At 38.3% G+C, this 106,264-nt stretch overlaps 13 protein-coding genes and 1 long non-coding RNA gene across 19 annotated transcripts; 3 read left to right on the forward strand and 11 right to left on the reverse strand.

The window, feature by feature from the left end:
* Positions 1–6,011: 6,011 nt before the first annotated feature.
* Positions 6,012–8,068, reverse strand: LOC124294081 (dnaJ homolog subfamily C member 21-like). Its single transcript, XM_046737939.1, has 3 exons — positions 7,023–8,068; positions 6,117–6,893; positions 6,012–6,042 (listed from the first exon to the last, which is right to left on the reverse strand). The coding sequence occupies exons 1-3, from the start codon at positions 8,066–8,068 to the stop codon at positions 6,012–6,014; spliced, it is 1,854 nt and encodes a 617-aa protein (XP_046593895.1).
* Positions 8,069–14,370: 6,302 nt separating this feature from the next.
* Positions 14,371–16,427, reverse strand: LOC124294082 (dnaJ homolog subfamily C member 21-like). Its single transcript, XM_046737940.1, has 3 exons — positions 15,382–16,427; positions 14,476–15,252; positions 14,371–14,401 (listed from the first exon to the last, which is right to left on the reverse strand). The coding sequence occupies exons 1-3, from the start codon at positions 16,425–16,427 to the stop codon at positions 14,371–14,373; spliced, it is 1,854 nt and encodes a 617-aa protein (XP_046593896.1).
* A 6,302-nt stretch (positions 16,428–22,729) lies between these two features.
* LOC124294083 (dnaJ homolog subfamily C member 21-like) lies at positions 22,730–24,786 on the reverse strand. Its single transcript, XM_046737941.1, has 3 exons — positions 23,741–24,786; positions 22,835–23,611; positions 22,730–22,760 (listed from the first exon to the last, which is right to left on the reverse strand). The coding sequence occupies exons 1-3, from the start codon at positions 24,784–24,786 to the stop codon at positions 22,730–22,732; spliced, it is 1,854 nt and encodes a 617-aa protein (XP_046593897.1).
* A 6,302-nt stretch (positions 24,787–31,088) lies between these two features.
* Positions 31,089–33,145, reverse strand: LOC124294084 (dnaJ homolog subfamily C member 21-like). The gene is made up of 3 exons (XM_046737942.1): positions 32,100–33,145; positions 31,194–31,970; positions 31,089–31,119 (listed from the first exon to the last, which is right to left on the reverse strand). Exons 1-3 carry the CDS (start codon positions 33,143–33,145, stop codon positions 31,089–31,091), a joined length of 1,854 nt encoding a protein of 617 aa, XP_046593898.1.
* A 6,302-nt stretch (positions 33,146–39,447) lies between these two features.
* On the reverse strand, positions 39,448–41,504 carry LOC124294085 (dnaJ homolog subfamily C member 21-like). The gene is made up of 3 exons (XM_046737943.1): positions 40,459–41,504; positions 39,553–40,329; positions 39,448–39,478 (listed from the first exon to the last, which is right to left on the reverse strand). The coding sequence occupies exons 1-3, from the start codon at positions 41,502–41,504 to the stop codon at positions 39,448–39,450; spliced, it is 1,854 nt and encodes a 617-aa protein (XP_046593899.1).
* Positions 41,505–47,806: 6,302 nt separating this feature from the next.
* LOC124294086 (dnaJ homolog subfamily C member 21-like) lies at positions 47,807–49,863 on the reverse strand. The gene is made up of 3 exons (XM_046737944.1): positions 48,818–49,863; positions 47,912–48,688; positions 47,807–47,837 (listed from the first exon to the last, which is right to left on the reverse strand). Exons 1-3 carry the CDS (start codon positions 49,861–49,863, stop codon positions 47,807–47,809), a joined length of 1,854 nt encoding a protein of 617 aa, XP_046593900.1.
* Positions 49,864–57,668: 7,805 nt separating this feature from the next.
* LOC107226459 (carnosine N-methyltransferase) lies at positions 57,669–61,223 on the forward strand. Its single transcript, XM_015667283.2, has 7 exons — positions 57,669–58,015; positions 58,300–58,507; positions 58,963–59,120; positions 59,233–59,373; positions 59,479–59,641; positions 59,725–59,958; positions 60,051–61,223. Exons 1-7 carry the CDS (start codon positions 57,909–57,911, stop codon positions 60,222–60,224), a joined length of 1,185 nt encoding a protein of 394 aa, XP_015522769.1. The 5' UTR covers positions 57,669–57,908; the 3' UTR covers positions 60,225–61,223.
* An 892-nt stretch (positions 61,224–62,115) lies between these two features.
* Positions 62,116–63,401, reverse strand: LOC107226469 (protein KTI12 homolog). The gene is made up of 5 exons (XM_015667294.2): positions 63,116–63,401; positions 62,767–63,028; positions 62,545–62,683; positions 62,400–62,462; positions 62,116–62,326 (listed from the first exon to the last, which is right to left on the reverse strand). Exons 1-5 carry the CDS (start codon positions 63,276–63,278, stop codon positions 62,126–62,128), a joined length of 828 nt encoding a protein of 275 aa, XP_015522780.1. The 5' UTR covers positions 63,279–63,401; the 3' UTR covers positions 62,116–62,125.
* A 34-nt stretch (positions 63,402–63,435) lies between these two features.
* On the reverse strand, positions 63,436–65,705 carry LOC107226507 (chitinase-3-like protein 2). Of its 2 annotated transcripts, none has more exons than XM_015667345.2 (6): positions 65,468–65,705; positions 65,175–65,321; positions 64,816–65,094; positions 64,481–64,717; positions 63,969–64,392; positions 63,436–63,877 (listed from the first exon to the last, which is right to left on the reverse strand). In XM_015667345.2, exons 1-6 carry the CDS (start codon positions 65,470–65,472, stop codon positions 63,716–63,718), a joined length of 1,254 nt encoding a protein of 417 aa, XP_015522831.1. In that variant the 5' UTR covers positions 65,473–65,705; the 3' UTR covers positions 63,436–63,715. The 2 variants fall into 2 exon arrangements, with proteins under 2 accessions (XP_015522831.1, XP_046595115.1); XM_046739159.1 differs by having other exon boundaries at positions 65,175–65,353.
* A 1,561-nt stretch (positions 65,706–67,266) lies between these two features.
* Positions 67,267–81,659, reverse strand: LOC107226478 (synaptic vesicle glycoprotein 2B). Of its 4 annotated transcripts, none has more exons than XM_015667319.2 (12): positions 81,163–81,659; positions 77,316–77,664; positions 73,286–73,433; positions 72,982–73,162; positions 72,569–72,890; positions 72,326–72,484; positions 71,920–72,008; positions 71,633–71,797; positions 71,372–71,491; positions 71,028–71,248; positions 70,779–70,941; positions 67,267–70,048 (listed from the first exon to the last, which is right to left on the reverse strand). In XM_015667319.2, exons 2-12 carry the CDS (start codon positions 77,646–77,648, stop codon positions 69,868–69,870), a joined length of 2,082 nt encoding a protein of 693 aa, XP_015522805.1. In that variant the 5' UTR covers positions 77,649–77,664; positions 81,163–81,659; the 3' UTR covers positions 67,267–69,867. The 4 variants fall into 4 exon arrangements, with proteins under 4 accessions (XP_015522805.1, XP_015522792.1, XP_015522797.1 ...); XM_015667306.2 differs by lacking the exon at positions 81,163–81,659 and adding an exon at positions 79,856–80,694; XM_015667311.2 differs by lacking the exon at positions 81,163–81,659 and adding an exon at positions 78,864–79,803.
* On the forward strand, positions 80,978–82,319 carry LOC124294258. The gene is made up of 2 exons (XR_006904208.1): positions 80,978–81,108; positions 81,653–82,319. It is a non-coding gene; the product is annotated as an uncharacterized LOC124294258 (long non-coding RNA).
* Positions 82,204–84,163, reverse strand: LOC107226451 (E3 ubiquitin-protein ligase RNF113A). The gene is made up of 6 exons (XM_015667271.2): positions 84,012–84,163; positions 83,785–83,861; positions 83,453–83,656; positions 83,035–83,251; positions 82,704–82,896; positions 82,204–82,581 (listed from the first exon to the last, which is right to left on the reverse strand). Exons 1-6 carry the CDS (start codon positions 84,118–84,120, stop codon positions 82,401–82,403), a joined length of 981 nt encoding a protein of 326 aa, XP_015522757.1. The 5' UTR covers positions 84,121–84,163; the 3' UTR covers positions 82,204–82,400.
* Positions 84,164–95,634: 11,471 nt separating this feature from the next.
* LOC107225575 (origin recognition complex subunit 4) lies at positions 95,635–98,251 on the forward strand. The gene is made up of 6 exons (XM_015666088.2): positions 95,635–95,797; positions 96,014–96,266; positions 96,375–96,701; positions 96,768–97,265; positions 97,338–97,490; positions 97,550–98,251. Exons 2-6 carry the CDS (start codon positions 96,051–96,053, stop codon positions 97,712–97,714), a joined length of 1,359 nt encoding a protein of 452 aa, XP_015521574.2. The 5' UTR covers positions 95,635–95,797; positions 96,014–96,050; the 3' UTR covers positions 97,715–98,251.
* Positions 98,213–102,219, reverse strand: LOC107225574 (putative ammonium transporter 3). Of its 2 annotated transcripts, none has more exons than XM_015666087.2 (11): positions 101,974–102,219; positions 101,246–101,531; positions 100,550–100,707; positions 100,360–100,471; positions 99,904–100,109; positions 99,588–99,719; positions 99,266–99,361; positions 98,946–99,034; positions 98,796–98,885; positions 98,641–98,728; positions 98,213–98,570 (listed from the first exon to the last, which is right to left on the reverse strand). In XM_015666087.2, the coding sequence occupies exons 1-11, from the start codon at positions 102,164–102,166 to the stop codon at positions 98,386–98,388; spliced, it is 1,635 nt and encodes a 544-aa protein (XP_015521573.2). In that variant the 5' UTR covers positions 102,167–102,219; the 3' UTR covers positions 98,213–98,385. The 2 variants fall into 2 exon arrangements, with proteins under 2 accessions (XP_015521573.2, XP_046595104.1); XM_046739148.1 differs by having other exon boundaries at positions 98,320–98,570; positions 99,266–99,364.
* Between the last annotated feature and the right edge of the window lie 4,045 nt (positions 102,220–106,264).

Below are 106,264 nucleotides of genomic sequence, written 5' to 3' on the forward strand. Positions count from 1 at the left end.
TCGGTACTGAGCTTGTAAGCCAAAAGTCCTAACTTACCGTGACATACGGATGTAACGTGCGAAATTTGGCGCCGAAGTCAACCTCGTGTGCTTTGTGGAACTGCGTATGGAGATATCACAGATGGTCCAAGTTGCCAAGATTTTTCCGTCATTCAGACCATCGTCAACGTCGAATAAATTTGATTATATTTTCACGTCATTACCACACCAATTGCTTTTTAATTGTAAGCTCTCAGAAAAATTGTAACTTTATGACAATTATTCAAGCGGTTAACGCGATTTCCGTTCACAATCGGAGAAGAACTATGTCCGCAGCGTTGACTGAAGATACATCCAGCGTCGACTGAGGACACGGAAAGACTGATAGCCTCATGGGACTTTTCGTAATAGGGTGGGGGCGTTATGAGTTCATCGTCAAGCGACGCCCTCTGCATCGTGTCGTGCGCGCGCAACCCAGTCCGACAAACGATCGGTACGTAAAAACGACAAGGACTGATGTTACCATCGTTCACAGCGTGTATTCAAATTTTGCAGAGTCGAACGACGTATCTATCCATCTATCTATCTATACTTTTCAACTATACAAGTTCATTTGAGCCAAATTCAGTAATGTTAATGCAACTCCATCAGATCGACAAAAATAATGTTATCTAAATAGATGCAAAATAAATATACACCTGGTTTCCTGTTTATAGAGTTAGAAACCTTTTCTTGATGCGAACGATAGGAGAAATAGTCGAAGAAGTTAACCAAAGGATGAAGATGTATAGTTGTTCCTTATGTAATGTGTTTACTGTGACGCTGATTTTTACTGCACCTCGGTCACCGGGGTTATTTATCTTAACTAACCGTGAACTCAACTAAACGCAAGCGTAACGCATTCGAACTCAAACTTTCTCAAAGCTCTGAAAAAAGCTATTTGCTAATTTGAACACTCCATTTCGGCAATTTGCGACCTAAACGAGAGACGACACTGAAAAATCCGTTACCGTAACTCAACCTTGTACAGCGGAATTCGGGCTGCAATTGAATTAAAAAACGAAAAAGACTTAACTCCAAATCGTGACTCTACTCAATATTCTCGCCTACTTAAAATTTATTCAACTCCATAACGCGCAACTCAGACTACCGTCACCAAGCAAAAGTATCGGCAAACAAATTTCGAGTACTTTTCGACAATGCAAATCCAAAACGGCTAGTCGTTATTCGGCAAGCCGTTACTCGATGACTCTAGTAATTCAGTCGCGAGGATATAAGCAGCGCTTACCGTTCTACATCCACGCAACAAATTCTCTAATCCCCTCGTGATTTTTGGCGGCTCCATTGGTTCGCAAAGCTCCAAAAAGCGACTATCTCGTAATATCGCCAGAACTTGAGTGATTTCCAAAATCGACGACCTGCCGCAACACGGATCTCGGTACGCAATGCCCTACGTGACGTCATACCTACAAGAATAAGCAATAATCGATCCGTCATCGATTTCGTAGATTGCGCAACTCGACGCGAACCTGTCGTAGCATCGCGGCGCAGAACTTAACGTTAGATCGCAATTTCGTCATCCGCACAGCTCCATGATGGCTTGGTGGTGATCGGGGTGGTCCTCCCTCGTCGCTAGTCGGTCCTTCGCAAAGTCTACTCATATGACCTGGTTATACGAGTGGCTTTTCGTGACCCGAGAAGGTATATGAGTGAGGATTTCGTCGGGGAAGGTCACATGTGACAAAGGTGACAGGTGAAAAACCGTTGAGGTTCTTTTAGCGACGATTCGGCTGGGCCTAGCCAGCCATTATCAGGATTAAAGGACATGGCTACCGTATAACGAATATCTGAGCGCTTAGGAATGTCCTTTAATCCTTATAATGGCTAGCTAGGCCCAGCCGAAATGTCGCTAGAAAAACCTTAACGGTTTTTCACCTTTCAAAATTGACCTTCCCCGACGAATTTCTCACTCAATTACCCGGTTAGTTTATGACTCTGTCCGCTGACCCCCAAACACCAGATTGTTCAGAAATTTATTAACAAATGGCCCAGATTATAATTACCCATATCCGTCCGCTTCATTATACATTTATGGCAGTGCCCGTGTTGATTATTAGGGATTTCGAGTTTGAAAATATAATACATATACCCGACAAAGTCGATACTACATTATCCGCAATTTCTGCACTTTGCCGTTAACCCCTAATAATAATATTAAGGATGTGCAGGATAGCAATTTGGCCGGATATCCGGCCATACAATATCCATCAATAGCGAGTCATTTTTGAATTTTATTTCTTCAGAAAAGTGAAGTACATTATAACCAAGGTACCTTCTGTATTGAGAATCCCCATGCTGAATGGTAATTTGCGGACATCTCGTAAACTTTGACGAAATTTCTTAGTCGGAATTATAGGAAACGCTCATTATATTTTAAGATGTTATTCACGACAAAATAATTATCTTCTCCTACTTTCATGAAGAAATTCATGAAACATTGTCAAAATGTACGAAGTGTCCACAAATTACCTGTCTGTACTGGAATTTTTGTTACAAGAAGATTCTCCGTATAGTGATAATGATATGACTCGCGATTCTGTCGTTCAGGACGAAAGTTGAAAGATTACCGAGCGTTGTAGTGTTGAGGAGGTGAAATTTATAGATTATTATGAATAAACGGGAATGAAAATCATTCATTGTCAATTCGGTAGAAAATTACTAGTTAAGTGTTGAAAGTCCGAGAGACAGAAGTTACAGTATCAATCCAATTGTTGGAAGATGCAACCCAAACGTACGTAATTAAAAAGTGACATCGATAAAAAGTCTCTGAATAAGGTTTTGCCGATGTAAAGTAAATTAATAACAATTGAACGTAATTTAATGTACGTCAATCCCACGTTCCACTCAGGAAACTTTTTTGAAAAACGATGATAACCAATTACAATTATAAATTGGATATGAGAAACTATAACGACTGACCTAAAGATGGGTATTCCGGATTATTTGTAATCAAATCCTTATCAATTATATACGGATGGTTTCATGCTGAACTGTTTGTCGCTCGAATGAATGCGTCAAAAGTCTTGGCAAGAAGTTTGGATACGTGCAGGCTTTGAAGTACGATATTTCTGTAAAAAAAAACATAGCGGAAAAGTTGTAAGACCTTTCGGAAGCTTCGAGAGCGTTCTTCTACTTCCAACAATCCATTGGTCTTTTCTGAGACAAGATTGTGATCTATCCCAGTATTTCTACAGATTTCCGCAAACAGAATTTAAAAATTTGGCAGGCTTAGGTAGAAGAATAATTTCACGAAGTGAGGAGGGGACATTGGTGGAATGTTAATGAGTTACATAATATGTGTTAAAATTGCAAGAAACTTGTTTGAAATTCATGTAATTGTTTAGAAATCATCCAAGAAATATGCGTCGTTGATGAGTTATCGGAACAGCATCGGGTTCCCGTGGTGGGTTGATTGACCGTTTTGGGGAAATATACACAAGTCCGTTAAATTCACGAATTCACGAATGTATCGTAGATACGACCTTTTGGACACACTATTTTATTCATAATTAGATCCCAAGTAACAATAATGTGATAATCAGCCGTTGAAAATTATTCCCACTGAAGTAGTAATATTTTTCAATGCAACCGATTTGTGATATGCGTTACTGACGAATCTCTTCCTTTCTATGGCGAGTAATGAATCAACACGTATAATATGACGAAACATTTCTTTGGTGATACCTAATTGGGTCTCAAATCAGTTAATAATATTATAAGATGCAAGTTATCGTATTAGTTGCCTTTCTTTTTATTTATGTAAATACAATGATTTATTGCAATACGTATTCAACAGTAGATTCGGTTAAGTAATCTGGAAAATCAAGCGGGTATAGAAATTGTTCGTAAGAATTTTAAATAATTTCCGACAAAATAGATTCAAAAGCGAAGATGGGAGTGAATTTCTTACTGTATTCCATCATGTTGGGTCTTTTAGACGGATCACCCGTATGACAATCGTACATAATTTCTCAACATCGTTCTTTTTGTCACTTTTAGTAGCCGGTTTCGAATGAGCTTCGCGTTTTTTGCTCTTTATCAGTTGTCACGGGAGACGTGCTCATTTGTTACGCAAATATCGTGGTTTATTGTAACAACTTGATCCGAGCACCGTGTTGATTGCGGATGACCATGATTCGACTCAAACGGTAGTTGATAATTGTTTTATCAATGTCCGTGCGCGACGCGTGTCAGCCACGGCGCTGAATGACTTGTGCTCAGAACCTTGCAGTATCAAGTTTACGCACAAAACGCGCGGTTAAATTTGAATTTACGAATTCTTGTAATACAAAAAATTCAAGAACGAAATACTGGGAATGCTGTGCCGGATAGGCAATTGAAATAGAACTAATTTCTCCGAAAAGTCGAGCTGTCCAATGAGTAAAGACTGAAACTTTCGAATTTTACAATTCAACGACTTTACTGTGTCGACTGCGCAAGGTCAAGAGAGGGAGAAACATGTTGGAATTGCCAAATTCTGAATTTCCAAAGGCATGCGCATCTTACTCATTTCAATTAAAAAGCGAAATTTATCAAGAAGAAAAATGTATTCACGTGGAATTCACTCCGACTAAATTAGAGAAATCCGAAGTTATTACGATTCCACATTCGTTACAGATCATCGAAGCATGAGTTTTATTGACAGTGAGTTAAATTTGCGCAGTAATAAAATTGTCATTTGAATAACTACAATATATACGTTAGTATTTGACCAGTGAAAATAAGCTCACTTGTGCTCGTTTCCACACCACCGCAAGCGGTAGAACACCCGGCGCGTTTTTTTTTTTCACGTGGTATCCCCAGTAGGCCTACTCCACGGAGAACAGTTGCAAGATCTATCTTGCGTTCTTTGAAAAATTGCAAATGACTTTTTTTACCATGTTAATTGTGATATATTGTTGTTCCCAGTCAGTTTATTTGCAGCAGAAATCCCAGACCTTTCCAAACAAAAATACTACTTGTAAATATTTTTCTGGAAATTAGGTAAGACTCGCTGACCCCCAAACACAAGATCGTTCAGGAATTTATTATCACGTGGCCCAGATTATATACTCTTCACAGGATTGTCTTAAGGGGGTATTCTGGTTTAGAAATTCGAAAAATTCGATTTTTTTCTGGCCATATTTTCAAAGCTTAGAGTTTTAAGAATATGTCCTTAAGAGGATTTTTCAAAATTCTCATTATTTTCAAATTTACAGCTTCATTTGCGACGCGCCGACTAAACCGGTCGGCGGTCCGGCCGGAACGAATGAACATTACACAGTAGGCAAACAATGATTAAGAAGAATCAGTTAAAAAAGGTCTTTTGTACTCGATATTTTCCTTAGAAAAAAACAAAATCTCACGTTTGAAGTGGAAAAATTGGGCAGGGATCGCTGCTTAGGAAAATGTAAGTATAACACGCCATTAAACGAATCAGACTCCGCGAAACTCGACCTCAAACTTTAAACGCGTTTTTCTCAAAACTACTATTTTCGATACGGTTGGTACGATATCCCAAGTTCTAATCAACCAATTTACTTGCAATTTGGCACGGAGCTTCTGTATATATTAGAGCATCGCGTAAAGAAGCGTGCTTGCGAAAAATTTTTTTTGTTTTACTATGTTTTAAAAATTCTGAAAGTTGAAAAAAAACAGGGAAAAAACGCGACTCATTTTTCACACCGCCGCCATTTTATGAAAAATTCTTCTCCTCAAAAACCCACACGTAGTGCGATAACTACATCCTTCTTCATTAAGAATTTAAAAAAAAAATTTGTTTCAGATCACTGGAAGGACTAGAATCCTGCCAACCAAGACACGCCATTTTTTTGTGAGCCCCCAATTTGCCGGCCTGCAGATTTTGCAATTTTGATTATTTTTTAACTAATTTGACTTTTTTATACTCTTAAAATATCAATAAATAACTGGTAAAAGAAAATGGATACGAAAAATATTTATTGGTTTTTTTTTTTACAGCATCCGAAAAACACCTAAAATTCGGGCGTCCAAACCAGAATAGCCCTTAAACATTTTAAAAATGATAAATTAAATTCGGCATGTATGAAAAATAACCGGCCTCCATATAATAATCATACATCTCATTCTTTGGTAAATTCCGGATATGGATAAAATGACCAGTCTCCGCAAAATGATCATATAATTCATTCTTGATTAGATAGTCTACTCCACATAAAATACACAAGTGATATAAATCCAGAACGCTTTCTTCCCATGACCCTTCTCTCTTTTTTTCCTTCTTGTCCTTGCGTCTGCTCTCATCAGAGCTTAACTTCTGAATTCTTCTTGCTTCCTTTGCTCTCTTACCTTTAGATTTTTTTGTACTTTGAGTTAATAATCTGGCATCTACTTCAAAGCTCAAGTCAGTATCGTCAAAATTTACTTTGTTGCCTTTAGTAAAATTGTCAATCGTTTCTGGGACAGTGTGATATTTGTTGTCAAGAGTTGCTTCCTTTTGTTTTTGTTTCCTTCGCTGTTTCTTGGACCACCCAAAATGAGCATCTAGTTCTTGCTCATCGTCGGTTGTTTGTTCAAGAATGACTTTTTGAACATTTTTACGCTTCTTCTTCTTACTTTTGCGAGATTTTTCTGTCATATCTAACACTGGGTTGTCAAGCTCGTTCTCTTGGGCTGATATCAATGTACATTCAGGAATCAGTATATTTATGTTATCGTGTATTTTAATTACTACAAGAAAGGCTTCCGGTTCTGGGCCTGTGGCTAGTTCAACACCTTTTTTTTTCACAAGCTTATTTGTATTTTTTTCACTTGTAGAACTTGATTCACTATCCGAAATCATTTCTTCATTTGATGTACTTCGCTGGTTGCCATTCGCATTCACATCAATATTCTCACTGCGGTTCATCAAGAAATCTCGTATTTCTCGGCTTGTTGCCAATATCACACTTTTCCGGTTTGGACTTATCAAAAAAATATTTGTTTTGCTACCGCATTTAAAATTCAATTCAGAGTCCGAATTGTACTTTCGAATACTGCATTCAAATTCCATATTTTCATCAGCCAAGAAGGAGGCTATCATGGTTGAAACATTATCGTCGTGTTTCTTGGAATTTTCGTGATTCGCAAATGCTTTCCGTGTCTTGTATATTTTGCTGCAAGCAACGCAATACAGGGTGTTACTATCCGTATCATCGGCATCTTTAGAATCTATATTTGAAGTTAATTCCTCTCCAAACTCAGCAGCAAGATTTGCTTCAATAACCTTTAAATCTTGTTCGATATTAGAAAACTTTGACCATTCTGGCTCAGTATAACTTTCCAGTTCTTTTTGTCTCTGGATCAGTTGTTGCTTTCTCCGTTCTTGTGTTTTTTCGGTATTTTCTTTAGCTCTTTCTGCCAGGATTTTTGCATGCGCTTTAACTCGTTTATCACGCTTGCGAACAAATGCTACAAGGTTCCGAACTTGTTCATTGCGTTCTTTTTTAGCCTTATCTCTAATTTTCTTGTTCTCCTTTTCTGCCAATCTTAAAGCACGTCTGTTTGGGGTATCACGAATATCGTATGTATCTAGCCAAGCAAATGACCTCTTAGTCGAATAGCTTTGCCAATATGCATAAAATTTGTGAACATCGTGATATGAGCTAGTGGAATTCCCAAAACCAGATACTTTATCGTCCAAATCTTCTTCTTTACAAAACTCTGATTCTTCAGCAGTCAGTTGTTCAAAAACTTTTCCATAAACCGTGTAAAATTCTTTTTCGCCATCGCCATAGCCCTCATAACAGCTCGTAGTAAAGTATTGGAACAAATCGATCGAATCATCTTTGTAATTCCCTCCTATCCCTCCTTTCAAAATGGCTTCTCGGTGATTGTCATACCAGGCTCGTTCTTGCGGATCATTTAAGACCTCCCATGCTCGTTGGACGATTTGAAATTGTTCTTTAGCATCTTCAGTATTGTCGAAATTCTTATCAGGATGGCATTTCAGTGCTAGTTTTCTGTACGCTTTTTTCAAATCGTCGTCTGACGCATCTCTCGAAACGCCGAGTACTTCGTAGTGGCACTTCATACTTTCTGGGTATTTCATATAACGATGTGAAGATATGTTGGATATTTTACTAACAACTGAAATCTCTTTTGATGAGATTGTTGAAAGCAATAAGCAGCATCACCAAGGTCGAGATATCAAAGATTTACTTTCGTATAAAGTCAATTATTCAATTTTCGGTATATATTTCGAACGTACTGTGACTGAGAAACCAAAACCTCGGTGTTAGAATGGCCCAGAAATTCCCTGAAATGTAAAATCAGGCAGTCAGTTTATGGCTCTCCATGTATCTAGCAATAGAGGTTGAAAAATTCGGTACTGAGCTTGTAAGCCAAAAGTCCTAACTTACCGTGACATACGGATGTAACGTGCGAAATTTGGCGCCGAAGTCAACCTCGTGTGCTTTGTGGAACTGCGTATGGAGATATCACAGATGGTCCAAGTTGCCAAGATTTTTCCGTCATTCAGACCATCGTCAACGTCGAATAAATTTGATTATATTTTCACGTCATTACCACACCAATTGCTTTTTAATTGTAAGCTCTCAGAAAAATTGTAACTTTATGACAATTATTCAAGCGGTTAACGCGATTTCCGTTCACAATCGGAGAAGAACTATGTCCGCAGCGTTGACTGAAGATACATCCAGCGTCGACTGAGGACACGGAAAGACTGATAGCCTCATGGGACTTTTCGTAATAGGGTGGGGGCGTTATGAGTTCATCGTCAAGCGACGCCCTCTGCATCGTGTCGTGCGCGCGCAACCCAGTCCGACAAACGATCGGTACGTAAAAACGACAAGGACTGATGTTACCATCGTTCACAGCGTGTATTCAAATTTTGCAGAGTCGAACGACGTATCTATCCATCTATCTATCTATACTTTTCAACTATACAAGTTCATTTGAGCCAAATTCAGTAATGTTAATGCAACTCCATCAGATCGACAAAAATAATGTTATCTAAATAGATGCAAAATAAATATACACCTGGTTTCCTGTTTATAGAGTTAGAAACCTTTTCTTGATGCGAACGATAGGAGAAATAGTCGAAGAAGTTAACCAAAGGATGAAGATGTATAGTTGTTCCTTATGTAATGTGTTTACTGTGACGCTGATTTTTACTGCACCTCGGTCACCGGGGTTATTTATCTTAACTAACCGTGAACTCAACTAAACGCAAGCGTAACGCATTCGAACTCAAACTTTCTCAAAGCTCTGAAAAAAGCTATTTGCTAATTTGAACACTCCATTTCGGCAATTTGCGACCTAAACGAGAGACGACACTGAAAAATCCGTTACCGTAACTCAACCTTGTACAGCGGAATTCGGGCTGCAATTGAATTAAAAAACGAAAAAGACTTAACTCCAAATCGTGACTCTACTCAATATTCTCGCCTACTTAAAATTTATTCAACTCCATAACGCGCAACTCAGACTACCGTCACCAAGCAAAAGTATCGGCAAACAAATTTCGAGTACTTTTCGACAATGCAAATCCAAAACGGCTAGTCGTTATTCGGCAAGCCGTTACTCGATGACTCTAGTAATTCAGTCGCGAGGATATAAGCAGCGCTTACCGTTCTACATCCACGCAACAAATTCTCTAATCCCCTCGTGATTTTTGGCGGCTCCATTGGTTCGCAAAGCTCCAAAAAGCGACTATCTCGTAATATCGCCAGAACTTGAGTGATTTCCAAAATCGACGACCTGCCGCAACACGGATCTCGGTACGCAATGCCCTACGTGACGTCATACCTACAAGAATAAGCAATAATCGATCCGTCATCGATTTCGTAGATTGCGCAACTCGACGCGAACCTGTCGTAGCATCGCGGCGCAGAACTTAACGTTAGATCGCAATTTCGTCATCCGCACAGCTCCATGATGGCTTGGTGGTGATCGGGGTGGTCCTCCCTCGTCGCTAGTCGGTCCTTCGCAAAGTCTACTCATATGACCTGGTTATACGAGTGGCTTTTCGTGACCCGAGAAGGTATATGAGTGAGGATTTCGTCGGGGAAGGTCACATGTGACAAAGGTGACAGGTGAAAAACCGTTGAGGTTCTTTTAGCGACGATTCGGCTGGGCCTAGCCAGCCATTATCAGGATTAAAGGACATGGCTACCGTATAACGAATATCTGAGCGCTTAGGAATGTCCTTTAATCCTTATAATGGCTAGCTAGGCCCAGCCGAAATGTCGCTAGAAAAACCTTAACGGTTTTTCACCTTTCAAAATTGACCTTCCCCGACGAATTTCTCACTCAATTACCCGGTTAGTTTATGACTCTGTCCGCTGACCCCCAAACACCAGATTGTTCAGAAATTTATTAACAAATGGCCCAGATTATAATTACCCATATCCGTCCGCTTCATTATACATTTATGGCAGTGCCCGTGTTGATTATTAGGGATTTCGAGTTTGAAAATATAATACATATACCCGACAAAGTCGATACTACATTACCCGCAATTTCTGCACTTTGCCGTTAACCCCTAATAATAATATTAAGGATGTGCAGGATAGCAATTTGGCCGGATATCCGGCCATACAATATCCATCAATAGCGAGTCATTTTTGAATTTTATTTCTTCAGAAAAGTGAAGTACATTATAACCAAGGTACCTTCTGTATTGAGAATCCCCATGCTGAATGGTAATTTGCGGACATCTCGTAAACTTTGACGAAATTTCTTAGTCGGAATTATAGGAAACGCTCATTATATTTTAAGATGTTATTCACGACAAAATAATTATCTTCTCCTACTTTCATGAAGAAATTCATGAAACATTGTCAAAATGTACGAAGTGTCCACAAATTACCTGTCTGTACTGGAATTTTTGTTACAAGAAGATTCTCCGTATAGTGATAATGATATGACTCGCGATTCTGTCGTTCAGGACGAAAGTTGAAAGATTACCGAGCGTTGTAGTGTTGAGGAGGTGAAATTTATAGATTATTATGAATAAACGGGAATGAAAATCATTCATTGTCAATTCGGTAGAAAATTACTAGTTAAGTGTTGAAAGTCCGAGAGACAGAAGTTACAGTATCAATCCAATTGTTGGAAGATGCAACCCAAACGTACGTAATTAAAAAGTGACATCGATAAAAAGTCTCTGAATAAGGTTTTGCCGATGTAAAGTAAATTAATAACAATTGAACGTAATTTAATGTACGTCAATCCCACGTTCCACTCAGGAAACTTTTTTGAAAAACGATGATAACCAATTACAATTATAAATTGGATATGAGAAACTATAACGACTGACCTAAAGATGGGTATTCCGGATTATTTGTAATCAAATCCTTATCAATTATATACGGATGGTTTCATGCTGAACTGTTTGTCGCTCGAATGAATGCGTCAAAAGTCTTGGCAAGAAGTTTGGATACGTGCAGGCTTTGAAGTACGATATTTCTGTAAAAAAAAACATAGCGGAAAAGTTGTAAGACCTTTCGGAAGCTTCGAGAGCGTTCTTCTACTTCCAACAATCCATTGGTCTTTTCTGAGACAAGATTGTGATCTATCCCAGTATTTCTACAGATTTCCGCAAACAGAATTTAAAAATTTGGCAGGCTTAGGTAGAAGAATAATTTCACGAAGTGAGGAGGGGACATTGGTGGAATGTTAATGAGTTACATAATATGTGTTAAAATTGCAAGAAACTTGTTTGAAATTCATGTAATTGTTTAGAAATCATCCAAGAAATATGCGTCGTTGATGAGTTATCGGAACAGCATCGGGTTCCCGTGGTGGGTTGATTGACCGTTTTGGGGAAATATACACAAGTCCGTTAAATTCACGAATTCACGAATGTATCGTAGATACGACCTTTTGGACACACTATTTTATTCATAATTAGATCCCAAGTAACAATAATGTGATAATCAGCCGTTGAAAATTATTCCCACTGAAGTAGTAATATTTTTCAATGCAACCGATTTGTGATATGCGTTACTGACGAATCTCTTCCTTTCTATGGCGAGTAATGAATCAACACGTATAATATGACGAAACATTTCTTTGGTGATACCTAATTGGGTCTCAAATCAGTTAATAATATTATAAGATGCAAGTTATCGTATTAGTTGCCTTTCTTTTTATTTATGTAAATACAATGATTTATTGCAATACGTATTCAACAGTAGATTCGGTTAAGTAATCTGGAAAATCAAGCGGGTATAGAAATTGTTCGTAAGAATTTTAAATAATTTCCGACAAAATAGATTCAAAAGCGAAGATGGGAGTGAATTTCTTACTGTATTCCATCATGTTGGGTCTTTTAGACGGATCACCCGTATGACAATCGTACATAATTTCTCAACATCGTTCTTTTTGTCACTTTTAGTAGCCGGTTTCGAATGAGCTTCGCGTTTTTTGCTCTTTATCAGTTGTCACGGGAGACGTGCTCATTTGTTACGCAAATATCGTGGTTTATTGTAACAACTTGATCCGAGCACCGTGTTGATTGCGGATGACCATGATTCGACTCAAACGGTAGTTGATAATTGTTTTATCAATGTCCGTGCGCGACGCGTGTCAGCCACGGCGCTGAATGACTTGTGCTCAGAACCTTGCAGTATCAAGTTTACGCACAAAACGCGCGGTTAAATTTGAATTTACGAATTCTTGTAATACAAAAAATTCAAGAACGAAATACTGGGAATGCTGTGCCGGATAGGCAATTGAAATAGAACTAATTTCTCCGAAAAGTCGAGCTGTCCAATGAGTAAAGACTGAAACTTTCGAATTTTACAATTCAACGACTTTACTGTGTCGACTGCGCAAGGTCAAGAGAGGGAGAAACATGTTGGAATTGCCAAATTCTGAATTTCCAAAGGCATGCGCATCTTACTCATTTCAATTAAAAAGCGAAATTTATCAAGAAGAAAAATGTATTCACGTGGAATTCACTCCGACTAAATTAGAGAAATCCGAAGTTATTACGATTCCACATTCGTTACAGATCATCGAAGCATGAGTTTTATTGACAGTGAGTTAAATTTGCGCAGTAATAAAATTGTCATTTGAATAACTACAATATATACGTTAGTATTTGACCAGTGAAAATAAGCTCACTTGTGCTCGTTTCCACACCACCGCAAGCGGTAGAACACCCGGCGCGTTTTTTTTTTTCACGTGGTATCCCCAGTAGGCCTACTCCACGGAGAACAGTTGCAAGATCTATCTTGCGTTCTTTGAAAAATTGCAAATGACTTTTTTTACCATGTTAATTGTGATATATTGTTGTTCCCAGTCAGTTTATTTGCAGCAGAAATCCCAGACCTTTCCAAACAAAAATACTACTTGTAAATATTTTTCTGGAAATTAGGTAAGACTCGCTGACCCCCAAACACAAGATCGTTCAGGAATTTATTATCACGTGGCCCAGATTATATACTCTTCACAGGATTGTCTTAAGGGGGTATTCTGGTTTAGAAATTCGAAAAATTCGATTTTTTTCTGGCCATATTTTCAAAGCTTAGAGTTTTAAGAATATGTCCTTAAGAGGATTTTTCAAAATTCTCATTATTTTCAAATTTACAGCTTCATTTGCGACGCGCCGACTAAACCGGTCGGCGGTCCGGCCGGAACGAATGAACATTACACAGTAGGCAAACAATGATTAAGAAGAATCAGTTAAAAAAGGTCTTTTGTACTCGATATTTTCCTTAGAAAAAAACAAAATCTCACGTTTGAAGTGGAAAAATTGGGCAGGGATCGCTGCTTAGGAAAATGTAAGTATAACACGCCATTAAACGAATCAGACTCCGCGAAACTCGACCTCAAACTTTAAACGCGTTTTTCTCAAAACTACTATTTTCGATACGGTTGGTACGATATCCCAAGTTCTAATCAACCAATTTACTTGCAATTTGGCACGGAGCTTCTGTATATATTAGAGCATCGCGTAAAGAAGCGTGCTTGCGAAAAATTTTTTTTGTTTTACTATGTTTTAAAAATTCTGAAAGTTGAAAAAAAACAGGGAAAAAACGCGACTCATTTTTCACACCGCCGCCATTTTATGAAAAATTCTTCTCCTCAAAAACCCACACGTAGTGCGATAACTACATCCTTCTTCATTAAGAATTTAAAAAAAAAATTTGTTTCAGATCACTGGAAGGACTAGAATCCTGCCAACCAAGACACGCCATTTTTTTGTGAGCCCCCAATTTGCCGGCCTGCAGATTTTTCAATTTTGATTATTTTTTAACTAATTTGACTTTTTTATACTCTTAAAATATCAATAAATAACTGGTAAAAGAAAATGGATACGAAAAATATTTATTGGTTTTTTTTTTTACAGCATCCGAAAAACACCTAAAATTCGGGCGTCCAAACCAGAATAGCCCTTAAACATTTTAAAAATGATAAATTAAATTCGGCATGTATGAAAAATAACCGGCCTCCATATAATAATCATACATCTCATTCTTTGGTAAATTCCGGATATGGATAAAATGACCAGTCTCCGCAAAATGATCATATAATTCATTCTTGATTAGATAGTCTACTCCACATAAAATACACAAGTGATATAAATCCAGAACGCTTTCTTCCCATGACCCTTCTCTCTTTTTTTCCTTCTTGTCCTTGCGTCTGCTCTCATCAGAGCTTAACTTCTGAATTCTTCTTGCTTCCTTTGCTCTCTTACCTTTAGATTTTTTTGTACTTTGAGTTAATAATCTGGCATCTACTTCAAAGCTCAAGTCAGTATCGTCAAAATTTACTTTGTTGCCTTTAGTAAAATTGTCAATCGTTTCTGGGACAGTGTGATATTTGTTGTCAAGAGTTGCTTCCTTTTGTTTTTGTTTCCTTCGCTGTTTCTTGGACCACCCAAAATGAGCATCTAGTTCTTGCTCATCGTCGGTTGTTTGTTCAAGAATGACTTTTTGAACATTTTTACGCTTCTTCTTCTTACTTTTGCGAGATTTTTCTGTCATATCTAACACTGGGTTGTCAAGCTCGTTCTCTTGGGCTGATATCAATGTACATTCAGGAATCAGTATATTTATGTTATCGTGTATTTTAATTACTACAAGAAAGGCTTCCGGTTCTGGGCCTGTGGCTAGTTCAACACCTTTTTTTTTCACAAGCTTATTTGTATTTTTTTCACTTGTAGAACTTGATTCACTATCCGAAATCATTTCTTCATTTGATGTACTTCGCTGGTTGCCATTCGCATTCACATCAATATTCTCACTGCGGTTCATCAAGAAATCTCGTATTTCTCGGCTTGTTGCCAATATCACACTTTTCCGGTTTGGACTTATCAAAAAAATATTTGTTTTGCTACCGCATTTAAAATTCAATTCAGAGTCCGAATTGTACTTTCGAATACTGCATTCAAATTCCATATTTTCATCAGCCAAGAAGGAGGCTATCATGGTTGAAACATTATCGTCGTGTTTCTTGGAATTTTCGTGATTCGCAAATGCTTTCCGTGTCTTGTATATTTTGCTGCAAGCAACGCAATACAGGGTGTTACTATCCGTATCATCGGCATCTTTAGAATCTATATTTGAAGTTAATTCCTCTCCAAACTCAGCAGCAAGATTTGCTTCAATAACCTTTAAATCTTGTTCGATATTAGAAAACTTTGACCATTCTGGCTCAGTATAACTTTCCAGTTCTTTTTGTCTCTGGATCAGTTGTTGCTTTCTCCGTTCTTGTGTTTTTTCGGTATTTTCTTTAGCTCTTTCTGCCAGGATTTTTGCATGCGCTTTAACTCGTTTATCACGCTTGCGAACAAATGCTACAAGGTTCCGAACTTGTTCATTGCGTTCTTTTTTAGCCTTATCTCTAATTTTCTTGTTCTCCTTTTCTGCCAATCTTAAAGCACGTCTGTTTGGGGTATCACGAATATCGTATGTATCTAGCCAAGCAAATGACCTCTTAGTCGAATAGCTTTGCCAATATGCATAAAATTTGTGAACATCGTGATATGAGCTAGTGGAATTCCCAAAACCAGATACTTTATCGTCCAAATCTTCTTCTTTACAAAACTCTGATTCTTCAGCAGTCAGTTGTTCAAAAACTTTTCCATAAACCGTGTAAAATTCTTTTTCGCCATCGCCATAGCCCTCATAACAGCTCGTAGTAAAGTATTGGAACAAATCGATCGAATCATCTTTGTAATTCCCTCCTATCCCTCCTTTCAAAATGGCTTCTCGGTGATTGTCATACCAGGCTCGTTCTTGCGGATCATTTAAGACCTCCCATGCTCGTTGGACGATTTGAAATTGTTCTTTAGCATCTTCAGTATTGTCGAAATTCTTATCAGGATGGCATTTCAGTGCTAGTTTTCTGTACGCTTTTTTCAAATCGTCGTCTGACGCATCTCTCGAAACGCCGAGTACTTCGTAGTGGCACTTCATACTTTCTGGGTATTTCATATAACGATGTGAAGATATGTTGGATATTTTACTAACAACTGAAATCTCTTTTGATGAGATTGTTGAAAGCAATAAGCAGCATCACCAAGGTCGAGATATCAAAGATTTACTTTCGTATAAAGTCAATTATTCAATTTTCGGTATATATTTCGAACGTACTGTGACTGAGAAACCAAAACCTCGGTGTTAGAATGGCCCAGAAATTCCCTGAAATGTAAAATCAGGCAGTCAGTTTATGGCTCTCCATGTATCTAGCAATAGAGGTTGAAAAATTCGGTACTGAGCTTGTAAGCCAAAAGTCCTAACTTACCGTGACATACGGATGTAACGTGCGAAATTTGGCGCCGAAGTCAACCTCGTGTGCTTTGTGGAACTGCGTATGGAGATATCACAGATGGTCCAAGTTGCCAAGATTTTTCCGTCATTCAGACCATCGTCAACGTCGAATAAATTTGATTATATTTTCACGTCATTACCACACCAATTGCTTTTTAATTGTAAGCTCTCAGAAAAATTGTAACTTTATGACAATTATTCAAGCGGTTAACGCGATTTCCGTTCACAATCGGAGAAGAACTATGTCCGCAGCGTTGACTGAAGATACATCCAGCGTCGACTGAGGACACGGAAAGACTGATAGCCTCATGGGACTTTTCGTAATAGGGTGGGGGCGTTATGAGTTCATCGTCAAGCGACGCCCTCTGCATCGTGTCGTGCGCGCGCAACCCAGTCCGACAAACGATCGGTACGTAAAAACGACAAGGACTGATGTTACCATCGTTCACAGCGTGTATTCAAATTTTGCAGAGTCGAACGACGTATCTATCCATCTATCTATCTATACTTTTCAACTATACAAGTTCATTTGAGCCAAATTCAGTAATGTTAATGCAACTCCATCAGATCGACAAAAATAATGTTATCTAAATAGATGCAAAATAAATATACACCTGGTTTCCTGTTTATAGAGTTAGAAACCTTTTCTTGATGCGAACGATAGGAGAAATAGTCGAAGAAGTTAACCAAAGGATGAAGATGTATAGTTGTTCCTTATGTAATGTGTTTACTGTGACGCTGATTTTTACTGCACCTCGGTCACCGGGGTTATTTATCTTAACTAACCGTGAACTCAACTAAACGCAAGCGTAACGCATTCGAACTCAAACTTTCTCAAAGCTCTGAAAAAAGCTATTTGCTAATTTGAACACTCCATTTCGGCAATTTGCGACCTAAACGAGAGACGACACTGAAAAATCCGTTACCGTAACTCAACCTTGTACAGCGGAATTCGGGCTGCAATTGAATTAAAAAACGAAAAAGACTTAACTCCAAATCGTGACTCTACTCAATATTCTCGCCTACTTAAAATTTATTCAACTCCATAACGCGCAACTCAGACTACCGTCACCAAGCAAAAGTATCGGCAAACAAATTTCGAGTACTTTTCGACAATGCAAATCCAAAACGGCTAGTCGTTATTCGGCAAGCCGTTACTCGATGACTCTAGTAATTCAGTCGCGAGGATATAAGCAGCGCTTACCGTTCTACATCCACGCAACAAATTCTCTAATCCCCTCGTGATTTTTGGCGGCTCCATTGGTTCGCAAAGCTCCAAAAAGCGACTATCTCGTAATATCGCCAGAACTTGAGTGATTTCCAAAATCGACGACCTGCCGCAACACGGATCTCGGTACGCAATGCCCTACGTGACGTCATACCTACAAGAATAAGCAATAATCGATCCGTCATCGATTTCGTAGATTGCGCAACTCGACGCGAACCTGTCGTAGCATCGCGGCGCAGAACTTAACGTTAGATCGCAATTTCGTCATCCGCACAGCTCCATGATGGCTTGGTGGTGATCGGGGTGGTCCTCCCTCGTCGCTAGTCGGTCCTTCGCAAAGTCTACTCATATGACCTGGTTATACGAGTGGCTTTTCGTGACCCGAGAAGGTATATGAGTGAGGATTTCGTCGGGGAAGGTCACATGTGACAAAGGTGACAGGTGAAAAACCGTTGAGGTTCTTTTAGCGACGATTCGGCTGGGCCTAGCCAGCCATTATCAGGATTAAAGGACATGGCTACCGTATAACGAATATCTGAGCGCTTAGGAATGTCCTTTAATCCTTATAATGGCTAGCTAGGCCCAGCCGAAATGTCGCTAGAAAAACCTTAACGGTTTTTCACCTTTCAAAATTGACCTTCCCCGACGAATTTCTCACTCAATTACCCGGTTAGTTTATGACTCTGTCCGCTGACCCCCAAACACCAGATTGTTCAGAAATTTATTAACAAATGGCCCAGATTATAATTACCCATATCCGTCCGCTTCATTATACATTTATGGCAGTGCCCGTGTTGATTATTAGGGATTTCGAGTTTGAAAATATAATACATATACCCGACAAAGTCGATACTACATTACCCGCAATTTCTGCACTTTGCCGTTAACCCCTAATAATAATATTAAGGATGTGCAGGATAGCAATTTGGCCGGATATCCGGCCATACAATATCCATCAATAGCGAGTCATTTTTGAATTTTATTTCTTCAGAAAAGTGAAGTACATTATAACCAAGGTACCTTCTGTATTGAGAATCCCCATGCTGAATGGTAATTTGCGGACATCTCGTAAACTTTGACGAAATTTCTTAGTCGGAATTATAGGAAACGCTCATTATATTTTAAGATGTTATTCACGACAAAATAATTATCTTCTCCTACTTTCATGAAGAAATTCATGAAACATTGTCAAAATGTACGAAGTGTCCACAAATTACCTGTCTGTACTGGAATTTTTGTTACAAGAAGATTCTCCGTATAGTGATAATGATATGACTCGCGATTCTGTCGTTCAGGACGAAAGTTGAAAGATTACCGAGCGTTGTAGTGTTGAGGAGGTGAAATTTATAGATTATTATGAATAAACGGGAATGAAAATCATTCATTGTCAATTCGGTAGAAAATTACTAGTTAAGTGTTGAAAGTCCGAGAGACAGAAGTTACAGTATCAATCCAATTGTTGGAAGATGCAACCCAAACGTACGTAATTAAAAAGTGACATCGATAAAAAGTCTCTGAATAAGGTTTTGCCGATGTAAAGTAAATTAATAACAATTGAACGTAATTTAATGTACGTCAATCCCACGTTCCACTCAGGAAACTTTTTTGAAAAACGATGATAACCAATTACAATTATAAATTGGATATGAGAAACTATAACGACTGACCTAAAGATGGGTATTCCGGATTATTTGTAATCAAATCCTTATCAATTATATACGGATGGTTTCATGCTGAACTGTTTGTCGCTCGAATGAATGCGTCAAAAGTCTTGGCAAGAAGTTTGGATACGTGCAGGCTTTGAAGTACGATATTTCTGTAAAAAAAAACATAGCGGAAAAGTTGTAAGACCTTTCGGAAGCTTCGAGAGCGTTCTTCTACTTCCAACAATCCATTGGTCTTTTCTGAGACAAGATTGTGATCTATCCCAGTATTTCTACAGATTTCCGCAAACAGAATTTAAAAATTTGGCAGGCTTAGGTAGAAGAATAATTTCACGAAGTGAGGAGGGGACATTGGTGGAATGTTAATGAGTTACATAATATGTGTTAAAATTGCAAGAAACTTGTTTGAAATTCATGTAATTGTTTAGAAATCATCCAAGAAATATGCGTCGTTGATGAGTTATCGGAACAGCATCGGGTTCCCGTGGTGGGTTGATTGACCGTTTTGGGGAAATATACACAAGTCCGTTAAATTCACGAATTCACGAATGTATCGTAGATACGACCTTTTGGACACACTATTTTATTCATAATTAGATCCCAAGTAACAATAATGTGATAATCAGCCGTTGAAAATTATTCCCACTGAAGTAGTAATATTTTTCAATGCAACCGATTTGTGATATGCGTTACTGACGAATCTCTTCCTTTCTATGGCGAGTAATGAATCAACACGTATAATATGACGAAACATTTCTTTGGTGATACCTAATTGGGTCTCAAATCAGTTAATAATATTATAAGATGCAAGTTATCGTATTAGTTGCCTTTCTTTTTATTTATGTAAATACAATGATTTATTGCAATACGTATTCAACAGTAGATTCGGTTAAGTAATCTGGAAAATCAAGCGGGTATAGAAATTGTTCGTAAGAATTTTAAATAATTTCCGACAAAATAGATTCAAAAGCGAAGATGGGAGTGAATTTCTTACTGTATTCCATCATGTTGGGTCTTTTAGACGGATCACCCGTATGACAATCGTACATAATTTCTCAACATCGTTCTTTTTGTCACTTTTAGTAGCCGGTTTCGAATGAGCTTCGCGTTTTTTGCTCTTTATCAGTTGTCACGGGAGACGTGCTCATTTGTTACGCAAATATCGTGGTTTATTGTAACAACTTGATCCGAGCACCGTGTTGATTGCGGATGACCATGATTCGACTCAAACGGTAGTTGATAATTGTTTTATCAATGTCCGTGCGCGACGCGTGTCAGCCACGGCGCTGAATGACTTGTGCTCAGAACCTTGCAGTATCAAGTTTACGCACAAAACGCGCGGTTAAATTTGAATTTACGAATTCTTGTAATACAAAAAATTCAAGAACGAAATACTGGGAATGCTGTGCCGGATAGGCAATTGAAATAGAACTAATTTCTCCGAAAAGTCGAGCTGTCCAATGAGTAAAGACTGAAACTTTCGAATTTTACAATTCAACGACTTTACTGTGTCGACTGCGCAAGGTCAAGAGAGGGAGAAACATGTTGGAATTGCCAAATTCTGAATTTCCAAAGGCATGCGCATCTTACTCATTTCAATTAAAAAGCGAAATTTATCAAGAAGAAAAATGTATTCACGTGGAATTCACTCCGACTAAATTAGAGAAATCCGAAGTTATTACGATTCCACATTCGTTACAGATCATCGAAGCATGAGTTTTATTGACAGTGAGTTAAATTTGCGCAGTAATAAAATTGTCATTTGAATAACTACAATATATACGTTAGTATTTGACCAGTGAAAATAAGCTCACTTGTGCTCGTTTCCACACCACCGCAAGCGGTAGAACACCCGGCGCGTTTTTTTTTTTCACGTGGTATCCCCAGTAGGCCTACTCCACGGAGAACAGTTGCAAGATCTATCTTGCGTTCTTTGAAAAATTGCAAATGACTTTTTTTACCATGTTAATTGTGATATATTGTTGTTCCCAGTCAGTTTATTTGCAGCAGAAATCCCAGACCTTTCCAAACAAAAATACTACTTGTAAATATTTTTCTGGAAATTAGGTAAGACTCGCTGACCCCCAAACACAAGATCGTTCAGGAATTTATTATCACGTGGCCCAGATTATATACTCTTCACAGGATTGTCTTAAGGGGGTATTCTGGTTTAGAAATTCGAAAAATTCGATTTTTTTCTGGCCATATTTTCAAAGCTTAGAGTTTTAAGAATATGTCCTTAAGAGGATTTTTCAAAATTCTCATTATTTTCAAATTTACAGCTTCATTTGCGACGCGCCGACTAAACCGGTCGGCGGTCCGGCCGGAACGAATGAACATTACACAGTAGGCAAACAATGATTAAGAAGAATCAGTTAAAAAAGGTCTTTTGTACTCGATATTTTCCTTAGAAAAAAACAAAATCTCACGTTTGAAGTGGAAAAATTGGGCAGGGATCGCTGCTTAGGAAAATGTAAGTATAACACGCCATTAAACGAATCAGACTCCGCGAAACTCGACCTCAAACTTTAAACGCGTTTTTCTCAAAACTACTATTTTCGATACGGTTGGTACGATATCCCAAGTTCTAATCAACCAATTTACTTGCAATTTGGCACGGAGCTTCTGTATATATTAGAGCATCGCGTAAAGAAGCGTGCTTGCGAAAAATTTTTTTTGTTTTACTATGTTTTAAAAATTCTGAAAGTTGAAAAAAAACAGGGAAAAAACGCGACTCATTTTTCACACCGCCGCCATTTTATGAAAAATTCTTCTCCTCAAAAACCCACACGTAGTGCGATAACTACATCCTTCTTCATTAAGAATTTAAAAAAAAAATTTGTTTCAGATCACTGGAAGGACTAGAATCCTGCCAACCAAGACACGCCATTTTTTTGTGAGCCCCCAATTTGCCGGCCTGCAGATTTTTCAATTTTGATTATTTTTTAACTAATTTGACTTTTTTATACTCTTAAAATATCAATAAATAACTGGTAAAAGAAAATGGATACGAAAAATATTTATTGGTTTTTTTTTTTACAGCATCCGAAAAACACCTAAAATTCGGGCGTCCAAACCAGAATAGCCCTTAAACATTTTAAAAATGATAAATTAAATTCGGCATGTATGAAAAATAACCGGCCTCCATATAATAATCATACATCTCATTCTTTGGTAAATTCCGGATATGGATAAAATGACCAGTCTCCGCAAAATGATCATATAATTCATTCTTGATTAGATAGTCTACTCCACATAAAATACACAAGTGATATAAATCCAGAACGCTTTCTTCCCATGACCCTTCTCTCTTTTTTTCCTTCTTGTCCTTGCGTCTGCTCTCATCAGAGCTTAACTTCTGAATTCTTCTTGCTTCCTTTGCTCTCTTACCTTTAGATTTTTTTGTACTTTGAGTTAATAATCTGGCATCTACTTCAAAGCTCAAGTCAGTATCGTCAAAATTTACTTTGTTGCCTTTAGTAAAATTGTCAATCGTTTCTGGGACAGTGTGATATTTGTTGTCAAGAGTTGCTTCCTTTTGTTTTTGTTTCCTTCGCTGTTTCTTGGACCACCCAAAATGAGCATCTAGTTCTTGCTCATCGTCGGTTGTTTGTTCAAGAATGACTTTTTGAACATTTTTACGCTTCTTCTTCTTACTTTTGCGAGATTTTTCTGTCATATCTAACACTGGGTTGTCAAGCTCGTTCTCTTGGGCTGATATCAATGTACATTCAGGAATCAGTATATTTATGTTATCGTGTATTTTAATTACTACAAGAAAGGCTTCCGGTTCTGGGCCTGTGGCTAGTTCAACACCTTTTTTTTTCACAAGCTTATTTGTATTTTTTTCACTTGTAGAACTTGATTCACTATCCGAAATCATTTCTTCATTTGATGTACTTCGCTGGTTGCCATTCGCATTCACATCAATATTCTCACTGCGGTTCATCAAGAAATCTCGTATTTCTCGGCTTGTTGCCAATATCACACTTTTCCGGTTTGGACTTATCAAAAAAATATTTGTTTTGCTACCGCATTTAAAATTCAATTCAGAGTCCGAATTGTACTTTCGAATACTGCATTCAAATTCCATATTTTCATCAGCCAAGAAGGAGGCTATCATGGTTGAAACATTATCGTCGTGTTTCTTGGAATTTTCGTGATTCGCAAATGCTTTCCGTGTCTTGTATATTTTGCTGCAAGCAACGCAATACAGGGTGTTACTATCCGTATCATCGGCATCTTTAGAATCTATATTTGAAGTTAATTCCTCTCCAAACTCAGCAGCAAGATTTGCTTCAATAACCTTTAAATCTTGTTCGATATTAGAAAACTTTGACCATTCTGGCTCAGTATAACTTTCCAGTTCTTTTTGTCTCTGGATCAGTTGTTGCTTTCTCCGTTCTTGTGTTTTTTCGGTATTTTCTTTAGCTCTTTCTGCCAGGATTTTTGCATGCGCTTTAACTCGTTTATCACGCTTGCGAACAAATGCTACAAGGTTCCGAACTTGTTCATTGCGTTCTTTTTTAGCCTTATCTCTAATTTTCTTGTTCTCCTTTTCTGCCAATCTTAAAGCACGTCTGTTTGGGGTATCACGAATATCGTATGTATCTAGCCAAGCAAATGACCTCTTAGTCGAATAGCTTTGCCAATATGCATAAAATTTGTGAACATCGTGATATGAGCTAGTGGAATTCCCAAAACCAGATACTTTATCGTCCAAATCTTCTTCTTTACAAAACTCTGATTCTTCAGCAGTCAGTTGTTCAAAAACTTTTCCATAAACCGTGTAAAATTCTTTTTCGCCATCGCCATAGCCCTCATAACAGCTCGTAGTAAAGTATTGGAACAAATCGATCGAATCATCTTTGTAATTCCCTCCTATCCCTCCTTTCAAAATGGCTTCTCGGTGATTGTCATACCAGGCTCGTTCTTGCGGATCATTTAAGACCTCCCATGCTCGTTGGACGATTTGAAATTGTTCTTTAGCATCTTCAGTATTGTCGAAATTCTTATCAGGATGGCATTTCAGTGCTAGTTTTCTGTACGCTTTTTTCAAATCGTCGTCTGACGCATCTCTCGAAACGCCGAGTACTTCGTAGTGGCACTTCATACTTTCTGGGTATTTCATATAACGATGTGAAGATATGTTGGATATTTTACTAACAACTGAAATCTCTTTTGATGAGATTGTTGAAAGCAATAAGCAGCATCACCAAGGTCGAGATATCAAAGATTTACTTTCGTATAAAGTCAATTATTCAATTTTCGGTATATATTTCGAACGTACTGTGACTGAGAAACCAAAACCTCGGTGTTAGAATGGCCCAGAAATTCCCTGAAATGTAAAATCAGGCAGTCAGTTTATGGCTCTCCATGTATCTAGCAATAGAGGTTGAAAAATTCGGTACTGAGCTTGTAAGCCAAAAGTCCTAACTTACCGTGACATACGGATGTAACGTGCGAAATTTGGCGCCGAAGTCAACCTCGTGTGCTTTGTGGAACTGCGTATGGAGATATCACAGATGGTCCAAGTTGCCAAGATTTTTCCGTCATTCAGACCATCGTCAACGTCGAATAAATTTGATTATATTTTCACGTCATTACCACACCAATTGCTTTTTAATTGTAAGCTCTCAGAAAAATTGTAACTTTATGACAATTATTCAAGCGGTTAACGCGATTTCCGTTCACAATCGGAGAAGAACTATGTCCGCAGCGTTGACTGAAGATACATCCAGCGTCGACTGAGGACACGGAAAGACTGATAGCCTCATGGGACTTTTCGTAATAGGGTGGGGGCGTTATGAGTTCATCGTCAAGCGACGCCCTCTGCATCGTGTCGTGCGCGCGCAACCCAGTCCGACAAACGATCGGTACGTAAAAACGACAAGGACTGATGTTACCATCGTTCACAGCGTGTATTCAAATTTTGCAGAGTCGAACGACGTATCTATCCATCTATCTATCTATACTTTTCAACTATACAAGTTCATTTGAGCCAAATTCAGTAATGTTAATGCAACTCCATCAGATCGACAAAAATAATGTTATCTAAATAGATGCAAAATAAATATACACCTGGTTTCCTGTTTATAGAGTTAGAAACCTTTTCTTGATGCGAACGATAGGAGAAATAGTCGAAGAAGTTAACCAAAGGATGAAGATGTATAGTTGTTCCTTATGTAATGTGTTTACTGTGACGCTGATTTTTACTGCACCTCGGTCACCGGGGTTATTTATCTTAACTAACCGTGAACTCAACTAAACGCAAGCGTAACGCATTCGAACTCAAACTTTCTCAAAGCTCTGAAAAAAGCTATTTGCTAATTTGAACACTCCATTTCGGCAATTTGCGACCTAAACGAGAGACGACACTGAAAAATCCGTTACCGTAACTCAACCTTGTACAGCGGAATTCGGGCTGCAATTGAATTAAAAAACGAAAAAGACTTAACTCCAAATCGTGACTCTACTCAATATTCTCGCCTACTTAAAATTTATTCAACTCCATAACGCGCAACTCAGACTACCGTCACCAAGCAAAAGTATCGGCAAACAAATTTCGAGTACTTTTCGACAATGCAAATCCAAAACGGCTAGTCGTTATTCGGCAAGCCGTTACTCGATGACTCTAGTAATTCAGTCGCGAGGATATAAGCAGCGCTTACCGTTCTACATCCACGCAACAAATTCTCTAATCCCCTCGTGATTTTTGGCGGCTCCATTGGTTCGCAAAGCTCCAAAAAGCGACTATCTCGTAATATCGCCAGAACTTGAGTGATTTCCAAAATCGACGACCTGCCGCAACACGGATCTCGGTACGCAATGCCCTACGTGACGTCATACCTACAAGAATAAGCAATAATCGATCCGTCATCGATTTCGTAGATTGCGCAACTCGACGCGAACCTGTCGTAGCATCGCGGCGCAGAACTTAACGTTAGATCGCAATTTCGTCATCCGCACAGCTCCATGATGGCTTGGTGGTGATCGGGGTGGTCCTCCCTCGTCGCTAGTCGGTCCTTCGCAAAGTCTACTCATATGACCTGGTTATACGAGTGGCTTTTCGTGACCCGAGAAGGTATATGAGTGAGGATTTCGTCGGGGAAGGTCACATGTGACAAAGGTGACAGGTGAAAAACCGTTGAGGTTCTTTTAGCGACGATTCGGCTGGGCCTAGCCAGCCATTATCAGGATTAAAGGACATGGCTACCGTATAACGAATATCTGAGCGCTTAGGAATGTCCTTTAATCCTTATAATGGCTAGCTAGGCCCAGCCGAAATGTCGCTAGAAAAACCTTAACGGTTTTTCACCTTTCAAAATTGACCTTCCCCGACGAATTTCTCACTCAATTACCCGGTTAGTTTATGACTCTGTCCGCTGACCCCCAAACACCAGATTGTTCAGAAATTTATTAACAAATGGCCCAGATTATAATTACCCATATCCGTCCGCTTCATTATACATTTATGGCAGTGCCCGTGTTGATTATTAGGGATTTCGAGTTTGAAAATATAATACATATACCCGACAAAGTCGATACTACATTACCCGCAATTTCTGCACTTTGCCGTTAACCCCTAATAATAATATTAAGGATGTGCAGGATAGCAATTTGGCCGGATATCCGGCCATACAATATCCATCAATAGCGAGTCATTTTTGAATTTTATTTCTTCAGAAAAGTGAAGTACATTATAACCAAGGTACCTTCTGTATTGAGAATCCCCATGCTGAATGGTAATTTGCGGACATCTCGTAAACTTTGACGAAATTTCTTAGTCGGAATTATAGGAAACGCTCATTATATTTTAAGATGTTATTCACGACAAAATAATTATCTTCTCCTACTTTCATGAAGAAATTCATGAAACATTGTCAAAATGTACGAAGTGTCCACAAATTACCTGTCTGTACTGGAATTTTTGTTACAAGAAGATTCTCCGTATAGTGATAATGATATGACTCGCGATTCTGTCGTTCAGGACGAAAGTTGAAAGATTACCGAGCGTTGTAGTGTTGAGGAGGTGAAATTTATAGATTATTATGAATAAACGGGAATGAAAATCATTCATTGTCAATTCGGTAGAAAATTACTAGTTAAGTGTTGAAAGTCCGAGAGACAGAAGTTACAGTATCAATCCAATTGTTGGAAGATGCAACCCAAACGTACGTAATTAAAAAGTGACATCGATAAAAAGTCTCTGAATAAGGTTTTGCCGATGTAAAGTAAATTAATAACAATTGAACGTAATTTAATGTACGTCAATCCCACGTTCCACTCAGGAAACTTTTTTGAAAAACGATGATAACCAATTACAATTATAAATTGGATATGAGAAACTATAACGACTGACCTAAAGATGGGTATTCCGGATTATTTGTAATCAAATCCTTATCAATTATATACGGATGGTTTCATGCTGAACTGTTTGTCGCTCGAATGAATGCGTCAAAAGTCTTGGCAAGAAGTTTGGATACGTGCAGGCTTTGAAGTACGATATTTCTGTAAAAAAAAACATAGCGGAAAAGTTGTAAGACCTTTCGGAAGCTTCGAGAGCGTTCTTCTACTTCCAACAATCCATTGGTCTTTTCTGAGACAAGATTGTGATCTATCCCAGTATTTCTACAGATTTCCGCAAACAGAATTTAAAAATTTGGCAGGCTTAGGTAGAAGAATAATTTCACGAAGTGAGGAGGGGACATTGGTGGAATGTTAATGAGTTACATAATATGTGTTAAAATTGCAAGAAACTTGTTTGAAATTCATGTAATTGTTTAGAAATCATCCAAGAAATATGCGTCGTTGATGAGTTATCGGAACAGCATCGGGTTCCCGTGGTGGGTTGATTGACCGTTTTGGGGAAATATACACAAGTCCGTTAAATTCACGAATTCACGAATGTATCGTAGATACGACCTTTTGGACACACTATTTTATTCATAATTAGATCCCAAGTAACAATAATGTGATAATCAGCCGTTGAAAATTATTCCCACTGAAGTAGTAATATTTTTCAATGCAACCGATTTGTGATATGCGTTACTGACGAATCTCTTCCTTTCTATGGCGAGTAATGAATCAACACGTATAATATGACGAAACATTTCTTTGGTGATACCTAATTGGGTCTCAAATCAGTTAATAATATTATAAGATGCAAGTTATCGTATTAGTTGCCTTTCTTTTTATTTATGTAAATACAATGATTTATTGCAATACGTATTCAACAGTAGATTCGGTTAAGTAATCTGGAAAATCAAGCGGGTATAGAAATTGTTCGTAAGAATTTTAAATAATTTCCGACAAAATAGATTCAAAAGCGAAGATGGGAGTGAATTTCTTACTGTATTCCATCATGTTGGGTCTTTTAGACGGATCACCCGTATGACAATCGTACATAATTTCTCAACATCGTTCTTTTTGTCACTTTTAGTAGCCGGTTTCGAATGAGCTTCGCGTTTTTTGCTCTTTATCAGTTGTCACGGGAGACGTGCTCATTTGTTACGCAAATATCGTGGTTTATTGTAACAACTTGATCCGAGCACCGTGTTGATTGCGGATGACCATGATTCGACTCAAACGGTAGTTGATAATTGTTTTATCAATGTCCGTGCGCGACGCGTGTCAGCCACGGCGCTGAATGACTTGTGCTCAGAACCTTGCAGTATCAAGTTTACGCACAAAACGCGCGGTTAAATTTGAATTTACGAATTCTTGTAATACAAAAAATTCAAGAACGAAATACTGGGAATGCTGTGCCGGATAGGCAATTGAAATAGAACTAATTTCTCCGAAAAGTCGAGCTGTCCAATGAGTAAAGACTGAAACTTTCGAATTTTACAATTCAACGACTTTACTGTGTCGACTGCGCAAGGTCAAGAGAGGGAGAAACATGTTGGAATTGCCAAATTCTGAATTTCCAAAGGCATGCGCATCTTACTCATTTCAATTAAAAAGCGAAATTTATCAAGAAGAAAAATGTATTCACGTGGAATTCACTCCGACTAAATTAGAGAAATCCGAAGTTATTACGATTCCACATTCGTTACAGATCATCGAAGCATGAGTTTTATTGACAGTGAGTTAAATTTGCGCAGTAATAAAATTGTCATTTGAATAACTACAATATATACGTTAGTATTTGACCAGTGAAAATAAGCTCACTTGTGCTCGTTTCCACACCACCGCAAGCGGTAGAACACCCGGCGCGTTTTTTTTTTTCACGTGGTATCCCCAGTAGGCCTACTCCACGGAGAACAGTTGCAAGATCTATCTTGCGTTCTTTGAAAAATTGCAAATGACTTTTTTTACCATGTTAATTGTGATATATTGTTGTTCCCAGTCAGTTTATTTGCAGCAGAAATCCCAGACCTTTCCAAACAAAAATACTACTTGTAAATATTTTTCTGGAAATTAGGTAAGACTCGCTGACCCCCAAACACAAGATCGTTCAGGAATTTATTATCACGTGGCCCAGATTATATACTCTTCACAGGATTGTCTTAAGGGGGTATTCTGGTTTAGAAATTCGAAAAATTCGATTTTTTTCTGGCCATATTTTCAAAGCTTAGAGTTTTAAGAATATGTCCTTAAGAGGATTTTTCAAAATTCTCATTATTTTCAAATTTACAGCTTCATTTGCGACGCGCCGACTAAACCGGTCGGCGGTCCGGCCGGAACGAATGAACATTACACAGTAGGCAAACAATGATTAAGAAGAATCAGTTAAAAAAGGTCTTTTGTACTCGATATTTTCCTTAGAAAAAAACAAAATCTCACGTTTGAAGTGGAAAAATTGGGCAGGGATCGCTGCTTAGGAAAATGTAAGTATAACACGCCATTAAACGAATCAGACTCCGCGAAACTCGACCTCAAACTTTAAACGCGTTTTTCTCAAAACTACTATTTTCGATACGGTTGGTACGATATCCCAAGTTCTAATCAACCAATTTACTTGCAATTTGGCACGGAGCTTCTGTATATATTAGAGCATCGCGTAAAGAAGCGTGCTTGCGAAAAATTTTTTTTGTTTTACTATGTTTTAAAAATTCTGAAAGTTGAAAAAAAACAGGGAAAAAACGCGACTCATTTTTCACACCGCCGCCATTTTATGAAAAATTCTTCTCCTCAAAAACCCACACGTAGTGCGATAACTACATCCTTCTTCATTAAGAATTTAAAAAAAAAATTTGTTTCAGATCACTGGAAGGACTAGAATCCTGCCAACCAAGACACGCCATTTTTTTGTGAGCCCCCAATTTGCCGGCCTGCAGATTTTTCAATTTTGATTATTTTTTAACTAATTTGACTTTTTTATACTCTTAAAATATCAATAAATAACTGGTAAAAGAAAATGGATACGAAAAATATTTATTGGTTTTTTTTTTTACAGCATCCGAAAAACACCTAAAATTCGGGCGTCCAAACCAGAATAGCCCTTAAACATTTTAAAAATGATAAATTAAATTCGGCATGTATGAAAAATAACCGGCCTCCATATAATAATCATACATCTCATTCTTTGGTAAATTCCGGATATGGATAAAATGACCAGTCTCCGCAAAATGATCATATAATTCATTCTTGATTAGATAGTCTACTCCACATAAAATACACAAGTGATATAAATCCAGAACGCTTTCTTCCCATGACCCTTCTCTCTTTTTTTCCTTCTTGTCCTTGCGTCTGCTCTCATCAGAGCTTAACTTCTGAATTCTTCTTGCTTCCTTTGCTCTCTTACCTTTAGATTTTTTTGTACTTTGAGTTAATAATCTGGCATCTACTTCAAAGCTCAAGTCAGTATCGTCAAAATTTACTTTGTTGCCTTTAGTAAAATTGTCAATCGTTTCTGGGACAGTGTGATATTTGTTGTCAAGAGTTGCTTCCTTTTGTTTTTGTTTCCTTCGCTGTTTCTTGGACCACCCAAAATGAGCATCTAGTTCTTGCTCATCGTCGGTTGTTTGTTCAAGAATGACTTTTTGAACATTTTTACGCTTCTTCTTCTTACTTTTGCGAGATTTTTCTGTCATATCTAACACTGGGTTGTCAAGCTCGTTCTCTTGGGCTGATATCAATGTACATTCAGGAATCAGTATATTTATGTTATCGTGTATTTTAATTACTACAAGAAAGGCTTCCGGTTCTGGGCCTGTGGCTAGTTCAACACCTTTTTTTTTCACAAGCTTATTTGTATTTTTTTCACTTGTAGAACTTGATTCACTATCCGAAATCATTTCTTCATTTGATGTACTTCGCTGGTTGCCATTCGCATTCACATCAATATTCTCACTGCGGTTCATCAAGAAATCTCGTATTTCTCGGCTTGTTGCCAATATCACACTTTTCCGGTTTGGACTTATCAAAAAAATATTTGTTTTGCTACCGCATTTAAAATTCAATTCAGAGTCCGAATTGTACTTTCGAATACTGCATTCAAATTCCATATTTTCATCAGCCAAGAAGGAGGCTATCATGGTTGAAACATTATCGTCGTGTTTCTTGGAATTTTCGTGATTCGCAAATGCTTTCCGTGTCTTGTATATTTTGCTGCAAGCAACGCAATACAGGGTGTTACTATCCGTATCATCGGCATCTTTAGAATCTATATTTGAAGTTAATTCCTCTCCAAACTCAGCAGCAAGATTTGCTTCAATAACCTTTAAATCTTGTTCGATATTAGAAAACTTTGACCATTCTGGCTCAGTATAACTTTCCAGTTCTTTTTGTCTCTGGATCAGTTGTTGCTTTCTCCGTTCTTGTGTTTTTTCGGTATTTTCTTTAGCTCTTTCTGCCAGGATTTTTGCATGCGCTTTAACTCGTTTATCACGCTTGCGAACAAATGCTACAAGGTTCCGAACTTGTTCATTGCGTTCTTTTTTAGCCTTATCTCTAATTTTCTTGTTCTCCTTTTCTGCCAATCTTAAAGCACGTCTGTTTGGGGTATCACGAATATCGTATGTATCTAGCCAAGCAAATGACCTCTTAGTCGAATAGCTTTGCCAATATGCATAAAATTTGTGAACATCGTGATATGAGCTAGTGGAATTCCCAAAACCAGATACTTTATCGTCCAAATCTTCTTCTTTACAAAACTCTGATTCTTCAGCAGTCAGTTGTTCAAAAACTTTTCCATAAACCGTGTAAAATTCTTTTTCGCCATCGCCATAGCCCTCATAACAGCTCGTAGTAAAGTATTGGAACAAATCGATCGAATCATCTTTGTAATTCCCTCCTATCCCTCCTTTCAAAATGGCTTCTCGGTGATTGTCATACCAGGCTCGTTCTTGCGGATCATTTAAGACCTCCCATGCTCGTTGGACGATTTGAAATTGTTCTTTAGCATCTTCAGTATTGTCGAAATTCTTATCAGGATGGCATTTCAGTGCTAGTTTTCTGTACGCTTTTTTCAAATCGTCGTCTGACGCATCTCTCGAAACGCCGAGTACTTCGTAGTGGCACTTCATACTTTCTGGGTATTTCATATAACGATGTGAAGATATGTTGGATATTTTACTAACAACTGAAATCTCTTTTGATGAGATTGTTGAAAGCAATAAGCAGCATCACCAAGGTCGAGATATCAAAGATTTACTTTCGTATAAAGTCAATTATTCAATTTTCGGTATATATTTCGAACGTACTGTGACTGAGAAACCAAAACCTCGGTGTTAGAATGGCCCAGAAATTCCCTGAAATGTAAAATCAGGCAGTCAGTTTATGGCTCTCCATGTATCTAGCAATAGAGGTTGAAAAATTCGGTACTGAGCTTGTAAGCCAAAAGTCCTAACTTACCGTGACATACGGATGTAACGTGCGAAATTTGGCGCCGAAGTCAACCTCGTGTGCTTTGTGGAACTGCGTATGGAGATATCACAGATGGTCCAAGTTGCCAAGATTTTTCCGTCATTCAGACCATCGTCAACGTCGAATAAATTTGATTATATTTTCACGTCATTACCACACCAATTGCTTTTTAATTGTAAGCTCTCAGAAAAATTGTAACTTTATGACAATTATTCAAGCGGTTAACGCGATTTCCGTTCACAATCGGAGAAGAACTATGTCCGCAGCGTTGACTGAAGATACATCCAGCGTCGACTGAGGACACGGAAAGACTGATAGCCTCATGGGACTTTTCGTAATAGGGTGGGGGCGTTATGAGTTCATCGTCAAGCGACGCCCTCTGCATCGTGTCGTGCGCGCGCAACCCAGTCCGACAAACGATCGGTACGTAAAAACGACAAGGACTGATGTTACCATCGTTCACAGCGTGTATTCAAATTTTGCAGAGTCGAACGACGTATCTATCCATCTATCTATCTATACTTTTCAACTATACAAGTTCATTTGAGCCAAATTCAGTAATGTTAATGCAACTCCATCAGATCGACAAAAATAATGTTATCTAAATAGATGCAAAATAAATATACACCTGGTTTCCTGTTTATAGAGTTAGAAACCTTTTCTTGATGCGAACGATAGGAGAAATAGTCGAAGAAGTTAACCAAAGGATGAAGATGTATAGTTGTTCCTTATGTAATGTGTTTACTGTGACGCTGATTTTTACTGCACCTCGGTCACCGGGGTTATTTATCTTAACTAACCGTGAACTCAACTAAACGCAAGCGTAACGCATTCGAACTCAAACTTTCTCAAAGCTCTGAAAAAAGCTATTTGCTAATTTGAACACTCCATTTCGGCAATTTGCGACCTAAACGAGAGACGACACTGAAAAATCCGTTACCGTAACTCAACCTTGTACAGCGGAATTCGGGCTGCAATTGAATTAAAAAACGAAAAAGACTTAACTCCAAATCGTGACTCTACTCAATATTCTCGCCTACTTAAAATTTATTCAACTCCATAACGCGCAACTCAGACTACCGTCACCAAGCAAAAGTATCGGCAAACAAATTTCGAGTACTTTTCGACAATGCAAATCCAAAACGGCTAGTCGTTATTCGGCAAGCCGTTACTCGATGACTCTAGTAATTCAGTCGCGAGGATATAAGCAGCGCTTACCGTTCTACATCCACGCAACAAATTCTCTAATCCCCTCGTGATTTTTGGCGGCTCCATTGGTTCGCAAAGCTCCAAAAAGCGACTATCTCGTAATATCGCCAGAACTTGAGTGATTTCCAAAATCGACGACCTGCCGCAACACGGATCTCGGTACGCAATGCCCTACGTGACGTCATACCTACAAGAATAAGCAATAATCGATCCGTCATCGATTTCGTAGATTGCGCAACTCGACGCGAACCTGTCGTAGCATCGCGGCGCAGAACTTAACGTTAGATCGCAATTTCGTCATCCGCACAGCTCCATGATGGCTTGGTGGTGATCGGGGTGGTCCTCCCTCGTCGCTAGTCGGTCCTTCGCAAAGTCTACTCATATGACCTGGTTATACGAGTGGCTTTTCGTGACCCGAGAAGGTATATGAGTGAGGATTTCGTCGGGGAAGGTCACATGTGACAAAGGTGACAGGTGAAAAACCGTTGAGGTTCTTTTAGCGACGATTCGGCTGGGCCTAGCCAGCCATTATCAGGATTAAAGGACATGGCTACCGTATAACGAATATCTGAGCGCTTAGGAATGTCCTTTAATCCTTATAATGGCTAGCTAGGCCCAGCCGAAATGTCGCTAGAAAAACCTTAACGGTTTTTCACCTTTCAAAATTGACCTTCCCCGACGAATTTCTCACTCAATTACCCGGTTAGTTTATGACTCTGTCCGCTGACCCCCAAACACCAGATTGTTCAGAAATTTATTAACAAATGGCCCAGATTATAATTACCCATATCCGTCCGCTTCATTATACATTTATGGCAGTGCCCGTGTTGATTATTAGGGATTTCGAGTTTGAAAATATAATACATATACCCGACAAAGTCGATACTACATTATCCGCAATTTCTGCACTTTGCCGTTAACCCCTAATAATAATATTAAGGATGTGCAGGATAGCAATTTGGCCGGATATCCGGCCATACAATATCCATCAATAGCGAGTCATTTTTGAATTTTATTTCTTCAGAAAAGTGAAGTACATTATAACCAAGGTACCTTCTGTATTGAGAATCCCCATGCTGAATGGTAATTTGCGGACATCTCGTAAACTTTGACGAAATTTCTTAGTCGGAATTATAGGAAACGCTCATTATATTTTAAGATGTTATTCACGACAAAATAATTATCTTCTCCTACTTTCATGAAGAAATTCATGAAACATTGTCAAAATGTACGAAGTGTCCACAAATTACCTGTCTGTACTGGAATTTTTGTTACAAGAAGATTCTCCGTATAGTGATAATGATATGACTCGCGATTCTGTCGTTCAGGACGAAAGTTGAAAGATTACCGAGCGTTGTAGTGTTGAGGAGGTGAAATTTATAGATTATTATGAATAAACGGGAATGAAAATCATTCATTGTCAATTCGGTAGAAAATTACTAGTTAAGTGTTGAAAGTCCGAGAGACAGAAGTTACAGTATCAATCCAATTGTTGGAAGATGCAACCCAAACGTACGTAATTAAAAAGTGACATCGATAAAAAGTCTCTGAATAAGGTTTTGCCGATGTAAAGTAAATTAATAACAATTGAACGTAATTTAATGTACGTCAATCCCACGTTCCACTCAGGAAACTTTTTTGAAAAACGATGATAACCAATTACAATTATAAATTGGATATGAGAAACTATAACGACTGACCTAAAGATGGGTATTCCGGATTATTTGTAATCAAATCCTTATCAATTATATACGGATGGTTTCATGCTGAACTGTTTGTCGCTCGAATGAATGCGTCAAAAGTCTTGGCAAGAAGTTTGGATACGTGCAGGCTTTGAAGTACGATATTTCTGTAAAAAAAAACATAGCGGAAAAGTTGTAAGACCTTTCGGAAGCTTCGAGAGCGTTCTTCTACTTCCAACAATCCATTGGTCTTTTCTGAGACAAGATTGTGATCTATCCCAGTATTTCTACAGATTTCCGCAAACAGAATTTAAAAATTTGGCAGGCTTAGGTAGAAGAATAATTTCACGAAGTGAGGAGGGGACATTGGTGGAATGTTAATGAGTTACATAATATGTGTTAAAATTGCAAGAAACTTGTTTGAAATTCATGTAATTGTTTAGAAATCATCCAAGAAATATGCGTCGTTGATGAGTTATCGGAACAGCATCGGGTTCCCGTGGTGGGTTGATTGACCGTTTTGGGGAAATATACACAAGTCCGTTAAATTCACGAATTCACGAATGTATCGTAGATACGACCTTTTGGACACACTATTTTATTCATAATTAGATCCCAAGTAACAATAATGTGATAATCAGCCGTTGAAAATTATTCCCACTGAAGTAGTAATATTTTTCAATGCAACCGATTTGTGATATGCGTTACTGACGAATCTCTTCCTTTCTATGGCGAGTAATGAATCAACACGTATAATATGACGAAACATTTCTTTGGTGATACCTAATTGGGTCTCAAATCAGTTAATAATATTATAAGATGCAAGTTATCGTATTAGTTGCCTTTCTTTTTATTTATGTAAATACAATGATTTATTGCAATACGTATTCAACAGTAGATTCGGTTAAGTAATCTGGAAAATCAAGCGGGTATAGAAATTGTTCGTAAGAATTTTAAATAATTTCCGACAAAATAGATTCAAAAGCGAAGATGGGAGTGAATTTCTTACTGTATTCCATCATGTTGGGTCTTTTAGACGGATCACCCGTATGACAATCGTACATAATTTCTCAACATCGTTCTTTTTGTCACTTTTAGTAGCCGGTTTCGAATGAGCTTCGCGTTTTTTGCTCTTTATCAGTTGTCACGGGAGACGTGCTCATTTGTTACGCAAATATCGTGGTTTATTGTAACAACTTGATCCGAGCACCGTGTTGATTGCGGATGACCATGATTCGACTCAAACGGTAGTTGATAATTGTTTTATCAATGTCCGTGCGCGACGCGTGTCAGCCACGGCGCTGAATGACTTGTGCTCAGAACCTTGCAGTATCAAGTTTACGCACAAAACGCGCGGTTAAATTTGAATTTACGAATTCTTGTAATACAAAAAATTCAAGAACGAAATACTGGGAATGCTGTGCCGGATAGGCAATTGAAATAGAACTAATTTCTCCGAAAAGTCGAGCTGTCCAATGAGTAAAGACTGAAACTTTCGAATTTTACAATTCAACGACTTTACTGTGTCGACTGCGCAAGGTCAAGAGAGGGAGAAACATGTTGGAATTGCCAAATTCTGAATTTCCAAAGGCATGCGCATCTTACTCATTTCAATTAAAAAGCGAAATTTATCAAGAAGAAAAATGTATTCACGTGGAATTCACTCCGACTAAATTAGAGAAATCCGAAGTTATTACGATTCCACATTCGTTACAGATCATCGAAGCATGAGTTTTATTGACAGTGAGTTAAATTTGCGCAGTAATAAAATTGTCATTTGAATAACTACAATATATACGTTAGTATTTGACCAGTGAAAATAAGCTCACTTGTGCTCGTTTCCACACCACCGCAAGCGGTAGAACACCCGGCGCGTTTTTTTTTTTCACGTGGTATCCCCAGTAGGCCTACTCCACGGAGAACAGTTGCAAGATCTATCTTGCGTTCTTTGAAAAATTGCAAATGACTTTTTTTACCATGTTAATTGTGATATATTGTTGTTCCCAGTCAGTTTATTTGCAGCAGAAATCCCAGACCTTTCCAAACAAAAATACTACTTGTAAATATTTTTCTGGAAATTAGGTAAGACTCGCTGACCCCCAAACACAAGATCGTTCAGGAATTTATTATCACGTGGCCCAGATTATATACTCTTCACAGGATTGTCTTAAGGGGGTATTCTGGTTTAGAAATTCGAAAAATTCGATTTTTTTCTGGCCATATTTTCAAAGCTTAGAGTTTTAAGAATATGTCCTTAAGAGGATTTTTCAAAATTCTCATTATTTTCAAATTTACAGCTTCATTTGCGACGCGCCGACTAAACCGGTCGGCGGTCCGGCCGGAACGAATGAACATTACACAGTAGGCAAACAATGATTAAGAAGAATCAGTTAAAAAAGGTCTTTTGTACTCGATATTTTCCTTAGAAAAAAACAAAATCTCACGTTTGAAGTGGAAAAATTGGGCAGGGATCGCTGCTTAGGAAAATGTAAGTATAACACGCCATTAAACGAATCAGACTCCGCGAAACTCGACCTCAAACTTTAAACGCGTTTTTCTCAAAACTACTATTTTCGATACGGTTGGTACGATATCCCAAGTTCTAATCAACCAATTTACTTGCAATTTGGCACGGAGCTTCTGTATATATTAGAGCATCGCGTAAAGAAGCGTGCTTGCGAAAAATTTTTTTTGTTTTACTATGTTTTAAAAATTCTGAAAGTTGAAAAAAAACAGGGAAAAAACGCGACTCATTTTTCACACCGCCGCCATTTTATGAAAAATTCTTCTCCTCAAAAACCCACACGTAGTGCGATAACTACATCCTTCTTCATTAAGAATTTAAAAAAAAAATTTGTTTCAGATCACTGGAAGGACTAGAATCCTGCCAACCAAGACACGCCATTTTTTTGTGAGCCCCCAATTTGCCGGCCTGCAGATTTTGCAATTTTGATTATTTTTTAACTAATTTGACTTTTTTATACTCTTAAAATATCAATAAATAACTGGTAAAAGAAAATGGATACGAAAAATATTTATTGGTTTTTTTTTTTACAGCATCCGAAAAACACCTAAAATTCGGGCGTCCAAACCAGAATAGCCCTTAAACATTTTAAAAATGATAAATTAAATTCGGCATGTATGAAAAATAACCGGCCTCCATATAATAATCATACATCTCATTCTTTGGTAAATTCCGGATATGGATAAAATGACCAGTCTCCGCAAAATGATCATATAATTCATTCTTGATTAGATAGTCTACTCCACATAAAATACACAAGTGATATAAATCCAGAACGCTTTCTTCCCATGACCCTTCTCTCTTTTTTTCCTTCTTGTCCTTGCGTCTGCTCTCATCAGAGCTTAACTTCTGAATTCTTCTTGCTTCCTTTGCTCTCTTACCTTTAGATTTTTTTGTACTTTGAGTTAATAATCTGGCATCTACTTCAAAGCTCAAGTCAGTATCGTCAAAATTTACTTTGTTGCCTTTAGTAAAATTGTCAATCGTTTCTGGGACAGTGTGATATTTGTTGTCAAGAGTTGCTTCCTTTTGTTTTTGTTTCCTTCGCTGTTTCTTGGACCACCCAAAATGAGCATCTAGTTCTTGCTCATCGTCGGTTGTTTGTTCAAGAATGACTTTTTGAACATTTTTACGCTTCTTCTTCTTACTTTTGCGAGATTTTTCTGTCATATCTAACACTGGGTTGTCAAGCTCGTTCTCTTGGGCTGATATCAATGTACATTCAGGAATCAGTATATTTATGTTATCGTGTATTTTAATTACTACAAGAAAGGCTTCCGGTTCTGGGCCTGTGGCTAGTTCAACACCTTTTTTTTTCACAAGCTTATTTGTATTTTTTTCACTTGTAGAACTTGATTCACTATCCGAAATCATTTCTTCATTTGATGTACTTCGCTGGTTGCCATTCGCATTCACATCAATATTCTCACTGCGGTTCATCAAGAAATCTCGTATTTCTCGGCTTGTTGCCAATATCACACTTTTCCGGTTTGGACTTATCAAAAAAATATTTGTTTTGCTACCGCATTTAAAATTCAATTCAGAGTCCGAATTGTACTTTCGAATACTGCATTCAAATTCCATATTTTCATCAGCCAAGAAGGAGGCTATCATGGTTGAAACATTATCGTCGTGTTTCTTGGAATTTTCGTGATTCGCAAATGCTTTCCGTGTCTTGTATATTTTGCTGCAAGCAACGCAATACAGGGTGTTACTATCCGTATCATCGGCATCTTTAGAATCTATATTTGAAGTTAATTCCTCTCCAAACTCAGCAGCAAGATTTGCTTCAATAACCTTTAAATCTTGTTCGATATTAGAAAACTTTGACCATTCTGGCTCAGTATAACTTTCCAGTTCTTTTTGTCTCTGGATCAGTTGTTGCTTTCTCCGTTCTTGTGTTTTTTCGGTATTTTCTTTAGCTCTTTCTGCCAGGATTTTTGCATGCGCTTTAACTCGTTTATCACGCTTGCGAACAAATGCTACAAGGTTCCGAACTTGTTCATTGCGTTCTTTTTTAGCCTTATCTCTAATTTTCTTGTTCTCCTTTTCTGCCAATCTTAAAGCACGTCTGTTTGGGGTATCACGAATATCGTATGTATCTAGCCAAGCAAATGACCTCTTAGTCGAATAGCTTTGCCAATATGCATAAAATTTGTGAACATCGTGATATGAGCTAGTGGAATTCCCAAAACCAGATACTTTATCGTCCAAATCTTCTTCTTTACAAAACTCTGATTCTTCAGCAGTCAGTTGTTCAAAAACTTTTCCATAAACCGTGTAAAATTCTTTTTCGCCATCGCCATAGCCCTCATAACAGCTCGTAGTAAAGTATTGGAACAAATCGATCGAATCATCTTTGTAATTCCCTCCTATCCCTCCTTTCAAAATGGCTTCTCGGTGATTGTCATACCAGGCTCGTTCTTGCGGATCATTTAAGACCTCCCATGCTCGTTGGACGATTTGAAATTGTTCTTTAGCATCTTCAGTATTGTCGAAATTCTTATCAGGATGGCATTTCAGTGCTAGTTTTCTGTACGCTTTTTTCAAATCGTCGTCTGACGCATCTCTCGAAACGCCGAGTACTTCGTAGTGGCACTTCATACTTTCTGGGTATTTCATATAACGATGTGAAGATATGTTGGATATTTTACTAACAACTGAAATCTCTTTTGATGAGATTGTTGAAAGCAATAAGCAGCATCACCAAGGTCGAGATATCAAAGATTTACTTTCGTATAAAGTCAATTATTCAATTTTCGGTATATATTTCGAACGTACTGTGACTGAGAAACCAAAACCTCGGTGTTAGAATGGCCCAGAAATTCCCTGAAATGTAAAATCAGGCAGTCAGTTTATGGCTCTCCATGTATCTAGCAATAGAGGTTGAAAAATTCGGTACTGAGCTTGTAAGCCAAAAGTCCTAACTTACCGTGACATACGGATGTAACGTGCGAAATTTGGCGCCGAAGTCAACCTCGTGTGCTTTGTGGAACTGCGTATGGAGATATCACAGATGGTCCAAGTTGCCAAGATTTTTCCGTCATTCAGACCATCGTCAACGTCGAATAAATTTGATTATATTTTCACGTCATTACCACACCAATTGCTTTTTAATTGTAAGCTCTCAGAAAAATTGTAACTTTATGACAATTATTCAAGCGGTTAACGCGATTTCCGTTCACAATCGGAGAAGAACTATGTCCGCAGCGTTGACTGAAGATACATCCAGCGTCGACTGAGGACACGGAAAGACTGATAGCCTCATGGGACTTTTCGTAATAGGGTGGGGGCGTTATGAGTTCATCGTCAAGCGACGCCCTCTGCATCGTGTCGTGCGCGCGCAACCCAGTCCGACAAACGATCGGTACGTAAAAACGACAAGGACTGATGTTACCATCGTTCACAGCGTGTATTCAAATTTTGCAGAGTCGAACGACGTATCTATCCATCTATCTATCTATACTTTTCAACTATACAAGTTCATTTGAGCCAAATTCAGTAATGTTAATGCAACTCCATCAGATCGACAAAAATAATGTTATCTAAATAGATGCAAAATAAATATACACCTGGTTTCCTGTTTATAGAGTTAGAAACCTTTTCTTGATGCGAACGATAGGAGAAATAGTCGAAGAAGTTAACCAAAGGATGAAGATGTATAGTTGTTCCTTATGTAATGTGTTTACTGTGACGCTGATTTTTACTGCACCTCGGTCACCGGGGTTATTTATCTTAACTAACCGTGAACTCAACTAAACGCAAGCGTAACGCATTCGAACTCAAACTTTCTCAAAGCTCTGAAAAAAGCTATTTGCTAATTTGAACACTCCATTTCGGCAATTTGCGACCTAAACGAGAGACGACACTGAAAAATCCGTTACCGTAACTCAACCTTGTACAGCGGAATTCGGGCTGCAATTGAATTAAAAAACGAAAAAGACTTAACTCCAAATCGTGACTCTACTCAATATTCTCGCCTACTTAAAATTTATTCAACTCCATAACGCGCAACTCAGACTACCGTCACCAAGCAAAAGTATCGGCAAACAAATTTCGAGTACTTTTCGACAATGCAAATCCAAAACGGCTAGTCGTTATTCGGCAAGCCGTTACTCGATGACTCTAGTAATTCAGTCGCGAGGATATAAGCAGCGCTTACCGTTCTACATCCACGCAACAAATTCTCTAATCCCCTCGTGATTTTTGGCGGCTCCATTGGTTCGCAAAGCTCCAAAAAGCGACTATCTCGTAATATCGCCAGAACTTGAGTGATTTCCAAAATCGACGACCTGCCGCAACACGGATCTCGGTACGCAATGCCCTACGTGACGTCATACCTACAAGAATAAGCAATAATCGATCCGTCATCGATTTCGTAGATTGCGCAACTCGACGCGAACCTGTCGTAGCATCGCGGCGCAGAACTTAACGTTAGATCGCAATTTCGTCATCCGCACAGCTCCATGATGGCTTGGTGGTGATCGGGGTGGTCCTCCCTCGTCGCTAGTCGGTCCTTCGCAAAGTCTACTCATATGACCTGGTTATACGAGTGGCTTTTCGTGACCCGAGAAGGTATATGAGTGAGGATTTCGTCGGGGAAGGTCACATGTGACAAAGGTGACAGGTGAAAAACCGTTGAGGTTCTTTTAGCGACGATTCGGCTGGGCCTAGCCAGCCATTATCAGGATTAAAGGACATGGCTACCGTATAACGAATATCTGAGCGCTTAGGAATGTCCTTTAATCCTTATAATGGCTAGCTAGGCCCAGCCGAAATGTCGCTAGAAAAACCTTAACGGTTTTTCACCTTTCAAAATTGACCTTCCCCGACGAATTTCTCACTCAATTACCCGGTTAGTTTATGACTCTGTCCGCTGACCCCCAAACACCAGATTGTTCAGAAATTTATTAACAAATGGCCCAGATTATAATTACCCATATCCGTCCGCTTCATTATACATTTATGGCAGTGCCCGTGTTGATTATTAGGGATTTCGAGTTTGAAAATATAATACATATACCCGACAAAGTCGATACTACATTACCCGCAATTTCTGCACTTTGCCGTTAACCCCTAATAATAATATTAAGGATGTGCAGGATAGCAATTTGGCCGGATATCCGGCCATACAATATCCATCAATAGCGAGTCATTTTTGAATTTTATTTCTTCAGAAAAGTGAAGTACATTATAACCAAGGTACCTTCTGTATTGAGAATCCCCATGCTGAATGGTAATTTGCGGACATCTCGTAAACTTTGACGAAATTTCTTAGTCGGAATTATAGGAAACGCTCATTATATTTTAAGATGTTATTCACGACAAAATAATTATCTTCTCCTACTTTCATGAAGAAATTCATGAAACATTGTCAAAATGTACGAAGTGTCCACAAATTACCTGTCTGTACTGGAATTTTTGTTACAAGAAGATTCTCCGTATAGTGATAATGATATGACTCGCGATTCTGTCGTTCAGGACGAAAGTTGAAAGATTACCGAGCGTTGTAGTGTTGAGGAGGTGAAATTTATAGATTATTATGAATAAACGGGAATGAAAATCATTCATTGTCAATTCGGTAGAAAATTACTAGTTAAGTGTTGAAAGTCCGAGAGACAGAAGTTACAGTATCAATCCAATTGTTGGAAGATGCAACCCAAACGTACGTAATTAAAAAGTGACATCGATAAAAAGTCTCTGAATAAGGTTTTGCCGATGTAAAGTAAATTAATAACAATTGAACGTAATTTAATGTACGTCAATCCCACGTTCCACTCAGGAAACTTTTTTGAAAAACGATGATAACCAATTACAATTATAAATTGGATATGAGAAACTATAACGACTGACCTAAAGATGGGTATTCCGGATTATTTGTAATCAAATCCTTATCAATTATATACGGATGGTTTCATGCTGAACTGTTTGTCGCTCGAATGAATGCGTCAAAAGTCTTGGCAAGAAGTTTGGATACGTGCAGGCTTTGAAGTACGATATTTCTGTAAAAAAAAACATAGCGGAAAAGTTGTAAGACCTTTCGGAAGCTTCGAGAGCGTTCTTCTACTTCCAACAATCCATTGGTCTTTTCTGAGACAAGATTGTGATCTATCCCAGTATTTCTACAGATTTCCGCAAACAGAATTTAAAAATTTGGCAGGCTTAGGTAGAAGAATAATTTCACGAAGTGAGGAGGGGACATTGGTGGAATGTTAATGAGTTACATAATATGTGTTAAAATTGCAAGAAACTTGTTTGAAATTCATGTAATTGTTTAGAAATCATCCAAGAAATATGCGTCGTTGATGAGTTATCGGAACAGCATCGGGTTCCCGTGGTGGGTTGATTGACCGTTTTGGGGAAATATACACAAGTCCGTTAAATTCACGAATTCACGAATGTATCGTAGATACGACCTTTTGGACACACTATTTTATTCATAATTAGATCCCAAGTAACAATAATGTGATAATCAGCCGTTGAAAATTATTCCCACTGAAGTAGTAATATTTTTCAATGCAACCGATTTGTGATATGCGTTACTGACGAATCTCTTCCTTTCTATGGCGAGTAATGAATCAACACGTATAATATGACGAAACATTTCTTTGGTGATACCTAATTGGGTCTCAAATCAGTTAATAATATTATAAGATGCAAGTTATCGTATTAGTTGCCTTTCTTTTTATTTATGTAAATACAATGATTTATTGCAATACGTATTCAACAGTAGATTCGGTTAAGTAATCTGGAAAATCAAGCGGGTATAGAAATTGTTCGTAAGAATTTTAAATAATTTCCGACAAAATAGATTCAAAAGCGAAGATGGGAGTGAATTTCTTACTGTATTCCATCATGTTGGGTCTTTTAGACGGATCACCCGTATGACAATCGTACATAATTTCTCAACATCGTTCTTTTTGTCACTTTTAGTAGCCGGTTTCGAATGAGCTTCGCGTTTTTTGCTCTTTATCAGTTGTCACGGGAGACGTGCTCATTTGTTACGCAAATATCGTGGTTTATTGTAACAACTTGATCCGAGCACCGTGTTGATTGCGGATGACCATGATTCGACTCAAACGGTAGTTGATAATTGTTTTATCAATGTCCGTGCGCGACGCGTGTCAGCCACGGCGCTGAATGACTTGTGCTCAGAACCTTGCAGTATCAAGTTTACGCACAAAACGCGCGGTTAAATTTGAATTTACGAATTCTTGTAATACAAAAAATTCAAGAACGAAATACTGGGAATGCTGTGCCGGATAGGCAATTGAAATAGAACTAATTTCTCCGAAAAGTCGAGCTGTCCAATGAGTAAAGACTGAAACTTTCGAATTTTACAATTCAACGACTTTACTGTGTCGACTGCGCAAGGTCAAGAGAGGGAGAAACATGTTGGAATTGCCAAATTCTGAATTTCCAAAGGCATGCGCATCTTACTCATTTCAATTAAAAAGCGAAATTTATCAAGAAGAAAAATGTATTCACGTGGAATTCACTCCGACTAAATTAGAGAAATCCGAAGTTATTACGATTCCACATTCGTTACAGATCATCGAAGCATGAGTTTTATTGACAGTGAGTTAAATTTGCGCAGTAATAAAATTGTCATTTGAATAACTACAATATATACGTTAGTATTTGACCAGTGAAAATAAGCTCACTTGTGCTCGTTTCCACACCACCGCAAGCGGTAGAACACCCGGCGCGTTTTTTTTTTTCACGTGGTATCCCCAGTAGGCCTACTCCACGGAGAACAGTTGCAAGATCTATCTTGCGTTCTTTGAAAAATTGCAAATGACTTTTTTTACCATGTTAATTGTGATATATTGTTGTTCCCAGTCAGTTTATTTGCAGCAGAAATCCCAGACCTTTCCAAACAAAAATACTACTTGTAAATATTTTTCTGGAAATTAGGTAAGACTCGCTGACCCCCAAACACAAGATCGTTCAGGAATTTATTATCACGTGGCCCAGATTATATACTCTTCACAGGATTGTCTTAAGGGGGTATTCTGGTTTAGAAATTCGAAAAATTCGATTTTTTTCTGGCCATATTTTCAAAGCTTAGAGTTTTAAGAATATGTCCTTAAGAGGATTTTTCAAAATTCTCATTATTTTCAAATTTACAGCTTCATTTGCGACGCGCCGACTAAACCGGTCGGCGGTCCGGCCGGAACGAATGAACATTACACAGTAGGCAAACAATGATTAAGAAGAATCAGTTAAAAAAGGTCTTTTGTACTCGATATTTTCCTTAGAAAAAAACAAAATCTCACGTTTGAAGTGGAAAAATTGGGCAGGGATCGCTGCTTAGGAAAATGTAAGTATAACACGCCATTAAACGAATCAGACTCCGCGAAACTCGACCTCAAACTTTAAACGCGTTTTTCTCAAAACTACTATTTTCGATACGGTTGGTACGATATCCCAAGTTCTAATCAACCAATTTACTTGCAATTTGGCACGGAGCTTCTGTATATATTAGAGCATCGCGTAAAGAAGCGTGCTTGCGAAAAATTTTTTTTGTTTTACTATGTTTTAAAAATTCTGAAAGTTGAAAAAAAACAGGGAAAAAACGCGACTCATTTTTCACACCGCCGCCATTTTATGAAAAATTCTTCTCCTCAAAAACCCACACGTAGTGCGATAACTACATCCTTCTTCATTAAGAATTTAAAAAAAAAATTTGTTTCAGATCACTGGAAGGACTAGAATCCTGCCAACCAAGACACGCCATTTTTTTGTGAGCCCCCAATTTGCCGGCCTGCAGATTTTTCAATTTTGATTATTTTTTAACTAATTTGACTTTTTTATACTCTTAAAATATCAATAAATAACTGGTAAAAGAAAATGGATACGAAAAATATTTATTGGTTTTTTTTTTTACAGCATCCGAAAAACACCTAAAATTCGGGCGTCCAAACCAGAATAGCCCTTAAACATTTTAAAAATGATAAATTAAATTCGGCATGTATGAAAAATAACCGGCCTCCATATAATAATCATACATCTCATTCTTTGGTAAATTCCGGATATGGATAAAATGACCAGTCTCCGCAAAATGATCATATAATTCATTCTTGATTAGATAGTCTACTCCACATAAAATACACAAGTGATATAAATCCAGAACGCTTTCTTCCCATGACCCTTCTCTCTTTTTTTCCTTCTTGTCCTTGCGTCTGCTCTCATCAGAGCTTAACTTCTGAATTCTTCTTGCTTCCTTTGCTCTCTTACCTTTAGATTTTTTTGTACTTTGAGTTAATAATCTGGCATCTACTTCAAAGCTCAAGTCAGTATCGTCAAAATTTACTTTGTTGCCTTTAGTAAAATTGTCAATCGTTTCTGGGACAGTGTGATATTTGTTGTCAAGAGTTGCTTCCTTTTGTTTTTGTTTCCTTCGCTGTTTCTTGGACCACCCAAAATGAGCATCTAGTTCTTGCTCATCGTCGGTTGTTTGTTCAAGAATGACTTTTTGAACATTTTTACGCTTCTTCTTCTTACTTTTGCGAGATTTTTCTGTCATATCTAACACTGGGTTGTCAAGCTCGTTCTCTTGGGCTGATATCAATGTACATTCAGGAATCAGTATATTTATGTTATCGTGTATTTTAATTACTACAAGAAAGGCTTCCGGTTCTGGGCCTGTGGCTAGTTCAACACCTTTTTTTTTCACAAGCTTATTTGTATTTTTTTCACTTGTAGAACTTGATTCACTATCCGAAATCATTTCTTCATTTGATGTACTTCGCTGGTTGCCATTCGCATTCACATCAATATTCTCACTGCGGTTCATCAAGAAATCTCGTATTTCTCGGCTTGTTGCCAATATCACACTTTTCCGGTTTGGACTTATCAAAAAAATATTTGTTTTGCTACCGCATTTAAAATTCAATTCAGAGTCCGAATTGTACTTTCGAATACTGCATTCAAATTCCATATTTTCATCAGCCAAGAAGGAGGCTATCATGGTTGAAACATTATCGTCGTGTTTCTTGGAATTTTCGTGATTCGCAAATGCTTTCCGTGTCTTGTATATTTTGCTGCAAGCAACGCAATACAGGGTGTTACTATCCGTATCATCGGCATCTTTAGAATCTATATTTGAAGTTAATTCCTCTCCAAACTCAGCAGCAAGATTTGCTTCAATAACCTTTAAATCTTGTTCGATATTAGAAAACTTTGACCATTCTGGCTCAGTATAACTTTCCAGTTCTTTTTGTCTCTGGATCAGTTGTTGCTTTCTCCGTTCTTGTGTTTTTTCGGTATTTTCTTTAGCTCTTTCTGCCAGGATTTTTGCATGCGCTTTAACTCGTTTATCACGCTTGCGAACAAATGCTACAAGGTTCCGAACTTGTTCATTGCGTTCTTTTTTAGCCTTATCTCTAATTTTCTTGTTCTCCTTTTCTGCCAATCTTAAAGCACGTCTGTTTGGGGTATCACGAATATCGTATGTATCTAGCCAAGCAAATGACCTCTTAGTCGAATAGCTTTGCCAATATGCATAAAATTTGTGAACATCGTGATATGAGCTAGTGGAATTCCCAAAACCAGATACTTTATCGTCCAAATCTTCTTCTTTACAAAACTCTGATTCTTCAGCAGTCAGTTGTTCAAAAACTTTTCCATAAACCGTGTAAAATTCTTTTTCGCCATCGCCATAGCCCTCATAACAGCTCGTAGTAAAGTATTGGAACAAATCGATCGAATCATCTTTGTAATTCCCTCCTATCCCTCCTTTCAAAATGGCTTCTCGGTGATTGTCATACCAGGCTCGTTCTTGCGGATCATTTAAGACCTCCCATGCTCGTTGGACGATTTGAAATTGTTCTTTAGCATCTTCAGTATTGTCGAAATTCTTATCAGGATGGCATTTCAGTGCTAGTTTTCTGTACGCTTTTTTCAAATCGTCGTCTGACGCATCTCTCGAAACGCCGAGTACTTCGTAGTGGCACTTCATACTTTCTGGGTATTTCATATAACGATGTGAAGATATGTTGGATATTTTACTAACAACTGAAATCTCTTTTGATGAGATTGTTGAAAGCAATAAGCAGCATCACCAAGGTCGAGATATCAAAGATTTACTTTCGTATAAAGTCAATTATTCAATTTTCGGTATATATTTCGAACGTACTGTGACTGAGAAACCAAAACCTCGGTGTTAGAATGGCCCAGAAATTCCCTGAAATGTAAAATCAGGCAGTCAGTTTATGGCTCTCCATGTATCTAGCAATAGAGGTTGAAAAATTCGGTACTGAGCTTGTAAGCCAAAAGTCCTAACTTACCGTGACATACGGATGTAACGTGCGAAATTTGGCGCCGAAGTCAACCTCGTGTGCTTTGTGGAACTGCGTATGGAGATATCACAGATGGTCCAAGTTGCCAAGATTTTTCCGTCATTCAGACCATCGTCAACGTCGAATAAATTTGATTATATTTTCACGTCATTACCACACCAATTGCTTTTTAATTGTAAGCTCTCAGAAAAATTGTAACTTTATGACAATTATTCAAGCGGTTAACGCGATTTCCGTTCACAATCGGAGAAGAACTATGTCCGCAGCGTTGACTGAAGATACATCCAGCGTCGACTGAGGACACGGAAAGACTGATAGCCTCATGGGACTTTTCGTAATAGGGTGGGGGCGTTATGAGTTCATCGTCAAGCGACGCCCTCTGCATCGTGTCGTGCGCGCGCAACCCAGTCCGACAAACGATCGGTACGTAAAAACGACAAGGACTGATGTTACCATCGTTCACAGCGTGTATTCAAATTTTGCAGAGTCGAACGACGTATCTATCCATCTATCTATCTATACTTTTCAACTATACAAGTTCATTTGAGCCAAATTCAGTAATGTTAATGCAACTCCATCAGATCGACAAAAATAATGTTATCTAAATAGATGCAAAATAAATATACACCTGGTTTCCTGTTTATAGAGTTAGAAACCTTTTCTTGATGCGAACGATAGGAGAAATAGTCGAAGAAGTTAACCAAAGGATGAAGATGTATAGTTGTTCCTTATGTAATGTGTTTACTGTGACGCTGATTTTTACTGCACCTCGGTCACCGGGGTTATTTATCTTAACTAACCGTGAACTCAACTAAACGCAAGCGTAACGCATTCGAACTCAAACTTTCTCAAAGCTCTGAAAAAAGCTATTTGCTAATTTGAACACTCCATTTCGGCAATTTGCGACCTAAACGAGAGACGACACTGAAAAATCCGTTACCGTAACTCAACCTTGTACAGCGGAATTCGGGCTGCAATTGAATTAAAAAACGAAAAAGACTTAACTCCAAATCGTGACTCTACTCAATATTCTCGCCTACTTAAAATTTATTCAACTCCATAACGCGCAACTCAGACTACCGTCACCAAGCAAAAGTATCGGCAAACAAATTTCGAGTACTTTTCGACAATGCAAATCCAAAACGGCTAGTCGTTATTCGGCAAGCCGTTACTCGATGACTCTAGTAATTCAGTCGCGAGGATATAAGCAGCGCTTACCGTTCTACATCCACGCAACAAATTCTCTAATCCCCTCGTGATTTTTGGCGGCTCCATTGGTTCGCAAAGCTCCAAAAAGCGACTATCTCGTAATATCGCCAGAACTTGAGTGATTTCCAAAATCGACGACCTGCCGCAACACGGATCTCGGTACGCAATGCCCTACGTGACGTCATACCTACAAGAATAAGCAATAATCGATCCGTCATCGATTTCGTAGATTGCGCAACTCGACGCGAACCTGTCGTAGCATCGCGGCGCAGAACTTAACGTTAGATCGCAATTTCGTCATCCGCACAGCTCCATGATGGCTTGGTGGTGATCGGGGTGGTCCTCCCTCGTCGCTAGTCGGTCCTTCGCAAAGTCTACTCATATGACCTGGTTATACGAGTGGCTTTTCGTGACCCGAGAAGGTATATGAGTGAGGATTTCGTCGGGGAAGGTCACATGTGACAAAGGTGACAGGTGAAAAACCGTTGAGGTTCTTTTAGCGACGATTCGGCTGGGCCTAGCCAGCCATTATCAGGATTAAAGGACATGGCTACCGTATAACGAATATCTGAGCGCTTAGGAATGTCCTTTAATCCTTATAATGGCTAGCTAGGCCCAGCCAAAATGTCGCTAGAAAAACCTTAACGGTTTTTCACCTTTCAAAATTGACCTTCCCCGACGAATTTCTCACTCAATTACCCGGTTAGTTTATGACTCTGTCCGCTGACCCCCAAACACCAGATTGTTCAGAAATTTATTAACAAATGGCCCAGATTATAATTACCCATATCCGTCCGCTTCATTATACATTTATGGCAGTGCCCGTGTTGATTATTAGGGATTTCGAGTTTGAAAATATAATACATATACCCGACAAAGTCGATACTACATTATCCGCAATTTCTGCACTTTGCCGTTAACCCCTAATAATAATATTAAGGATGTGCAGGATAGCAATTTGGCCGGATATCCGGCCATACAATATCCATCAATAGCGAGTCATTTTTGAATTTTATTTCTTCAGAAAAGTGAAGTACATTATAACCAAGGTACCTTCTGTATTGAGAATCCCCATGCTGAATGGTAATTTGCGGACATCTCGTAAACTTTGACGAAATTTCTTAGTCGGAATTATAGGAAACGCTCATTATATTTTAAGATGTTATTCACGACAAAATAATTATCTTCTCCTACTTTCATGAAGAAATTCATGAAACATTGTCAAAATGTACGAAGTGTCCACAAATTACCTGTCTGTACTGGAATTTTTGTTACAAGAAGATTCTCCGTATAGTGATAATGATATGACTCGCGATTCTGTCGTTCAGGACGAAAGTTGAAAGATTACCGAGCGTTGTAGTGTTGAGGAGGTGAAATTTATAGATTATTATGAATAAACGGGAATGAAAATCATTCATTGTCAATTCGGTAGAAAATTACTAGTTAAGTGTTGAAAGTCCGAGAGACAGAAGTTACAGTATCAATCCAATTGTTGGAAGATGCAACCCAAACGTACGTAATTAAAAAGTGACATCGATAAAAAGTCTCTGAATAAGGTTTTGCCGATGTAAAGTAAATTAATAACAATTGAACGTAATTTAATGTACGTCAATCCCACGTTCCACTCAGGAAACTTTTTTGAAAAACGATGATAACCAATTACAATTATAAATTGGATATGAGAAACTATAACGACTGACCTAAAGATGGGTATTCCGGATTATTTGTAATCAAATCCTTATCAATTATATACGGATGGTTTCATGCTGAACTGTTTGTCGCTCGAATGAATGCGTCAAAAGTCTTGGCAAGAAGTTTGGATACGTGCAGGCTTTGAAGTACGATATTTCTGTAAAAAAAAACATAGCGGAAAAGTTGTAAGACCTTTCGGAAGCTTCGAGAGCGTTCTTCTACTTCCAACAATCCATTGGTCTTTTCTGAGACAAGATTGTGATCTATCCCAGTATTTCTACAGATTTCCGCAAACAGAATTTAAAAATTTGGCAGGCTTAGGTAGAAGAATAATTTCACGAAGTGAGGAGGGGACATTGGTGGAATGTTAATGAGTTACATAATATGTGTTAAAATTGCAAGAAACTTGTTTGAAATTCATGTAATTGTTTAGAAATCATCCAAGAAATATGCGTCGTTGATGAGTTATCGGAACAGCATCGGGTTCCCGTGGTGGGTTGATTGACCGTTTTGGGGAAATATACACAAGTCCGTTAAATTCACGAATTCACGAATGTATCGTAGATACGACCTTTTGGACACACTATTTTATTCATAATTAGATCCCAAGTAACAATAATGTGATAATCAGCCGTTGAAAATTATTCCCACTGAAGTAGTAATATTTTTCAATGCAACCGATTTGTGATATGCGTTACTGACGAATCTCTTCCTTTCTATGGCGAGTAATGAATCAACACGTATAATATGACGAAACATTTCTTTGGTGATACCTAATTGGGTCTCAAATCAGTTAATAATATTATAAGATGCAAGTTATCGTATTAGTTGCCTTTCTTTTTATTTATGTAAATACAATGATTTATTGCAATACGTATTCAACAGTAGATTCGGTTAAGTAATCTGGAAAATCAAGCGGGTATAGAAATTGTTCGTAAGAATTTTAAATAATTTCCGACAAAATAGATTCAAAAGCGAAGATGGGAGTGAATTTCTTACTGTATTCCATCATGTTGGGTCTTTTAGACGGATCACCCGTATGACAATCGTACATAATTTCTCAACATCGTTCTTTTTGTCACTTTTAGTAGCCGGTTTCGAATGAGCTTCGCGTTTTTTGCTCTTTATCAGTTGTCACGGGAGACGTGCTCATTTGTTACGCAAATATCGTGGTTTATTGTAACAACTTGATCCGAGCACCGTGTTGATTGCGGATGACCATGATTCGACTCAAACGGTAGTTGATAATTGTTTTATCAATGTCCGTGCGCGACGCGTGTCAGCCACGGCGCTGAATGACTTGTGCTCAGAACCTTGCAGTATCAAGTTTACGCACAAAACGCGCGGTTAAATTTGAATTTACGAATTCTTGTAATACAAAAAATTCAAGAACGAAATACTGGGAATGCTGTGCCGGATAGGCAATTGAAATAGAACTAATTTCTCCGAAAAGTCGAGCTGTCCAATGAGTAAAGACTGAAACTTTCGAATTTTACAATTCAACGACTTTACTGTGTCGACTGCGCAAGGTCAAGAGAGGGAGAAACATGTTGGAATTGCCAAATTCTGAATTTCCAAAGGCATGCGCATCTTACTCATTTCAATTAAAAAGCGAAATTTATCAAGAAGAAAAATGTATTCACGTGGAATTCACTCCGACTAAATTAGAGAAATCCGAAGTTATTACGATTCCACATTCGTTACAGATCATCGAAGCATGAGTTTTATTGACAGTGAGTTAAATTTGCGCAGTAATAAAATTGTCATTTGAATAACTACAATATATACGTTAGTATTTGACCAGTGAAAATAAGCTCACTTGTGCTCGTTTCCACACCACCGCAAGCGGTAGAACACCCGGCGCGTTTTTTTTTTTCACGTGGTATCCCCAGTAGGCCTACTCCACGGAGAACAGTTGCAAGATCTATCTTGCGTTCTTTGAAAAATTGCAAATGACTTTTTTTACCATGTTAATTGTGATATATTGTTGTTCCCAGTTAGTTTGTACTTGCGTATATTCGCACTCCTTTTCAAACGTTTCAACTCGTGACCCCCGCTGACCATTTATCATTGATGAATGATGACTGTTTCAATTATGGATGAGAAATGGTTGTTTCAATCACGGCTGAAAGATAATTTTTCTCATGTCATATGCGAACGGTGATTGAACTTGTATATTTGCGAAAGGGTTTTTTTCTCTAATTTAGTATGAGATAATTACTAAAATGGATAACCCGGTAAATACGCCATACAACGAACAACTAACTGAAGGTCGAAAACACGATTCGCTGTAAGGCGTCGGCATTCATCTATCGGATGACGATGCAGAAATCTTTGAAGAAACGGATACAAATCGGAGTAGAATAAGCACAACCGCCAAAATACGACAGAGCTGTATGATATCACCTTGAAATACAAACGGAAAACAAACTCTGACACAAAAATTATTGCAATAAAAAACTGTAAAACCTCTAAACATATTTTTTTTCAAAACTACAGTTCAATAAATTTCATTACACTTTGTGTTTATCTCTATTCTGAAATACATCGCTGAATCTACGTATCGATGGAAATAAGATGGCTGACCCAGAACCAGACCTAAGCCTAAAAAATGAAAATTTAATTTTTCAACATAGTCAATAAAACTCAGTTACCGGGAACAGATGAAAATATCGTTATTGACATATCTCGATATAGACAAAGATTATGTAGCTCAGTTGAGTGAAAAATATAATCAACGAAAAAAGAGACAAATTAATCAGTTGAAACAGACAGAAGACTTGATCAGCTGAAACAGACTAAAGGTTTGATTATCTGAAACAAGCAAAGGTTTAATTAGCTGAAACAGATAAAGGTTCCATCAGCAGGATCGGCTAAAGGAGTGATCATGTGAAAACACGGAGAAAAAATGGGTCGAGTCCAACATGATATTCGCTTTAATATTCATTGCTTCGACATCTCTTTTTGCTTTCAGTCATCAAAGTGAATATCTTTTTTGATCGAACATTCTTCAGTGCTCAGTGTATTTGTTAACAATTTGGTTTTGTTGCCCTGAAACCGAAAATAACACGATCAGGGATCCGAGTTTTTCTGTACATTTCAGATATATTTCACAAATAATTACTACAAGATTTTCTATCATCAGTATCCACTACCGAGATTAGAATAATAACCATAGTCCTAAATGTTTACAGCATCAGCCATGTTGATTTAAAAATTGTAAACTCGGAATCGATCCCAGTAACCTCACAAACTACTAAAATACCGGACTCCGGAAGTTTTCACGATCGTAAAAGAAACTATGCCAGAAACCGTTCGGCAATTTGTGGGAATAGTTGTTGTTATAAATGCAACCGAAATTTATTAAAACGAAGAAGCTCCTAAATTGTTGCTTGGAAAGAGCTTTGTAATGTTAAATAAGACGAATCGAAGTAAAATAGTGCGATTGTAATGGAAATTTGGCTGTGCGGGTATAAGGGTAGTTCACCCTCTAAGTGACGTTATTTCGAAAAACGCAAAAACATGTATCCCCTACTTTTTTTTGCTGTTTCAAATGCAATTAATTTCATTGAAATCCGAACAAAAGTTTTGTAGTTATAAAATTTTTTTAAATTGCAACCCCTATAATTTTCGACTATTCAACCCCGTCGTAACCGGCCAAAATGCATTTTTCATTATTTTTCATAGGAATTATTCTCCAATTGGTTTCATATAAATATGTCAACTGGAAGTATGCAAGTATGCATCCTGTCCAACTTTGGCGGCTGATTTCACCCCTTTAAACAGTTTTTCCGCCGATAAAAAAAAGTACGTGACGCTTAGATTTCGATGAAGAATAACATATCCTCAAATGGTCGAAATCGGGGGGGGACACCTCGAGAGTAAGTGTTTTCGCTCCGACTGCTCGAAAACGACTGATGCCGCACGGCGTGCGGCGCTCAGAAAAGATTTAAATCAGTTCTCTGAAGGACAGAAGATAATAATTCTCTCTCTCTCTCTCTCTTTGTCGCGCTTCCCATGGAGTGGGGGTAGCTTCACGCGCCTGTCTAACTGTTCTTCCCTTCTCGTCGCGCCTACTCCATGGGTAGAGCGACAGTGAGGGCAGAAGGATTATCTATATAATTATCAGAGAGCCGATTCAAATCTGTCTACGGGACGCTTACGCCATTGCTTACGCTCTATGTATAATGCTGGATGACATGGAGACTAGAGTACAGGAGTCCAATCACTAAGGCGGAGAGGTAGAAAAAGCGTCCGCGAAAGTCCAAGATTTAATGGTGCACGGTTTTATCACCAGCGTAGCTCCGGACGTTTTGATCCTATAAATATAGTAATACAGTGATATAGTGACCAAAATTATGATAATTATAATGAACGTAAATATGTGCAGCATCATGGAGACTAATATATCTAATATACATATAGCTATCCGTCCAGAGTGACGACAGGCGCCGATGTAGCGGAACCCTTATTTCTTATGATTTCGCGGACACATCTTCAATACGGAGAGAGTCTCCATGCTGGATGAGGTGAATTCTTCTCTGCTCGCGAGAATTCAACGTAATGCAGTTTCCGACCTTACTGACTAAGGCGTCGCGCCATTCGATCAACTTACATTCTCGGTTGGTTGGTAAAGCGGCAACGCATGTACCAAGCGGCGAAAAAAATATTTCCACCTTCGAAAAACAGAAGCGCATGCTGTATGCACTCTACATAAGTACATACCGTGTACGCGAAGATCCATCGCTTGGTAAATCATAGGAATAATAAAAGAATATAGATAAAAATTAAGAACTATAATACAATGGATACGTCGCCAAATTCTTATTCCCGAAAAATGCACAATTCGTACGAAGACGAGGAGGAAAGAATGCATTTTCTCCGCATAGTGTCTGCCTTTAAATACTACAGGTAAATTATTCTTGAACTATTAAGATTTGGACCGCTTTGCCCTCGCTCGGGATTGAATACCGAGCGGCGACATAACCTATCACCGCCTTTTTCTCCACTTACTTTGGAATTGTTTTCAGTCCGATCAACGGTTCGGACCCTCGGTATTTTTGCAACTAGTAGGAAACTGCCCGCACGCGATCACCGGAGTTTGATTTCGGTGTATTTTGTGACTGTCGATACTTCGCACGATTCTTGTCAACAACCCTTCTCTCAATAGCATGAGAATTTTATTCTCTTTACAGACCCCATTCCCTACAACGGGTGAAGAAAACGGAAACTTACTTCATGTCTCTACCTGGTCATCATCAGAAGCTGCTTTCCAAGTACAGAGAACAACTCCAAGAGATCAAAAGATGCATTGAGAACAACGACCACATTATTAAACTCATCATTAAAGATGTGACTCATATTTTTGAAAACGTCAGTCCGACCACTGCCCAAACCGAGAGTGTAAGAAACGTTTTTCATCGTTTGATGCATCACCATACCTTCAACTTTCATCCTTGCGCGTTAGATTACCTTTTACAATTAAATATTCCCCGATATTAACATTCACGTCGGTGACACTTTTTCGTTTTGCAACATATTTCTAATATGTTGTGCATAATTCATATTCTGTGTTTTTTATTTCACAAAGTTCACACGAGCGATGACAATTGATTGAAATTTAGAGAAAGAAGACTCACAAAAAGTTAATAAATACCCTGAGTCTTGAGTCTCTGTAGCAGATCTGATAAGGATGTTCCATGTATATTACATATATATTCTTTCGAGCTCCAATTAATTATTGTTCGTGTTAGAAGTGGTTAAATCGAAAAAATTGCATTGAACCTCGTTGACTCTCAACGATTAATTTTCACAGAAATATATTCTATTGTACGAAACATAGGTAGGTCTGATTCCAGACGCCAAATCCTCGACCGGTTATGGCTGACCAGGAAAAGGTACAAGCAACAATAAAGCAGCTAGTTAGAGACTGGAGCGAAGAGGGTGCCCAAGAAAGACTGTCCTGTTATCAACCTATCATAGACGAAATACTCCAACAGTTTCCTCCTGATTTTTGGTAAAAGAAATTGATTTGACCAATCATAGGTAGTCTTGGTCAAAGTTTGTTTGTCCTAGACTAAAACAGTGTAATTTACAAATTGAATTTAACTTACTGGATTCGTTTCCAGTGTACCGTCAGAAGTGCAAGTCCTAGTACCTGGCGCAGGGCTCGGAAGACTTGCGTACGAAATAGCCAGACGAGGATACACATGCCAAGGAAATGAATTTTCTCTCTTCATGCTGTTCGCTTCACATTTTGTCCTGAACAAGTGAGTAAAAATAATTGTGGATCCTTTAATGGAATTCTGGATTCATTTGCTCATCTAATAACCGTTACGTATTGGGATAATCAATTTTTAACACTTTTTTTGTAGGTGCAGAGGAACAAACACGTACCAGGTTCATCCCTGGGTTCATCAATACATGAACAACCTCAAGCCCGAGCATCAAACGCACGCAGTTTTATTTCCCGACGTAAATCCTAGTGACCTCCCCGAAAATGCACAATTTTCCATGGCTGCGGGTGATTTTTTGGAGGTGAGCAATCTGCCTTGACTTATTAAGCGTAAAATCTTTCAACAGCCACTTAAATTTCTTGAATTCTAATTGATTCATTCCAGGTGTACACGGAAGATAATCACTGGGACTGTGTAGCAACTTGTTTTTTCATTGACTGTGCGAACAACGTAGTACAATTTATTGAAACAATTTATAAAATTCTGAAGCCTGGCGGAGTTTGGATAAACTTAGGACCGTTGTTGTACCACTTCAGCGACATACCAATGGAAGATTCGATAGAACCAAGCTACGAGGCTGTCCGCGAGGTTATAATGGGCCTCGGATTCCGGATGGAGGTTAAGATCTCTTACTTATCGTCTCTTATAATATTCATTTTCCTAGACTGTCCTCTGTTGAGAAATTTTTAATTCCCCATTTCTATTTACAGAGAGAGGATACCCACGTAAAAACCCGTTATGCTCAGAACACGAACAGCATGCTACAGTATGAGTACAATAGCGTGTATTTCGTCTGTAGAAAACCTAAGGCAAATTCGTCGTCGGATTTGAGTAATCACATTAATGGTTCAGAATCCAACGGTTCACAGGAGCAGGAAAACTAAATGCCAGAGCTTACGGCTCATTCCGCATATGTTGTTGGACAAATTAGACATTCTGCGACACATGAAAAGAATACCTGTTGGAATTACTGGGCTGATTACGTGTTGTTGAACAGTGCTCAATTAGAGCGGTTGTACAGTTGGATCAAAGACACTTTTACCAAATCGATACTATAGGTTACAAAAGGTCACCATTTATTTTTACATTAGAGAAAATTATGAGGCGACGTAGAGTTGGAAAAACATAAAATGAAGTAAAATAAAAAAAGAATAAAATCAGTTGAATGGGTGTTCACGCCCTGGACGTTGGAACTTTGAATCACTCAATTGTGCGTATAATGTTGTATTGATTAGAAGAAAGAATCGTTAGAAATTTTATTAGTTGTGTTAATATAATGTGTATAAGAAAAGCGTTTTCGAACACTTCGTTTAGATGAACAAAAGCAAGAGCAGACATATATATATATATATATTTATGTGTATATTCACCTACACACACACACACACACTCGCGCGCGCGCGTATATTGAGTGAATTTTTTATATGATTCGCTAAGTTACGTACAATTTACAGCAAATTTCAGTCATATTTCAAGTACAAATGAATTGCACTCGTTGCAGTTGCAAGGTAGATGAACTTAAAATACATCCTTGCATATATTATTTTTTGTTTCGAAATCTAACACTATTGACACTATTTTTATTGTTGTAACTCCATATAAAACAAATACGTGTTATATTGCATCATCAATAGATCATAAGTGCATTCCTGACTGAATATTTCTCCCAATTATATATGTCCTTATGTCATTAGGAAATAATTGAAACCTTTTTTTTAAATGCAAAATGAAATACTGATATTTTCGAAGCAAATATGTCTTGTAGTTGATTTTGCTACAAAATATAAGAATAAATATAAATATAATTGTTATATTACTTTAAAACTTGCTATTGAAGAAAAAAAAAAAAAGAAAAACAATCCAAGTTGACAGTATAAATAAGGTGATTCATATCTGTGATTGGCCAAAGCTGTTAATTAAGACCAACTTCAGTACCTTTCATATTTCGTCTTATCATGTGAAATGCAGTCTGTGGTTTGGAGTTGAAGCATCTTTTTACGTTGGGTTTAAAAATACCCTTTTGCGAGATAGAATAATCTTCCATGTTTAATGTTTATAGGTTTACGCAGCTTTAACGGACAAAAATAAAAATATTGTAACATGCATGCCTGAGTAGATAGATGTATTATACGTTTATAGCGTAACCACCGGTAAAACCGAGCCATAAGTCATACGTAAAAATTGTATGCAACGTCTTTCTTTATTACTCAGTCCATTGAAAAGATACTACATACATGACACAGCAGGTATCTCAACACATGTAAATTTCATTTCAAATGATTATTATAAGTTGAGAAAATCCTTGATATAAGTTAAATCTTAATGTAAGTATAAAACGCAACACCGACAACTCGATTATTAAAATATATTCATAGTGCCTTTTCAATGCTTGGAAAATATGTATATGTCAATTATTTTGTACTGATCGATTATTCAATCAGTGCATGTGTAACGAATTTTTTTGTTCTTTTCCTTTTTCATTACACACGTGTGTAATAATATTGACAAGCTATAATAGTAATAAATATGTATTCCCTTGTGAATCGAAGTACCAAATTAAATTCGTGTACATATAAAATTCTATTAGAAATAAGTACGTGTAAAAGTACTTGGAACTAATATGTAAAATAGAATTGTAAAGTGTCCATAAAGTTCTACAATTAATATAATTTTTTTAGTAAAAAATTTGTTGCTGAAACTCCATATCAATTTCCCAATCGATCGATACTCTTTAAACTAATCATTCCTATCATGAGTTATAAAATATACAGAACATAAAATATACCTACAAACTTTTATTCAAATATTGTACAAATAAAGGTGCTATTTGACTAGGCTCGCTTTGCTGCATTTTACTGTAGGTCAAGAACTGCCTCCTAAGCCTGGTCAACTGTGGTCCAGTTCCAGAACGATTGACTGTCAATCCATAACCTGGGATTTTTATGTTGCTTTCAATACCAAGAGTTTGCTTTGCTGATAAAATGGCCTGAAAAATAAAATCACAAGCATAAGAATGTGCTACATTCTTGGTTTCAAATATTCAATAAGTAATAACTTACGCTAACAATTTCCTGTGTTACTTTGTCCAATTCATACAAATAATTGGTAGACGAAAGAGGAGGCTGAAATAATAAATGTTTTAGGTATTAAAATTCATTCATATGTTTGACATTGTTATCCTTTCTGAAAATTTTAAATACTTACGCACTGAGTGCTCATGTTTGGTTTTGGAGCCTTCACATTGTACAGAGCAGCGTAAATTTCCTCGTGTTTCAATTCATCTTCTGGAGACACAGCAAATAACGGAGAATCCCAGCGATTTCTGCTATCCGGTGCCTCGTACCTTAATTAAATAACGTGGACAGAATGAGTGAAGAGATTTGCTAATTGAATCAGGTTGTGCATCGCGTAAAGTAAACTACTTGCCTAGCTACCAGAGCATCAAATATTTCTCTAGTATATTTATGCTCCTCGTCTCGACGATTGTTCAACATCCAAGCGTGCTCAGCAGGGATTTCACAGTGGATAGTGCACTGAGGGGTTTTGTAAAGTTTCGACATACAGTGCAATTCATATCGATATCCCTTTATGTAGTTACTACCATCCAGAATTAAAGTGTCATTTGGATTCAGTCGCCTTTGCACCTCAGACTTGAGATCGCCACGGATGCTTTTCTCCTTCCGCGAGTCTGTAGATTGGTAAAAACATAATATTTTAATTTTTTAAACAGCAGACGACGAGTTGAATGCACTAAGGTAAATGGGCATCTGCCTACCTGCATAGAAAGTGTTCTTGTCGTAACCAGCCTTCACTATTGCGTCCAATTCACTAACTATTTCAACATTTTTGCTGTGATTTTTTTCCAAGTATCCTTTCAGTTCTAAGGCTCTTGACGATTTTCCGCTCGACGGTATCCCCGTCACCACTATCAACGGCATTGCTTCTTTCGAACTTGCGATGTTATCACGTCAAACTCACTCAAACCATGCGTACCATAACCTGTAATAGGCACAGTAAGGGATTGCGCTGTTATCGACTGAGCTGATTCTATGCCCACAGCGAACGGAGAAAAAAGATACAAAAAAGATCTTAAGATTACAGTGGATGTTCAATTTATTTAAAACGAAACATTCATCGATGAGCGGACGATCTTGCCATGCATATAAGAATACGAAGTATAACATAAAGTGATAAAGATTCAATAGTCATGTTTTTTTTTTACTTTTATGATGTTCGGCGACATGATTTCGCGTGATGCAAATCATTTTCGCACTATAATTAATAGCCACATTCTAGCCGGTGGGAATTAAATTTGGTATAATCTAGATTTTGAGAGTAACGATACAAAAAAAATCGTTGCATCTTTCGACAAAATCTAATACATGTGATTTGTCTCATTCAGATCATCGCGAATAATATTCGCGACAGCACGCGTCAATGGGAATGTTGAATCCCGGTGCCAAGTCGCGTTCCAATCATCCGCATTTAGAGAAAATATCATCGCGCCACCGAACCCTGATGATCGTATCCAGTTCGCCTGAAGAAACGAAACAAGTCAGAGATTAAACGAAAGTTGACAGAAGAAATCAATGTATTTATTTTCTTTATCAACAATGGAGTTCACGCACCTTTGTACTCACGCTGACAATATCATCATATGATATCCATTCCGTGTCCTTGTAGGCGTACGGTACTTGACTTGAGTTCTCAAAAACACGCGTGGCCGAATTATTGAGAAAACCACAGATTGTTGGGTATGATGCGAAGCCGCTATAACCCAGTAAGCCATATCCACTGCAAGGGGCTTGCAGTCCGTGATTTTCGACGTTTTGCAATTTGAACGAATGTCCGTACGTCGGTATACCGACGACAATTTTATTTCGAGGCATTCCTTTCATCACCCAGTAATTCGCTGAATAATTCACATTCATAGTGGCAAACAAACCGGCATCCTTCCCGCTCCGATAAAGCGGGGCATTGAGACCAGTGAAGGGCAATTCAGGAGCGTAGAAATGATAATCATAAGCCATTAAATTAACAAAGTCCACGTGTCTAGAACGTAACGATTGAATGTAGTGAAATATTACAGATCATAAAAGTTCTGAGCACAACATATGAGTTCAAATATCATTATGCTTACTCCGCTATCTCAGGTACATTGTAACATTGGTCTATCATAGCCTCGGATGCAGCAACTGCTGCGGATAGAACTAATTTGTCTTTTCTCTTGGTAAACGCCCTCTTCAACTCGTATAGCAGCTGGACAAAGTGGATCTTTTGACGAGCATCAGCATCTAGCCATGCCGGGAATTCCCAGTCGATATCAAGACCATCCAGCCGCAGAGATTTGGCTGCTGCTAATACTGACCTAATAAATCTGTAAAGAGACAGATGAGCGTCAGTTGAGGCACAATTGGCTGCAGGGATAGATTTGAAAACCATAAAAATGCGTTTATGCCCGAAAATCAGTTATACTTTTTCCTATTTGCGTGGTTTCGAACCATTACTGGAAACCCAGTCGATATTTCATTCATACCGGCGACGCTGACCATAACCTTCAGCTGTGGATTCTTGCTCTTCAAATTGATGGCATCTTTGTAGATTTTGTCATTTCCACCCAGGTTGATGGTGCAGTTGACGACACTGGCAAAACCAATTATGACATGAGTGCAGAGATTTGGATCGACGCTTGAAGCACTTAGATGTGCCGTGGTGTCGTTCCCTGGTATTGTTAGGTAGCAAACAACCTTGCCACTGAAAGATTTCAAGAAAATTAAATGACTAGGTCTCGAAGGAGATAAGAAGCAGAATTGGAATTACAATGAACTTCAAACCTGCTCGATAAGGATGCGAGGTATTTCTGGTTTTCCAGCCATGAAGATGCGAAAAGAATCTGAACGTTGAGCCGTAAGAGGATAGCTGTCAAGAATATCCCAGCGAAGAATATCAACGCTACGAAGATGACTGGTTTGGTATAATTTCTGCAGATATCAAAACCACCTTGATTTATCACCTGTATCACGTTAGATTAGTTTTTTGTTCATTTTTAGTTCACGTAATACTGATTTTTGGCTTCCACCTCCTAATTCATTATTCTATGGATGTGTAATTATTATTGACTACTCACCGCATAGTGAGTCCGTTCTTCAATACTTTTCATTCACATTATTCATTAGGTTATTGCAGACTCAACAATAATATTTTCATTATCGGCGCCATCACGTAAGTCATGTTAACATATTTGTACATATGTGGAAAAACGTTTGTATTGTTTCATCAACGGATGGAATGATTGTATACCTATATGCCCCTTTATACATGCGTATACATATTTGATGCAGTACGAACTTTGATCCATTTTGTGATTATAATTTCTGGAACTTTGACTGGAACGTGATGTAGGTATAGAAAGCTGTGGTGGGTGATGAATTGACTCGGTCGGTAAGAAAGTGAAATCCTAGCCTTGTTGGCGTCTAGTTTAAAAATTCTCTGACGAAGTTGATGTTTTTATTAAATTTCTTACTCCATTTCTTATTTTATTGTTACTATTACTATTATTATTATATATAATAATTTCATCGCTTTAAATATGATTTACTATTCTGAAATTGAGATCAAATAGAAATAGTTTAGATTACAATACTAGTATATTGGCTAAAAAACAAACTTTACAGATATAGTTTAACGTTAGCTTACTGCTCCTCTTCTCATATTCGCAATTCACCTATTTACCTCTAAACGTACCGTCTTACTACTATACCTGTGTATTCGCAAGGTTTCGAAACAACGTTGGGTTTCATTATGACTGCATCTACATTTCGTTTAGTTACTTCTCAAATGTATATGACAGTATTTAAACCAGTAAAATTAAAAAAATAAAATACAGTAACAGTATAAAAAGAGTAACAATAAGAACAATCTGGAAAAAATGTTCAGTATGTATTGTATTCTATGTATATGAGGCATTCCACCCCAAACCGATTTATGTCTTACCCTCACCATCAGCGTTTCTTTTTATTTTTAAATGTGGTATAGAGTGTATAAAAAAAAAAACACCTTTCACCGAGTTTTAGATTTTTGTTTCCACTGATTTGGTTTTTACTGCTCTCGAAAACATGCAAACACAACTTTCGAATGAATAACCCCAATCGACTCGCTTCAAATTTTTGTCATCAATTCTTCATTAAGAAACGAAAATCTTGAAATCAAGATGGAAATGGGTAAGCTATTGAGTTAGAAACTATAGTCAAAACATGTAATTGAAATGTGGGAAAAATTGAATTAAATCTGAATTTAAAAAATAAAAATTTATATTCTATTTGATTTTTCTCACTTTTGCGTTTCTGATTTAGAAGCTACAGGTGAAGCAAGTAATTGAAAAGTAAGAAAAAACGAATAAAACATAAATTTGTATTTTTTTAAATTCACATTTAATTCAATTTTTTTCCACTTTTTAATTACTTGTTTGGACTTAGCTTCTAAACCAATAGCTTGCCCACATTCATCAGGGCTCGAAATTTTGTTTTTTAACAAAGAATTTAGACGAAAAATTTGAAGACGATCGATTGGGACCATTCATGCGAAAATTGGGTTTTCGTGTTTTTGAGAGCAATAAAATTGGTCAAAAGAATCTAAAACTCGGCAAAAGATGTTTTCTTGTAGACTCTACACCATATTTAAAAAGAAAAAAGTACCCAATCGTGAGAGTTAGACGTAGGTTGGTTTGAGGTGGAATACCTCAAATATATGTGTAACATAACTTTGCAGGCATCCTTTTTAATCTGCATTTGTTAATTTCATTTATTGACTTTATAGCAATAATGCACGTATGTCAAAATTGTAAAAATACAGTTTGCGCTTCAAGATTATTCTGAATGTAAAGATTTTTTTTCACACCAAAGTCGATATACGTATTGTTCTATCATCTATTCTTGATACATATATTTTATTACTTATTTCGGGCTGACCAAATGATTAACATTGTATTACATACATATTTATATCTATTTGCGTTCATTGTTTAAAGCGAATTGATATATTATTCGTAAAGTCTGGAAAAGAACTAATTGAGAGACAATAAATGTTGATACTCTTCTGCGATCCATCATTTTGAAATCCTATAATTTCTATTTGTTTTATTCTTCTTCATTGACACAGGCTGCAATGACTGATCGAATTTGTATTATTATTCCTTCGTATCAAAATAAGCCAACATTTCTGTATCAATTGCTTGTAGAAGTGTCTCTTGAAAGTGTCATTATTTTCTGTTTATAGTATTTTTCTTATTATGTGACGAAGAGAAATAATGCTTAATAGTATTTTGACAAACTCGCAGCCTGTGATAATTCGTGACTGGATCTTTGTTTTACTCCTGCTTTTTATTGTTATTCCAATGCGAGTTTTGAACGAACTACGATATTGGTATGTTAAATGGTACATTTGATTTTATTATGGTCATCTTTCTCTATTATAACTCACTTTGGGATGAATGAAGTCGCGATAACGCTCACTGGTTAGTTTCATAACATAGTTATTACTCGAAGCTACGTATTTCATAGCGACTAAATAATATGATATATAACACAATATAAACGGTATGTGTAATGATTAAAAGCTAAAACAGTCTCCACTCTAAGTGCTGAGTGCTGTGATTTGAGTAGCAAAGTCTTTTTCTTCTGTTTTTATCTCCTTTTCAATCCAGTCAAATTGTCATGTGATGTGATTACAATCATCCAAGACCATACGCGTCAAACATATAAATATAAATATACGTATACGAATATATATATATATATATAGTATATAGAAAGTCTGTTACTAAAAAACCTCGATATGTAACCATCCCTAAGATTAAGTGAAACATAAGATTATGTTTAATAATATTGCCTCGGACCACATAGTCACCCTCGCTCACCGGCTCTTTCCTTCTTAGCTACATCATCAAATCTTGCACATCATTGTATAAATTAAATTTATCCATCTTCAAATTTTCTCATTTTAATCCTAAATGTTAAAAATACCTGTATATGCACGGTAATTATCTAAAATTGATTATAATGATGATAATGATATTAATGATAACAACCATAATCATAAGCTAATGAACCAAGTTATCTCTTCAACTCTACTTAAAACGTGATATGTAAAATCAAACAATAATTTGTATCTAAACGCAGCACTCGTCATTTTCCCTTCTCCTTCTATTTTCCATTCGTTTTATAGTCAGATTTCAATTTTGATACAAATAATGATATAATAGAACTATCTAACAATACAATATAGCTCTAGTACAAGTGCGCAACAGCCAACGAATTAGATAATCTTGCTTTTTCGTAGATATCAAATTCTTTTTTCAGAAATGTCCTTATCTTCAAAAGATCACAATCATTATCATGCAATTTGTTTACATGAAGCTATAAAAAAAAAATTCAAATAAAAATACCATTTCGTTATTATAATAGCGGCCTTTCCACTCTCCCCGAATCTTCATCCATTATAAAATAACAATTTGATATGAAACAACAATTCACTAACCACAATGGGACGTACGCATTTAAAAAAGTTACCGATTCAAATTCTAATTCATAAATGAACCGGCTACTTTTAAATTGCCATTCGTTTTTTTTTTTTTACTTTTTTAAATATTCGGCTAATATTTTAATAAACATACATCATTAATGTCTGTGTATACATAACAACTCTCAACAATCTACGACGACGGGAATTACGGGATAATAATCTCATTGACTCATCTCTACATGTTAGCATTCTTGATTGAATAAACGAAGAGGTGTTAAATTCTAGTATAACAAGTTAAAAGCAGCGTGCACGGTGTTATATTTTTCAAAATTGAATTTTCTATTATGCTTTATAGTTAGCAGCAATGTTTGGCGTAAGTCAAGTAGGTCAGGACATAATTTTCAACTTTGATGAATAATTTTTTCTGCCATTTGCTATAAATATATTGAATTCAACTCATTTCAATAGATTTGTAATACGTGAGAGTTCAAGCTCGTAGAATATTTTTACATTATACAATATTAAATTTAAGGGTTCTTTTTTTCATTACAACCTGTCGGTGACTATAAAGATTGGCGAGAGTACCTTTCTTTTTTTCACAATTGAATTTTTGTGCCATAGCTGAAACACTTACTCGCCTAACAACTTTTTTTGTGAATTTTCGCGGTTTCGTTTACAGCAGCACCAAGTCAGCGGTGAGTATTTGTCGACCTCGAACTATAATACATATATAAAGTACCGTTGATTGTTATTTGACGCTAAGAATGTGATTAAATGATGTAGATATTCGTACCTAGGAGCTTGTTTCTTTCTTGGAGACGACAAAACAGAAAAAAAACAAACTCACAAATCAAACGACAATTTAAGATTCACACACGCATACACGCACATACGAGCAAACATACTTTCTTCATTGGTAGACATATACAATTTGTTTAAAAAGTCGTCAATCAGGTACCGAACCCACATATTAATTCATTATGACTTAATTTTTTCTTCTTTTTTCTTTCACAAAAAGACAGTATGGGTTTGTGGTAGCTTGAAGGTAGCCATGCTACCGATGAACAATGCCGTCGCTGTCAGAAGTGCTGGCGCTATTAGCGGCGCACCAATCAAAGTCTGGTAAGTAGCTGTGCCTATCAAGCCCGATAATCGTATGCCTGCTGTCATGAAGCCAAAACCAGTACACCTTAGAACAACAAAGAATGTTTTGATATTTTTCTTCTGGATCTAACAATGAAATGAAGGAAGCGATTTGAGGGATGTAGCAAATATACAGTCTAGTAGCAGAGCTATCAAGACAATAATATGACGTCGCGAAATTTTGGAAGATCAAAAAAAGTTAATTCAGAGGAATTTAGTTGACACAGAACTCCCCTGACACAGAAAAAAAAGAAAGAAAAAGAAAAATTTCAGGTACAATAGCACAATGATTGATGAATTTGAAGAGATCGCATTATTGAATCATTTCGAAAACGAAAAAATTGCATCTTTAACCAATTGTAACGAAATAGGGTTCACTATGTTCGTGAATGAATTATCTATAAATTTGTAGAAATAGATTTTGGATAAAGGTGGAGTATTTTTTCATCAAGGTATTGGTTTACTGTTCTTCACTCGTTATGATTTCAATAATCACGTGTTTTTGATCAACTGAAATGCCAAATAGAAAAAATATGACAAGCTGTTGGTTTGGAGAGCATTCATTTTGTTTGTAATCAGCGCTGGATAATTAACATCGGTCAAATTTTCAGGTTTCAAAATTTTTCTGTGTCAAGGTAATATTGTTTCAACATAATTCAATTTGATTAACTTCAGTTGCGCACTTTCAAACCTTCGTTAGGTCGTACTGTTGGCTTGACAGCTCTTGGACTGGACTGCAAATGTTTGATAAATAGTTCTAATGAGCAACAACTCACCTCAGGTGCGTAGGGAAGCTCTCGACCGTAGCCATGGTCAGTGAGGTCCAGGCGACTGCGAAAACCACAATAAATCCTCCCTCGAAGCCAAGAATTGCCAAACTGTTTGTGCCCACGAGCATGAGAGAGAGTGCAGCCATAGACGACAGGAACAATGATATGCCTGTGAAACGGAAATGTTTGTTGACAAAAGGTTACTATGAGTAGGAAAGAAGACGAAATGCGTGGAAGAGATGAAAGAAATCCCACCAATCATCTTCGGCCGTTGGACAACAGTCAGCGCAAACCCAGCCAGAGCTGCCGCAGGGACGAAGGCCAGCTGCGCCACGAGATGGCCGTGCAGTGCCTCCTCAATGTATATGTTGTAGTCTAAGTCGAGGCTTGGGCACGGACCGCTAAGGCTTAGCTCCGTATTATTCTCCAATTTACATCTAATAAAGACCTGCGCTGACAGATCTGTGTCCACGAATCTAAGTTGCAGACATGGTAAAAAAAAAGATAAGGCTTGAACATGGCATTATAAAAGAAATTCTTAATCGTAGAATTACAAAGTCCGAAAAAGAAGTCGATTCTTCGACCAACTCTATACTCACTTTGAGTCTACGATTGTACTGTCGGTGAAGTGTGTTTTGCTAGATTTAATGCTGCTAAATTCGACATTCTGAAACGTACAGTTGTCAAAATCGACGTGGCTGAATATCATCTTTGTAAATCTGAAAATTTAATCGTATCGGATGTTGGTAAAATGTTTGTGAAATGTTTGTGGAATTTTTTTTTAGGAGCAACATGATAAAATTCAGTGATGAGGATGGTACAAATATTTGAAGAATGGAAATAAAATTTCAACCACTCACTTGCAGTTGATAAATTTAGAGTTTTTGTATTGAAGATTTTCCAGAGACCCATTAAAAACTCGTCCATTGTGAGTCTTGTCGGCATAATGTATTGTCTGAGCTTCGTATTCTGTTGCCCTAAGAAGTTTCAAATATTCAGGACACCATGCCATCAGACCGTAGAGGCTGTTGTAAAAGACAAGGTAAAATATTAATGAAAAATCAATGGATGAATTTCTACGTGCGAAGGAAAGATGTTTCCCACAGTTTTATAAAAATAGGAGAGAAAAAAAAGAAGAGCTCCCTACCCAAATGCGGCAGCTACCCAAATGATGAGTAGAACGATTGTGATGCGTAGATGAGGAGGCGAGAACAGCTGCAGAAAAGAGTTCCAAAACTGTAATGAAAATAGAAACAAAAAAAAAAAAAACAAATTTAGCAATCGTTATTACTTGATTCGTTTATCTTATCAATCATTTAGAACAAACTCTCTTCGCTATCTGTTTTTAAGCAAAGACAGCACATACTTTTTTTCATAATTTAACACAAGTTAGTTATCGAAAACTAGTCATACGCTAACCATATTGAAAACCGGTTAATACGCATCGTGTAAGTATGTGGGAGTTGCAAAATAATTAAATATGCATCTTGACGGTAGAGTGTGATATAGAAAGCAACCAGAAAACAAAGTGAAAAAATGTGCCATGTACCAACCATTTCAATGGAGTATAAAATATCGGCTAAAACGCTGGCATGTGTTGCTGGTGAAGATGGAGCCAATCCTCTGGGCCGCTTGCTCGGCAATTCCAATTCCGAGAGCTGATACTGAGCGCCAGTTCCGCCTTTGCGAGCGCTATTCTTCTTGTATATTCTCTGCAAAGAGACAGGATGTGTGAGTAGAAAGTATAGGCAAATTCTGAGGCTGCGAACAGGAGCAAAAGGAAGATCACTGCTCACCTGGTACACCATCATTGCCTCGACGTCTCTTCCTGCTTCGACAAGGTAGCGTGGACTTTCAGGTAAAAATACAAGCCCGATTGTTGCACTAAGTGCAGGAAGGCAACAAAGCAGAAGAAATCTGTGCCAGGCACTAAAGTGCTCTTTGTTCTCAAGAACAACCATTTCCCCTGTTGTCGGCACAACAGCCCAGGCCAAAAGCGCCGCATAAACGCCGCCCAGAGCTCCAGCGCCGACTAGAGCACCAGTCCAACAGCCTCTGCTGGACCTAGGGCAGCATTCTGCGAGGTATGCGAATGACAAAGGAAGCGCTCCACCAACACTGTTTAATTACACAATGTTATCGATAATTGAAGCATTGCAATGGGTTTGTTTATACCTATTCTCTTTTCTTGAATAACCCTTCAACTCACCCGATTGCGGAGCAGAATCTAGCGGTCATGAAAGTGCCGTATGTCGGCATGAAGGTAGCCACACCGCTGAACAGAGCGTGCACAGCCATTGCGGAAAGCAAAGCTCTCCGTCTTCCCAACCTGTCGCCTAGTCCGCCCCAGCATAATCCTCCGAGGGCTAGACCGACCAAAGTTATATTGCCTGAAATCCGTCGGTGAGGTAAGATTTAAGAGAGGAAGGACATCGATAAGTTGAACACAAATGATAAGGGCTTTTGGTGGAGATTGAAACAAGGTAAAGTAAAAAGTTTAAATATATTGTTACCTAGCCATCCTTTTTCATTGTCTTCTATACACAGCTCGACTTCGGCACTGGGCAGGATGTAAGGTACTACGAAAAACTCTACGGTGTCTGCGGCGAGACTCAAACCAGCGCAGAGTGCGACTAATGCTTGAAAGGAACCGACACCAGCCTGAAAACACATTCGAATATTAAATCATACGTTTTTAATGGAGAACTCTTGTTGAACATGAACCGCAGTTTAATCAACAACTAATTTTTTATTATTTCAAGTAGTTTGGAAGCAGAATTCCTGAATTTTAAAATTAATTCTTCTTAATACAGACGAAGAACATTAACGGACTAGCCTTGACTGAAAAATTGCAAAGAATCGATCGACTTCGTGCGGTTATTTGCCAGGAGGATAAAATTAACCGCAGATGAAGAAATTGGCCGCGAGGGGTTGGCAGGTTGGCAACACAGCTTCAACCCCCCAGACAAAACAAAACATAACCTGACGTCCATCTCAACGGAGCTGAGGAATGAACGAGTGAACGAACAAATGCGAGATGCCCCGGGGGGCAGAATATTTACGGTCGCGTCTTCCGGGAAGTCGGGAAATTCGCGAGACCGGCACTTGAGTGAAGTCATCGAGTTTTCGAGGCCCGGCGGCACGTCCATCGTCGAACAAGACTGTTAGGTCAGGAATTTTATAATAAAAAGAAACCAGCACAAAACCCGTCCGCGCATCTTGCCGCTGGCTGCTATTGTACTCAAGACTGGCCGCACCGACTCGAGGCAGACCATTCAGCGCATATCTGGCAGCTCAAACAGTGAGGCGGCTGCAGGGGTCGACGATCCCCGCGATCTTCGCGGGGTTCGAGCAGTCTAATTACACCTAGAAACCGGAGTTTCTTAACCTGTGCCGTTACGCGGGGTCAAAATCCGACCCCGCGACGCCTGGTTAGCGATTTTCGTCGACCGGGATCTTCATTCATCGATCGCAATTGTTATTTCCAGTCTGTTTCTCCTACGGTGCACTCGTTCTTCGGAGTTTTTAAATTTTCATCGAATAAAACGCGCTGAGATTATTTAAACTTTTGAATAATCAAACGCGCGCATAATTCGGTCGGCAACTGATGGTGCACTCATGAGTTACTGGAAATCGGCATTCAGGCGCTGCACCGACAAATACAAATTATCTGTTGAATAATATTATTCTTGGATATGAAGGTCGTGAACGTCAAAACACTTTTTTTGTATTAACGTTTCAGCCCGGATGGGGGCCCTCCTCAGAACAATTTGTTTAGAACATCTGTCACGAACAGAAATTATAAAATAATGTACAACTCAGTTGTAACAAACTTAAATGTGAAAGGTTTAGGTAATAAGCAGGGATGTTTGTGCTAATATAAATGAGAGGAATTACCTGATGATGAACTGACACTTTCAAATAACGAAGAAAAGGAACCAACTAGTATGTAGTGAATGCGTGTTAGAATAACCGAGTAAAACACAAAAGTTCATTTTTTAAAAAACACTACGACAGCGATACGAAACTCCCAAGCATTCATCCTGGTTGTTAATTGAATAAAAATGCGTTCTTGTGTAGTCTACAAAATTCCCTGCAACCAATGCAACATGTCCTACATAGGTCAAACAAGTAGGCAACTACACACCAGGATAACTGAACATAAACGCAATATCCATGAACATGAGGATAATTATACTGCACTGACTAGGCATGCCATCGATTTCGACCATTCATTCAATTATTCTCAAGCCAGCATTATAGACGTTGAACCATTGTATTACAATAGGTTATTGTTAGAAATTTGCAATATTGTTGCACATCCCAATTCTGTCAATCGAAGACAAGATATTGAACATCTGAGTACTATTTACACCTCTGTGATACACCCATCGTAACTATCTATTACCGACTGAGCTTGCTCTCGATTTTACCTTCTTAACATTTTCTGATTTCTATTTAACCCGTTGACTCTGTGCTTGCTCTGATAATGACTGATATCGGTCTCCCCCCACTACACACTGGACGTTCCACACGTTCAAAAGTGCTCCAGACTCAAAACCTAAAACGGTCGTTGTGTGTTTTTATTCAATTAACAACCAGGATGAATGCTTGGGAGTTTCGTATCGCTGTCGTAGTGTTTTTTAAAAAATGAACTTTTGTGTTTTACTCGGTTATTCTAACACGCATTCACTACATACTAGTTGGTTCCTTTTCTTCGTTATTTGAAAGTGTCAGTTCATCATCAGGTAATTCCTCTCATTTATATTAGCACAAACATCCCTGCTTATTACCTAAACCTTTCACATTTAATTTTGTTATAACTTAGTTGTACATTATTTTATAATTTCTGTTCGTGACAGATGTTCTAAATAAATTGTTCTGAGGAGGGCCCCCATCCGGGCTGAAACGTTAACACAAAAAAAGTGTTTTGACGTTCACGATCTTCATATCCAAGAATAATATTATTCAACAATTCACCAAGGTCAAGAAAAATCGTCTTCAACAAATTATCTGTACTTGATTTCTTTGTTCTATTAATTATTTCTCATTTGCCGCTCCTCTATTTAGTATTTATAGATTCTGTGAATAAAAATAGAATTAAAAAGTTATTCCATCATTCTCGATGTCACACGCTTTATAAACAAAACAATGAACTGTACGTAGAATCAGAGATTTCGAACGATTATAGGTATGAAATTGTCGGCATTAGTTTCCAAATGTGTTATAAAAATTACATGAGTAAATCCATTGTCAGTTCACGGCAGACGGCTGAGCTGTATATTAATGAGCGACATCGATTCCGTTTCAGGCTTGCACCAGGATTTCACAGCTGAGCGTTACGACTGTTACGAACGCGCTAAAATAATCACCGTCTAGTTCAACGGATCGTACATAGACATATCAGAGGTGCAAAGTGCTAGCTCGAAATGCGATAGGAAGAAGCGCCATGCCATTTCAAAATAGTGCGTTAGGAAAAGATGCTATCTCCAATTACGACTGGGAAAGTTAAATTCAAAGGATATTAAAAAATGCTTAATTGTATCGAAAAGGGGTGAACCCCGTTTGGACACCAGCCGATCAGGTATCACCTAGTTATCTCACACCAACAATAACGGAAAGCCGTATCGGACACCAGCCCTTTTAGACACAGTCCGATTGAAGTCCGAGAAATATTGAACACATCTTGATTGGATACCAGCCCCTTTGGACACCAGCGGTATCGTAGACGCGGCCCCATTGGGCCCCAAAGATTCAATAAATATATAAATGATTAAAACCAAAATTATTTAAAAATGGCACATCAGTATTACTTTTCCACGTCTGACAATTTTGGTTTTGTTGGAGAATTTATAAATTCATTCAATCTTTGGGGTCTGATGGGGATGTGTCCGCAACAACGCTCGTATCCAATCGGGCTGTGTCCAATTATTCTCTGTGTCCAATCGGGCTGCGTCCAATAAATCTCGGTGTCCAATTGGGCCGTGTCCAAAAGGGCTGGTGTCCGATACGACTTTCGATTATTTTTGGTGTCCAATAACGCCAGGGTCCGATTGGGTGGTGTTTGAACGAGATTTTCCCTCTAAAAAACGCGAATCATGCATTTCTGCACCTTGGATCGATAAAAGACCGTGAAACTGGAAAGCATTCGAATTGAGAATTTGAAACAGCGTATTCAAGCGTCTGATACATCGATAGAATCATGTGTATCTGGTACACTCGACGCGTAAATGTTTCTCAGGGATTTTTTTTATGAAACTTACCGCACAACGCCAGCAAACAGGCAACTGAGTCGATATTTTCAACATGTAGGAATACGAAACGTAGCTTCGGTTGCCTATCAGCCGGTGTTGAGCGACAAGTTTCAAAGAAACCACCAGGTACATGCAATTGGCTCGTTTCCGATTATAATTACTGGCTCGAGTTCTAAAATAGCCGTGTGATCACTTTAGTTTTCATTCATATAATATTCCCACTCGTCGACGACTGACGCACGTTGTTACGCGCGAATCTAATCGCGCGTATGATATAACGATCACGTACCTGCTTGATAGCGTCCTCGTGAAATTGTGCGAGGAGGGTCGCGTCGGCGGTGGAATCGATCAGGTCGTGTTCAGCGGGGTCGGCCGATGCAGGAGTTACGCCTGCGGCAGCGGCGACGGCGGCACTGCCTGGACCCTGGGAAGACATCTCTTCGGTGTACAATAATCCGGCTCTAATTGTAACGGAGCGGTGACCGCCGGTCGCAGGATGATGATGAGCCGACGGTGCGGATCCTACCGAACCCACTGACCCCTGGACAGATCCCACAACGGATCCCGTACTTCCGCCGCTCCCCGCAAGCCACAGTAAGCTCTCCTCCTCGGACGAGGGCATCACTGCCACAAACCATCTGCGTAATATACGTGCATCGTAGCTATCACCTAGTTGTAATAACCCTCCGGCAACTATACAGATTATATCGTTGCTGTGAGATGGGTCTGCGGAATTGATCTACACGTGTGTGCGGCTGCATGCAGGCTGATATTGTTACACGGTATACGTATAACGACGATTCAATCGTTATGAGATGCGCCGATATTACATATGATGAATCTGTTAATGTTTCGGTCGCTGTGCAATACTCCTGACTATTATCAATTCTTTACTATCATCAAAAAATATATTTACGGGTGAAGGATTCGCGTGAAATTTAGATAACGGCAAATTCGTACGCAGAATGTACCCTCAGTTGCCGAAATGCAGGCGGATTTCGTTTAAAATGTAACCTGAAATGCATAAATGTAAGGGCACTTACGCTAACAAATTTTAAAAATTCCTCATCGGAAATTTCCACAAAATAATCCTTCTACGAGAAGGCAGGGAATGATCGCGTCTTAATCTCCGGTTTGAAGAGAGTTTATCTCAGTTCGTAAGACCGATCTAATTATAATTCCCAGCTAATTAACGAATTGAGAATGTCGAATAATTAATGGCTCTAATACGCCAGCCCGTCAGTTGATAGTCAATTTGTGTGTAGGTACATTCTTGCACGAATTGCGCACCCGTTTATTATAATATTACAACATGTCGATCCGCATCGGGGCGACGACAGGTGTGTATAAACGGCAATTACACCGTGCGACGATTGTGCACTCGAATAAGTGTGTCATTACGCGATGAAATAATTAGCGCGTATTATTAGCACGTCATGTATCGTTTACTGCAGGTATAATTTATGATACACGGTGTCTAAAATCAACGCCGCGTTATCACCGAGTTTACTTCTTGCGAAATAACGGTCACTATGTATATACATAGGTGTATGTACACCGATATATTAAAGTGTGCGGTGCGTGAACTACGCATTATAATAATATATAGAATAAGGTCAAATCGCGTACTGCAACGTGATTCAGACCGAGTATAACTAGTGCAGTTCAGTTGCATGCTGGCTGAAAGACGAGTAGATTGATAGGAAATTGAGACAGAAAAGAGAGAATACGAAAAAACAATAAATAAGACTAAAAGCAAAACGAAATTAGCAAGTGGGCATATTTGTGTATTCCAATGAAAAGTTTGCGTATTAATTCTTGATTTTCGTATTCTTACCTGGTTTAAAGAACTTTGCACAAATGCTATCAACGAATATCTTAATCAGGAACCAACGATAATCCTCTGCAAGCTGATCGCAGCGAATTTTCGACACGAAAGCGTTCTTTTGTAATTATTATGTATGCGTGTATACTGCTTGCAGCGCGAGATGTGTTACAATTATGTAATGGTTGATACAAATTTTAAGAAAGTAATTAATAACGAAATGTTAATATCAGTTTTGCGGATTTGCAGATGCAGCGACGAGCCGAAGCGTGTTTATCTTTCTGTTTGCTTTGCATAATAATATAATCGCTAGATTCCGATCACGTAACACGCGTTGTATTCTTTATTATCGATTATGTTCATCGCTATACGTATACACGCGCAACATTTCACTCTATCTCAGTGTACAAAATTATTATAATATTGAACGCGAAATACATACGTTGTACTTCATATACATAGATACGTGAATATATGTATACATATACGTATGTATATATATTCGCTTGTTGTAAAGTATGTCGCGTTTTTAAGCGTTGTATTAAAAACTATGCCTCGAGTTTGAAAAATACAGGATATGTATGAACTGGCGTATTTTCTCGTTTCCAAAATTATTCAAAACTCGATACTTGAGCTTTTTTGAGGCTGTTTATGCCACTCTCCAATTTTCACGTTTCTATATGGTTGACGAGTTTTATCAATAGGCTTGCTGCAGGTGACAATAATAATCACACAGACGTTGATAACAATAATACGTTAAGTTCGAAACAAACGTATTGTAAAACGCTGCGATATAATAAAATGTGCCGGAAACAACGATGATTAGAGATTTATGCCGATATATTATATACACTGAACGTTACAGAGTTCACTGAAACTGAACTTGAACTTCCTGCTAATCACAGGTCGTGTCAGAATTATATAGTTCCTACTCTTACAATTGCGCCACTTACTGTAAAACAAAAAAAAAATCAAATTAATCAATCGATCTTTTGTGTACTCACTATGGCGAATTATGAATATGAATTATACGTGATACGCAGCACCCAAGTAGCACTGTGTGTTTTGTCATGGATTATATTTTTGGACCTTTTCTCCTTCGACGATGAGTGATGCGATACGATATGTATATATATTTACTGTTAAAGTCGATATGTTTTAAGTGATTTTTGAGAGCCCAACTGTGATCACTACTCGACGAAATACGATGTCAAAGAAATCGCGGTGTCCGGGTGGCATTTTAACGAATTTAGAATATTTTCGTTTGGTTTTGGCGAGCCGATTTTTAGATTATCATATTTTTGCAAATTGATAAAATGAAAGAAAACTTGTCCTGTATTATTATTATTATTATTTCTAGTTTTTTTTTTTTGGCAAGGGTACTGGCAATGGTAGGTAACACTCGCGTATTATCGATCTGAAACCCTCGTCAGCTATACTGAACAGGAAGAAAACATTTGTTCCTTCGTCGACGATGTTTGGACGAGGAATGATGTTCGACGCTCTCCTGCACCGTTCGGCGCTCGCGTCACAGTCCCGCTACCGCTTGAAAATCGATAATTTAGTTATCAGGCTCTGACATACTGCACATGTACGGCATTTGTGCGAGACAAGAATCTCGCCTGGACGAAGGCGCTTCAATTAGAACCGCGAGCGAAGAGACGAGGAATTCCGAATTTTTCCTCGTCGAAAAATCTAGCACGCTCGTTTAAATTCTCCCTCTGCGCACCTCGCTTCCCGCGTAAAATTTCGAATTTCGAATGCTGCTGAGAAATAAGTTTCCTGAGTTAAAAACTCGCCTACAGGGCAAAGTCGCGGTGATAATATCGCCTACGCGGTTCGAGGGGAGAAAAAACGTCGGGAGCGAGTCATGTTTGCTAATTGATGAGGACGGATACCGTAATTGCAGTAGGTAGCGGGGACCGGCCGAGAGATAAAGAATTGCGCAGTCAAGATGCTCGCTGCACACGCATCGTGCAGTGATCGTGTCGCTCCGTATTATCAAAACCGCGATTCCATACCTGCCGCATGAATTTTTCGCCCTCTTTACCCCGCGCCCAGCAGACTTCAAACCTGCGTATCTATTTACGGATGAATCGGTACGGTCACGTTGCAGCTGCATAATCAGTTCCTCGGAAAAGATAAATCGAAATTTATTTACACAGTATACATGTACGTTGAGTGAGTGCTATCGGGGCTGCGGAGACAAGTTGATAAGATCTGTGAAATACCTGTAGTATACATTATACTTATACTGGTAATTTATATAACGTTTATTTTCATTCAATTTCTCGAATTTATTTGAAAATACCTTACTAATCCAGCATTTCATCCACTTTTTCTTTGGCCCTTTGTTTTTGCTCTATATATATCCAGAACGAAAAGAAACGCGATCAGTGTTGAATAGCAGCCTTGAAGCTTTCCTTCCTCCAGAAGGTGAAGGTTTTGTTTTACTTTTTATCAGTGTCTAGTCATTTTTACGAGGACGCATTAGTGCGCCACTAGTTTCGGTCGTTGCTCTCTTGATCGTCGTCGTCGTCGTGGTCACGTTTGCAGAGATAAGGGAACGCACTTTTCACACTGGATTCTCACCGCTCCTATTTTGCCCGAATCTCAAGGCGAATGGAAGATTTGAAGACACTTTAGACGGCTGAAAAACGTGAAACTTAGCGCCAACTGATCTCAGTAAACTGACGTGAAATTTGCCCGCTTCTCTGAAGCTTGTTTCCGAAATTCAGAGCCGAAGGTCTCTACGAGTAGATTAGATAATAACTAGTTGGTGTAATCACTCATTTTTTCAGAGACGCGATAAGAGAGAATAAAAGGGGAAGAAAGACGCTCTTGGCCAAAAAATACATGCCCGTAAGCCTCGGTGGCGCTCGTTACTCAGCCGTTGGTAAACAAAGCCGATCGTAAAACTCCGGGGGTCTATGACTACACGCGGCGGCGATCCGTCGGGAGCAGATACTCGGCTAACAATGAGCGTTTGCAAAGGCTGCCACGCGATGACTGAGCACGTGTGGGACTGGGGACAATTGATATACATATATGTAGTCCGAAGTCTGTCCTACGTCGCGCGTTGTTACATCGCCACCCGGTAATAGAGGGCAAATTTGTTTAAGTTGATTGCTGCGCGGTTCACTGTACAGACAATGAGAAAATTTAAATATACACGTCCATTATTATCCGTATCTTAATTATTATTACTTTTTTTCATCTTTTATATTTGTCTTACAACAAAATTGAGTGTATCGTTCGTGATGTTATCTTTCGCACTTTGATGAACAAGTTTTTCGTAGAACACATAAGGTATACCGCAATGCATCGTGCATATCAGTTCGCTGTTTCACTGTTATTTGTAATGTAATATTTTCTGGTTTTATTTATTCTTGTTGTTGTACACCTTCGGATGCACCAACAATGCTTATGTTTTCAAGAACAATAAAACGGCGACGCCCCTGTTTTTTCCCTCTTCCTCTCTAACTCGAAGGAATTAAAATTTAGAAATTAATTACCTAAATTAAAGTATTACACAAAGTCGGATCTGCACTAGTCAGAATCGCTATCGGCCTTCTCTTGTTCCGCCGCCTCCATTTCTTCCACCTTCATTCTCGCCACCAACTCTTTGGCTGGATTGAACATGCCGTTTGTTTGTACGTTGCAAATGAAACACCTCGTACTCTTTTTGTACTGTTCGAGGGCGCATTTTTCGCAGAAGTAATGTTTGCACCTGAAAAAGTGATTGAAACGTCATTTAGAAATTGCTCTTGCATTAAGAAACACTTGGGGATAATTTTCTCCGTTGTTAAATTGGATCTGACTATTTTTGTTTATAAATCAAATTTTACAAACTTTGTGACAATGGGATCGGTGAATCTGTTCCTGCATATGAAGCATTTGAATGGCAGATCGTCAACGTCGCTGTCTATTTCATATTTCTTGTCATCCTCGTCACCGCTGTTGTCATATTCGCCACTGGCTGCCTCTCGCTCTAACTGCCAGCCTAATTTGTAGTCGGATCTGTCATGGAGAAACTTGCAGCTGTCTGGGAATAGAAGAGATTACCTTAGAGGCGACATTTTACTGCAATTCATATGATTGAGCAGCCCTTTTAATGCAGTCTGGTAAACAGTAAAAGTTTCGTCGAAACTGGATAGAGTGAAAAATCTGTTTCTTTTCTCACCTCCAAATCCGCAAAAACCCGTTTCCTTGTAATCTTTACAGATATCTGGCTGATAATCCCATCTTACAGTGGCTCGGAGATTTGCTGGTGCTCTGATGGGTCCTTTGCGCACCATTCCACTGGACGCGTTGCCTGCTGCAGTGTCCTTTTTTTTGTAATACTGAGCATAATTGTTCATGCCACGGTATACTTTGTCGTCTTCTTTGCCCTCCAACTCCTGTAATAGAAAAATAGATGAAAAAGTGACCAATAAAGGATTCTTGAAGATTTCAAGGACAATTAGAATACCTTTACGGTTATATATTTCGCTGGTATAAGCAAAGAAATTTGAATGGCACCCTTAGATCACAAAGCAACACACCAAAAATTTTGCCAGATTTCAGACTATAACAAACAAAATTGCTTTCAGTTACAATACCTCATTGATTTTCTGAGCCCTTTCAAACAGAGCTTGGGCATCTCTGTCGATTTCTGTCTCTGTTTCCAGAATGGCCGTTGCTCCTTGATCGCTAGGCCCTGCGGGCATCACATTCCGCTTACTTTTATAAGAGACAGTGACGCTGTCATCTTCGGCTTCCTCGTCATTTTCACCTATTACAGGTCGTTGCCTCTTGATACTTGTCTGCAGAAATTGAAACAGTGATTGGTTGTTGGAGTTTTAAACTTATCTTACTGTTAGCACAGTTGATAATCGTGGGGAAGATGACTGAAACAAAATAACAGGGGGAAAAAATATGTATAGTTTCTTACACTTTGTCTCATAGGATTTTGAACGTCGGTCTTTTTTTCCTTTTTGACAACCGTGACTGCTTCTTCTTCGCTATCGTCTGCAAGTGATACGGTGGTTTATTTCAATAACAACATATTGAGAGTTAACCTATGACGCGTGGTCTGATACGAAAATCTCGTTTCAATCCGGCGGATCCTCAAAAATCATTTCTGATTAGAAAGCACAATTTTAATTAGAGTCGTCTCACCATTTTCTCCCACAATTTCTTTCCGTTTTCTTGCTGCGTTGTTGCGGATTTTTCGCTTCTTGAACAAAAACGTGCAATTTGGCTTTTCTGACGCTTCGTTTTCTGCCATGTTTATTTTTAACGATGAAAGCAAGGCGAGGCGCGTCTGTCGCGTTAACGCCAACACGATCCGCAAAGAGCTCTTCGTATACGACGCTGGGTAAAATCGTAAGCGTAGCGTAAAAAGAATTCTTTTTATACGGTCGTCGATAAAGTGAGATTCTGATAGTTCGGTCCCGGCGTTCCATGGTACATTTCCGTCATTCCTACTTTTACGGGAACGATCGGCGGTTGTTTTCAGACGCTTCCCAGCAAGGAGATGGAGGTATAACGAATTCCGCTATATTTCCTAATAAATTCTTCGCAATTATATCGAAAAGGTAAGTTAATAATAATAAGTACAATTCAGCTGAACATTTTCTTTGAAATAAATAATCGCAGTTACCGCGATAATTGTAAATTATGAGTATAAATTGGTTTCCGTTACTAACGGTCCATCGCAGTTCCAGTAACAAAAGATTATTTACAATTATAATTTCCATGCGAATCTCGGCCTGCATTAAATTGGTATTTCTAGTGTTTGAGTAAATCTGAATCGCATCATGCACACTTTCAAACGAAGTGGTAAAGACTTCGCCAAATATCTTCAATCAACGGCGAGTATTTCATTGTCGATATTCAGCCGTTTTACTCACGTGACGCCATGTGAAACAATCGACAACCGATTGTTCTGCCATCTTAACGAACGTTCGTTGTTATTTGAGAAATTTGAGTTCTTGAAGATCAACAGATTAAGTTCAGGAGCCACGTACAAATTGTTAATTTGTTGCTTTTGTGATGAAATAACGTGTCAAATACACACGAAAGAATCATTCAATCAGATGTGGAAGGCTTTGAATCAAGAAAAGTGTACAAGAGAGTACCTCAAGGGGGTGCTCTAAGCCTCTTGCTGTACACCCTGTATGTATCAAACATAAGCAATAATCTGCCAAAAAATGTTATTGCCTCACAATTTGCTGACGACGTCGCCTTGATCTCCTACGACGAACCTCTATCACTGTGCAAAGATAACCTTGAAATCGCGGCAAAACAAGTAAACCAAAACTTGCATGAGCTAGGTCTAACCCTATCTCCTGAAAAGACAAAACTTCTACATTAAGTAGATAAGATACGACACTTCTAACCCAAAACATGACGTAACCAGTTGACGTAACCACGGCGGCCATTTTGATTTTTTGATGGCGGCCATTTTGATGGCGGCCATTTTGATTTTTGCTTAGCCGGAAGTAGATAGGATATGACAGTTCTAAATCAAAACAAACATTACGTAACCAGGTGACGTAACCATGTGACGTAACCGGTTGACGTGACCATGGCGGCCATTTTGATTTTTTGATGGCGGCCATTTTGATTTTTGCTTAGTCAGACGAGCGGCCATTTTGATGGTGGCTGTTTTGATTTTTGCTTAGCCGGATGAGCAGCCATTTTGATTTTTCATCGTCCGACAGTTTGATAATGTGATTTTCGCTATGACGTCACCAGTATAATCGACCGATTTTACCGTCTGACGGCGGCCATTTTGATTTTTGCTAAGTCGGATGAGCAGCCATTTCGATTTTTATCGTCAGACAGTTTGATAATGTGTTTTATTTCTTGGCAGGATGAACAGTCATTTTGATTTTTCACCGTTACCCCGTAAACTTTCGCGCTAATAGTTTGCCCCAGGGGCGAAAAATAATATTTTCCACGTACTTCGAATACATTCTTTTACGTTAATCGACCGGATGGTGACATCGCAATTAGATAGACAGCGAATGTTGATGACGATCCGTAAACTTTCACGCTAATAGTTTACCCCCCAGGGGGAAAATTTTACATTCGAAAAATATTAATAGAATTTATTGTAGTTATATATATATATATATATTTCGAATTACAGTTACACCTAATTTTAAGTAAAGCTGGGGATGTTCGCCACAATTATACATATAGGTCGGGAATGTTGATGGCGATTCTTAAACTTTCACGCTAATAGTTTTACTCCCCAGAGCGAAAAATAATATTTTTCACATACTTCGAATACACTTTTTTGTGTTAATTGACCGGATGGTGATGCCGCAATTAGATAGGCTGGGGATGTTGATGATGATTCGTAAACTTTCGCTTTCAAGAATTTATTAGGGGGGAGAGTGTGGTTAGTTGGTATATAAATCGCGAGCTCATTCAACACGTTATATTGTTCTCAAAGTTTTCCCATTGTGAACTTCAGTATCCATAGTACGTCAAATTTATAAAATCTACATCGAACGTGATGGATCTAAATAAAATCAACCTCGTCTGTCACCTGGAAACGCTACCCACCAAGAGAATGTCAGATCTGGAGGTTGGGGAGGAGTACAGCGTGACGGGGGTAAGGCGCGTAAATACTAAGTACGGCACGAGTATTCTTCTCGCGCTCAATGAACAATTCGAAATATTTTTACCCCCACGAATTGTAAGCCTCATGGAAAATGATGTGGTGCAATTCAACGCCATGCAAAAGACGATAATCGAGGGCATTCTACGAATGAAATATCAAGGAGGCGAATACAACAAATTTGAATTTTTGTGTGACAGATGAGCAATTTGAGCGTAACAAACAGCACTGTTCCAACTTGCAATATGGAGATGATCATGGACATTCAAAGTTTCGTTGGCCCCAACGATAAATTTATACCCAAGGAACTTTGCATCAAACATAAACTCATCGGGTTTGAGCCGCATTCTCTTCAAACCGCCGTACGCTTGGGCGGATCTACCAGCTGAACACAAAGCTACTAACGCTTGGCCAACACGCAATTTTCACGGAATACCCTGGAATGCGGGAATCAAACCTTATGCTGAGGTGCAGAAAATTGTAAAAAAGGCTGTTAAATATGCATGCTATGTATATGTCAAAGGTGAGGAGAAGAAACGGTGGCTGACGAAGATCCTTGGTGGGACAAAACAAGTAATAAACATGGAAGATTTACACATTTCAGCACCATCACTGGAAAAACTGAAACATATGGAAGAGGCGGGTTGGTGCTGTGATTATCATGGAAACGCTTCAACGGGATACAACTGCGCCTTCGAAAATATTCAGCGTTTGAAGAAGTGGTATGTCAAGGAGTGCACGGGGTCTCTCACGAAATCGTTCTGTCTTTTCGAAAAACAGAAAAATTATTAATAGAATTTATTGTAGTTATATATATATATATATTTCGAATTACAGTTACACCTAATTTTAAGTAATATAATTTATTCAAATAAATGTAAAATAAATATATATATATATATATATATATATATATATATATATATATATATATATATATAAATGTATTGTTGGAGGCAGCATCTGTTAAAAGAAATAAAAATACTTATTATTGATTATGTCTACTGGGATGATCCGAATGAAATTGTAGATTGTCTCCGACTGCTTATGGCGTCACAGGCTGCAGGCAATACCAGCTATTCGAACGAAATAGTCTCCATTACCGAGGAGTTGCGCGAGGCTGGAATCGTTTATTAGCGGCGGATGAACATAGAATCATCATTTGTTCAGTGGCCGTCCAGCGATGAGTATAGACATATTTGGACGACACTCGGAGCGTGGTGGGGGTAAAAAATTTATTCGGGGACCTCCGGGTGTTGGATTCAAAACCGCTACCGATAACCACTACGATATAGACAGCAAACGATTGTGTAATATCGCCGATCCTCAGATGGAAAACGATGCCGTTTCCTTAAAAGTTCTCAATACTGCTTTACAGTCTATGGCTGTGGATATTGTGGATACTTTTCAATCAAATTTTGAGAGTTTCGCGCATAATCACAACGAGGAGTTGAAACAGCTGCGCATAAATAACAAAATCATAAAAAATGAGTTGAGTCGCATCAAACATATTGGGGAGCAAGCAACACCGACGCTGGGGGCAGGCCAGCAGGGGATTAGTATCGATTGAGGAACCAGAGTGGTTGGACGGCGATTCGAAAAATTGAAAGGTCGAGAGTGGGGAACAATGAAGGCTGTCATAGCTGCCGAACTTCACAGACAGGCTCGACGCAACTATCCGCGCCGATTCGTAGATGTACGCGGACTGGATGAGACCTGGCAAGCTGATCTCGTCGATATGACCGCATACAGCTCGCACAACAAGGGATACAAATACCTACTAACAATCATCGATATATTTTCCAAGTACGCGTGGGCTGTGCCGATAAAGTTCAAGAGTGGGAAAGATGTTACTGCTGCCATGAAATCTGTACTGACCCAGAGCCGTATACTTACACATCTACACGTTGATCGGGGCAAAGAATTTTACAACAGCGAATTCAAAGCCCTCGTGAAGGATCACAATATCAACATGTATTCGACATTTAGCAACTCGAAGGCGTCGATATGTGAACGTTTTAATCGAACATTGAAAAATAAAATGTGGAAGCGGTTCACTCTCCAAGGACCGTACGAGTGGATTAATATTTTGGCTGATTTAATGAAGTCCTACAACAACACCAGACATCGCACGATTCGAATGAAACCGGTGGATGTTAGCACGGAGAATGAAAAACAGCTGTATCGTAGCGCGTGTACAAGCCTCGGCAAATCAAACGAAGTGATCGGGCGCGGAAATTCAGTGTGGGCGATCGAGTTCGAATCAGCAAGTACAAGAATGTATTCGAAAAAGGCTATACGCCCAATTGGACGACTGAAATATTCACCGTGAGTGAGGTGAAAAATACCAATCCACCGACGTACAAACTTGCCGATTATCAAGATCATCCCATCGAGGGGGGCTTCTACGAGGAGGAGCTAGGCAAAGTAAAATACCCCGACGGCTATCTTGTGGAGAAAGTATTACGCAAACGGGGGAATCGGGTCTATGTGAAGTGGTTGGGTTTTGATAGTTCGCACAATAGCTGGATAAATAAAACAGACATGTAACATAATTTGTATGTATTTTCCGAATTACAATAAAAGATTTGAATATACAAATATTTCCACACTTATCTCCTTTGCATGCACATGTGCCATACTCGATACCATGAAAATAATAACAATAATAATCTGCATTTTTCCATACGATTATTGCACATTTTATTTTTTGGAAAACTTTTTTCATTTTCAGAAAACTTTTTTTCGTTTTCAGAAAACTTATTTTCATTTTCTGAAAACTTTTCTCGCGGTAAACGAATAAAAATGAATAATTTCTCAATATATTGATAATAAATAAATAAATAAATGAGTAAATAAATAAATAAATAAAATGTTAAGTATATGAATTCACATTTTCAAATCCAGTATAAATCGTTTCCGCATGATGGCGGATCGCCCGAGGCGTCAAACGTAAATATTCACAATAATTCTACGTCTACAGTTTTATCCTATAGCTGTCTCCTTTGCATGCACATGTGCCATACTCGGTACCACTGAAAACTTTTTTTCATTTTCTGAAAACTTTTTTTCGTTTTCTGAAAACTTTTCACGTGGTAAACGAATAAAAATGGATAATTTCTCAATATATTGATAATAAATAAATAAATAAATAAATAAATAAATAAATAAATAAATAAATAAATAAATGTTAAGTATATGAATTCACATTTTCAAATCCAGTCAAATATCGTTTCCGCATGATGGCGGATCGCCTGAGGCGTCAAACGTAAATATTCACAATAATTCTACGTCTACAGTTTTATCCTATAGCTATTGGGGGGCTGGTACAAACCCCCAAGGTAGGGTGTCGGTCTGTCCAGGTATCAATTGCCGCTTGTCATCCTGCCAACTGAGAGCCAATTTTTTTTGTACGATCGTGCTTACTTCATGTTTCTTACTTCGTATCAAACACTGGGGGAGGGTCAACTCTTGGTAAGCCATCAGACAGCGCTTATAATCATCAAACGTGATGCTATTTATCGAAGAATTTTTTACACCCTTGGCGCGCTTGTTCACTTTTTCCCCATCCCCGCCCATTGTAGTAAATGTGTACAGCTTTGCTCGCAGTCCCACAAAGTCTGTCATAATTTTACCATTATTTTCATCCTTCATTAGCCCTAGTCGTTTCTTGTTTTTAAGCGGAATGCCATACACATTGTCGGGCGGATAGTCAGAGGTATCAAACATTGTATCCACATCACGTTTGATGATATCGTAGATGTTCGATACGTTAAATTGATAAATAAGGCTGTCTGTGTCGGTATACAACAATTTGACCTCGCTGTTCGAAAAGTTGGATTTCACATAATTATAGTGGAAATCGTAAAGAATGATTTTTGACAGATCTAGAATCGATGCACCGACGTAAATAGGTTTAGCGAAGCGAACTTTGACACGATTCATTTCAATGATGACCATATCAGCGCCAAATACGGTGCAGCTGTGAAAGTTTGCCCTGGCAATAAGCGCTCTCGCACCACCTCGTCCCTCCCATTTTGTGACCAATTTTACATCTTTATGATTTCGTACATTCTCCATAGTCTTGCCGAACACCGCGTTATTCATGAGTTTGTAAAAGTTTTTCTCAAATTCATTCCTAGACCGCTTGCGCATGTCCGTGTTGAGCGTGATGTAAGGTTCGAGCCATGGAGATTGTGCAAACTTCAAAACTCTGTGCACTTTCGTTACTTTCAATCCTAAACTCAAACACTGCTTCAAATTTCTATAGTGCAATATATACTTTGTTTTGGGGTGGAGGGTGGTCGCGAGTTTGGCGTTTTTACTACCTGGAGGAGTAAAATGCTCGGGACAAAGAGGCAAGTCTTTGTGATCCTCGTGGAGTTCCACAGGATAGTCCAAATCTACCTCCAGAAAGTAACCGATCGGCGAATCGTCCGGATGGTTTGTTATATCGATGTGCTGATACTCCCACTCGAACGAGCCGACCGGTAAATGCACGCTCATAGCCGCTCCGTAGAGGTTATTCACGTCAAAATACGTGAGATACGATTCCGCTTTGTTTGGATCAAAATCTGTTCCCATGAATCTATTATTGGCCCGAGCGTGTCGATTAGAACATTGCGCTACGCCGCCTCGAATGGCTCTTTCAATAAATAACACCATTTCAGGGTTGTCTAAAAGTTGCAAAGTTACATTGGTATGTTTGAGCATCGCGTCAAAAGCAAGTCCCGGTGCAGTGTAGTAGTGCAACGGATCTAAATCGTATGTTTTGAAGCAGCTAGCGCGGAAATTTTCGAAAATATCGGCAAGCAAAAGAACATCGGTCTTTAAATATAAATCCGAATAGCCGCCCAATGACTCTAAATGAAATTCCCTCCAAACATTTTTAGCGTGCTCGTAATCGGTGTCTGAAATATTTGCATCACAGAGGTGCGAGTAGAAATGCTTCTTTGCAGGTAATCGCGTTTCATCGAGTTTCCCCCAACAATCGACGTATTCATAGGGAAAAACGCCTTTGCGGGTCATCAAACTGAACTGAGTCGGATTATTATAAAATTTACGTGTTATGGGCTTGTCTGCATCATTCAAATATTTGGAAAGTTTATCGATGCTGCTAGCCATAAATCGAAACGAATCGATGAATCTCAAATGCATCATCGTCCCATCAACGCGTTTCGTGAAGGATATATATTTTTCCTTATTTATGGGTAGCAGGGTAATTTCACCGGGAAAAGTTGACGCGAGGGATTTTATTAAAAAGTGAGAATCGTAACCGGACAAATTGTGGAAAACTATTGGAATTGTGTGCGTCTCTCTGAAATTCAAATTACACCGATTATGAGCAGGACCACGATATTTACCCGTGAAGTGACAGTGGTCGTGACACTTTTTCTCCTCAGGGGTAAACGGCTTTTCGCAAATGTAGCAATTCTTTGCGCGCATGTGACGATCGTGTTGCACTTGGGTAAGAGACTCCATTGGAATTATGTTTTTGACGCGTGACTCTACTTTAATCGATAAATCTTTAAGCTGCTGCATGAACCAATCTATGCAATCAACGCCACGTTTACTGTGGAACTCCGATAAAGTCTCATCGTACGCGCAATGTACATAGTACGCTACACTGTGCGGGATATGCCTTTGAAATTCACGTGTTTTACGGGTTGAAACGTGATTTTGGAATTCGTCAATCGGTATATACTCTAATATACATTCGAGATCGGCGTAAACGACAAACGGGACGGTACCCTTGTTCTGAAAATTTGAAAATGCTAAATCTTTCGACTCGGGAAATTCCATGCGTACTTTATTTAGCATAATACAAACTTGCCGATGATTGTCGTAGGCATGTTTCACGGTAAAGTGACACAAACATCTGTCGCATAAAAACAGTCGACCATTATGATTAGACAATTGTTTGCTCACCAATCGCGAAAGATCTTTAATCCAAGCAAAGTGGAATCTTGGTGTTAACCCGCGAGCCATATCATTTTCTGGGTTACGCTCAGCCATCAGAAGATGAATCGTGTCAAAGTTCGCGGTACTCAAATGATCGCTCAAATAAATTGGCACGATGACGCTTTTATTCGATTTTGCATGATCTGAAAAAGTTTGAGATTCTATCCCGTATACATTGATTCGCAAATTATTCAATCTCTCAAGCTTTTTCACATCATGTAGAGTAGCAGGGAATTTGATACCTGTACAGTCCAACTCGGAGATAAAGCGGCGATAATGGAAAGTCCTATCGGAGTGGGTGTTGGTCGGGTGGCGTGCTGCAGTGATGGACCAAAGAAGACATCTTTCATCTTTGTTTTTCACATTGACCACCGCTTTCTTCCGCTGAATGTCCTTGGGCAGCTCAACGAATGTCGAAAGCCCCGCAGCCAGAGGCTGGTACCGGTTGATATTTACGGCAGTATTGAGGATCTCGATCATGCTCCACCCAGAATCGCGTTGTTCAAAATCCTCAACCTTCACAAGTAGATCGGCCCTTGCGTGCGTAAACCAACCGTCTATATCGCTTGAGGAGAGGATCGCGATGTTGGCGGTGTTGAAGCTTTTAACTTCTTCCGCAATCCCCTCGTGCTTTATGTTTTCAAATTTGCACGATAATGTGAGGTTAACCTTCACATTACCCTCCTCGCGCAGTACCAGCCTCAATTGCTCAACGATGATCCGTTGCGCGTCGTCGAAAAAGGCGTCCAAATTCTTATGCCCGAGATTTGTGACGACTCCTGTTCGGATCAGGTTGGCGAAAGCACTTTCGACTTCGTCCCACTGCACCCTCGCAGGGCTGCCGATGTTAGCACCCATGACCACGGCGTACTGCTGCTGCTGCCGCTGCTGCTGTCGCTGCCTCAGCTGTTGCCGAATCTTTGCTATCCAGGATTGTACGAGCGTGATTGTGTGCTGAATTTGCAGTTTCGCACCTTTGCTCGTTTTCGGGCGCTTGGAAACATCACGCAGCAATTGGAGATTTTCCATTCCAACGCCAATCCAGTGCTGGAAGATGTCGTCATTCTCCTGCTCGGGATGCAGCTCGCCCAACAAATCGTGCACGTTCTCCATCGTTTTGACGATATTTGAGTATGTTTCAGCGGCCATGACTTTAACGCTGATATTTGCAGAACTTTGACGAACTTTTGACTTGCACGTATCGTGTAAGACTGACGAGTCTGCATCGGATGCGTTGAGTTAATATATGCAGATAGATCGTAACAATTTGGGGGAGTGATAGTGAAAGGTTCAAGCTTGGTATCCCCACTCGCCATCCGCTCGATTAGCACAAAGGAATGTATTCGAAGTATGTCGAAAATATTATTTTTCGCTCTGGGGAGTAAAACTATTAGCGTGAAAGTTTACGAATCGTCATCAACACTCCCAGCCTATCTAATTGTGGTGAACATCCCCAGCATATCTGATTGCGGTGTCGCCATCCGGTCGATTAGCACAAAAGAATGTATTCGAAGTACGTGGAAAATATTATTTTTCGCCTTGGGGGCAAACTGTTAGCGTGAAAGTTTACGGGTAGCGGCGGAAAATCAAAATGGTATGTCGAATGTAAAATTTTCGCCCTGGGGGTAAACTATTAGCCTGAAAGTTTACTGATCGTCATCAACATTCCCTGTCTATCTAATTGCGATGTTACCATCCGGTCGATTAACACAAAAGAATGTATTCGAAGTACGTGGAAAATATTATTTTTCGCCCTGGGGACAAACTATTAGCGTGAAAGTTTACGGGTGATGGTGAAAAAATCAAAATGGCCGCCATCAAAATGGGCGCTCGATAGCGAACGTCATAGCGAAAATCACATTATCAAACTGTCCGACGATAAAAAATCAAAATGGCTGCTCATCCGGCTAAGCAAAAATCAAAATGGCTGCTCATCCGGCTAGGAAAAAATCAAAATGGCTGTTATCAAAATGGCCGCTCGTCCGAATCAAAATACATATACAAACAAATATCGTCATAAAAAAACAAGGCCAAACTAAAGGCATAAAATACTTTACACACTATTTCCGTGAAAACTGCAAGCCCTGGTTCCACAACAAAGACCTCTCAAGAGAATGTATAGTCACGATAAACCGTTGCAGAGCGAACCACTACCACCTACGCGCCTTCCTTTTTCGCATAAATGTTACAGACAGCCCAAATTGCGACTGCGGTGAATTTGAACAAAATATTAAACACGTACTGTGGCAATGCGTATTATTTGACCAACAAAGAATAGAGTTTTTCAGCAATCTATCTAACTCTAACTTACGCCCCCCACTGAATATTGAATTAATAATTTGTAAACCTAACTTAAGCGCCTGCATCTATATTCAATGCTTTCTGAATACATGTAACCTCAAAGTATAAATTGTCAAAACTCAATACAAATAAGTATAATAACTACATCAACCATTATAAGACTATTGTAAACTAAACTTTTGTATGCAGATATAAACCCTTACAAGGGTTTCAAATGCTTAAATAAAAAAAAAACAAAAAAAACGTGTCAAATGAACGCGGGGATGTAGATTTTTACTCGTAATAGGGTACGCCAGAGAATTTTTACAGCATGGCATCTAAATTTACAAGTATCGAGACAGCGAAATTCACCGGTTCGATTTTCATTGTTACAACGCGTGGCTCGCGGTGCTGTCGAATAAAAAGTGGTCGTTAGATTATGCATACTCGAATCATCATCAACCCGGAATATCATTCTTGCATACAAATTGACAATTTACCGTATAGGAAAAGTGTCTCATCAGAATTGGATGCAGACTATTTGCGGAAGATTTCGGGGCTAGGTGCCGAGCTCACGAGCTGAAAGATGGAATGCCTAGAGGAGATACATGGAATGAACACACTTTGTGCATCTGAAAGGGGACCCTCGGACATGGTTTCAATGGATTGCAGGTATGTTGTAGAGGTATTTGCCCCAAGTTTTGTCACTAGGATAACGGGAATTTATGCACTGTGGCTTGGTTTCCGAGAAAATCGATGGCTTACTAAATATCAATAACAAACATTGATTTAGAAAGTTTTTTTTCAAATTGCGAATCCGTCAGGGCGCAGCGTCTGATGCGCTGTTTGAATAAAACAAGCAATGCGATCAACGTTACCGACGGACGTTACTCAATTTTCCCGAAATGGTTACGGATCTTTCAAGGGTCGTGATCACAGCTCGGGCAGTAAACTGGGCGAAAGTGTTTGTGTTTGGATCTGTGAATTGTAAACATTTAACCGTGTCAGCCTGCCGAGTGCGGTGAAGTTCTCGTTTTTTAAATCCAATAAGTTGAAATAAAATTCTCCCTGAACTGTGAATTTTTTCACCGTAAGTATACAAAATTCTGTCTTATTTTAGTCGACACTATTTCTTGGTAATCGGATTGCGATTTTTATTCATCATTTTTTCACCAACGATTATCGCACCGCACGCAACCGTCATAACCTAAACGTTTATTTAATCGTCCGTACGGATAAATGAATGTTATAAAACTAATCGCACGAATAACGGGCTAAAAATGTTGTAATCATTATCTTTCGATAGTGAAAGAAATCAAACTCAGAAACAAACAAGAATAATTATGAGCAAAAAGCAGAACATGGCTATAGATTTCCACGACAATATGATACTACTGACCAGAAAGTATCTGAAGCGAAAAATCATGTGTCCAGAAACAAAGTTCAGGCATCACGTCAAGGAGCGAGTACATATTCTGGATTTGTTGAAAAGGACCGTTGAAAACGGCGAGAGCAATTCGGCCTTACTGATCGGTCCCAGAGGATGTGGAAAAACCACGGTAAGATGTGGCCAAAAACATGTATGCAAATATCGGAGACTAAAAGACACAAGAGTAACGCAAAGTAGCCTGTAAATCTTTACAAAACGTATCTTTCATTGAATTTAGCTCATCAACAGCGTACTGAAAGAGCTGTCGTCGTTAAAATCATTCAAAGATGAAGCACTTGTCGTGAACTTGCATGGTTTAGTTCATACGGATGATCGTCTTGCGCTCAAAGACACCACACGTCAGATGCAGCTGGAAAACGCAGTCGGTGACAAAGTATTTGGCACGTTCGCAGAGAACTTGAGCTTCCTTCTTGAATGTCTCAAGTCTGGGGACAAGACTCAGTCCAAGCCGGTAATTTTTATTCTGGACGAGTTCGACCTGTTTTGCGCCCACCGAAACCAGACTCTGCTCTACAATTTGTTCGACGTTGCGCAATCTGCACAGGTGAGCATCACGCAAGAAATAAAACAATAGTTATATATATCCCTCGTTGTCCTCAATTTTGTCCAGGCCCCGATATGCGTGCTTGGAATCACCTGCAGGCTTGATGTTATCGAACTTTTGGAGAAGCGTGTCAAGTCCAGGTTCTCACATAGACAGATATTCCTTTTTCCGGGCGACACATCTGGCTCAGATCAACCCACCTCAGCTTTTGACGATCGTCTCAAGTTGTTCCAGCACCTCCTCAGTCTGCCTGATGACGAAAATGTAAACGAAACCGATCAGCAGTACGAGGATTGTAAAATAAATCCGCAGTTCGGCGCCAGATGGAACGAGTACATAAAAAGTCTGACCGAAAACATGACTATGGTCAATTTTTTGAAGAGAATGTACCAGCTGGATGTCAGCGAGAGGAGTTTCAGAAACTTTTTGGCCCTCGTTATATCGTCGCTGTCCGAAAAACATCCGAAATTAGAAGTGAATGATTTCGTTGAGGCTAATAAGTTCTTCCATCAGGACGACAAGGTTCTCACCCTTCAAGGGTTGTCTGTTCTAGAATTGTGCCTGGTGAGAATTTCACCTTCGAACGAAGGGACGCGAGTCTGTTGAATTTCCGATTTTATCCACCTCTTTTTGCAGATTATCGCCATGAAACATCAGACTGAAATATACGACGACGAGCCGCTGAATTTCGAAATGGTTTTAAACAGATACGTCAAGTTCGCTAATCAGAATTCGTCTATTCAAACCGTCCAGCGACCTGTGATCATGAAGGCTTTCGAGCACATCAAGGTGAGCATCAATGTGCCATTTATACTCCCATTATAGATAACGGATGATTGAAATTACAGAATTTGGAGCTGATTCAGCCTGTTGGAGGGCCGAACACACGAGTTGAGAAGGAGCATCAGCTCTATAAGTTTTCACTCGGTTGGCAGCAGATAGCCGATGCCGTTAAAAACTATCCCGAGCTTCCGACTGAAGTTTCCCAATGGGCGGTCAGCAGTTTACAATAGAAAATCCGTGCATTTAACTAACTTTAATGAAATGTGTTAAACTTGAACAGTTCTTTGACAATAGGATTGTTGTTTCGTTTTATTTTACATTTTTTTCCCTTCGTATTGAACGACGTTCCCGTTACCAGTATTCATAGGGTTTTACGTGCAACCCTTATTATTGTATTCGATAGATAAATATGAAACATGCGTAGAGTTTCTAGTTCTATACTTATATTTAATTATGTTGGTTATACCTTGAAATTGTAGACTAATTGTGTAGCCAATATTTTATTATTATTAGTACTACTGTAAAGTCTAGGCGAAAAAATGAATTACGCGATTAACAGATCTCGTCTCTTGATTATCTCATTGTATTATTTATCTCTTACGTACATGTATTTTTCAAGTTCAAAGCTTTAATTTATTTATTTACACTATTTATTTGCATTTCGGAAAACACGAGAAAACAAAATGAAAAAGGAAACTAGAGAAGGCAGAACAAAGAGTAAGAGAAAAAAAAAAAATAAAAAAACGTGTGGATTGTATATTTACTCAGTAATAAGACGTGTTTGTATTTCTATTTATACAAAAGTTTCTATAATATAAATTTATACATTGAAAAACGATGTAAAGTGAAAATCTTATCTTGTTTTTACGTGTTTACTTGTTTCATCCATCACACCTCGTTTTTACTCAATCCACGACAACTTTGGAGTCTCTTTGCCCTTCAATGATTTTTTTAAAAGATCCTTCACCCCGGATTGTATTCGGTTGTTTTTCAAACCAGTCACTTTTCCCGGACTGCGCGCCATTAATTTCTTCAGCTTTTGGGCTCTCTGGCTGCGGTTGTATCTCTCCAAGTACGATTCGTGCCCTGTGGAATCGAGTTGATAAATTTTTATCAATTCCCCCTCTTAAATGCAACACGATAAAAAATATCAAACCTGGGTTGAATCCTATTTTCAAAACATTCTCCAGTCGAATTTGATCCGGGAATGGACGAAGCGCGGAAACCGCTCTGCTCACTCCCACCTGAAAATTAAATTGAAACGTATGCGTTAAAATTCACACGCGCGAAATCACTACCTAATCTACCCACCTGCACGTGTCTCACTCTGTGCTCGACCAAATCTGCACCCAGTAATTCTTCGTGCGTGCTCATTCTGATCGGTAGCACCTTGTCGATCATCTGTAATTGCGGTCAAGTTCAAATTTCTGTCCGCTTCTTTCCGTCTTCACATATACTCACCCACAACAGAATAACCGACGATAGAAAACTCCAGCTGGCTAGACAAAGCACGGACAAGCTTTGAATCCCGAGTAGGTACCATCCCCCACCTTTAATTAAGGTAATCAGCAAATCGGTGTAATTAAGACATTATGATAATCCCGGTATATTTGGATGCGATTATATCGTAATTTTTACTACTGATGAGTATTATATATACTCGGTATTGTTTGTTTATAATTGGAATCAAATTCGTTCTCTTGGCTTGTATGAAGAATTTTTCATCCTACTTCGCACGAATAATTGTGATATCTTAATTACTTGATGCGTTTATAACGTACCTTTGAAGAGGCCTCTTCGGCCATTCGTTGTTGTCAATGGTCGAGGATTGTCCGCGAACAAACCAATCGCCAGAACTCCCCAAATTCCACTAGCTCCTACTTAAATGCATGTTTATAAAGCTCGTCGTTTAAAAAAATCGATGTAACTAGGGAGAAAACAAGAACCTAAACTATGAAGGATCAATGGACCACAACGGCGAAATCAAACGTTAGGGAAAGAGAGACACAAAATTGTTCTAAAAATCTCCAGAGTTTTTTCTCTTTCGCCAAGTTTTGATTCAAACCACCAGCCTTTTTGTCCTTCATCGTAGCTTAAATTCACCGTGAACTGCAGAAGCACCAACAGGATCGTCTATGCCCAGCTTGTCCAAGGCAGGCATCGCGATGCATGCTATAAACCCGCCGATTGACCCGACCACCAATGCTTCCCAGGCTTGGAAGAGGAAACACCCGCCTGTATTCGAATAATCATACACGGCCGAAATAAGTGATTCTATATCGTACAACACGCGATTTTGGAATGATGAGGGATATCAAAACTCAGTGCATGAATGAAAAGAAAAAAAAATGGATCGGTCAGTGCTGAGGAACAACTGTACAAAACATGAGGTGAAACTGATTGTGAATGAAAAATTTACCTGTCACTGCGACCAGCGCTCCAAGGATGCCGTTAATTTGACTTAAAATGTCGATCCCGTTCGAACCCATCAAGCTGAATCCAAACCCGATCAAGCCGCCACCAATGCTGCCCATCATCGTAGAGACTGCAGCTCTAGCCGCGTATTTCCACCGATCGCCACTTACGCCGTAGGTGCTTCCGCTGTTAAACGCCAACCAACCCCACCTTGGAAGAATTCAATGCACGGGTGCATCATAATAGAAGTAAAAAGGACTCTCCCCTTTCGAAGAATCACTTGCAAATCAGAAACTTGAAAATCGCTTGAGAATCAGTGAAAATCTGAACGACTTTGAACATTTGCTCGAAGCCCTTGGAAATCGGTGGAATTCAAGCTAGCCTTCAATATTGGAAATCATTTGGAATATCACAGACGATCCCCAAGTGATTTCCAAGTGATTAGCTTCTCGGGATTTACCAGAGCACGAACATTCCCATCACAGCATTGACTGGACAACCTGGTGGAAGAGGGTTCAACCCGTTGTCGTATCGACCAAGTCTTGGTCCCAGCATTATGGCGCCGGCTAGGGCTACAACGGAAAAAAACATGAGCTAAGGAATGGAAGGGATAACGGGTGACATGTGCTCCGTCTCCATCATCGACTTGCCGGAAATTCCACCGACCAGGTGAACCGGCCCTGATCCGGCGATATCGACAACGCCCATTCGCTTCAGGAATCCGTGATCGCCCCACACCCAGCCGGCAGGGATGCAGTACACGACGGTGTTCAGTAAAGAGAAGAGGCTGTAGGCCTTGAAGTTGCACCTGAAATGCTCTTATTGATCATCCGAGGAAGTCATAAGCTTAACACTTCGATATCAAATTGTAAATCAAAGAAACCGAAGTGACCTGAATGTTCTTCGAGAATCACTTGAAATCATATGATGGCGCTGAAGAAGTTGCGTGACAATTAGCGTTGGAAGTGGTGAAAATCGTTTCAAGTTTTGGGGTACCTACACGCCAAATGATACGGTGTCAATTCATTGACATTCTATTCTAGGTATTGACTTGCAGGTATCTTATCGTTTGCATTATATTAATTCCACGACTTCTAGTTTACCCCGTGATTTCCATTGATCGCCAATGCTTTCTCAGCGTTCTGAGTGACGTTCTGACCTATCGTGATTCTTTTCGGTCCGACAATCAGGGCAAGACGTCTAGAACGCTAGGACATTATTGGAAATGAAGGGGAGCCACTCGGTACACTGGTCAATCAACGAGAGCATATAATGAGACAGAAGTGAGTTAAAAGCACTCGAAGTCGATGTTAATGGTCAAGCACCGTAACGCAACGTGCGTTTACCGCTCGGCCATGGCACCGCTGACGATGGTTGTGGCAGTGGTGGCGAAGCTGAGCTGAAAGAGAAACGCAGCGCAGGTTGAGCCCATGAGCTCATCATCGATGCTCGGATCGACTAAGAACCCGCCGATCCCAATGAAGGGGTTGACGGGCTGAGCCTTTCCGAAGCTCATCCCAAAGCCGAAGAGCCAATAAGTGAGTCCGCCCAGGACGATGTCGACGACGTTCTTCATCATGATGTTGACTTCGTTTTTAAGCGACACGCAACCGGACTCGAGCATTCCGAACCCTGGAAAACGGGTAAAATATTTGTTGTGTAGTGGTTACAGGTACCGTACTACACAGTCCTAAACTGTTTTCACTTTCGACCACAACCGAAAAGTATTGATAATTCTAGGTAAGAAAATGAAAATTAGTTTCTTAGCTGTAACGAGAATATCCGTTACGATGTGCTTATACTATAATTCTTTCTAGTTGTGGTCACGTGCACTACATTTTCTCACACATCATTGCGATAGTTTGATTTTGTTGGAGCACCAAATCCATTGAAAAAATGATATTACGTAGTCAACTAAACAAATAGACTTGACGTTACGCTAATGTATAAATTTAGTAACTGACAACTATGTAATCACACTCAACAGTCACTTGTGCTACAGATTCTCTTGGGATTTCCATTTTACCGGAGTCTTCTGGTAATGATTGTGCCGCATCAAATTTCCGGGACTCACCTGTCTGCATGGTGAATATGATGAAGGAGGAGCTGACGATCCATATCGTGTCCTCTTTTGACACGTTGTAGATCGAACTCGAGTATCTAAAATCGGTGATCTCGAGTCTCTGCAAGTCGCTTATACCTAATACGGATTGATTTTTGACGTAGAAATTGTTGTAAGGGGTCTCGGAGTCGGTTGATTCCGCCATGTCGGCTGCCTAAAAAGTCGAAAACCTTTGTGTAGACGTCAACTAACGTGACCAAAGTCACTGACAAATGGTCTTTACCTAGCGAGCGCAGACTTGGATCGTACCCTAACTGCAGTTGATTGTGGGCGCAAACATAGATCAAAGAAATTTAATCGGAGAAAAACAAGTACATTATTTACCATCGAGTCTCCTTGTCTATTCTTTCCCTGCAAATCGATGTGCTATACGACGATCGTTTAAGTCGTTTGCAGGCTCGAAAGAAAGAGAGATAGATAGAGAGAGAGAGAGAAACAAGTAAAAAAAAAAAAAAAAGAACGGAGCAAGATAGAAGAACAAATCGGATGGTAAAAGCTGGACTTAATATAATATCAATATTATATTATGCAAAGGAGGACTGGACGTGTATTACGGTATTACTAAAAATGATTCAGACAATATAGAAACCGAAAAATATGTAATAAACATATTTATATGCAATATATGAAAATTTATACATATATAATATGATGTCATCGTAGCGTTAATACATATACATATACATATCTACATATATGTATGTATGTACATAATTATATTCATCCTGTATACATATAATATGTATACATATGTATATATATTGTATTTAGATTACATTATTAATTAAATATGTAATATATTATACTTAATAAGAGAGCCTGTAATTGCCGTGCATTGCAAATAACCTATATATATATATATATATATATATATATATATATATACATATATGTTTATGCCGCGCTCAGAAAAAAAATCTATTATTTTTAATATGATAAGCTTACTTCATATGTAATATATTATAATAAGGTACATAATAATATAATTTAATCTTAGCAATATAAAAACAGCGGTGACTTTTCGTAATATGTATAGCGATAAGAATTTGATCGACGTGTTTTAATAACAACAACAACAATAATAACAACAGCAACAACAACAACAATAACAATAACAACAATAACAATATAATCGTGAATTAAATATTCTATTCAATATTTTATGTATTCAATCGTATTATTATATTTCCTTTTCGTCGTTTGTTTATAACGTGATTTAATTATTTTTAGTACGTGTGTAATGGTCATAATTAATTATTTATATAGCAACTTTTAACGCTTTTCGTTAACGACGGTTTATTAATTTATATCGGTTATCGATTATTCCTATCATTATTATTGTTATTATTATTATTATTATTATTGTTATTATTATTATCAAACGCGTAATACAAGCGTACAATCGAACTTGAAAAATATTTTGTGTGTGCGTGTGTGTTATATTATCTTGTGATCAATTTTAAATCATCTCCTTTCCTAATTACACGTTTTCTTCACTTATATTTATTTCTTACACACGCGATAAATTTTTTTCTACCCTGTGCAAATTCAAAGTTCAATTGTAAAGTATCGTCGATTCATTATAATCATATTATACAGAAGTTGCAGATTTAATCGGCGCATTTTCATTACTCTGTTATATATACTACTATATACTTAGATTAAGAAAAAAAAGTGCACCTACTTTATGATGAGACGAAAGCTTGAATCATGATAAGGCTGTGCTTTCATACACAAGGAAACTAAGCGCGGATTTTGAAATGAAAATGTGAAAAAATAAAAACTAAAGACATAACGATAAAATCAGGGTGAAAATATTTGCAAATCTTTCTCTTATTTTACAATTCAATTCGACGACAATTAGTTTTTATTTCATTTTTTTTTTTCACGTTCGAAATTTAGGGCGAACAGAAATTTCCTCCATATTTCTTCTTCGATATCTCGAAGGTACAGCTATATTAAACGGACGTGTCGATATTCATTGTTTATCAATATTCTTTGAATCGTTTTGTAATAGAAAAATTATTTAGAGTCAATATAATATATATAGGTATATTCTTATATATGGAGTCAATATATATATAATATATTTTTATATATTGTACATGAAATTAGACATACCTATACATATATGTACGTATATGGGACATTCCACGTTAGATCGACCATACCAAAAGCCTGACCCTCTCAGAATTAGTTTAAACTTTGCGAAAACCTTCTGTTACTTGTCCAGAATTTCTAGAGTTTTTTTTAGTTTTTGTTCGACGTTGTTTAGATGTTAACATTCGATATTATATGTGCGGAATTCGAAAATGTGCGAAGTTCAATTAAGTGTAATTCGAAAATTATTAGTTATATAAAAAAAAAAGTTACGTACGAAAACGTATCAGTTTCCAGTGAAATTTAACGCCAAAATATGCAAAAATTTATTGAGGCTGCCAAAAGTTCTTAAAAATTTAAAAATATTAATTTTTGAGATGTTTTAAAAATGGTGAAGTTTTTATCGCTAAAAATTTCAGAGGACATTGCGCTCTCAGTGTTCAAAAACTTGTTTAAATTTCATCATGGACCGAGTTTTCATTCCAAAGTTATGCATGTTTTTCTACATTGTTTCCTGTAAAAAAAAAAAAAAAAAAGAAGAAAACCTCCTACCACTAGAGGCCTCACCGGGCGTTATGTGTCACGAAACGATTACACGAGAAAGCTTCTGTGAAATCATATATTTGCCGCGTGATAAAAAGTTTTGGAATTATTTCATATCATGTCGACGACAGCACGACATGACGTGATAGACAATTTTTGCGAAAACTGTGTATGAAAAAAAGTTGCAACTTCGAAACCAAGTCTCGGCCAACGATGAAATTTACACAAGTTTTTCAACACTAATTGTAAGAGAGGAGTATTCTCTGAAATTTTCAGCGAAAAAAATTGAACTGTTTTTGAAAAATTTCAAAAACTAATATATTTGGGTTTTTAAGTACTGTCAGAGACCCAGATAAATTGTTGCATATTTTGGCATTAAAGTTCAGTCGAAACTGAAGATTTTTTATTACAAGTTTTTCAAAAATTAATAAACAGTTTTCGAGTTACACTTAATTGAACTTCGGATATTCTCGATTTCCGCATATATATTATATCGTATGCTAACCCCTAAGTTTTGTCGAATGAAAATGTAGAAAAAAATCACAATTACTTTCGACAACTAACAGAAAGTTTTCACAAAGTATAAAATAAATCTGCGAGGGTCATGATTTTGGTCAGGTCGATTTGACGTGGAATGCTCCATATACTCGTATGTACGTGCAGTGTGCGTCTTTTTCTCATGAAATGTATGATTATTAATTAATTGGTATTATACATACATTGTATTGTACCACAGCTTGTGAATCTACCACCTATATTATATATTATATGACGTACAGCAATTGTACGTAATTGTTATAATGTTTGTTGCTATTTTTTTTCATTTTTTTTTTCACGAGCCCGGTTAAAGCGAAACTCAATTCTTTGCCATAATCTTTTCTCTTAATTTTCACTTTCAATCGTTCCCTTCGCTATTTTTACCGTTCATTAGAATGTTTTTAAATTTTTTTAATTCCATTTTCTAAAATTTTCTTCGTAAAGTGAGAAACTATGCAGAGAATTATCCTGTTTAATATAAATAGGCAAAATTATCTATCATAACACGTGACAACGATACTATCCTATTTATGTATGATATTTTGTTTAAATTACATTGATAATAATAACAATAATAATAATAATAACAACTTACTTATCGTGGGTATAAATACTCTAAAATATGTATCTATGCGTATGCATGTACATACATATCAATTTATATACACATGTACCCTAGGACTGAGCAAGAAATGAACAGCGTGCGCAAACATATGTGTGATACTTGTCTGATAATAATGATAATAACATCAATAATATTGATAGCAATAAAAATACTAACAACAATATCTATTGTCATTATATTACACAAGTACAAGATCAGCTACTAGGTATATAGCTTATAGTTTTATACTGTTCGTTATATTTGATGATATGGAGGAATGAAGGAAAAGAAAATAAATTATAAAGACGACGTGAACGCCTTCTGATAAAAAATTAGTGAGAAAAGATGTTTGAAAAAAAATTGAATATTGCGTTTTAATAATAATTATTGCACAGATTTGTGTTTTTGTTGTTGTTATATGTTGTTCTAATTATATTTATTTATCCATTCGTTTCGCGT

This window comes from Neodiprion lecontei, chromosome 4, assembly GCF_021901455.1.
Source record: "Neodiprion lecontei isolate iyNeoLeco1 chromosome 4, iyNeoLeco1.1, whole genome shotgun sequence".
NCBI classification, from domain to species: Eukaryota; Metazoa; Arthropoda; class Insecta; order Hymenoptera; family Diprionidae; genus Neodiprion; species Neodiprion lecontei.

Coding starts and splice junctions, on each gene's coding strand:
- LOC107226478 (XM_015667319.2), bottom strand. CDS start 77,648: ATGCCCTCGTCCGAGGAGGAGAGCTTACTGTGGCTTGCGGGGAGCGGC. Junction 72,891..72,981: donor AGATTCTGCTCCGCAATCGG/GTGAGTTGAAGG, acceptor GTAATTAAACAG/TGTTGGTGGAGCGCTTCCTT. Junction 70,942..71,027: donor CCAACGGCCGAAGATGATTG/GTGGGATTTCTT, acceptor TCCGTTTCACAG/GCATATCATTGTTCCTGTCG.
- LOC107226451 (XM_015667271.2), bottom strand. CDS start 84,120: ATGGCAGAAAACGAAGCGTCAGAAAAGCCAAATTGCACGTTTTTGTTC. Junction 82,897..83,034: donor GGGTTTTTGCGGATTTGGAG/GTGAGAAAAGAA, acceptor TTCTATTCCCAG/ACAGCTGCAAGTTTCTCCAT. Junction 82,582..82,703: donor ACCGATCCCATTGTCACAAA/GTTTGTAAAATT, acceptor TCACTTTTTCAG/GTGCAAACATTACTTCTGCG.
- LOC124294083 (XM_046737941.1), bottom strand. CDS start 24,786: ATGAAGTGCCACTACGAAGTACTCGGCGTTTCGAGAGATGCGTCAGAC. Junction 23,612..23,740: donor TTTGAATGCAGTATTCGAAA/GTACAATTCGGA, acceptor GATGAACCGCAG/TGAGAATATTGATGTGAATG. Junction 22,761..22,834: donor AATTTACCAAAGAATGAGAT/GTATGATTATTA, acceptor AAAATGTTTAAG/GGCTATTCTGGTTTGGACGC.
- LOC107226469 (XM_015667294.2), bottom strand. CDS start 63,278: ATGCCGTTGATAGTGGTGACGGGGATACCGTCGAGCGGAAAATCGTCA. Junction 62,463..62,544: donor CAAACATGAGCACTCAGTGC/GTAAGTATTTAA, acceptor TTATTATTTCAG/CCTCCTCTTTCGTCTACCAA. Junction 62,327..62,399: donor TAACACAGGAAATTGTTAGC/GTAAGTTATTAC, acceptor TTTATTTTTCAG/GCCATTTTATCAGCAAAGCA.
- LOC124294084 (XM_046737942.1), bottom strand. CDS start 33,145: ATGAAGTGCCACTACGAAGTACTCGGCGTTTCGAGAGATGCGTCAGAC. Junction 31,971..32,099: donor TTTGAATGCAGTATTCGAAA/GTACAATTCGGA, acceptor GATGAACCGCAG/TGAGAATATTGATGTGAATG. Junction 31,120..31,193: donor AATTTACCAAAGAATGAGAT/GTATGATTATTA, acceptor AAAATGTTTAAG/GGCTATTCTGGTTTGGACGC.
- LOC107226507 (XM_046739159.1), bottom strand. CDS start 65,500: ATGAAAAGTATTGAAGAACGGACTCACTATGCG. Junction 65,095..65,174: donor CTCGCATCCTTATCGAGCAG/GTTTGAAGTTCA, acceptor GAAATCTTTCAG/TGGCAAGGTTGTTTGCTACC. Junction 64,718..64,815: donor AACCACGCAAATAGGAAAAA/GTATAACTGATT, acceptor GTCTCTTTACAG/ATTTATTAGGTCAGTATTAG.
- LOC107225575 (XM_015666088.2), top strand. CDS start 96,051: ATGAGCAAAAAGCAGAACATGGCTATAGATTTCCACGACAATATGATA. Junction 97,266..97,337: donor CTGTTCTAGAATTGTGCCTG/GTGAGAATTTCA, acceptor CTCTTTTTGCAG/ATTATCGCCATGAAACATCA. Junction 97,491..97,549: donor AGGCTTTCGAGCACATCAAG/GTGAGCATCAAT, acceptor TTGAAATTACAG/AATTTGGAGCTGATTCAGCC.
- LOC124294085 (XM_046737943.1), bottom strand. CDS start 41,504: ATGAAGTGCCACTACGAAGTACTCGGCGTTTCGAGAGATGCGTCAGAC. Junction 40,330..40,458: donor TTTGAATGCAGTATTCGAAA/GTACAATTCGGA, acceptor GATGAACCGCAG/TGAGAATATTGATGTGAATG. Junction 39,479..39,552: donor AATTTACCAAAGAATGAGAT/GTATGATTATTA, acceptor AAAATGTTTAAG/GGCTATTCTGGTTTGGACGC.
- LOC107226459 (XM_015667283.2), top strand. CDS start 57,909: ATGGATACGTCGCCAAATTCTTATTCCCGAAAAATGCACAATTCGTAC. Junction 58,508..58,962: donor CCACTGCCCAAACCGAGAGT/GTAAGAAACGTT, acceptor GTCTGATTCCAG/ACGCCAAATCCTCGACCGGT. Junction 59,642..59,724: donor CTGCGGGTGATTTTTTGGAG/GTGAGCAATCTG, acceptor GATTCATTCCAG/GTGTACACGGAAGATAATCA.
- LOC124294086 (XM_046737944.1), bottom strand. CDS start 49,863: ATGAAGTGCCACTACGAAGTACTCGGCGTTTCGAGAGATGCGTCAGAC. Junction 48,689..48,817: donor TTTGAATGCAGTATTCGAAA/GTACAATTCGGA, acceptor GATGAACCGCAG/TGAGAATATTGATGTGAATG. Junction 47,838..47,911: donor AATTTACCAAAGAATGAGAT/GTATGATTATTA, acceptor AAAATGTTTAAG/GGCTATTCTGGTTTGGACGC.
- LOC124294081 (XM_046737939.1), bottom strand. CDS start 8,068: ATGAAGTGCCACTACGAAGTACTCGGCGTTTCGAGAGATGCGTCAGAC. Junction 6,894..7,022: donor TTTGAATGCAGTATTCGAAA/GTACAATTCGGA, acceptor GATGAACCGCAG/TGAGAATATTGATGTGAATG. Junction 6,043..6,116: donor AATTTACCAAAGAATGAGAT/GTATGATTATTA, acceptor AAAATGTTTAAG/GGCTATTCTGGTTTGGACGC.
- LOC107225574 (XM_046739148.1), bottom strand. CDS start 102,166: ATGGCGGAATCAACCGACTCCGAGACCCCTTACAACAATTTCTACGTC. Junction 100,708..101,245: donor AGCGGTGCCATGGCCGAGCG/GTAAACGCACGT, acceptor AGAGCATTTCAG/GTGCAACTTCAAGGCCTACA. Junction 99,035..99,265: donor CCGAAGAGGCCTCTTCAAAG/GTACGTTATAAA, acceptor CCTTAATTAAAG/GTGGGGGATGGTACCTACTC.
- LOC124294082 (XM_046737940.1), bottom strand. CDS start 16,427: ATGAAGTGCCACTACGAAGTACTCGGCGTTTCGAGAGATGCGTCAGAC. Junction 15,253..15,381: donor TTTGAATGCAGTATTCGAAA/GTACAATTCGGA, acceptor GATGAACCGCAG/TGAGAATATTGATGTGAATG. Junction 14,402..14,475: donor AATTTACCAAAGAATGAGAT/GTATGATTATTA, acceptor AAAATGTTTAAG/GGCTATTCTGGTTTGGACGC.